The sequence below is a fragment of the Hoplias malabaricus genome, chromosome 3, assembly GCF_029633855.1.
Source record: "Hoplias malabaricus isolate fHopMal1 chromosome 3, fHopMal1.hap1, whole genome shotgun sequence".
Taxonomy (NCBI): Eukaryota; Metazoa; Chordata; class Actinopteri; order Characiformes; family Erythrinidae; genus Hoplias; species Hoplias malabaricus.
Genome location: NC_089802.1, coordinates 61,861,496 through 62,005,674, shown reverse-complemented (window position 1 = coordinate 62,005,674; position 144,179 = coordinate 61,861,496). Strand labels below are relative to the sequence as shown.

The following is a 144,179-nucleotide window of genomic DNA, read 5'->3' as shown; positions in this document are numbered from 1 at the left end:
GTTATTTTACCTAACCAGAATGTTTGCCCAGTGCACCATGAACTATTTGCAATATACTATTGGTCAGACTGGTAACACAAGTTTATACAACTATCCCGCAGGTCAATTGTCTCTTCTTCTTTTTTCTGAGTTGTCTGTGTCATGCAATTCTCTGGTTAAATAAAAATCTGATGCTTTTACATTGGTCATATTCCTTTCTCTTTTTTTGGATTTACCCAAACCCCACCCACCCACCAATGACTTCAGTTTGTATAGGTGCCAAAAATTAATGCAGTAACAATTACTGAGTAATATTCTTTTGTTAGACATTCATACAGAATCTGAATATGTTTTGTTTTATTTCCCTGGGTTAATAATGGTTATATAAAGTACATGTAAATATATGAAAGCAGAAAACACATGTATGGACATGAATGTTGGGCTTATGAAAACATTTAAAGTTCCAACCTATTAGATTTTTGGATTTGTATCTAGTTCTCTCTTGCGCTCTCTAGGTTTTGTTCATTTCTTATTCCACCCACAATTCAGTCTGAATATAATAGCTACAGTCAAAATACTACAAACAGTATGTGTTGTGTGGGGCGAGGAATTTTAAACAGAACATTTCCCAGCTTTTCGTGTGTTTGAGACCACAACATCTTGTCAGCATGTGTTTATTTTTTTTATGTATGGTAGAGGCTTCTCATTGTTAATTTCTCATATTTGCTGCTAACATATCTGAACCCAGTCACTGGCTGATTAATTGATTAAGTTTATTATTTCCAGATTTTCTTGATATATTGATCTGAAATGTACCCAATGTACAATAATTATGAGCTAGAGGGAATGATCATTTCTGCTGAAGATTCAGGATTGGAGTGTATATATGCTATACTACATGTCCAATAGAATTTCTAATGATATTTCTAATTGATAGATCTGACTATGTGAGCCAGACTCACTGCTAATAAGTGCAAAATATTAAGCACATGAACTCAATATAAACACACGTGAGGTGTCATTTACTACATGGCACAAATATATGGAATCACTTGCAAGTCAATCCTTCAGCTCAGCCACAAGGTGTAAGCCACAAAGGAATCAGACGTGTACTATGTTTTATGCTTCTAAAAGCTAAATTCTATATGAGCTTGCTGCCAATTGTGTAAATGTCATTTTGAGATGATATTTTGGCCTCAAATATATTTAAATTCATTTTTTTTAAGGCAAACATTACAAGTAAATCTTAGAAGGCATATGTAAGTGGCCTGGATATTTTTTGTATAGAAATTGTATTGTATTTTTAATGTTTTATCCCCTTTGTAGATAATTTTATATTATTAATAATTATTTTTATTATTATATTATACATTTTGGAAAATCAATGGAATTCCCCTTTAAAGGCAAAAGAATTTGTTCATTATGATGTGGGGTCCCATTTACGGTAACATGGGCTTTTCCACAGAAAACCGAGTCATGTCTAAAGGCTTAAGCACCGTGTGCCAGAATCCACAACCAAACCCGAATGTCACTGGCCCAAGTGTGGCATGAGAGTCTGGCTTGAAAAAGCATTGCTACATAGAGGAACTGTGTGTACTGTTATCCTGATTGTTTACTTTGCCGACTTGCTGAAGGAGCCTTTGTGAATCTTTTCCTCAGCCTTGTTTGGGGTTCTGTGGAAAATTCCTAAACAGACTGAATAAAAAATGGTGGATGAGTGGGTGGGTTTAGGACTGGTGGGTGAGGGTGGGGGGGGGGGCAGCCTGGGGAGCAATCCTCCTCCTTGAACTTCTCAGGACCTAGGTACCACATAAAGTGCATGTGAATTGAGCTGGTGATCTGATCTGAGTGTGTGTATTTGATGCTTCAATAACATGTTTATATTCACTAAGCTGTCACACTGCAGGGGCTTACTTGCCAGACAGTTGCAGAAACTGCCAAGTGATGCCTCAGCAGAGCCAGCACTCAATCAGCAGTACCCAAAGTTGGAACTTGCTTTGAAACATGACTTCACATGCATCTTGATATAATGCCCTGCCCTAATAAGGCATTCAGTTTTTTTTATATCTCTCATGTGTAAACAAATGTGTCTGGGGGACATGTACAGTATTCCTTCTGGCCACATCATAAACCCAAGCAGTAACAAATATCTACATAATTAATGTGAAGATGAAGCAAGCATATTATTAATAGTGGTGATTAATAAAATCAACCTGATTTTGGACATTGTCCAAAAAAAGTAAACTTAAAAAATCGTAATGATGTGCAAACCCTTTTAAACCCTGTATTTTTTTTAGTATAATACAAAACATTTTACATGTTGAAATTAAGAAGTTGTATTGCTTTTAAAAGAAATAATATATGCCCATTTTGATGCCAGCAACGCATTCCAAAAAACCTGGGACGTCGACATTGTTTAGCAATGTGTTGCATCACCACTTCTTTTAACAACACTCTGTAAGCATTTGGGAACTGAGGAGACCAGTCACTGCAGTTTTGAAAATGAGCTGTTTTTGGATTCTTTCTTGTCATAGGATTGCTCTTGTAATCCATGCAGAATGTGCATTTGTCTTACTGAAATAAACAAAGCCTTCCCCTGAAAAAGATGTTGTCTGAATGGCAGCATGTTAATCCATGTTGTTTATTTTGTTCAGCATTAATGTTTCTTTCACAGATGTGCAAGTCACCCATGCTATGTGCCCTAATGCCCCCTCATACTGTCATGGAGATTGACTTATGAACTGTGATCATAAGACAGACAGTGGTTTTGGCAAGTGTTTCTGAACCTATACAGTGATTTCCTCTACAGAAATGTATCTGTTTTTAATTTAGTGCAATCTGATGGCCTTATCCCTTGCATATAGGGATCTGAAACTTTTAATGATAATATGTGCCACATGTGATGAAATCTCCAAATTCTTTACTATTTTAAGTTGAAAAACATTTTTTTTAATTATTTCAGTTTGCCCATATAATTTTTCACAGAATAGTGAAATCATCCACATATTAACTTCTGAAAGACGCAGTCTTTTTCTATTTATTTATTTATTTATTTAATCATTACACAGCTTTACGAGACTTTTGGTCAACACCCCAGTGAGGTAAATCTTGAAAAGAATGTGGTAATGATAGGGTCAGAGTTGGAAGACACCTTCTCACCTGGGTCGTCACCTGGTTCTCAGAAAAGTGTAGCTTTCTGAGAGAAATCTTGTGCATTCCACATTTCATGAGCTCTCTGTACAATCTCCACTTTCAGAGTGCTGTAGCCTGAAGGAAATACCTTCGTGTACACTAAACTGACCTGTCCTGTGTCTGAGCTTAAGGAGCATGTACACGTTTTAGAGAAAACATCTGACAACTCTGTCCTTTTTCTGAACCCTTTAAAGTACAAAATAATTCCTGCCATAGTTAAGTAGTTAAAGTCCAGATATTAAGCCTTTCTTAAGAAATTCAATGTTTCAGTGCGCTACATATGTGCTTTTCTTGTTATATAGCTTCAGTCCATGAAGCTCACATGATTTTTTTTTTCTTAGTGACCTTTGGCCTCAATAACAGTCGTGTGTGGTCATATAACCGGACAGCAGCTGCTAATCTGAGTGACTGAATAAGAGATGACAGCCAGAAAGGTCAAACACTTTGAAACTGTATAAACTGTGTATCTAAATAATTATGATTAGTGTATTCTGATCAATGCCCATTGCTAACCATTGACAGCTATAACTCATCAAACATTAGGGTCTTTTTTCACTAATCATCATAGATATCGTAGAAGCATCGTATAATACATCATTGTAGCTGGAGGTCAACTCAGAAATGTTCAAACATGTAATGCAGAGTATCTTCAGAAGAGAAAAGGCTGTTATCTGATAAGAAGTTAACAAGGAACACCTGTGTGTGTGTGTTTACTGTAAAATAGGTGGTTTATTTCTGAGAGTGCTTATTATGCATTAGGTGTTTACTGAATGGTTATCATGCCTGGTGTCCCCTCTTCATCCCTGCCCTCTTTTCTGTGTCTTCTGCTTGCCAGCTGGCAGAGGTGTACTGCAGTCATCTGATCCATAGTGTGTACTCAAAAGGACACACACCCACACTGATAAACACACATACACACAGACAGATTGAGTGTGTCCTTAACAACATGCAAAAAATAAAAAAATAAAACACACAGGCACGCTCACACACATATACAGGCAGGATGTGTCCTCAATAAGGCCTTACACATGCATTAACATCACAAGTGTCCTCAAAGAAGAGGGTTTGGGGAAGAAGGGGCTTGGAAGGTAATTCATGCTTGGGATTGAAGGGTGGGCAGGAATTGCTGGGTTACCAAGGCAACGGGGAGAGCCTAGACAATGTGTATGTTGTGCTGCAGGTGGGGGGAAGGGAAAGGAGCAAGCTGTTATATAACATATGTAGGTCAAACATACAAGTGTTTTGCTGACCATTTCATTGTCTCAGTGGCTGACCAACTGAAAGACCTGTGCTTCTTTAGCTCGGGACACTGCCTGAAGGCATTGCTCAGAATCCCCTTGTTTTATTTGCCAACATCTCTTCCATTTACTGCGACTGATGGACAGTAACTGAAAAGTCTTTTTTTGTTAATATAAATCATGCCAGCATCAGGTCAGATTAAGAACGGCTACTTGTATTTACACTCAATGTCCATTTTACCAGCTCCACCGACCATACAGGAGAACTTGTTTCATCTGTTTCACTGCTTAGTTACATATCCCCATTTCACCTTGCTTTTCAATGTCAGTTCCCTCACATTTCAGGTATGATCTAGGTGGTGGATCATTCTCAGTGCTGCAGTGGCAATGATGTGATGGTTGTGTGTTAGTTTGTGTTGTGCTAGTAGGAGTAGATCAGACACAGCAGTGCTGCTGGAGTTTTTAAAAAATAATCCAGCAAAAAAAAATCCAGCCAACATATTTGTATAACACACAGCTCAGTTCAGCACGAGAGTGAGTGAAGAGCAAGAAGCAGAAGCTCTGTTATTTTTGTTCTGTTTCTTCTCCACTATTCTTTTTAGCATATGTAATTGGTGAACTGCTTTTCTGCACTCATTTTGTTTGTTTTGCTCCATTTAGCCTTGTCTGTGTCTGGGGCACAATGGTGCGACAGGTAGTGTCACTGTCACACAGCTTTAGGGTTCTAGGGTTGTGGGTGACTGTCAATGAGGAGTTTGGTGTGAAATCCCCATATCTACTGGGTGCTTGGGTTTCCTCCAACAGGCCAAAAACATATGTTGGTTAAACTCTGTTTACTTGTTGTGTATTCACATGTTGTTTTTGTTTTTTTGGACTAAACATGGTTCCAGTTTCCACAAATCAGCAGAGTTTTTTCGCTGTTGTATGTCTGGTTCTTGCTGGAGTTTTTTGTTGCCCACCAATTCAAGGAGTGTTTGAACCTCTTCAAAACATCATGGCATAATTTTACAAGCTGATGTTGTGAGTCGGATAAAATAAATTTTGACCACTGCTGTAACATGGAGATTTTACAGATGGCTAGTTTGTGCTGAGACTAATGAGGAGATTCTCAGGAGCTAGAAGTTGTCGCGTGACCTCCAAGCACACTGAGCTGTGTTTAGGGACAAACAGTGAAACAGTGATATGATGCCGGAGCCAAGGCTACATTCAGCTTAACCTGAGCAGCTGAGACAGCAGGACATGTTGGGAAAAGAACACCAAAACAATTCTCTAAACCCACTGCAGCTGTGACCTGAACATCATCACTCACACCAAACACACACACACAAATCCAGCTATGTAACAGGCCTCAGACTCCCCATTAGGTACAGTGAACATTTAATGAACTCTCCTTATAGAAACAAGATCAAGAATAAGTGTCTGTCTCTGTTATTAAGGGCACATCAAGTGTGAGTAGGACTATCTCCTGATTTGCCTGATGAATACATGAGCTTGCAGGAATAGTAGTCTACTCTTCCTGAGGAAAGACACTTCAAGTGGCCACTTTTATTAGAAAAAGTAGATGACCAGGTTTGGTAAAGTACAGCAAAATAATAATAAAAAAGAGAGGATAAGGCAGAATCTGAAAAAAATTGTTTTCTTTTCCGTAACAAACCAATTCTGAAATTGTGTGAGGTGCTAGCTGTGTGCTTCGTTCTGTGTGATATTACGGTATTTTATAATAATTGTAACAGCTATTTTTTAAGTGTGGTAGTTCTTATAGACAGAATATCAGAGTGATTTGATCAAATACTACAAATTTTAATTTTTAGATTTATTTATGTACACACAAACAGACTAGAATATAATGGTGTGTGTGTGTGTGTGTGTGAGAGAGAGAGAGAGAGAGAGAGAGAAAGAGAGAGAGAGAGACCGAGAGCACCGCTCAACTGGGAGTGTTTACAAACACAAGATGTGCAAACATAGGGTAAAGAGGAACAAAACATTTAATTTGCATCATGCGTCAGCTCCCAGTCATCTTACAACCTCCAGCCACCAACTGCTTATTACTTAGGTGGAACAGAGAAGAACTGGAATGTTGTGCTTGTTTTGTCTCTAAAACTGATCTAATCTGCATTGTTTTATATTTTTTTTTACAGACAATCATTTCCACCTGTTTTCCTAAAAATAACTCATCACCAGTGGGGTGTTGCTGACAGCCGTAATTAACGTCACACTCTGATCTTGGGATGACACGCAAATAAAATGACAAACTACATATCACTTTATTAACTATTTACAAGCCCTTTCTTGAGCAGCACCTTTTTAACACCTGCTTTGCAAAACAATGAGAAACAAAGTTGTGTTACTATAATCATCTCATAATGAATCTGTTTGTGTTTATTCTAATGTTATATTCTGTGTTTCTGTGTTTCTAATGTTATATTCTGTGTTTCAAGTCACTACGTTAAGCAATTGGATGGATGATTAACATACTTTTTTTCTGATGGACAAATTGAAAGACTTCTTAGAATTTCTTACTAATTATGTGGTGCAGCATGATATGATATGCATTTTAAACCATTTTAAATATTACAGAATGTTCTCTAAACAAACAGAAGAATGTGATCTGACTACTTCCATTCCGTCTCTTGCTGAGCTGTTCTTATTTTCCCTTTTGCCTGTGTCATGTCTAAGTATTAATAGTAGCTGTTTATATTCAGGTTGTTTAAACTGCCATGGCTATGCCACTGACAATTAACAGGAGCTAAAACACAGATCTATCAGGTGGATAATTTGAGTGCCTTTTTAAATGTTTACTCTTATTTTGCCTGCACAATTACTGAGTATGGTAACTTGTTCATGTGCAATTACACATACACTTTTAGTCGTTTTGATAATATTTATATTATTAAATTGCAATATAGTAATACTTATGAGTTTAACTTACGAGTTTACTTGACTTACGAGTTTAATTAGTTCTGTGACCCAGATTTGTAACTCAATTTGCTGTATATCAAATTAAATCTCCCCATTAAAATGAAATGCTATTAATCCATTCCAGCCCCCCAAAAACCATGCCAATTTTTAATAATAATACATAATAAAAGAGAATATAAAGAAATAAACTGGTTCTATTAAGTGTGTTTACCTTTTATATTCAGACAAATATGCTGGCGAGGAGGAGGAGATTGACAGAGGAGGTTGGGGGAGTTTTCCTGTTTGTGCTCTATCACTTAACTTACTCGCTACACACTTAATGCTACAAAAACAAGCGATACGAAAGAGATGCTTGCATGGCAAGATAACCAAGTGAACTGAACGCTCACTGGGCTGCCTAGTGGCGGCTCGCTCGCTCGTAACTTAGATCTCAGCTTGCATCATAAAGCAACAATCGACAGAGAGACGGCTCATATCTCGTATCAAGGCTCGTGTCTCGTCAAGGTTTCACTGGATTTGAGTTGAGCGCCTCTTTGATCAATGTTCTTGGCTGGCCTGAAGCATTTAACACCACACATACACACACACACACACACCTCCATTGTTTAACTGGACATTACATAGACTTCCATTCATTTTGTGGAGATTTACCGTAAACTTAACCATAATTGCAACTAAGTCTAATCTTATCTTAACCTTAAAGGCGTAGTTCACGATTGCAATCAAAAATCTTTTTAATTTTATTTCAGAAGATGTTTACTTGCCATTTGCTAACTCTCCAGTCTGTTTTCTGTGCTGGAAAACAGTCTGATGTGTTTACAAACCCCGGTGTCTAAATGAGTGCAAAGACTATGCCAGTCTTTCTCTCTCTCTCTCTCTCTCTGCTCATGGCAGAGGCATCTGGAGTATATTTAGAGACCTCTAAACGTTGAAAAGCAAGAACAGAAATGAGGATATTGCTTATAATTTCTCTATACTGCCCCATAGGTGGGTAATATTGACTTAATTTCTCTGTTTTGGATCACTTAAGGTGGAAAGGTCTCAAAATTAGGGAGACGGCTGCATTAGTGTAAGTGTTACAAAAGTAAACAACTCGAGTTACAAATGAGTTTCTGTGCTAATTTAAACTGAATTAAAACTTAAAACTTAAACTTTAACTTAGTTAAACTTCATCCACATAAAAACAACAGTTGACCCCCCCTCCACCAACAATAATGCCATTACGCTTAGTCTCAGAATGCAAACAACCAGAAATAACTACACTTAACCACAGTTGTAGATGTTCCCTTTAAGCCTAAGCTTAAAACACCTTTACCTTAAAATATAGTGATGTGTTATGCAGACATTAATTTGCTCCCCTTTAAGGAAGCCCCCACAATATAAGCATGAAAACAGAGTTTGGTCCCCATATAATGGTTATAGCTGGACCACACAAACACACACACACAATATAATCATCTTCTTCATACTTTCCAGAGCAGAAAAATGAATCTAAACTAGGTCAGTGCCTTCTCATACAGAATTTAACTCAGAATTTAATAATATCCAATTAGGCTTGTCCTGAGTGGAAGTTGGGGTAAAGAGAGTAAGGGGAGGACATTCACTTCATGAGAGGAGCTCAAAGGTCATTGTAATTGAGTCAGAATATGTGAACACACATTACTGCACTGATGTACATTACATAACTACAATCCACCACATATCCAGTCAAAACAGTCATTCAACATACACACTGGCGAGAAATGGCATCCAAACATGCATAACCTATTCTCAACCAGGAACGACCATCCACCGCAAGGACTACATTGGACAACTGAGGGTTCACCCAGGAGAGAGTGACCATCCATATCTGGGCATACACACATTCATCCACATACACACTGATTCACTCGCATCAGGACAGTTGAATCACCAATTCACCTAAAGTCCATGTTTCAGACTGTGGGAGGAAAATGGATGGAGATACCAGAGAAGACCCATGCAGACACAGGAAGAACATGGAAACTTCACCCAGATGAGAACTGAACAAGATTGCAGAGCTGAGAGGTGAATATGCTAACCCCCAAGCCACTGTGTCACCCATTACAATTTCACCTGAATGATACTGTCTTATATATATACACTTTATATACTGCACATACACAGATATACAGTCAGAGCCCCTTAAGCATACTTAAATTATAATATATTTTTGCATTATATTACCATGTGTCCAAACTTTGTTCAACCTTTCTTCAAACAGTGTTCAGTCTTTCAAACTCAAAGAAGTTCCAAGTAATCACAAACAGTCCATTTTTTCTGAGAACCTCCTCTGTTTGTTTGGCTTTCCTTTTCTCAATAATGATGGCTTTGCAACTACACAGATTAAATTACATACCGAATGAAAGCATATATTTGTATGTTTTTTTTTATTCCTAAGATGAAAAAAATGACCAACTTGGTGACACATTCTGGTTTGCTTAAACCAGTGTGATAAAACATTGATATTTTAATGGTTGTTGCATGTTATATAATAATTGTATACATTTGCCAGCACAAAAAATGATTTTCCATTTTGTGTAATTTAATAGACAGAAATATGAGCTTGCGGGTGCTTTCATGAATGAAACAGCTGTTTGCAGCAGGATCTAACCATAAATGTATAAGAGTACATTTGCTTCAGTTTGTCTCATTAAGAGTCTTACCACATGATGGTATTTATAATACTTTCACACCAACAATAACACAGACCAAAATAAAAAATTACATTATTCATAAATCATTTGTTGAGACAGTGTTATATATTTTCCAATAAGAGAAGTGTATTTTCATTTGATGTTGTATTGTTGTATTCAGTTAATGCTGGAAAGTTAGGCCTGATTAAAAAAAAATATATATATATATACACAAATACATGTGATTTAAACCACATGTGGCTTTGTTCGTTTGCCATTTGCCTTGCTTCCTTCAGGACACTTTCATTACACTCTTTCTTCATATAAAAGGACATATTAAATAATCAGCGCCTTCCTCCTCTGCACATTTATTGAAATGCTAGCAAAGTACAGTTAATTTAACAGTGATATCATGCAAATATCACTGAGTCCATCAGTGAACTCATCTGACCGTACCTGTGATAGCCTTATTAAAAAGTTACACACTTTTTCAGTCTAAGTGTCCAGTTTAGCATCAGCATGAAGGTGGAAGGCATGTTCATGTACTTGTTTATGTGGCTACTGTAGCACAACCTGAATGATGTGTTGAAAAAAACTAAAGCCCCTGATAAATCCTGAGTGAAGCAGCAGCATTTGCTCCATGGTACTGAAAGCTAAATTTGTCTCCCTTTCTGTCACACAGTTTTCATAACCCCATATCATGTCATAGTCCAGTTTTGGAGGGCCATTATGCTACAGGGATAATTGTTCTTCAGATTTAACACACCTTAATGTGACTTAAATTATGGGCTAATTACTAAACCTTCCATGAGATGGAGAGCAATTTATAAAGGAATAGTTTGACAAAACATATTATTACAGTTGGAAGAAAACCTTCAAATCTCAGAAAAAGGCATTATACAGGACAAGGAATAAACATTGTTAAATGTCAGTGTATGTTTATGTAATAAAACTCTATTGTAAATTCCACTGACAAATTCACTGAATAATCTAATCATCTAAAAATCTAGTTCCTGGATTACGCTGATTTGACCTCACCACAGCATGAATGGGGCACTACAGTGGTGGGGAAGCATGAAAGCAATTCATTGTTACAATTCCTACTAAGTTAAGATTGGTCATGATCTGTTGATTTGGGAGTTGTGGGAGCTCATTAGTTACAGCACTACTGGTATATAGTGCTTAATTTTCTTCTTCTAATTTTCTATTATAAATTACTAATTTAATATTATTATGTAATCATCATTAGAGTTTTTAAAATCCTCAGTGTCATCGCTAGAATGAGTGTAGCAAGAATAAATCCAGCCAACAGCATCCTGTGGCACTACACAATTCTTCGGAGACAGGGCCTCGAGGTGCTGGAGTTGTTTGGCATTGGACATATTGAGGTATTGGACTTTTAGGTGGTCTGTTCATTCTTCTGAGAACACAGCAAATTCACCCATGTTAAATCAACAATATTAGTGTTAAATTAACACTGAGATTGTTGGCGAGTGTTACATTTTAACTCTAACCATCACCAGCATTTATTTTTTTATTTACTTTTGTAATGTTCCTTTATTTTTTGTCCATTTCATTTTCGCAATATGGATTTCTGGACTCCTCCACATCTGTGCAAACTCACAACATTATGTTGTCACCATACATTGAAATTTTATCCTGAAGTACCTGTGTTTTTTTTTTTCCAAGTTCTAAAGTAAGGAATTTGATTTTCTCTAGAGTTGAAAGGTTTGGTGCTGTTTAACTGATGAAGACAGTTCTGGTGGCCTGCCATTATTATTCATTCGCTCATTGTCTGTAACTGCTTAACCATTTCAGGGTCGCAGTGGGTCCTGAGGCTATCCAGAATCACTGGGTACAAGGAGGGAACACGCCCTGGAGGGGGCACATATCCTTTACATGGCGACACATGCTCACACATTCACTCATACACACACCTACAGACACTTTTGAATACACCTACTATTATTAGAAATATGTATAACTCTTACTTTTTGATCAAAATGTAAAGTATAGTTTCTTGATTTTGAGCAGTTTTCATCCTTTAAAATGAACAATGGAATTTGCTGTGGCTCTGCAGAACACACCTGCCTTATATGTCAAGCTACATCTGACTAACCTCTCTGACCTCAGAGTATATAGGTCAGGGGAACAGAATTTTCATAGCCACACGTGCCCAATCATTCCAAAAAAAGATACATGACTCTGGTTTGCTGAATATGTCAGAACACTCTGTCCCCTCCCAAACTTCATTATTTGAAATGGAACAGCCCTACACGTGATGTTTTCCAAGTAAGTGTGTGCATGAAGTCCAAATTTAGGTCACCGGTGGTCAATTTGGCTTCATTATTGCATGCTTGCAGCTTCTCAGTGGCTCTGAATCAAAGCCCTTTCCTATTAAGAGTTCCAGAGGATAGAATAACTGCAGGATGAAAACATATCATGGCCTGGGTTCTCCCAGTTCGACGTGACATCAGCATAACAGCCAGCTCTTCAAATTACATTCATAATGTTTATCAGTCATATTTTTTTATCAGGGCATAGCAATATCACTAAATATATTTACGTGCTCCCCAGTTGTTCCACATTAATCTGACTAAGTTGCAGTAAGCAATGACCAAGCATGGTTTGATATAATCCATGCCTTTGTCCAGCTAAGCTTGTTCTGATTAATATATGTGGTCCAGACTGATATTGGCCAGAATATTCAGGGTCAGAATTGAGCCTGGACTGTTTAGCAAGCAACATTTAGTACAAGACTTGGTTTATCCCAAACCATAGATAAGTAAGTTTTTGCATTTATTATATGCATTTTTTTCAGTAGTAGCATGGGTGATGACAGATTCTGACAACCAAACACACATTAAATGTTTGTTAAAGATTAAATGGGGAGGGGGTCACCATTCTATGAATGATTGCATGTCAAATATTGCTATTCAAGAATATCTTTTCTTAGTGTATAGTAGTAAAGCACAAAGGGGTTTTGTCATCTATGTTACATAATATTACTAAAAGATTCAGAGAATCTGTAGAAATTTCTAGATGCATGGAACAAAGCCCAAATATGTCCTCCCCATGTGTGTGGGTTTCCTCCTACAGCCCAAAACACTTTAGTAGGTGGACTGGCTATTAATAATGTTCTTAGCTTTAAGTATCTGATGCTCTGGTATGGATTGGCCCCCGTCCAGTGTATGTTCCTGCCTTGTGCCCCATGATTCTGGATAGGCTCCAGATCCACCATGATTCTGGACTGGATACAGACAATGAATGTTTCTCTATTGGAAATAACTGCATGGGCTCATAAACACTTCCCAGAACCATTGTCTGTGAACCAGGCATGTTGTTGCATCCACAAATGAAAATAAGAAACAATATATAAACAGGGACGCTGCTGCCTTTTCTGGGCCCAAGCTGCATACAGGAAAATATCCTGTGGTCCAAGAAGTCAAAATTTTGATTTTTTTTTTCATGGATGCTGCATTCTCCTGGCTAAAGAGGAGAGGGATCATCCAGATTTTTATAAGCTCACAATTCAAAAGCTAACATTTATGATTGTTTGCGGGGTGCATTAGTGCAAATGTCATGAGTGACTAACACATCTGTGAAGGCACTGTTAATGCCGAACTATGCACACAGGATCTGGAGCAACTTCCATACAGACATCATTTCTGGGAAGGCCTTGTTTATTCCAGTAAAACAAGGCCAATCCACATTCTGCCTGGATTACAACAGCACAGATCCATAGTAAAAGAGCCTGGGAGCCAAACAAGCCTAGGCCTGTCGCCCATTGTAAAACTTTGGTGCAATATGAAATTAAAAACATGGACAGCCTCTGAGTTGTTGAGCAGTTGAAATCCTATAACTGTTGTCTCTTCAGTTGTCAAACACTTAGAGTATTAAAAAAATGGGATGCAGAAGAGTGGTAAACATGACCCTGTCACTACTATTTGGGAACATGTTGCTGGCATCAAATTCAAAATGGGCAAATAAAAAATACAACATTTCAATATTTAAAATTATGTCTTTGTATAACTATCCATTAAATTTAGGATTTATTTTATTTGCATACCATCTGTTTTAATTTACATTTTACACAGCATCCTAGCTTTTGTGAAAATAAAAAAGTAGGGTTTTGATCCAAAAGTGGCATGTAACTAATTTGAAATTGTGTATAAACTTAACAGAACTTAACACTTACATTCACTGGGACATTCTTCTTACATTATTTAGTTATATGAGAGAAACACTTACTTTGTTTGAATGTAAATATGTTGCTGCCATTTGAAGGTAAAAATTGTGATCCCTGGGCTAGACATCAGTAGCGTGTGGACACCTGCACATTCAGTGTCTTTTGAAATGGTGTTAATGTTAATTTGCTCTATTAACAGCTTTTGATATTATGGGAAATGTTTTACAATGGATGTTGGTACATTGTGATGAGGATATGATTGCTTTCAGCCACAAGAACACTAGTGAGGTCATGTTGAAATGTTACTAGAAATAAGTTTCCCACTTATTACTGATCTGTAAAGTGCTGCAATCCTTTTTGTCAGTTAAATAGATTACAAAGGAACTAACACATTTCCTTTTTTCATGACATTTTACAAAATCTCTCTACTTTTCCGGGAATTGAATTTGTATATCTGATAGGATTATGGACTACCAAAAGTTAAATACCATGATGAGACGAATAAATACGTGTGTCAATTTACCCATCCCTAGGCTATTATTCTGCTAAATTCAGATTGTTACTCCAGGTACCATAAAGTTGTGATTCTAGTCTCAGCCACAGACGCTCCACCCACAAGAAAGTCTTATACCTTCAGTGCATTAATTTGGTGTCAGGATTCTGCTAGTTGCATTCTGACTGGCTATCTGCCTGCTCTGTGTCGTGCCAAAATAGAAGCTTATGACTGGTCCTTTTCCATGTCAGTCAGATCTTTTCTGCAGTAGTAGGCGTTTCTTGCCGCATTAATTGACAAAAGGTACCAGACTCCCGCTAGAGACCTGACTTCTCCAGACATGTCACATGGATTCCCTGCCACTAAATTATCTCAAAATTCCAATATGCAAAGTTCCTATGATGTCCTGTACAAAATTAATTTTACCCTAGCTCTCTATAAGAAATATAAATATTTCCTAAATATTGTTAAAAGGAATTCCTGTCTTACTTAAAAATGCATATTTTCACATCAAATCAAGTCAAATCACCTTGTACTCTAGCAATGTCAGGCAGGTAATTGGGCAAACAGCATGTTTGTATGTTAGATTCACATTAAAAAATACCCACCCCTTTGCCAAGTCTGTCATCTTCATTATCATAAAAAATATGAAATGAATGGAAAAAAAAAAAAAAAAAAAACTTACCAGATATAAATGTGTTTTAATGAACTGCTGACAGTAATATACATTACATTTTCTGTAATAAAAGAAACACTGTACGAATAGAATACTAAATAGATTTTATTAGGCAAGAAAAGGAAATATTCCACATTTTACAAATGTAAAAAATAACCAATGCATCTTGGACCCCAACAGAACATAAAAATCAGTGATCTGAATCCCATTTAAAAATAAGGGTAAATCTGTTACATAGATCCAAATCAGGGCCAGATATTTTGTTCATTTGGGGGGAAAAAAGCCACAAAAAGTTGAAACAGAAATATTTCAATTTAAATATTTTTGAATGAAGTCTGGGTTTTTCCCCACAAATATTTAGAAATTTGAGGTATTTTCAGTTGTATATATTGGTTTCAGATTCAGGACACGTTGGCCCTAATTGATTCCATAGTGTTAGCTGATATAATAATAATTAAAACAAAACAAAGAAAAAAAAAACATGTTAAAATGCATCACAAGCTCAAAAATGAGTTGTCCATGTATAAAAACTACTAAATACTAGTTATTATACAAGTGGAGCAGAAAACTTCCACCAAGTCTTTATTACACTAGGTTTCAGCCAGCATCTGAAAGTAACAACAAATCTGTAGCAACAACTTAAAACTCTGGGGGAAAAATGGCAGTGAGCACACTTAAAATTTGGGACATACTGGCCCAATAGACATTTAAAAAGACTCTAGATAAAGAGTGTATCTTCTAGTCCCTCCCTGTATTAGATTGACCAGTCACCTAAATACAAGGCTTCAGTAAAAACCACAGATTACAGTACAAAAATGCATGTACCCTCGAAAAGAATGAGCTCTTAAAAAGAGACGCATGGAAAAGTTTATTTGTATTCCACTGGCTGCTCTCCTTCCTCACTGAGCAGACATGTGCGAATAAGGGCTTCAGTAACAGCATAAGGGTCACAGTTGGCTGATGGACGGCGGTCTTCGAAATACCCTCGTTTATCTTGGCCCACAGAGCGAGGGATACGAATGCTAGCACCACGGTTAGCCACCCCAGCAGAGAACTCATTTATGTTGGAGGTTTCATGATGACCAGTGAGGCGCCTGGCATTGTCCAATCCCCCTTTAGGATCATAGGCACGGATGTGGTACTGATGTCTTCTGCTCAACTTTTCAATGGCCTCCTCAATATGCCTGCAGCCAAAAAAAAAAAAAATAAATATTGAAATAAATAAAAACATTTAAATGATAACTAAATTACACATAGTACAAATAGTTTTTAGTTTTTAAAACGAGTTGTATACACCTTCTACTCTGTTCCACTAACAGTCTCATTATCATATTTTAGGATTCATTCTGTTGATTCAGCTCTTTGGCCATTTGTCCCACTTCCATTGCATTTTATCCAAAAATGATCCAAAAGGCTAACAGGACTTTGATACTTGATGTACTAAAAATTCCTCTGTAGTACAGTTTATGATGGAACGTATTCCTAGAGTCCTTTTTAAAATTAAGTTAAAGTACTTCAATGTGTGTTTAACCTGCTTTATATATTTGCATTACTTTATAATAGTAAAACAGGCTTTCCACAAACATACCTCAGGCCTCCTTCTTCCCGCATCTCCTTTGTGCTGAAGTTAGTGTGGCATCCAGCTCCATTCCAGTTGCCTGTGATTGGTTTGGGGTCAAACGAGACCACAACACCAAAGTCTTCACAAACCCTGTGCAAGATAAAACGAGCCATCCACAGGTGGTCTCCCATGCTGATACCTTCACAAGGACCCACCTGGAATTCCCACTGTAAAGAGAATTTCACACATGATTAAACAAATACAATGGATTAAAATGAAAGACCAAATTAGAGTAGCTCCTTTGGTAAAACAAATCCACCTCCAAAAATATTTTAGTGATATTTACCTGTGCAGGCATAACTTCAGCATTGGTGCCACAGATCTGAACTCCAGCGTAAAGACATGCTCTGTAATGGGCCTCAACGACATCTCTTCCATAGGCTTTATCTGCACCCACTCCACAGTAATAAGGACCTATAGAAATAAATCATACAGTTATCATACTTGAGGCACAACCATTAACAAATCTTATATAAGCAAGAACAGATTTTAATATTTTGAAAGATGAGCCAAAACTGCTGACTTTTATATTGGGGTAAAACAAATTCCATCAATATTTACCTTGGGGTCCAGGGAAACCGTTTGAGGGCCAGCCAAAAGGATGACCATCTATACCAAGAATTGTGTATTCTTGCTCCATGCCGAACCATGGATGCTGGTTCTCTACCATGCCCATGATCTTCTCACATGTGCGACGGAGGTTGGTTTCTGAAAGAAATTCCATCACGTCATTACAATGTGCATTTCCTCCACCCCTTACATACGGCAACCATTTAACCATGTAGGATGTTAACAATTTCCCCTCATTACATCCAGTTTGTAGGTTTTTACCTGCAGGTTTGCGGTTGTATTTAAGCACTTCACACAGAACAAGCTTGTTGGGGTCCTTCCTGAAAGGATCTCTGAACATGGCCTTGGGGATGAGGTACATGTCGCTGTTGGAGCCCTCAGACTGGTATGTGCTTGAACCATCAAAATTCCACTCTGGGAGATCTAAAAATTTACAGGCATTGGTAAAAGCAGAATTACAATAGAGGCACTCAGGAAATAAACCACACATAACAGAAGAACAATTATGGATCACCGATGGATTTTCTTCATCTACTCATAGCTCTATATTCAGAGAAAATTAGTACCTTCAAAAGATTTTGGTTCTGCGTCCAAAGTCCTGGTTTTGCAACGGAGTCCCTCTCCTGTTCCATCAATCCAGATGTACATGGCCTGCACCTTGTCTCCCTGTGGCAGCTCCATGTACTGCTGCTTCACAGCTTTACTGAGTCTCGCACTGGATGAGGTGGCCATTGTGTTTGCTATAAGAAACCTAATGAAGAGGAATAATTTAGCTATTTATTTTCCCTGAGCCACAAATATTCAAGATTTAAAAAACAAACATACAATAAATCACAGGCAGTCAAAAAGAGGTGATCAGTGAAAATTGTAAGTATTAAAAATAGCCTAATTAGGCCTGTGAAGGGGTTCAAATTTAATCGAGTTTCTGATATATTTCTAAATGATACATTTTGTAGATTTATCAAAATAGTCCATCACATCATGAAATATATTGTGAAGTGACATGTTAGGCCAAGCTCCCCATCTTTCCATTCAGCAAAGAAAGTTATTTTCAAAAACATAGACAACACTGATCATTCTTCATTAATGTACACTACAAAGTGCTAACAAACTCCAAACTAAGATTTTACAAATACTGTAAACTCTTGATAGACCGTTTTAAGACAAGAACAGAATGTGTGAAAGATCAGGGGACTAAAGAAAGTCAGTTCCTATTCATTCAGATAATGAGGCTTGGAATGCAACCACAGTAGTTCACGGTATGTTTCACATGTGATGATATGGGGCCAGGCGGAAAAACGACATTTTAAAAACGAAAAATAATAGTAAAGCATTTATTAGTAACGTTCCCGCCTTATGAATCACTGACCATCGGCAAAGCTTTAGTTGGGTGTTGACAAAGAAACATTTATCCATCTAAAATGGTGACCTGAGTCCTACTCCAGCCGTAGCCCGTAATATCAGAGTTACATGTTAAAATGCGGATTTATAAAGGTTTATTTATTCAGTTAGAATCATCTAAAAACTTTATTTAATTCGCTGTTCATCAACAAAATGAGACAACACGACAAGTCTTGTCGGCTCTTTTCACAAAATTGCGGGATTAAGACGAGGTTCCGAGTTTAAAGCCAGATCAGAAAACAATGCGAGCTCGACTCCTGCCACAGGTCCAACGAAAATAAGCCATTAAATATAAAATGTCCAACCAACAAAAATTAGTCTTGGAATACACCGACGAAACGCAGTCAGTTACGGAAAGGAAAACTTACTCTTTACTTAAATACCATGATGCAACAGTGCGGCTTATTGCGCTGCCGGTAAAACACTCGGGTTCCTAACACTTTCAGTTCATCTCTGACGACATCAGGATATAACCGAGAACAAAATGTTCAACCTCATTTCACACGACAAATAGACGACAGAACATCCTAACCCATTCGCTGAATTGATAAATACTTAGTGAAACATACCTTTCAACAAGAACGAAAATTTAATTTTTTCCTGGCCGTGTGTCCAGCTGATTTTGTAGATGTGCGTAGTCTGTTTTTCTCTCATTCTCCTGCCGAGAGCTACTCCGGCACTGCGTCTTTTAAAGAGCGCCTAGAAACCTTCTCGTCACTGATTGGACACTGAGACACGTGACAGGTTTGCGCAAAAGAGACGGAGAGAGCGGATTGGGTGGTTCCGAAGAACGAGTCTCAATCTACAGTTCAGCTCTGAACCCCAAATGTACCAAGAATGAGAATTCCCATACATTGTGTCTACATTCACAAACAAGTAAATTGGAAGTGCCGTTACGGAATAAAAAATGCAGAGCATTTTAAACTGTGCTGTAAGCCTGCTCAAACAGGAATGTTTTTAGTCTTGATTTAAAAGTGTCTAAAGTCGGGGCTCTTCTAATATTCTCAGTCAGATGGTTCCATTTAAGAGCGGGATAGTAGCTAAAGGTTTATCCATGTTTAGTTTTCACCTGAGGCAGGACTAACCGACTAGTTCCTAAACATTTGATCTCTCCTCGGTTCACAGCTGATGGTCCTACACCATTAAGACATTTATAGACCAGTAATAACACCTTAAAGACTATTCTGTAACAGACTGGTATCCAGTGTAAGGATTTGAGGATGGGGGTGGTGTGATCTCTTCTTTTGTTCCGAGTGAGAACTCTGGCAGCTGCATTTTGAATCAGCTGAAGCTGTTTAATGGTTTTTTTTGGAAGTCACAGTTAAGAGGCCATTACAGTAATCAATCCTGCTAGAAATAAAGGCATGGATAAGTGGTAAGGCATGGTAAAATGCTGATCTAGTAACTGCATTAACATGACAACTAAAACTGAGATCTGAGTCCATTAATACGCCAAGGTTGTGAGCCAGTTCTTTAGATTTGAGGGGTCTCAAGTCCAGATACGCAGCCAGTCTGTGTCTCTCATTGCTGTTCCCAAATCTTTATTCAACTGCAGAATGTTGTGTCCCATCCAGTTAGTGATGTATTAAAGGCACTTGCATAATGAGTCAACTGGACTCATTTATTATATATATATATAAATATATATATAAAGGTAAATTATTAGTAGCAATATTAGCCTGACAGATTCTGTATAAAATAATGAAGCACACAAACATGTTTTGGCCATCGATCTTTTTTAAAGTTATCCTTGTGAGAAATCATAATGTTCCATTACGTTACCCAGGCCTACACAAGGATTGCCTTTTTCAAAGTACTACATTTTAAAGTTAATTTCGATTAAATAAAAATGATAATCATAATTGTAATACTACACACGTGTTACCTTAAAATGACAAAAAGAGCTGGAGTTTGAATTATAGTTATACATTTAAAAAAATAAAACACTTCAAAACATTTGCACACCTTATAATTTAATATTTTTTGGGTATGAATATTTGTGCAACGACCAAAATCCTTAAACTTAAAAAAGAGGACAGCTGTGGAAGAGATGGATGGATAATGGAAATATTTTCCACAAAATGTCACTTAAACTTTCATTAATGATGAGTTAGTCAACAGGCGTTAAGAGTTACTCCCTTCCTGTGGCTGTTCATTTCAGGGTCATGGCGCCTCCTTGTGGCTTCTTCACATATATACAATTCACCTTCTACTTTTTGTAGGTTTCCCCTCGTCCCCTCACAACAGCCCTCGAGGCGTGGCCTCCAAAATACCTCTGAAGGTGTATCCGACAACAACATGTTTACAGCAGATCCCTAAGTCCAGTAATTTGCGAGGTTTTCCTTCACTGATCATATTTATTTTTCCAGCACATTTCACAGATGCTCAGTCTGTTTGGAATCTGGGCAATTGTAGGCCTGTCCAACACCTTAATCATGTTCTTCAAATCATTCCTGAAAAATCTGCAGTGTGACAGGGCACATTATTCTGCTGAAACAGTATACTGCCTTCTGGGAAGCTATTTGCTTTGTCTGCAACATTGTTTAGGTAGGTCCATATTAACTTAACATCCACATAAATGCCAGGATCCAGTTTCCCAGCAGAATATTCCCTAGAGCATTGCACCAGCTCCACTGATTTGGCTCCTACTCATAATGCATCCAACTTTAAGTGCCCCAGGTAAGTGATGCACATGAATCTTGATTGTTCTTAGCAGAACTTTAAAAAGGCAAATGAGCAATCTTTTAGCTCTACAGGGTAGCACAATAAGACAATTCAGGATGCAACCACCTTGACGACTTTGTTTTTTAATTACCATGGGATGCCTTTTGTTCCAACCATTTGGCCCAAGCTGTAGACAGACTGGATGTCCCCAACACATCAGGGGACCATTTTAGGGCCTGTTAACCTGATTGCTATGGTAATTGATTAGGTGTGGCAAAGGATTGGAGGATCACTGTGTTATTCTTAAAAGGTTATTGTACAGAGTGAGTGTCAGACATGTTTAGGAAAAGACCCAACACACAATAAACTCAATGTCATCTCTACCTTTCGAGTCTCCTGTCCTATTTTCAAAAAACAACTTGCCAGTAGAAAAACAACAACAACTTCCAGCAACGAAAGCAGGAACAAAAGAACAAATTTAAAAGACAACACAGGCTAACATGACCAATACATGGATGCGAACAATCACTTGCACAAGTGAGTTAGGGGCAGTAAACACACACACTCCGAGTAGCAGGCATCCATCCTCACCATTCTTGATGCCCTGGGGCCATTTTAGGGGTTAGGTTCCTTGCTCAGGGGTCTAACATGAAAATTTAGACACTAAATGACTCACTTAATGATTAGGGCTGCTGTTTATATTAATCTGGAATTTCACTGGTATTATATATTAATATAAAATTAAATCTGCACTCTCTCTTCACAGCATTCATCCACCGTTAACCCACACCATAGTTTCACTAACAAGGATAAGACAGTGGTGCATTAATATGCATAATTCAGATGTTGTGAGGCAGTCATAGGTGTGCATACATCATGTATTTTACGACAGGAATTATACATTTTATAAAAGATATTTCTGTATTGGATATGTATATTTTTCCTTCCTGTTTTTTGATATACATGTATTAAATAACCTGTATGGGATATAAGATTTTCCTTCGAATTTTTACTCTGGACCAGTTGAAAATTACACAAACATTTACGTTAACAGCAACTCAAGGATTTTTTTGTTTTATAAAATAGTATGCTCAGTTTCAGAAAATATATTTAGTATGAAATTTCATCTTGAAACAATATAAAAATAATTAATTGAAAACGGTCTTTGAAATTTCATTTGAATTAGAATCATCTTATTGGACACTGTGCCTGCGCACAGCAGTAAAACACACACACACACACATCACACTAGGGGGCAGTGAGCACACATGCCCAGAGAGACTGGCAGCCCAGTCCCCTATCACCAAGCCGCGATTGCCCTAAGCCGTGGTCATTGCAGTCATTATACAGTCAAATTTGACTATGTGCCAGAGGTAGTAACAGACTGTAAATATATGTGGTGAAATTCGAAACAGGTAACATTTCTAGACTAGTTCACGAATAAAAATCTGTAGGATGCACTCTCTCTTTTTTTCTACTGGCCAATCAGAAGTCTCTAACACTTTTCTGAGCTTTTGCCGTGCAGCGAGATGCTCTAAGAGTCTAACATCCAGGGGGAGCTCTACAAACTATAATATGATCTAAATATAGAGGGGACATTGTAGGTGTTCTAAGGACAGAATTTACATACACAAGCTATATATAATTTTAATGTGTAAGTATAGTCCACGAATCCAGTATCTCGTGATTTTAATCCATCTCCCATCTATTTCTAGGAAAGTTAGGAACACTGTCTACCACGTTACGGCTCATTTCAATGTTATAATGTTCAGAGGGCTCGCTAGCTAAAAAGAGCAACTGTTCAGTGTAAGATAGGAAAGAACTCGCGGTTCCAGTCGCACTTACCTGTTTATTTGGCAGGTTTCTCTTCCAGTTGAGGTCTTGCTCTGCTGCTCGAATTCGAAGCGATGAGTGTTTGCCGCCACATTCAAAGTGGTAATAAACCCGCTCTTTCCGTGTTTAGACCCGCCCCCTACTGCTTCTGATTGGTCGCTCCACAACCCTCACCCTCACCCTAACCCTGCCCTCAGAAGATATTTCAATAAATAAAATTCCAGTGGCTCCTAACAAGAAAAATAACAGTTAACAAACGTTCAGTAATTTAATTCGTTTACCAGTTCAGTTTTATACCACGTACCAAATGGCATATCACCCCTGAAGGCAACAGTAATGCTAAAATTATACACACACCCTAAAGCAACATGCTGCCTCCGAAATAAATTATTTTTCAGAGTTGACTATCCTAATTCTGCCTGACAAAATCAAGCTTTATTTTACACAAGCTACAAAAAGAATGGCTGTGAAATCAAAATGTGTGACATATTGTAAAGGATATATGATAAAGGCTCTGTAGGTTGAGCAGATGGAGGCACAAGATTGATCTGTGGGAAAACCGGGCCTTAATTATACATACCACTAAAACCTAAATCTAAATATCAATGCTGGCATATTGCCAAGCAATTTGTGGTATCCACTTTCATGGGCAGTAGACCTTTAAATAATGCACAAGGTAAATCCCATTTTCTCAGCTGCACTCAGTACATCCTCATAAATTACATGCAGAGGCATAAAGTTCCTAATGAAGTAGCGAAACCATGTTGTTTCATTGTTAGAGGCTTCTTGGATTGGGGGATGGGTTCCGCTCCGGGTGACTGTGAAGAGTTTGGTGTGTTGGTCCTGTGTCCGTGTGGGTTTCTTCCATGTGTTTGGGTTTCCTCCCACTCTTCTTATACAACTGAAGTATATTCCTCTTACCTGCCTGACTGAAATCTATGACACAGTAAAGTGTGTGAAAATGATTAATAAATTATAAAATAAAATAAATTTCACTAATACAAATGAACAGATCCTAATACAAATTACAATACTTGTACATTCGAAGGACTTATACTACGAACCATATAAATATATTAAGTAAATAAATAAACTAATTGTATTAGAGGGGTGGCCAAAATAACATAATTACAAGCACATTTTTCTACAAGGGGAACCATACAGGAATATACTAATTTATCAATATTTTACTTGTGTGTTCTGGTAATAAGTTGCTACCCACTTCTGGTAAGATCTCATCAGATGAGCATGTGTTGTTTGAAAAAAAGGGACTGCACAGATTTTTTTGTTTGTTTTCTCAACGTGTTTTCATAATTAAATAGATATGTAAACAAATACATAAAGCAAATGTTGACATTTTTCACTATGGAACCAACTGTAATGTAGCATTAATAGTTCTTATTAAGTCTCTTAAATAGAAAAAAAATTGATATCATAAAATTTATAGCATAAATTTGTTTACATCTTAACCATGGGGTTATGCAGGCATTTGATAGTGAGAGTGAAATATATTAAGCTCTGTGGGTGTTTAAAAAGGTAATTAATTAAACTTCATTACCCATTGTTCTTATGTATAATCACTCAGTTAAGCATGTTCTTTAGCTCATGTTCCTTGGACATAAATATCCCACTGCTAAAAAATAATTCTTTAAAAACACATTGCTCTGAAGCACAGTGTTATGAATCAAAGAGGATTGTCACGGTACAAATATAACAAGTGTCCAGGGATTTGGAAGTTCAAAAAAAAAAAAAAAAAAAAAAAAATCACCATTCCCACATTAAAAGGCACCCGCCCCTGTCCCTCTTTCATATGTAGAGTTGTCGCGGTGAAAGAATTGAATTGCCGTGTGGTGTTTTAACAGGGTTTAAAACTGCGATATGTGACCGCCCCAAATTACTTAATTCATCCTGATTCTGGTGCTAAACTCCTAATTTTCCCAAGGAAACGTCCTGAACTCATTTTCAGGCTTCTCCCCGACTCGGTGCTGGTGGAGGCAGTAGGGTTTCGATAGCTGGGTTATACGTAGTTAGATGAGATCTCAAATTTTTGATTTCCCTGTTTCACAGCAACCTTTCTGGTACATAATTTGCATAATGTCTCATCGGAATTGCCTGGCTCTCCCTTTTCATTTGGTTGAAAGCTGAAACTGTCACATTTGCTTTTGCGTCCTTTGTGGGCCATTGTGTCCATTTTATAAAACAAAGACTGACACTCAGCCGTTCAGGTGGCAACAGTTGGGAAATATTACACTCCTAACCTTTTTACGATTTTTAAAACAGATTTATTTAACATTCATTACACACACACCAAAGTGTAAAACAAGAAAGAACATGCAATGAAAGGGAAAACCTGTAAACACTGCGGAGGTGACGGTTCTTGCCAATCGTTGCGTTTGGAAACTATGGAGAACAATGACTTTGTGATTGCTTTACTAAGCTCAGCCCTGCAGAAACTGCACTATTTAACTTCGAGGAAGGTAGAAAACCCATTTCCTAGTTTCAGTACAGTGCTGTAAAAACAAATTACACTAGGGGGAGCTCCAGGAGAAAAAAAGATTCCTAAAATAAATAGGGGCTTACATCAGCTGCTCTGAACAGGTTTGTACTGTGGTGCATGGCTTTTCTGGTAGTTTAACCAAAGCATGTCACAAACAGCTCAGTTCAATCCAATGACACCAAAGGAACTGTGTTCACTTAAAGAAAAAAAAAGTGGTAAAAAACAAACAAAATATATATATATATATTCCTGAAACCGCACATACTCACATTGTGCGAGTTAATGTTACAATCTTCAAAATAAAAGTGCTACAAAAGTAACCATTGTTTTGCTAATACATTTAAATGGGTAAAAAAAAGTTGAATTTTCAAACCTTTAAAAGGTTATTCACACATCTCTTAAACAGTCTTGGATCTTTATGGAAACACAAGTGGTTCTTCTGTGGCATCACTCAAGGAACCCTTTGTAGCACTTTAATAAAGGAGTGTAATTATGTATTGAATTGGATTAAGTTGTTAAAAAGACATTAATAATATCTTATTAGTGTTAGTAGAAATCAGTATTAACTTTTCAAATATCAGTATTTATAATGTAATTCAAAAAGTGGTATCTCTATTACCCGTGTTCTGCATCCAGCATTTCCCCCAGTTCAAAACACATTTAATATCATAGGTAATGCAATATAATATTAAAAGCTCTCAATGGAGATATTTTATGCCAGGATCTGAAATATCAATATTTATGTATCAATCAATAACTAGTGCAATCTCAGTTGAGGAAATCACTACCACAAAAACCTTAAAACAAATCCCGGCAGTTATAATCAGACTTATTCACACAGATGTCTGCATGCTGCAGAAACAGAGAAAAATGTGATCCGAGAATTTAAAAGAGCTGACTAGCGCTCTCCAGTGGCACCACTTCTAACATCAGGAGAGAAGAGAAATACTCAGCAAGCAACCGTGGAGCATATTGACTCTCTTCTTCTTCCTGAAACTATATACACTACAGATGCATCCTGTACTTTCAAACCCCCTTGAGACCCTCCACTCACTCATATTCTCCACTAAGAGTGTTGTGTGTGTGTGTGTGGAGAGGTGAAGACAGGGCGTTGAAGTAAGAACACAGTTTCTATCACACCACTCAAACGCGTCATCGTTTTAATTCCTCCCTCAGAGATACAGTGGTGCATGCACTGTGTTGTGTGTATGTGTAAAGCATAGTTAGTACGTGTGTAAATCTCAAACCTTACAACAAGGATCAATAGTAGGTCTTTATAAAAACTAATTTAATATCACAAATGTTTAAACATGATTTAACCCATTTGATAGCTTGGGTACGATTTTTAAACACAGAAATATGCCTAGAAGACCAATCATACAGTAGTAGCATACATAAACTATTTTAAAATCAGAGATGACACATTCATTGGTGTGATTTCCATACAACACAGCCCCAATATGTACACACTTTTAGGAAAATTATTTGAAATTAAATGGTTAACTGTACTTGCTAAAAAATAGAGAGAAAACTCCAAAAGGAACCCAAACAGAAACAAAACATTAGAGAGACGATAATAGAACAAGCTGTAATAAAGGAAAGCTTGGGATATGCTGCATACTGAACAATATATTATATTTAGTTGCTGAGCCTGTTTTGTAAATTCATTTTGTTCCCAATTGAAAAGTTTGTCCTAAATGACCATATTCACTGTGATAAGTAGTTTCTTCTGACTTTAGCACAGTAATGCAATACTTCAGTATACATTAAACAATGAAAACATTTGGTGTATTTTCTATATTTAAAAATAGCCAGATCTCTTGGCCAAATTAACAAGCACCTATATTTCTGAATATTAATACGATCTATTTAAACTTCCCAAAATTGCATATTATCATATGAATTTGCACATCCCTACTGATAAATATTCATTACTGAACATCTCCCGCCTTGCCTCAGAATGCCTCACAAAATTAGAAAGTCACATGCTGAAAAAAAGTGTGAAATAGCAGCTTGCATCTAGCATCATGTTGTTTATTCAAAACAGTAATAACTGTTAAAAATACAAATTGAGACATGCAATAAAAACAAGAACCTTTGACTAAAAAAACAAACAAACAACAACAAAAAAAAAACTGTACACGCTTGTTTAAAAAAAAATGTACCAAAGAACACTATCCACAGTGTCAGTTTTGAATTTGATGGGACAGGAACACAACATAAATGGAGACTGGAAAGAAAATAGGTCTTTAACGCTTACTGTACTTGATTCATGAAATCTGAAGGAATACCAGTCAATATAAGGTAAGGTTGCACATTAATGTTCACTGGGTGTGACCTTCGAGTCCTCAGATGGCATTGCATAAGAAACCATCATGCTACAGTGATAAACATAGCCACATGGCACTTAACAGTCCCCAACTTCATCAAGAAATGCAACCTGAAACCCTCTTATGCAAATAGAAAGCCATACATTAATTCTATGCAGAAAGAATTAGGAGTTCTCTGAGCCCAAGCACATCTCAGATGGTCCAAAACCATAGAACCATGTAAGAGTCTATGGTTCTGCTTGCTTTCATGAAAAAGATTGTACATATAGTTGATAAAATCCAGATTATCATCAACTATAGATGCAAAAGCCAGCATCTCTCATGGTATGTGCGGGTGCGAATGTAACCACAGCATGGGTAACTGATGTTTGCCATTATGATGACATTTTTGTCCTGGGAAGTCCATATTTATTTTAGCAAGACAGTATTCATTCTGTATATACTACAATAACATGGCTCTGTAGACACAGTGGCTGTGACTGAATTGATTCCCTAAACCCTCATTAGTATTGTGCTATATAGTGAGGCTGTTTGGTTCACAAAGTAGTGCTAGAAACACAAGGGAATTAGGACACTTACACTGTCTGTTGCTTAGAAACAAAGACAACTTTTTTTTTCAGTTATGTTTACTATGCTCTAATGAGTTATTATTTGAACATTCAGAGAAAGGCAGATTTACTCAGTATTGCACCAAAATGTAAATAGAGAGCCATTTTTTCACAGTATTATAGTTACTGCAGCCAAGCTCTGTTTCCTATGGTGCATCTTGAAGAAAGGAATCAGGCAACAGCAGCCATGGACAGTGAAGCAGCTAAAGGCTTGTCTCAAGGAAGAATAGCCAAAATAAATCCACTTCCAAAAATTTTGCCAATTAGTATCTTAAGTTCTCAAATGATTAAACAGATTAATTAAAAGAAAAGGTGATGTTACAGTGGAAAATATGCTACTCTCCCAAATGTTTTGGAGAGTGGGTCGGGTATCATATACTAAACATGTTTATGTTTACTGTCACATCCTGGCCCTTTCTTGTTTGTTTTCCCCCGCCATGTGGCTCTGTCTGTTATTGTCCATGTCTCCGCCTTTGTCCCGCCTTCTTGTCATTTACCCTTGTTATCTGTGTCAGGTGTGTCTTGTTTGTTCATGTATTTAAGTTCAGTTGTTGTCACTTCCTGTCATCGGTCATTTGTTTGTTTGGTTGGTTATGTGTCGTTTCTCTTGCTCGTTTCGTGCCCCATTCATGTAGTGTTTTTTTGTATTGTTTTGCTTGCTCTGTTTCCAGTCGTGTTATTTCATGTTTACCCTCAAGTCCGTTTGTTTTGTTATTTCATTAATAAATTGTCCTGTGTTGTAGCAAGTGCGTCCGCCTCCGTTAGTCCGCCCTTCACGTCCCCCCTGACATTTACAACATAGTTGCTGCCTAATAAAAAAATATCTCCAAAAATAACAACTTTAAAAGGAGTTAAAGTTTTCATGTCAATATAAAAAAATAATAATTTTGAAGCATTTCTATTCATGCATTCATCATGAAAGTTTTACACATCTGCTGTGTCCAAATGATGCAATAACTAGAAAATGGACAAAAATTGATTGATTGGACAGTAACAATATAGTCAATTTGTTAAGTGAAAACCTTGGAAACCTTTTCATTTTGCTGTTATCGGTTAAATAAAGCATCAATGGATCTAACAAATCATTTTGTTTTTAATGGAGTTATGAAATAACTTAAGCTTAAGAGAAGGACCACACCCAAAATCCTCCTCTTCACCATTATGCACCATATAAAACCACTCCTCTCTCCTTACCTTCTCATGATGAAATTCACCCCCCACCACCGCTCCTCCTCTTTCACCAATGATTTGTCTGGCAGGGGGGGGGGCTGATTTCACTCTTCACTAGCAGAAGCCACTCAGAACTGCAGCCCAAGTCCTTCTCAGTTCCCCTTCCTTGCCCTGCTTACATTAAGCATGGTCCTCACTATAAAGCAAACTGCATTTTACAAAATGTCTCAGCTTCTAGAAATGGGGTTTGTAGAAAGGGAAATGTTGCAAACATTTTCAGGAAGTCTCTTAATGCCAGTACAAGCCTATGGTTTACTTGTTGGCATCGCCATGCATTCTAAGCTAAGACATTATGTATGCTACACACAATGAAACACTCACTAAATTAAACCATTATGAGACAGCTGTCAGACACTATTACTGATACTCCTCAACCACAGGATCTCATATGTAGACATTTTTCTGCCAGGACAAAAATAGCTTTATGATTCGGACAGCTGATACTGTCAGTCTTGACCTTCTAAAAGCGTTGCAGGATGTGTTAAAATCGCGTGACACTAGTAATGTGCCGACTTTGACCGTCCTCATGTGAATGTTTCTGATCTGATTTGACAGGAGAGGTCAAGCAACAGCCAGCACAGAAAGGGGCCCTGCCTGCTCAGTGTGTCACTTGAGAAATTACCCAAAAGGCATGATCAAAGCACACAGAATATAATTACTAAAAACCTACAGGGAACACAAACAAACACATAAAAAGCCACATTAGCTGATACTCAAACCATGGCATCAGAAAATAATAACGCATTTAATTTTTGCTCTAATAACAAACAACTTACATTTCTGCTCAGGTTTCACGTAGCCGGCATAGTAGAATCTTCAGCACAGTTACTCCTTTGTACATTAATTCTATGTTATTGTTACTCTAGTTTCACCACAGAGCAGGTGTTTTTCGGGCAGTAGATCCTTATCAGCTCTGCAGAGACTGATGTGGTGGTGGCGACATGTTAGTGCGCTGCCCTGGAACTAATGGATTGGATATAGCTGTGCTGTGGGAGTATTTGGTCTGTGTACCTTTCATTGATTGGTTTTCCATTTCTTATCCCGCAAGAGAAAAACAGAGAACGACCCATTTCCCTATTTTGAATAATATAAATATCTTTGGAAAACAAACTGTTTTCTACACAATAATTAAAATAAATGCAACAAAATATGAATAATTAATATGAACAAATAAATTAAAATACTTTTTTAATCCTGCTTGTGGCTAGTTGTGTTGGGCTGCAGCTTTTAGCCAGAGCCGTAAGTTTTTAATGCTAGTAGTGGCATATATTTTGGAACTTATCCTGCTGGTAGATTAAAGATGAACATTTCACGATCCCTGTATTTGTGTTTGATGCATTGGAACAAAAGAAAAATAAAATAATAATAAAACATACATTCTCTGGTACTGTTGATAACATACAAAATAGGGAAATGGGTCGTTCTGTTTTTCTATTGCAGGATTAGAAGTGGAAAACCAATAAAGGAAAGGTACAGGGAACATTATCAAACAGCACAGTGTCAATATTGGTCTGAAAATAGTCCACAAACCCAAAATATCCAGCCATCTGCATCCTGTGGCCGGTTTTGCATGATTAGAGGACAAATAACACAAACTGTATAGCAACAAATGAGCTACAGTCTCAGAGTTGACAATGAATGGGTTAAGTGTTTATAAACTCCAGTAACACTGCTGTGTCTGATCCACTCCTCAACACACACTAAGAGACCTGAGACACTCATGTCAGTGTTACTGCAAGCTGAGAATGATCCACCCCACAATCAATATTTGCTCTGGTGGTACCGTAATTTAAAGAACAGGGCAAAAAAGTGTTAAACAAAGTATGCAGAGCCATGAATGTACTACAGTCTGTAATTGTGCACCTATACGAGAAGTGGAGCTGCACACAAACAAATCCGAACCAAAGTGTCACATTTCAGGGAGTGATTTTAACATACAGCTGGGTTTTACCTGAATTATTAGTCAGCCTTTTGAAACAAATACCTAAATAATGTGCATAGGTATTTTTATATCATGCTATAAATTCTTCTGTGAATGGATTTAGTTCTTTCATTCACTGATATCCAATTTAGCATTTTCACAATTCTGACCCCGAGCTCAGAGGAGGTTGTTGTAATAAGGCACATAGACAAAAATAAGACCAAGTAAATGCATGTTACATTCAAAGGTTATTCTTAATTATGTTATATTTATTTGTATTGACGAGGTCTTTTCACACAAAAAGTTAAAATGGCGATAAACACTTAGGTACAAAATGTACAGCATAATGTTGCTAAGGCAATTAAGGGCACAGGAAAAGTCAGAGTTTAATGCTTCTTAGTCTGTAGGCACCATATCTCATTTTCACCTTGGTCTATAATCTAAAAACAGCAGTGTTCATTACATTTATCAAAACAAATAACTTACAGATGAAAAACAGATTCAGGATCATGCTAAATAAAACAAATGGCACTAAAATCATTCTTTGGATACAGCTGAAATGGCTTGTACTATCTGACATACAAGTCATAGAGCAAAGTGTCAATGAACAAGCCACTTCCATCTACAAAAGACTTAAAAAAACAGCAGAATCTCAAACAGCAAAAATGGTAAACTACAGTAACAAAGTAGCCTTGAAAAATCTTGCGTATAACAGCCTAAATTTGCACTTGTGTAATGTTTATAAGAGGTATATATTGATTTGCAACTTCGGCTTGCCAAGACATGCCTGCTTCAACATCAGTTAGGCAAATGGAAAAGACTTCTACAGATATTACCTGAGAACACTTAAGTTACCATGGCTCCTTCACTCATTCTAGCCTTCAATGTATTTATAATCAAAATCTTGATGGATGAACCACAAAGAAAGCTGTATGGAAAGTGATGTGATAAACTACTACTACATATGAAAGCTATTACAATTCTGATAAAGCTTTTGCACCTCATGTTACACATGGCTTTGATAAATATGCTGAATATGACACTCAGGTGGATGGAATGTTGATGTTTCCAGAGAAAACTGTTGTGGGAGCCTGGTATATCTGACCACAGACTTACAGAGACTCTGGACAATTTTAATAAACTCATTGGAGTAGTTATTTTAGCTTTAATGACTGGGAAATTAGGCATTTTATTTTAAAGAACATAAAATAGGTAAAAGAAAGATTTGGTTTAGCGTGATATATAACCACCACACAGAAAATGCTCAGCCATGCTAAAAAAACACACAGTACTGCATTTGACATGGCACAAAAAAAAAAAAAAAACTGGCAAGCCAGTGTGTACTCCTATGTGAGCTGCAAAAACTTTATGAATAAGGAAATAGTCACCATAGTCAAAAAAACTGTAATATGTGATGCAATCAAAGCTGCCTTTCAGTACACATTAACACTGTTAATCCTTAGCTTCCCTATTCTTTGTGAACTTGGAGGATAATGCAATAATAAGGTGCTTATATACATGAAAAGACTTGGTATGATGTAATGACAGTTTTCTTGTAATCTTCCAAACATCTACGTTACCTCAAAAAAGTACAATACAAGGCTTTACTCTACATTTATTCCTACATTACATCTACACTAATTAGACATTTACCCGTCATTATAATATACATTTCTGGTCAAAACTAAGCATTTGAACGCTTGTACTCACCCGTAAATGTCACAATACTGAGTGTGGTGTATTCAAGTTCAATTAAAAAGCATTAGTAACATGGCCTTTTTCATGTGAGACAATCTATAAAACTCAGCTTCAACATCACTCTGCTTCCATCTGATCCCTGATGTCTGAAGGCAAAGTGTCAAACAGTGCATCCTCTACCACAAGGCCACTGCGCTTCAAGGCGCGACAAGAGCCCAGCTCAGCTGGCAGAACCTCAAAATGATTGCCCTTTAACTCCAACTGAATCAGTGACACCAGGTAGGCAATCTTTGGTGAAAGCACGGAGAGTGCGTTCCTGCCAAGCTTGAGGGTCTTTAGCTTTTTGCAGAAGAACAGTTCGTCTGGGATGTTCTCAAGTTTGTTGCAGGAGACTGAGAAGTACTGAAGGCTCTGGAGAACACCTACCTCTGGTGGAATGAAGCGGATATCATTAAAGGAAAGATCAAGATAGCGAAGCTTGTTGCAGAGAAACAGGTGCGAGGGCAAAATCTCAATCTTGTTGTGGCTGAAATAGAGGCGCTCTAGACTTCCCAGCTTCTTGATGTGCTCAGGGATGTGAGTGATCCCGTTGTGCCAGAGCTTGAGGCATGTGAGTTTACGGAGGTGCTGGAAACTTATGATCTCCTCAACAGAGCGTAGGTTGTTCTCCTTAAGATCCAGCTCCTGCAGGTGCGTGAGGCTGAAGATGGCATGTGGAATGCGCTCCAGGTCACAGTGCACCAGCTCAAGCTCTGTGAGATGCACCATTTTCTTAAGGTTGTTGAGCATGACCAGCTTGGTGCCATCATTGTGCACATACAGACGCTGCAGGTGACTTGACACATCCACAACAGATTGAGGGATCTTGGTCAGGTTGCTTTTGAGCATCAATGTCTTAAGAGCCTTAAGTTCCCTTAAGGAGTCCAGGGTTATGTTCTTTGATGCATCAGGACTCAGAGAACCTGTTAAACTGAGCTCTTCCAAGTTCCGGAGACTGTACAGCCACATAGGCAGCTCCCGGCTATCGTCAAATTTCACACGCAAAACCTTAAGGTTTTCCTTCAGGTAAGTGAGGGCTGCTGTGTGGATTTTGAGAGAGCACTGATACAAAGAAAGCTCCTGAAGATCCTCCAGCTGGGAAATTGATGGAGGGATAGTGATATTATTAATAATCTCTAGTTTCAAGGACTGTAGCTCAGTTATCTCAAAGACAGTATCTGGTAGCCCTGAAAGCATGAAGAGCTGAAGCTCCAAACGATCATTAGCATTGTTTTGCAGTCTCTGGCGAAGCTTATCCACTGTCCATTCGTGGTTCAAATTGAGCTGTTTCAGCTTGTTTTCGCTGACTTCAGAGAGAAAAACTGCGAACCTCTTGGAGTACAGGGGATCGTACTGATCAATCAGATGTAACATGAAAGCAAAATCATTTTTTACATCAGGGATGTCTCCGATTCCAGTCTCCTGCCTCACATACTCAAAGGAGTAGTCCTTCAGGCTCCGGAAGAGAAGCCAGTAGGATGTGTAAAGGCATATCAACCCATAGACAGTCACAAAACACAAATAACAGTAGCAGAGTTTAGAAAAGAGATGGGCCATTGTGTGATTGCAAGTAAAATTACTGTAGCCTATCATGTCCTTTATTTCTGTTGCATTGCATGGTACTGTGACGTTAACATTGCCCACCAGGGCACTGTTGTATCCAACAATGAGAATAAACTTGAACACTTTGAGGACCGTCTGACGAACATACATCACGTATAACAGATCCCCTTCCTCCACATGAAGCCGGAACTTTTTAACCTTCTCAAACAGTGCTTTAGCTTGTTCTCCTTCTTTCTTGTCAAGTGCACTTGCTGCTGGTTTGTCCACGACAATCTTTTCAGGAATAGATCTAAGTGCCTGGGTATTCTCCACAGTGTCCTCAACAGTCATATCCAGGTTTAAGCCACTGACACTGTCCTTTCTATTTTCCTTCTCCTCTGGATTTTCTCCTGATACCTCAGACAGTGCCCTTGTGGTCCAGGGTGAATCAAAACACTTGCCCAGTATGGAAATGAAGTGCTCGATTTTTGAGCTTGAGCCAGGGAACTTGAACCAGAAATTGCTGCACACCATGAAAACAATGGTGTGAATGAGCACCAGGTATGGAAAGTACTTGGCATACCAGTGCAAAGCTCTTTCATAGCACACTTGGTTTACAAAGCTGTACTGCTGTATGTCCAAGTTGGTTTTCAGTCCCTTCATCTCAGGGGAAACCGTTAAATTCATTATCCTGGGAGGCTCTGATTGGTTTTGCCTTACAGGAAGACATATGATTTTATCCTGCATTACCTGCCAGGGGAAAGAAGAATGTGCATTAGGTTGAGACAAGAAGCCTTTACTGACATTTAAGTTTGAGATGCACATGTTGGAAAACTCCTTTACAAAATTACCAATAGTCTGTGACTAAATTGTTAATACACAAGTCTGAGAACGTCACCTGTCAAATTACCAATTACCCAACAGAATTTGTCCGATACAAAACTGACTGGCTATGCCTCAATCAAAGCCTTTTTAAACATATATCATATACACACTTATGCATGTACACATGAACTGAAGGTTGATGTTCACAGGAGGAAATAAAAAAAAAGTCTGGGGTGTTAAAGTGAGCAAAAAAGTATATTAAACCCTCATTTAAAATCTTCTAATATGCTTTAGAACAAACCTTTAATTCAAGTTTTAAAAAGAAAAATAATTAGTACTAAAAATGGATAACACTATAAATGAATGACATAATGAAAAGGGCACATTAGATAGTAAAATTCAATAGGAATAATGTTACTATGTAAACAGGATAAGATGGTAGATTTCTATTTCCGTGCACTGACATCAGTGTGACTCATACAGGAAATGAGAGATTACTGCTTCGACTCCAGCAGACTCCAGAGGGAGACATGCTCACTTAAACGCATTTTCATGAAACTGCACTATAAAAATGTCAACTTGCTCTACATGAATAACAGCAGATTCTGTGCTACTGTATGAACCAAAACTGCTTAAGGGTTTTTACTGAATATAAATCATTATGCCAAACAATGTCTAAGGGTTTTTCTTTTCTGTGGAAAAAAAAGCCTTGTGCCTGGTAGTTTAATTACCCTCTGGAAGATGAGGCCCTGTCTGGGGTTTGTTCCAAACAGAAGGGCAACATCAGCTGGAGGACAGACAAAGCCACCCAAGGAAAAAAATAAATAAAAATCACAGCACTAGAACACAGACCACCAGACTGCTGAGTAAAACCTCAGAGGAAAGATCAGCAGCGCTGCACACAGCTTGCTTTTGTTCTACATGTATTAGAGCGGCAGCCCTAAAGGACCAATAAAATCTGCATTATGTGTCCGAGACTCACTCACTCACTCACTCTCCCTTTAGCCAAACACTGCCTTTTGGCAAAGTGTCATGTTTATCTCCTCTCTATTCATAACAGGAAAAGAATTAATTAGAGCACTAATGACTGACTTCACGGTTTGAAACATCGTGACGTAAGCAAATCATTTGGATGATGAGTCTGAGTGATTGTTTATAGCAAGCCATTATCCACGGATTTAATAACACTTCCACAATTTGAACGCACTCCTCCAGGGAGCATGGGAGGATATTCCCACCCAGATGCTTCAGATCCTGTCCGTGCTGTTTGTTTAATCTAAAAATAATTAGAAGAATTATCTACAGGAATTACAACGGAGGAGCAGGCAGGTCTGTGAGAGACTCCACCCACCGCTGCTTGTGATGGGGGCTGAGAAAGCAGGCTTGTGGAGGTTTTATGAGAAGGGCAGGGCCTAACGAAGAGGAGGAGGGCTGCTCCATGTTTGTGTGGGGCTGCTGGAATTCCTATCCTTTTCCGTAAGCAAACTAACACTCTGCTATTAAGCGCTCGTTTGGAAACAGTAGCCCATCTGTACGTGGCAGGAGATGTAGTGATCAACGTAAAGTGTATAGTTGTCCCCCCCCCCCCCCCCCCCCCATGAGGAAATCTGTTTGTGGTGGCTTTAAAAAGACTTTTGAACCTTTCTATGTAATCACTTTAACAAAATTTATTTTCCTACTATAGCTGTACTTCTAGGAATGGTTCTTACAAAATTGTCTGTAATAAAAATAACTGCAGGGCAATATGTTTAAAAAGGTTTACTAATGTTCAGCCATTTGCAAATAAATAATATACATCCTGATATTAAAGAAGAGATATTTATGGCTTGGAAGAAATGGTAACAGTGGAACCCAATCATAAATCCCTTCTACTGCAATGGTGGTAAAAGACAGTTATAGGTAAATGTTCAAAATCGATCCCCATTTGTCTCAGTGTCTGTATCTCTTGCTATCACTATACACTCTTAGCAGGCAGTCTTCATTGGAAAAGTTAAAATGGAAAAGAAATGCAGTGATAAAAGTCTCATCTGTTATTCTGCCTGCAAAGGGAATAGGATCTTCCACTCCCGCCTGCAGGTCAAGGTGTTTTCCACAATACTCTCCAGCCATTTGACACCAGAGTTAAGGAATTAAAATGTGAGCAAAACCTATGCTTAACCACCTAGAACAGGAAAGTTCATTTGAAAGGAGTACTGCGTTTAACATAATGGCATGTATCTGGAGTATATTTTCCTAGGCTAAAAGATTCATTCTCTAATCAAAATTAAGGGAAGTAGATAAAAGCTCTGAATGCTCTCTCTGTTTTCCACTGTACTCATGCTTTAGGACTTATCTGATCTACATTTGCTTCTAACTGGATTAGAATGCTATGCTGGGACCGGAAAACTGAAAGATTGGTAAATGTTAAAATATTGCTTTTGTCATTCATTTTCTGAACCCTACTTTCTGCATAATATATATCATCTTTACATATTTATGTATGTATTGAGTGTTCACATGGTCACATGATACAAGCAGAGGTTGCATGACGGTCATGGTCTAATCTCAAAAGCATGCATAAGATTCACATTTAACATGCATTATTATCCCTGCGATTGAGGAAATCATTAAGGTTGGAGAAGGCTGCAATATACAAATGGGCTTTCCAAAAATTTTGCAGTGATTTTTTTTTGTGCTGTGATGCATGGGCATTTAGACCAATTACAATTCCAAAGGCATTTTAAAGCATTGTTAAGAATCAGGTAATTCAGTCAAATAACTAAACAATGCAAGCAAATCATTAACCATTTCACATTATTCATTATTGATCAATATACAACTTCTTGTTTCTTCATTCTTTGAATCCATAAGCTCCACTGGCAATAGATTTGCAATTTTGTAATTCTACCATTAGATGCTGTAGTTCCATTTGTTGCTCTGTATACTTCCTAGGCCCACTTTCACCCAGTTCTTCAATGTTCAGGACCACCACAGAGCAGGTATGACTTGAATAATGGATCGTTTTTAGCACTTTAGGTTGTTTATTACTACAAGACTTTGTGTTAGCATGTTGGTGTGTGCTGTGCTTGTTAGAGTGGATCAGACAGCAGTGCTATAGTAGTTTTTAAACACCATACTCACTCACTGGTCAGTTTATTAGTCAGACACAGTAGCTTATCATGTTGCTACACAGTTTGTGATATTCATCCATTAGTCCTTCATCAGGGTTCACAAGACCCTGGATATTTTGTGGTTGGTGGACTATTCCCAGTCCGGCAGTGACACTGAGGTGTTTAGTAATTCCTGTCGCACTCCTGTGGGTGTGATCCACTCATACCAGCACAACACACACTATGCCAACACCACCATATCAGTGTCATCGCAGTGTTGACAATGATCCAGCATAAGTGGTGTTCCTATGGAATTGTAACCTTTGAAGAACAGAGGGAAAGTGGGCAAACAAAGTATGCAGTGACAGACTACAGTCTGCAATTGTATAAGTACAACGAGCCCTGATATGATGAAGGGAGCTGATAAAATGCACAATGTGTAGAAACTATGACATTTTATTATTATGGCTTAGCTGTGGAATATTAGTACATGGCTCTTTTTTGCAGATGTCAAGAAATGTACCCCATATTCAAATGATATTCAAACTTTGTAGAGAAAAACAGGTTTTGCACCAACCTGAAGGGTGCATCCAAACACACCAATCATAAGCATGACCACAGAGAGGTATTCTGCAAAGACATCCCACCATGGCTTTAGGACTCTGTAAGCAGGCTGCTGTTCTGAGAACTGACGGAATTCTGTCACCGGAATCATATTCCTGCAAAAAAAAAAAAAACAATGAAGAAACATGAGCTCCTCTGAGTAGAACGTGAAATTTTTTTTATCAGTAATTCTTCTTACGTTTGAATACAATCTACTCCCTTGGCCACTCCACATGGTTCACAAGAATCAATCTGGCATATCATGTTTCAACATAATTACGACAGGAAGAATGCACAGAATAGCAATGCCCTGAGAATAACTGCCCTTCAGCTGTCCTTGTGGCATCGTAAAATCCATTGTACCCAAACATCCCTTTAGTGGTGTGAATTTTACACGCTTATCTGCTAACCATCTGCAAAGTTACAACAAACACCAAACCACAATAATTTCAGCACCACTAAATATAACTACAACTAAAAAAACAATCTTATCTCTGGTTAGTGAACATCACAGTTTGATAAAAAGCACAGATAGATGGCTTGATACAATTATTCAGGGTTGGGACCATTCTAGGGGCGTTAGACCATATCTTCAATAAGTGCCTCTTGCAAGTGCAAGTCAAGATGCATTCCATCCTAACATAACAATACATATCCTTTTCAGTTTGATTAATTATTGAAGCTGATGCTATCCAACACACAGTTCTTGGCAGTTGAACTAGAAAACCATTTCATGACTGATGAACCTCGCAGCTGCCTAACACAACAGAGCAAACCAGACAAGAGAAACGCAGAAACATGTGCTGTCACTGCTCTCATCTGATAGAAAGGCCATGTGAACAAGAACCACAATGACTCATCAGTTACTCCTGGCTTCTTTCTTTTTCATCCTTAGGAGAGTGCCAAGGCTTCTTTAACATCAGGCTGACTACTCTACATCTGTACACTGCAGCTTAATGATGTAACTCGCTTGCAATGCCTTTACAATGACAGGGGGAAAATGCAGACACACACTCGACTTTCACTCCAGAAACATCCCATTTAAAGCAAACCTCTAAGACACATAAAACGGATGTTACATGTCAATTATCTAAATAGACTGAATGCTCTAAAGTTCTTGCAGCAAACAGACATCTTTAAAATGTAACCCTCCCTTTATATATTTAGCTCATGAATTAGACATGAGCCTTGACCTCTGCTTAAGTAAAGATTCCAACAAAGGGACAGGCAGAGGAAATCTCTTAGTCCTGCTTCTAGTACAAACACAGCCCTTCTTAATAAACACATGAAAATACAGCCAAATGTCTTTTTATCCTGTTTAGAAAATCACTGCTAAGTGGCTTTGGTGGAGCATTGGTAAATTGAGCAGGAGAACGTGTGATAACACAAGTGAAGCAATCAGAGATAAACAAGAGCATGATACTGCAAAATGCCATGAATGGATCCAAGGATATCTTTCCATTAATCAGTCTTGTGTATTTCTAGAGCTGCATGTCTGTGGTTTAAAAAAAAAAAGTAACAAACTAAACCACAGTGTATTCTCCCTTTAAACATGTTTAAAAAGTGCTTGAGGAAATATTTGGACATTTGAGCTCACCATCGGCATTAGATCAAGTATCAAGTGCCTGAAAAACTCTTTATTAAAAAATGCATTTCATTACAAGCAAAATATGTCAAAATGAAAATGAGAGAATTAAATATTTTAATTTCTTCCTTTTATTAAATATGCCTTCTACTTTTTTCACTCTATGTGCAAGTCCGATGACTATGTTTTCGTACCGTCAACAGCATTAATAACAGTAATTCACATGCAGGATTTAATATTCAACCTCTTACCAGCCTGGTCATGGCGATATAATTACAGTAAAGAACAGTGATGTGATCCTGACGTGAGAGCATCAGACAAACGAAGACGCTGTTTGGCTTAATTGAAATAAACACAGGGCACTTATAAGACAGGAAACAACGTTACAGTAGGTGGGGCGAAGGCTGTTTACGGATATGACAACCACAAAACGTTCAAGCCTCAAAACTTAAAATGAACATCTGAATTTCCTGTGTGATTTGCGATATTAACGCTCCTTGAAACACAATCCATTATTTCAAACTGGAGTCTAAAGACAAACTACAGAGTATTGTTCTGTGAGATTAGACCTGTCTTTAAACATCTGGGACCTTGGGGAAACTCTGCACTCCTTTATTCTTCCACTTGGCTCCTTCCTGCCAGGAAATATGGCTATTCTTGCACATGGTGTTCAACAGAAAGAAAAGAAAGGACAATGTGTGACTGAATCACTTCTAGGTCCTGGATGTGGAGCTCTGTTTGAGATGGACCTTTTAAAACAACGGTGGAAATAATTTCAGACTCAACATGCCTTTTGCTTGAAGTGACACAGAGCAGATTGTCTTTTAGGTACGTTTTGTATGTACACAGCCAAAACAGTTTAAAGGGCCCATATCCTACTTTTTTTCATAGGGCTGTATTAATGTGTGTGTGGCTAAAACTGTGCTCTGAACATGTGCTAATATTTAAATAAGTGTTTTTATGTTTTTGCTTGTACCTTGAATACTGATGTATACAAATGAGCTCTGTTCTAAATTGCTGTCCTGTATTGCGCCTCGTTCAAATAACTCTGCCGGGCTGAAACACCCCTTATAACTTAAGTGTGAGTGGGCTGGACTACATTTCTGTGCGCATGTATGTGTATGTTGTTAATTGAATGACAATGACTTTAAAAAACAGGGAGCTTTGTTTCCATATATGGACTGCTGGAAATGGAAAATAACGTAATAGCTTAGAAACTTGTTTACACACTATTTCAAACTCATATCTTCACACTACGGCCTGAAATGAGAAGAGTCTTTTGTATTCCATTTCCAGCAGCCTTCTCCGTGCAGTCTTGGGTATCTGGAGTCAGGATAATGCAGGAGTGCCCGCAGCACAGTAAGCAGTAATTACACTCTTTGGCGCGCAATAAAAAGCTAAACGGTTCCAGACTGGGCACCATATCTTTCTACAAATCCACCTTAACACGTCTCAATTTCACATGAACTGAAATCACTGAAACGACGCTTAATCACAGAAAGAATTACATCAAACACAAACAAGAAAGTCGCCAGTTTCAAACAGCCGCAGGAGCATGCTTTTATGAATGAGGTGTGCTTTACGCATGGAGTGGAGAAGGAAAGTTAATAATATTTTCCGTCAGCCTTTTAGACTGTTAAAACATACAGCAGCGAAGACGTTGTGTGTGTACATGGATACAAAGTAAATGTTACTTACCTTTAGATACGAGGCGGAGCTGCGGGCACTAAGCGAGGAAGGCAGGCAGCATGTCCTTGGCGCTGCTGCTATTGCTGCTCTCGGCTTTCTCCACTTTTTTCACCACTGTAGGCAATGGATCCCGAAGAGTCGATTCTCCAAATCCAAGCCCCTGGTGTTCTACAGTCGATTCCAAAGCTTTGGACTCGATTCCAAACAGAATTCGTTTAAATTTGCAGGCAGAGGTGGTGTCCCGTCCATAAAGAGCATGTCACAACGTTTACAAAACTGAAAGTTCAGTGGTATTAAACCCGCCAGGAAATGACAATAGCTCCTTAACTTTTACATGGATGGTGTTAACAAGATTAGCTATCTTAAGGTAATTGTTGACTAGTAAATTAGCCAAAATAGTATACTCGTACAATGCTCAACACAACTCCTAGAAATCCTCTCAAACAGCTTTGGTCACAGTTGTCTTCTGTCATGTTGTTCACATTAAGTGAGAAGAAGACTCTGCTTTTTTTGCTGAATATATGACAGTAGGCCTGGTGCCACAAAAGTGATTTAAAGGAGCAATCTATAAGATATTTACTGTACCTAGTCACAAAATGTCCAGGGTGTGTGAGTGATCATAGATTAAGGAAACACACATGAAGCTAAAACACTGCTGCCTATTATAGTATTGCTGAAGCAGTATATACTCTTTGAGAAGTGCCCAGTCCTGAGCAGAGCTCTTGTGATCCCGCCCTCTGTCCACCGTGTGGTCAGGTCTAAACATAGTGTCTTGCAGCCATGAAATGACCAAGTGAACAGAGTTAATGTTATATGTTACCAGACCCAAAAAGCCCCATTGCCCTTTTAAAAAACTCCATGACCACAGACGGAGTAAAATGAGAGGCAGTATTGGCCTTGTGTTTGAAAGGTGGAAGCAGTTTAGAAGCAGAAACACTACAGAACAGAAGCTGGCTAATTTTCTCCCGAACAGGTAACAGCAAATCATTTCTGAAAAAAATATAGAAGTACAGATGTCTATACATAAATTAAAAGGAGTAAACACCATAGGTTGTATGTTTTATATAAAGAAAGTGTGGCATAGCAACGTTTGAATGGTGTTAGGCCTGTTTTTTGTGTGTTTTATACAAAGAGGTTGAATAACAACACAATTGAAAAGTGTAAATAACACTGTTTATGTGTTTTAAATAAATTGATGCAGATTCATTTCTCCGTGGTGTGTGTGTGTTTTAAATAAATTATGGAGAAAGAATTGTATTTGAAAATCCTCACATATTCACCTATTTAAGGTGTAACAGAGAAATCAAGCTTGGTAGTACACAGCAAAAAATAGCGTTTCACAAGTAGATGTTTTAGTGACACGGTGTACAGTTGTGTGTTTGAAATGGATAAAATGGGAAATAAGTGTTTCAAAACAAGTTTTGTTTATAAAACCTAGCACTAGCATTAGCTTCACATAGCTGTTTAATGTGGAAATGAGTATTCAATAAGCTGGAGAATAATGCAAATAAGACTCTTAAACTGACGCATTTAAGGTGGAAGTAAATGTTTGAATACAAAGATTATGAATAATAAGAAGGATCTGCCTCCTAAAATGGCATTTATAGTTGAAGGGAAAATATCACCAGCCTTGTCTAAAATGTGAAAGTGGTTTAGACAGTACATCCTTGTAAATGCAGGGAAAATGGCAGCAGCTCTTTTCATTTTTGCTAAAATGATTAGTGACATCACATACAATTGGTAAGTGTGTTTTAAATTTGGATAAACATGAATAACAGTTGCTTCAAAAAGTTTTAAAAGCTATAGCGCTATCTTCAGCTCTTAAGCTGCAATAGAGAATTCAAGAAGCTGGTGAATAACACAAATAAGACTCCTACATGGACACGTGTAAGGTGGAACAAAATGTTTGACGACTAAAATTGTGAATAAGAAGCAAAGTTCTGACTCTTAAACGACATTTACTGTGGAAATGAAAATCGATAAGTAACACCAGCCTTGTCTAGTCTAAATATTTAAGGTGGGTCTGGAAAGTAAAAGCTTTGAAATGTAGGGAATGGTGGCCGCTCATTCACTTTTTCTTTTTTTTGTCATTTTCTTGTGTATGTAGATGTTTTAGTGAAATGATGAACACTTTTCTGTGTAAATATGTTGATTATGGTACATTCTTCTTAGCTATTATGGTCCAAAGTTCTTAAACTCGTCTCTTGCTTGTTCGTTCAGATTTCAAAATGGCAAAATAGTTGAGCTTCACATCTGAGGAGGGGGAGGAAGCAGACTGCTTTTTCCACTGTTATAAAACTGTATTATAGTTCCAAGTTTAAACATTTGGTGTCAGTATCAGTGATTGCTCCTTTATCTAACTGAAGTTCCCTTAGCCAGTATCATGTGATTAGTGTGTAGGGAATACAAGAGCACTGGGACCCTGTGGATTAAAATGCATCTTCACTGAGTTCACCTTCCATTTTATCTTACTCTGAATGTAAGTGTACAAATATATAAATGAATATGGATCATAGAATCAAACATTGATATGCTGAAATCTAGCAAAACAAACGGACAGTATGTTTGATTTTTTTTTTTCTCCTTCGCAACTTTCCTTGTCCAGTCTCTAAGCTCCACTGACCTTACAGGTGCAGGTTGTAGTTCCACAATTACAGACTGGAGTCCACCTATGTGCTCTGCATATTTTATTTTCCCCCTTTACCCTGCTCTTCAGTGGTCACCCACACTGATCAGTTCATGTACATAGTATTGAACAATTTCTTTTACCAGGGGGCTGTTTCAGTTTAGCAAAATAACTTTAAGTAAAAAGTGATCAGTAAACTCCACTTAGATTTTAAATTATCTGGATAAGAGAAATTTTGCTTTGCAGAATACCTCCAAGGGTGGTATGTTTTCTGTCAGATATCTGGCAAATTCATTAATTCTGTTTTGTATTCCAGATCACCTTTCCTATGATTTTAATTTTTGGGTTACAGAAAATTGTTTGAACATTATGAGAACCGACTCCACTGATTCGAATCAGAATGAATCAGTCGATTCGCAGCTCATTGATTCGAACAGCTCTGCGTTCGCTCAGTACCGCTGGAGTACAAGGCTGCAGTGAATGACGCGGTCGGCGGGGCGGGGACCCTACTCCACCACCCAACACCAATCCACCGTGGACTGGGCCAGCCGCTTGTTTTTAAACATGAATTTCAGAGCCTTTTTTCAGTACAGTGTTAGCTGTTCACAGTATGTCAGTTTTCACTGTTTGCTTACCCGCCTCACTTGCGGGCATCACGTGTATCAGCGTTTTCAAAGGAGGTTTTTCAATGCGGGCTTGCGGGAAGAGACCACGTGGGTGAAAAAAAAAGATCTGAAAGATAAATGATTTAGTTATAGAAAATGAAAAAAACGATACAAATGACCTCAACTCAAGTCAGAGAAGAAAAAATAAAAGCAGAGGAGGCAGGATCACATTCAAGTCAATTCAGTTTACAGTGGACGGTAACGAAATGCATGTATATGTATCTGCTATCAAGTACAAGTATCCATGCATTATTAAAACCCATTCTATTTGTCAAGCAGAACTTTGGAAATTAAAATAGACCTCTGTAGTCTCGTCAGTCTGTAGCTGGCATCATGCCATCCAAACTGATTTCTGAATAAAAATATATTTTCTTTTATGCCCTGCAGTGTAGACTAATTAAGGTTCATTTTAAAATATACTAATCACATTAGGTTGTGTTGCAATTAATCTCATTGTCTTATTTGACAATAACAATTTGCTCAAATTTTGCCCTAAAAATATATATTCCTGATTTAAATGCTGTGCATTTTGTTGTAGTTGTATGACATGACAGTGTGTTAATAACTTAATAATTCATGTTTGGACTGCTAAACAACTGGGGCCCAGAGATTTTCTGCCAACAATATATGTATAGAAACATTTAGGGTTTGAAATTGATATATTATAACCTATTTTTTATGAGCTGATAGAGAAATAGTGTGGGTTTATTGTGCACGTACAGTACGGCATCTAGTCTAATAAGACACACTAAATGCCCAGCTAATCTAAGGTGAACATATGTGCATGAACAGCTTTTGTATTCTCAGCAGAAAGGCATGAAATGCAATGGGACACCCTGGGCCAGCTGCACAGGAGATGAGTTCATCATGCTCAATGCCAAGCCCCCAGGAAGGCAATGGGCAGTGGAACTGTTGATCTGCCTTCTTTAAAAAGAGATAGACTTTTGGGTTGAATAGGATTTGTTATCTAGAGTTAATCCAACATCAATTTCTGACCCCACTAATGCTCTCATGGATGCTGTAAATTGAGAACACACTCCCTAGTAATCCGCTTACAATAGCTGAGAATAAATATTAACAAGCATGTGTTTGGAAAATGTTCCAGTATAGAATAAATCAGAGTGCTTTGACTCTTAAAACACATACATTTAAAAGCAATAACGTATTTTTAACTGAACGGAAGTAAAAATAGGATATTTCTCTGCTGGGTTTCTCTACATTCACTTAAGTGCAGAAGTTGTCCACTACTCTTCAGAACTATTCAGTGCAGCATGTTGACAAGCCCCTTGTTTCCACAGCCTGTACCACAGATTATCGGGTCCCAACCAGAAGAGTTGACTGCACCATATGGCTCATGTTTGCGCACATGTTCCCACTCCACTGAAGCTGTCTTTGATGCAGAGGGGCAGAGAGTTTAGGAGCCCCTCCTCTACCAAAAGTCTGTTGAGACTTTATAGCTCGTTGGCCTCTTATGTCCAAAAAAGTAGAGTAAGGCTATTCACTTGCATCTGCTGGAACTGCACACAGAATCCTGTGGTTCATGATCAGATACTAACTGTTTTGTAGACTCTGCTTTGAAGAACATTACCTTTGAGGAACAGACCGTTTACGTGATAAACAAGTGAATAATTTAATATCAGATAAAGGAGGAATATAGTAAAATATCAAGATAAAACACTGCTAAATATAGCTGAAAAATACACTTACAGTTATTTCTAATTATAATTCCGTGTTAGAGGAACCTTATTTTAAAAAGACACCTGCTTTTTTAAACAATCTCTGTTCTAGATAAGTTTGAGTGCATTGATGCCAGTGACATTTATTAATATATTTTAGTTATATGCATTTGTTCCTTTGCCTAAATTAAGTCTCATTACCTCTTCTTTTTTTACTTCATCCATTTCAAGGTTGGGGAATTAGTCCCACACAGCATCATGTAGCTCTTCCTGGGGATTTGGTGTATATGACTTTCTATATAAAAGAAAATCTGAAGAAAGGCCATCGAATTACTTTTGAGTATGAAGCCATTTCTGCAAAAATATATACATAAATGCAGCTCATATTAGAAGATGTTTTTGATGATGCAAAAGATGAGCAAAGAATTTAACACATAAACAAACTTCCAATAGGCATAATGGATCATGACTGGAAGGTCTTCCATTCAGCTTATTGGAGGTCATGTGAGATGACACACACATCATCTTGTGCTAAGAGTCCTGAAGGGTGCCTCTAAGAATAGCTAAGAAGTCATAATGGAGGGATAATAAAGAACATTGCAGCATCTTACAGAGTCAGTTTCTGAAAGCATTTCAGCAGCATAAATAAATATAATATTTAACAACTATTCATGATAGGGAAGCACCATGGTGCAGCAGGTAATGTCACTGTCACGCAGCATCAGGGTCCTGGGGTTGTGGGTTTGAGCCCCGCTCGGTCCCTGCCTTGTGCCCAGTGATTCAGAGTAGGCTCCAGACCCACTGCAACCTGAACTGGATAAGCGGTTACTGACAGTGAATGAATGAACAACTCATTAAAATAGGAATAGGGGGAAAAAAAGTTTTACTGGCTCCAATCTTAGAAGTATTATTATTCTCTCTGTGTTTAACAAGTTGATGGAAAAGATTGTTTCAGTTGAAATGGAGTACTTACAAATGCACATCATGAGTATAGATCATGGCACTCTAATATCAGCACTGAATTAGTACCCATGATTGATTGTTAACACAAACTGAAGACAGGAGACTAGTTGGAGTTGTGCTCTTAGATTATACTGTGACATTTGAGGTCACTGGTCACACTGTTACTATTGTTAAGCTTAAATGTGGTGACCTTTAATCTTTAGCTCTGAATTGGAGGCAGATTTACCTTTCTGAGAGAACACAGGCTGCCTTTCTATGGCAAAGTTTCTGACAGAAAAAAGTGCCATGTGTTCCACTGGGAAGCTGTTTGGGGCCCACTCTAATTTTCTCTGTTTTTAAATGATTTGTACCGTGTTGTCAAAACTTCAGAAATGGTCATGCTAAATACATAACTCAGTTCTGTGTGACGCCAACATGCGTGGTGTTGAGAGATAGTCTGAATGAGGAGTTTCAAAGCATAATTAAATAGAAAGATTGATTTTTTTTATTAAACATAGCTAAAACTAAATGTATTGCATTTGGTAGTGGGAGTGATCTTACTAAATCTAATAAATGGGATGGGATATTTGAGCAGGTCACTAATCCCAAATTACTGTAATTAATTAGATAGTTTATTATCTTGGTCTGATCAAATCAATCATCCTGTTTCAGTGGTGGGAAAGGGCAGTGCAGTTTCTAGGAAGTGTTCTGCATCTTGGTTTTGATCGCTGTAGTTCAGTCACTTGTTTATCACATCTAGATTACTGCTAGTTTGGTCGAGTGCTGAGAAACATCATAAACATCCTTCAAAAAGTACAGATCAGAGCATCCAGATTAGCTCTTTGTTTTGTCTTTCTTTTCTTTTTTGCGCTAATGTGTGTGAAATGCGTAAACAATGGAGGCTAAATTAAAATCTTTTGTTTTTCATGCTTAATGCAATACATTTCTTGTGAAGAGCAGGTTTTATTCATTTTAATACTTTGAATAAATAAATGAGTTTTTTTCATCAATTAACATTTAAAAGGCTCTCCTACTTTTTTATGTTGAATGATGAAATATCCAAACAATTATATTTATACAACTGAAAGAGTATGAATAGGTTCTTTAGTGTTCTGTTTTAATATTTAGATTGTGTGGCTTTTTAAGTTTATACTACCTGATGTAGCATGGTGGTGAGATGTAAAAGGGGTTTTTCCAGTGCAAAATCATTTTTAAGTTCCTTTTAAGTTCCTTAAATTCCTCCTTTATCTTAACATGACTAGACCATTTAAAAATATATATATACATATATGTTTGTCAAACATATATATATATATATATATATATATATATATATATATATATATGTTTATGTATATATGTATATTTTTTAAGTTAAAAAAAGGAAATTAAAGGAAGATGATGATGCTGTATCTTAAAGCAGTCCTGGTTTAATCCTACCTAAATCTGTATTTTAAGTACATTTAAATGTACAGGGGTTAGACAATGAAAATTTAGTGTGGGAGGTTTCATGGCTAAATTGGAGCAGCCTGGTGGCCAATCTTCATTAATTGTATATTGCACCAGTAAGACCATGTGCATCCAATGGTTCAAACATTGTATCTTGAAGGCGGTGCTGTGTATCAGGACAACAATGCACCAATACACACAGCAAGACTGGTGAAAGATTGGTTTGATGAACATGAAAGTGAAGTTGAACATCTTCCATGGCCTGCACAGTCACCAGATCTAAATATTATTGAGCCACTTTGGGGTGTTTTGGAGGAGCGAGTCAGGAAATGTTTTCCTCCACCAGCATCACGTAGTGACCTGGCCACTATCCTGCAAGAAGAATGGCTTAAAATCCCTCTGACCACTGTGAAGGACTTGTATATGTCATTCCCAAGTCGAATTGATGCTGTATTGGCCGCAAAAGGAGGCCCTACACCATACTAATAAATTATTGTGGTCTAAAACCAGGTGTTTCAGTTTCATTGTCCAACCCCTGTATGTGCACTTTTAAAGGTACTAGCATATTTGTTCATTTAATAACATTAATGCTACTACTAAAATATATTACAGTGTTTAACAAAGTATTTCCACTGCCTTCTATATAGAAAACTATATGTAAACTATTGTAAACTGACTTCACAATACCAAAAAGTAGTCTCTGGGCAAGACACCTAACTCTGTGTTATAGCTCCCTAATATGATTACAATTGTAAGTCATTTATAAATAAGCACCTGTCAAATGTCACAGTGTAAAAGTAGATTTCTTGGTTGTTGTTGTTTTTTTTTTTTACTATTCTTAAATTGATTTATTTATTTTACAGAGACAAAAACTTTAAAATAATTATTCCAGAATGTAACATAATGTAAATGTAAAGCTTACAAATACAGTTCATTAAACCTGATATGTTTTAAAAATAGTTTTTATGATACTTCTGAAAATACTCTGTACATACTGACAGCAATCAGTAAAATATTGATGACATAAAAGGATTCCATTTTTGAATAAGTAATAATATAAATGTCAGTGGCTGGTATAGTGGATAATATTCATATGGCAGACTATGGTTCATCCTGCTTGGGTAGGAGCACTGCATTACACCAATAAATACCTTTGGAATTTATTTCCGTGTTTGCCTACATATAGCATCATTAAAATATTTGAAGAAAAAAAATTAAACTTAAAAATAAATTGATCAAATTAAATAAAATTGATAAGAATTAGGCCAGCATGTAGTGTCGCAGTCACACAGCTCCAGGGATCTGGAGTGTTGTGGGTTTGAGTCCTGCTCCGGGTGACTGTCTGTGAGGAGTTTGGCGTGTTCTCCCTGTGTCCGTGTGGGTTTACTCCGGGTGCTCCGGTTTCCTCCCACGGTCCAAAAACATACACTGGTAGGTGGATTGATGACTGGAGTTGTATGTGTGTGTCACCATCTGCCAGCCGTCTGTATGTCATTGGTGATTTAAGTGGACTACAATATTTTCTAATTTATTTTCCAGTTTATACAAAATGAGACCGTTTGTAAAGCCCTGTGATGAACCGGTGCACTATCCAAGGTGTGTTTAAATCTTCCTTAACATCAAGTGGTTCTGGACAGGCTCCATACCCATTAGGAAGAGTTGGTCACAAAAAATAAAATAATAATACTAATGAATGAATATATTCAAATTGATTTTGATAATTGCTAGTTTTACACGTAGACTTCAGTTCCTAATGTAGGTTCATGCAAAACTCATCTTCATATTAGTTTATGCAAATTGATGTCACTGCATGAGTCAGTAACAACAGAAGCATATTTGTATTGCAGCTTCAGGGTAGGAATTGCATTCAAGACATATGAAACCAGTAATTTTAACATTAAATTAATTCAAAGGAACAGGGGGATATTTCAACTCATTTTATCTTCATGAAACAACGTGGAGAAACGTTATTTATTCTCACTGCAGGGTGTCACATATCTTCTGTCCTCCACTCAACAGCGGGCAATTTTTCACAATTCAGTGCTGACTGGAAGCCAATTAAATGTTATACTCCACAGAGAAACTGAAAATATAATATGAGGCATTAAGAATTCCTTTTAAATTAGATAAATAACTCAAAAGGCCAGTGCAGTTGAGATGATCACTAAAATGAAATTTCATGCTTCAGGATTCATGCATAATACAGCCATAAATAAATGAGTGGAATAATGAACCCTCACGTTTATGAAATAACTTGGTAATTATTTTAAACAACCTAAAATATTTGAATTAAAGGGAAGAGTCAAGTTTATTGAATGACGTGTAATTGTAGATCTGTGAGTCCTGCTGTTCAAATCAGTAGCGTAAAGCAACATTCATATATTTGCCCTAAGGGAAAATGGTAACTTTGTATTCATTATTAACAGGTGTAAGGTCATTAATAAATATAGCCTACACTCTTCAAAAGGTGCCACAAATGGTTCTTTAAGCAGTCCCATATTAGAAGAACTATACTTTTGATTCCATACAGAACCATGCTTGTTAAAAAGATGTGTGCGTGTCAAGAACCTTTTAAAGGATTAAAGACTATTCACTTGATGTAAAGGTTCTTTACCAGTTTAAAAGTTTATGGAGTTTTTCTTCTATGGCATCGGTCATAGAACCCTTTGTAGCACCTTTATTTTTAAGAGTGTACAGTACGCTATCTCCTATCTTTGCATCTGTTTGGAACAATTTGGAACACAGACAGCTAATAAGGAAGGAACACTTGTGAAAGGAATTCACTTTTGAAATAATTAAAGGGTAATTACACAAATATTCATAAACTTCAAGACTTATACTAATCAGCCAGGGTAGTCTGATGTGAAATGCTCACTTCAAAGTCAGAATTGAGCACGGAGACAGTGATTGAGCCCAGATGTATAAAGAGTTTAATGCCTATAAAAGCACTCACACAGGAACTTATTACATCAAATGCATAAGAAAACTGCAATAATCAGCATCAAATATAAAAATTTAAAGGAAACGTTCGCTTTTTTTTGTATTCTTCACCTGGTTTCAATTATAAAACCATGCACCATTTTACATTACTTCACTCTGAATGGTTTTGTTTAAATATTTATGATTATATTATTCCAAAATATAGAATTCCGGAATTGGTGGAATACTTTTTTTTAAGAAAGACGATGTCTACAATTATGGGGAACTGCTGCTCTCTCTGCTTTGCTTACATTCAGAAATGCCATGTCTTTTAATGTGGATCGGTTTGTTATATATGTGGCTGAAGTTTTGCTTGTCTATAATTTTTAATACACAGTTTGAATTACCACAGAAACTCATTTATAACTAAAGTTGTTTAATTTGTAGCACTTTCGGTCTGTGTTTTCTTTCATACAGTTAGCACACGCCCGAATTTAGAGCCAGTTCCACATTAAGTAATCTGAAAAATCAGTAAATATTACCCACCAGGAATAGAGTGATATCCTCATCCCAGTTCATGCTTTTTAACGTTCAGAGCGCTCTCACTGTCTAAACACATCTATATGCTGTTTCTCTGTCATGAGCAGAGAGAAACCCTTTACCCATTTATTGACACTGGGGCTTTGTAAACACATTAGACTGGTTTCCAGCATTTAAACAGTCTGGAAAGTTAGCAAATGGTGAGGAAACATCTTTAGAATTTTATAAAAACTATTTTATGATTAAAATCTTGAACATCACCTTTAAAAATTATTTGTGTAAGCTATAGTGGTCATATTCAGTTACTGGTTAAAGACGTCGTGTTCACAAAACTATGACCTGAAGAACTACATAAAAGTGGGTTGATGTGAATGAGAGTTCTGTCTCAGTAAGGTTTACTCCTACCTATGTGTGTATGCCAGCGTGTAAAATTATACACAGTCTCAGAGGTGTCACACCCAGCAATTCTCTGCCCCTAAAATAACTAATTCAATTCCTAAGCCAGTTATCAAGCATGTTCTGAATGAAACAGGTGTTCGAAAACACAAAACTACAGAGCCCTTATGCCCTGGACTGAGCATGAATGCTGCTTTTAAACATAGCTTTCTCAGTCCTGGTCTGGAATCTCCAAATGCTGCAAGGTTTAATGCGTTTATATATTAATATATCTTGAAATAACATGAAAAGACCATTGTAGGACTAAACAGCTAATTAAAATTTAAAGCATACACCAAATCAGCCAAAACATTAAAACCACCAGCCTAGTATTGTGTAGGTAATGCTCAGGCTGCTATAAAAGCTCTGACTCATCGAGGCATGGACACAACAAGACACCTGAAGGTGTCCCATTGTATATTTTACCCAGATGGATCAGAGTAATTTATCCAGAACATATACTTTGTTTGCCCACTACAGGGTGTGTTCCTTGTGTGTGCCTTGCATCCAGTGATCCAAGTGTTTGTTCAATGTAGTACACAATTATGTTGAAAATTTCATATATAATGCAACTGAAGGGCTTGTAACTTAACTTGGAACCCTGGTCTATAAATTAATAAGGCGTGTGTTTGAATAATGAAAATTCTTTGACCACTGAGGCCCACTGTTTTCTTATAAAATTTACAGAAAACATAACAGAGCAGCACCGTGTGAAAGAGATGCAGACTGAGAGGTGAATATGTCTGTGTGTTAGCCGCAGAGATTTCTTGTTAATCTGCCAAGCATTCCGCATTATTCCCAAAAGAAGCATGAGAAGAGCTAGACTTGGAACATTTTCTACAGAACTTATAGCTATTTGATGAGCCTCAGAGAAGCCAACTCTGAAACCAGTGGAGTGCAAGAGGTTGTGCCATGCAGTGGAACCTGTTGATGGAGGGACTGTGTGCCAAGTGGCTCTGGTGCGAGCTACTGGTAATTGATTATTTTCTGGTGATGTAAATAGTGGAGGCATTGCATTAGACATTACCACAGGCAAAATCCAGCAAGGAAACCATTTCTCTCAACTGCACTCATTCCAGGATGCACTAAGGCTTATGGGTGTTTTGTGGTTCTTCTGGGAGTTGTGTTTGGGGCACATATTTTAAGGTTATGTGTATGTCCTTGGATGTTTGTATCTGTGTTCTTAGTGTATGGCAACTGATGTGGGCAGAGGGGTTCCATGATGAGGGATAAGGGCTCTGCTGGTTCCACCATCCACACATACACAAATACTACTCTGTTCCTGTTCCCTTTGTCCTTTGAAGGGTGAAATAAAGAGTACCATATTTATGCACATCTTAGCTGCATTCCAAATCCTAGGCTTCTCAGCTGCTGCATCATTGAAAGCTATTCCAATGTGAAGGACCCTTCGTATACAGCCTACGCTCTGAGCGCTTTTGTGGACACTCTTTTATGGCTCCTTTATTACCCACAATTCTCTGCACATGTATAGGGCCAATGAGAAAATAAACAAGACATGGCGAAAACAGAGCTTCAGAAGTTTCAGGAGCAGATTTCCTTTACCTTGTAAAGTGTAAAATGATTGATTCATTAAAATATTTGTCTCTATACCATATTGAATCAATAAGCTCCTTGGCATATTACAGTACCCTTTTCTAGAGCATTTTTTATTTACTAGTATTTTATTTTTAATCATAGTTTAAATGTATATGTTTAAAGTTAAAATTGTATTGTTTACTGTTGATTGCAGATTGTGAATGTGTCACTTTAAAAAATATTTTAAAAAGAATATTATCTTTCAGAATAATTTCAATAAGTATATACAATCTATTTTAAATTAGGTTGTGGGTTTGAGTCCCGCTTCAGGTGACTGTCTGTGAAGAGTTTGGTGTGTTCTCCCCGTGTCCTTGTGGGCTTCCTCCGGGTGCTCCAGTTTCCAAAAACACTTGTTGGTAGGTGGATTGGCTACTCAAAAGTGGCCGTAGGTGTGTGTGTGTGTGTGTGTATATATGTGTGTATGCTTCACTGTGAAGGACTGGTGCCCCCTCCATGGTGTGTTCCTGCCTTGCGTCCAATGATTCCAGGCTCCGGACCCACTGCAACCCTGAACTGGATAAGCGGTTACAATGAATAAATGAATGAATTAATGTTAATGATGATGTTGTAGTTGGAGGTTTTAAGTATGCCTAAGTTTTAGGACAACCCTGTGTGTGTGTGTGTGTGTGTATGTGTGTGTGTATAGGAAGGAGGTCTCTAAAAGCATACATCTTTATTGATTAACATTAATGCATAAACATTTATTAATGTGTCAAGACTAATAAGTAACCTTATAGCATGTTAAACCCTGTTTTAAATGTCAAGTTATGGCTTACCACCTTATAACATTTTACATATGCATGCCATAAAACAATTAATAAATACATCAAAGTCTGGTAAAGTCAGATTGATCTCTTTCTTACAAACCTCCATCCTTCATTTATAAATAATTCTGAGGTAAAACCAATTTTAATTGAGTAATTTAGTTAAATATATGGTGAGGTGTATGAATTAGTGTGTGAGATTTTATTTATTTACATTTTACATTTTATTTACATGCATTTAGTAGATGGATAAATAAATTGAAGTGAATTTAAACAAATCTTCCTTGCTGGTGAAGCAATAGTTAATGTTTCACTGAAATCAGGGTTCAAAATATCCTTTGGACAGAGACCAGTTCAGATCCGCAGACGGTAATTCAGACAGTTGTGAGTAGACTTTACATTTACTGAACTTTTCTAACAGTTTAAACAGCTTCATAAATTGTTGTTTCAGCAGCGTGCAAAGAGGTGCTCAGAAAGTTTAGTTCTGGGATGAATTCAAAGACTGACGAGTTTAGCGCGACCGTTAACAACTTTAGCTAAAGTCTGTGCCAGTTTGTAATCTGCAGATGTAAATGGCTGCATTCAGTTGATGATAATAAATGTGGTGAAGCAGCTTGAAATGAAGAAAACGGACACTTTTTTTGCTTTATGATACTGATGGATGTTTTAATAATAATCATTATCGTAATTATTATTATTATTATTGTTATAATTATTATTACCAACTGTATTATTATTATTATTATTATTATTATTACAAAAGTGTAAGTAAAACTAAAAGGCATTGTAAACAATTTTTTTTATTCACGGTTAGCGGCGCTTATTTTGCGCAGCCGGGGACTCTTAACTCCACTGTGTATTTTGTGTTAAAGCCTGCGCAGAACGTGCGCTGATGGGCCGCGCTCTATTTGTTTTCCTTCACTCCATTGGTACGTTCAGAGGCGGCGACAAAACGTCACGTTGAATCTGCTCATGTGAAACGTAAAATCTCTTATTCACTGACAGAGCAGAGCACATTAATGACTGTTGAGTTTAGGAATTCAGTATAGAAGGATTCAAGACGGGTTTATGGTTTAAACCCTGAAACCTCCCGTGAAAACAGCAGTCTCTGGAACAGGTACCAGTTGTGTCTGTATATGTGTCTGGATCTGGAGCGGGTTGATAGGCGTTTTAAATAAAGCTGTCAAAGTGTGAACATGAGTGAACAGTTCGGTAACTGTTCACACCGCAGTTGTGTATCCACACACACGTAATGTACACGTGTAGACTTTCTCAGTGTGCACTTTTATCCGCTGTAAGTTTAATATTAAAAGGCAACTGTCCGACTTGAATTTACTTTGAGGCCAGTTAATACTCTTGAAGCGTTTTTTTCTTCCCGATTTGTAAAATCAGCTTGCATCTACAATCCTTGTTCATTTCATCAGCTCCAGAGTCCACATTGGTCATTTGTAATTCATTCAATTGTCAGGACCCCACAGATAGGTACTTGTGCAGTGAAACTGACGTAATGGTGGTTAGTGTGTGTTGCACTGGTAGGAGTGGATCAGACACAGCAGTGCTGTTGGAGTTTTTAATTCATTAATTTTTCATTTTTTTAAATAACATGCGCAAGATGTTTCGCAATCACACAGCTCCAGGATCCTGGGGTTGTGTGTTCCAATCCTGCTTCGGGTGAGGAGATGCGAAGAGTTGTGTTCTCCTTGTCTCCACATGGGTTTCCTCCAGTTGCTCCTGTTTCCTCCCACTGTCCAAAAACACATGTTGGTAGGTGAGTTGGCTACTCAAATGTGTCCATAGGTTTAAGTGAACATGTGAGTGTGTGTTGCCCTGCTAAAGACTGGCGCTCCGTCCAGGGTGTGTTCCCGCCTTCTGCCCAGTGATTCTGGATAGGCTCTGGACCCACTGTGAATGAATGTATATCATTTTGAGTCACCAATCCACTTAACAACGTCTGTTTTTGGACCATGGGAGGAAACCCATAAAGACATGGGGAGAACACACCAAACTCATCACAGACAGTCACCAGGAGTGGGGCTCGAACCCACAATCCCAGGATCCTGGAGCTGTGTGACTGTGACAAATGTATTTCAAGTGTATGTAATTTAATAATTATACACATTTTTTCAAACAATAAAAAATACAATATTGTGATAATCATGATATTCTGACTTGTTCACATAATGATGTCATTATGTGAGTAAGTTAGGCACAGCGACAGGTAAGGTGGAAATTTGCCCAAAAGAAGAGTGACTTCAGTTGTGTAGAGGTGGTTTGTATATAAAATATCAATATTCTATTTCTATTTTATATAAAGTCATAAACTTGTTAAGTAACATTTGTTTACAAAATAAACAAATACTTACACATTTATTTGTTGTTTCTTCCTAATATTTGAAATCGTTAGATTGGCACAAAAATAAAATGTTATGTATAATAATTAAAATAAGAAATTAAATATATTCTTCATCATCATCATCTTTGTCACTTAATTCATTTTAGGGTTGCGGTATTAACTATATTATTAATTGAATATAATATTAATATAAAATTTATTTTATTGCAATAGTAATATTTAATATTTAATTTTCATATAATCAAAAATACCAAAATACCCTGAAATATTGTGATATTATTTTTGGGTCTTATCGCCCACCTGTAGTGCGTGGCAATTGTAATGCTAAGATAATGCAAAGACACATACATGCATTTTACCATGCACTCAAGCATGCACACATACACACAGGTACAAATGCTTGCACATGAATATAATCAATCAATATACTGAAAACAAACATACTACAGTATACTGGATTTATAAGAAAAAGTAATGTTTATAATAAATATATTAGAACACTACCTAATGCTGTTTTACCCAGTTCAAACACTGGTCCCCATAAAGAAAAAAAAACATTGATGCATGACATACACAAGAGTGGACAACACTCATAAAAAAGTACAAAACACACATTGAGTAACCTTTAATTAAATTAATCCATATTAAAATCATAGTTAATCAGAAAATATTTTTGTACCTGTAGGTTTCTTGCAAAAAACAGGATTTAACAGATATTCCAGAATATCTTATGGGATATATGGTGAAGTTCACGGCCCTCCACCATTTTGGGTTTAAAATGCAATATTTAAAACTATCAATAACTGTAATGCTTTACATTACTTACTTAAATTGTTGGTAATCCTCTATAGTCCATGGGTCCCCAATCATATTCACAATAGGCCTGTGTGGCTGCAGGTTTCATTCCAATTAAGCAACAGCACACCTGATTCTACTTGTTTAATTAGCTATGCTTTAAACAGTTGGTTAATTAAACAGGGTGTGCTCCTCCTATAGTCCTTTATCGGTGATCACATGAAGCTTCTGGCTGGATACGTTTGCATAGTGGACTATTCTCAGTTCAACAGTGACATTGAGGGGTTTAAAAACTCCAGCAACAATACTATGTCTGATCCAAACATACCTGCACAACCGGACAGCTGGGGCAGATACCAGGAAATTCTCAAAGCTGCCAAAATTTTGCTATTATTTTAAATAATATTCATAATCCCTGTGTTCTTTTAATATTATCACTGCTATTCTTAACACCCCATATCTGTTTGTTTTGATGTTTCCTCTGACACCTGTATTTGTACACTTTTTATAGGCTGAGTTGCTAACTTAAGATATTCTATCACAGCTCCTTTTTATGACCCATAAGTTACAGTCACATTTTCTGCTGTTTTAACCAGTTTGAGCCGGAGCCTCTCTTTATCATTTAATTGAAGTTATTGGTTATTTGAAATCTTCAGTTTTCCTAGAAATTATGTCCTCCCCTTTTTTATTAAAGGTGATATTTAGATTATAGTCCAAACAGTTATTTGAGTCATTTTAAAGAGCACTCTCACCTAATCTAAATTTAAGTATCTAGATCCCTCAGTCCTCTTTTAAACTAAATTCATTTCCAAGATCTAGTTTCTTTCAAATATCTGAGGAAATATGAGGAAATAAAATTGAGGAAGTTTATACAACTGTAATCTTTTATAGATAAATATTTTCAAGGTTTGGCCTTTTCTTTAATTCTTTTTCTTTTAATGCTGATTTGGATAATGGAGGATAACAGCTTTTTTCTCCTCATTATGAAGCATAGTGGGATACATTTATTGTTGTGATGTATAGAGATAAAGGTTTCTATATTTTTAAATGCTGTGAGATCCTCTCCAGCACAGGTAGTGGCACTGTATATCGGATAAATATATATATATATATTTATATATATATATATAACACACAACAGAGAACATGTTTTCCACATACTGGCTTTTCTTTACTGACCTCTTGCACATTTTAGGATTTATTTTAATATTTTGCTGTTTGTTTAAAATCATTTAATGGGCTAGCTTCCATCTATCTCTCCATTACATCTAGATGTTCCATCAAAGTCACTGAGATTTGCTGATCAGCTCCTCCTGGTTGTCTCTAAATATAGGTTGAAACACAGGGGAGATGCTTTTGCAGCCATAGCACTTAAAGTATGGAATGTGTTGCTGCTGCATGGTAGGCTGACCTCCACAGTGTCAGTTTTCATATATCATCTTAAATCTTATTTTCATTCATTCATTGTCTGTAAGCGCTTATCCAGTTCAGGGCGCAGTGGGTCCGGAGCCTACACAGAATCCCTGGGCACAAGGCGGGAACACACCCTGGAGGGGGCACCAGTCCTTCACAGGGCGACACACACACACACACACACACACACACATTCAATCACACACTCACACCTAGGGACATTTTGAGTCGCCAATCCACCTACCAATGTGTGTTTTTTGGACTGTGGGAGCAAACCCACACGGACAGGGGGAGAACTTACCAAACTCCTCACAGACGGTCACCTGGAGCGGGACTTGAACCCATTACTTCAAGGTCCTTGGAGATGTGTGACAGCGACACTACATGTTGCACCACTGTGCTGCCCTTAAATCTTATTTCTATAAATAAAATTTTATTAATTTATACCGGATGTTTGTTTTTTTGAAGGCACTTTAGTCAGGAGTTGTTTTAAATGTGCTCTATGAATAAAATTGACAATGACTTTGACACACTGACATGCTGCCACCAAACAACCAAACATCAGTGTTAATGTATTGCTGAGAATGGTCCACCAACCAAATAATAACTGATCCATGGTGGTCCTGTGGGTGTCTTCACTATTGAAGAAGAGGGTGAAAGGGGGCTGACAAAGTTCATTACTTTCATGAATATCCATGTTTTCAAGTCACTATATGGATCATTATTACTTTTTCATTTTATTATTTTTTGAGGAATAAATGTATGTTTTGGAGGTTTAACTTTTACGTGTGATATCAAAAATGTTTTATCCATTGTTCAGGTATTTTAATATATCAGTAATGCTTTGAAGACAAAGGGCTGTAAAGCAGAATGTACTTTTATTAGCTATATTTAGGTTAGGACCCTCAGGGCTATTTAAAAAATGCCATTTGTTCTTTAAACATGTTCTAGTAATTAACTACACTTGAAGTAAGAGTGGAAAATTGTGCAGTGGAAAATTGTGCTAGGGAAGTTGAAATTGTGGGATCTACAGCAGTTTGGCTTACTGCCTCAAATTAGATGGCCGTTGACAGTTTATCACGTTTCGATCACAGAAGTAGAGAGGATGGAAAGGGTTATAAACTAGGCTATAAGGAAGTGGTTAGGGGTGCCACAGTATTTAAGTTTGGCATGGTATGGGAGAGGGGAACTGGAGCTACCACTCACAAATTAAGTGGAGAAATTTAAATGTGCAAGGGTGAGTTGCGAGATGATTTTGTCAGGATTGAAGGATGCAGTGGTTAAAGCAGCAGCGCCAGTCACAAAAGCAGGAAGGAAGTGGAACCCACGAGTGGCAGTGCAGGTAGCCAGGAGCTCTATAGAGCTAATGGATGTGATTGGCCAAGTGCAATGCAGAAGAGCAGGTCTTGGGTCAGGTGATTCGTGAAAAAAGTTTGTAAGGCCACATCACCAGAGAGAAGGCTAATGATGACTAGATTTATTCGCAATCAGGAAGAGGAGGCACAGTGCGAAACAGCAGCATCACAGGGAAAACAAGGCCAGTGGCTTGGGAGAATCTAGAGAAGCGGAAGATCACTTGGCAAGAATTGTGGGCAAGTTGTATTAATTTTATGCTTGGAGCAACTTATGATGTCCTTCCAAATCCACAAAATCTTGGACAGTGGGTAGGTGAAGACCCTAGTTGTAGATTATGTACAGGGGCTGGCACACTGAAGCATATTCTATCAGCTTGTAAGGTTAGTTTGTCACAGGGGAGGTATACATTGAATTGCATTTATTGTCACATACAAAGTTATACAAGTACAACTTGCAGCGAAATTACATAATTTTTTACATTACATGGAGACATAATCAGGTGCTAAAGGTTTAGCATGTTTGTTGGACAGCAAACGCTTAGAGGTAAACACATTATGAGTGGTTGTAGTAATAAAGTGATTAGGTTTGTGCGTGAGGGGGAACATATTCGAGTGTGTGCATAGGCTATAAATAGTGGTAGATGGGGCGAAGCACGACTTTGGAAATTGCTGCTGGGTGTAGGTAAAAACTGCAGGTCCCAGAGTACATTGCATTAACTACACTGAGGCCAGTAGATGAGGATGCAGTAGACAAAGTATTCGAAAGGAAGAACCTGAAGTTTACGGACTTGGTGGCTGATGTGAGGGAATGTGGGTGGCAGGCACATGTTAGACCGTTGGAGATAGGTGTTAGGGGATTTGTAGCCAAGTTTGCCACATACCTGCTTGTGCAGTTTGGCATCAGGGGCCAGAAATTAAGGGCAGCTATGAAGGATTTACCAGAAACAGCTGAAAGGTCTAGTCAGTGGTTTTGGATAAGGAGAACACAGACTAGTTGGGGAAATGCACTGTAGAAGTACTTTTTGTGGAGGTTGGTGATGTAGCACGTAAAGATCACATGGAACTGGTGCACTGAGCATGCATTAACGGTACAGCCTTCATCACCAGGGAGGTCAGTGTGGATTTACGGTTGTTGATACTTAAGGACAGGGAATGACTGTAAAGCTAACTTGGAGTTGAGTGAGTCTCGTCCTTATGGAATCTCTAATGTATTGTCATAGGATGTTTTACATCTTATCTTGTGTATTATTATAAGGGCGACAATGATTGTACCAGGAATTATCTTCTCTGAAATGTCGATGGGTCCAAGTCTCTCCTGGTTGAACAGTATGAGTTGCGCTGGGTGATAGACAGGAATGATGAACCCAGATAATTCAACATCCCCTTTTGCCTGCCTTTTTTGAAATAATCACTTTGAGTTTAAATTCACTTGCATAATGCTCTCAGTGAACTGCCATAGGTTGATGTTGATGTCCATGGAATGAGCAGGTTCCCATAGACCTCTTCTCCTTAACCTTCAGAGCTGCCAAACAGATTCCTTCTTTACCTGGACCTGGTCTCCCACTCTGGCAACTTTTAAGTACTCTTTTCCACTTTTGCAGATTCCTTTGAAACGGTCATGCGGCTTCTCCAGCTCCTCTAAAATACTGATTGTCCTGTATGTGCTTTGGCCAGCCTAAGTTTTCAAGAACTGCTTGCTCTCCTAGGTGTCCTGGGACTGCAGGTGTGGTTCCAACCGTTTCTGGATTATATTGTGTGTGCCAAGCCTGAGATTACTCTCCAGGTCACTTCTCTTGTAGAAGGATATCTGGTTACATGGACGTCTGGCACATCAAATCTGGCAAATGTAAATGTTTCAGGTTTTTCTGCCAGCAAAGGTCACATAGGGCAGGGAGGATAGTACCTCTTGATCATTTGAGAATGATGTGACAATGAAATAATGGTGTGATAGTTAATACATCAACTTCTACCAGCAGAGTTCTGAAACTGCTGCAGCTACAATAACTGATCCCACAGTCTCAGGTTCCAACTTGAATGACCCCTTTCTATCCTTGCAATTTGTGTGAAGTGATTGTTTATGGAAAAAGCCATTTTGAGGACTTACTACTCAAAAACTACTCAAACAGGAACTGGGATATTCACATTCATGTAAAGTTTGTTACAAAATTTTAGTTCTCATTTCATCATTAAAATTGAAGAATTGTAAATGAAGAACCTAACAAATGTATCTGCATCATGTTTGTAAACAGAGTCCATTTTCATCCAGTTGTTTTATCCCGTAGGTAGGACATCAAATATCATCATACCCTACATACTGCGGATCACAGACTACTGCACACAGACAGTGCACTAGTTTGACAGTGGGATATATAGCATATAGCTGAATATAAATTGTTTTTTATCTGATATACAACACACTGCATGAATGCAGAAACCTTTTATTTTATGACCCACACTATGCTCTACATAAGATGTAGGGAGGGAGACTATTAAAATTTAGCCTGTTTCAGTGTGAAAACATTACACATCAACTCACATTAACAGAGAACCACTATTCAAATTTAACCAAAAACTGAGAAATAATGTTGGCAGACAATCAAGAGAGCAGAGCAGGCTCTCCAGTTTGTGTACCTGTACATATATTTTCATATATCTACACCTCTTCCTTTTAACATATGAACCTGGAAAAATGCCTGGTTAAAATGACATCAGAGTTATCAGAGGGAGAGAACTCACTCACACTGTATCTCAGTGAAATCTGGTCTTGTAGCATTCATGTAATTAACCCATTTGACCACAATTAAAAAAAAATATTGCCATCTTCAATCTAACACATTTGCTCTGAACATTTTAAACAAACCTGCCCTTTTGGGGCATTCACTGCACTTTAAAACAGAGCTGAATAATTACTTTAAGTATTAATGAGAGGCTCTGAACTGTTTATTGTTCTGAATTTAACAGAATTTAACACAATAATAAATAGTGTTGTTGGTATCATAAACATTTAAATAAATCTCTTTTATTATTTTCATTAGTCATTGTTACCTGGCATTTAAAAGATCTCCCTGGAAAAAAAATGTCACAGGAGTTTAGACAAGTTATTTGTTTCACAAAAAACTTTATCTCTATTACTTTTATTTTACAGATATGAATATCACATGTATGCTCCGTAGCTGCAGATCTGTTTGTTGCTTATTAGAAACTAATACAACAAGAAGGTTCTACTCCACACAAGTAAGCGTAATGTCCTCTGAATTGCTCATCATATTAAATGTTCCTCTTGTTCTAATTTGATGATTCCATGTTTTCCTCTAGTTCAACATGACATCAGGCAGACACAGGAACTCTAAAAGGATTGAAGGGCTGGACAAAAATGTGTGGTAAGAACAGAGCAGATTTGAACACACAGACAGCTGGCAGTGTTCGTAAATGGTTTTATAGTTTTTCTTTCTGTGCTGTACCAGGGTCGCCTTCACTTCAGTGGCAGCTGACCCATCCATCGTTAACCTTGGTCAGGGTTACCCAGACATTCCTCCTCCATCTTATGTGAAAGAGGGTCTTGCTCAGGCTGTAATGGTGGACAGACTGAACCAGTACACACGTGGCTTTGTAAGACAGTGTTGATTAAGTTTGTTATTCGTTATTTGTTTTCATGCTGTATTGGGCTTATAGTTTGCTTGGGCATAGTTATGGAAAAAGTCTGATTGTAAACATGGGTTTATTTGGATTTACTGTTTCTGGATTTATTTTTTCCAGCATGAGATGTGATCAGTAATAACACAATCATTCTTCCTCATTACTGTGTTGTTATTCTGTGGGTACCTTAAAACAAATTTGGAATAAGTATATAATTATTGATCATTGAATAGACCGGTTTATTTCTTTTTTTTTTCCACATCTAGTAAATATTTCTTCATAATATTCAAAATAGTTGTTGTAAATAAATAGCTTTAGGCCAGAATGCAGGCTATAAGACTTTTTTCTTTATTAATAACCAGAGAACAGTGTATTTTTAAAGCAAAATAAAGAAATTATTTTATTGAATATCTGAAGCATTAACAGCAGCTCTCTGCCATCCTTCTGCATTCATCAGCAGATATAATAAATAAACCAGTCCACCCCCGACAATTCTCCCCAACATTTTCTAATGTCCATCCCTACTGCAAGATTCTCTAAAGGGGTTTTTCTACTTTTTAAACCAGAAAAGCTTACTCTAGGAACATTTACAGCACTGGTGTGTGATGTGAGTAAAGATGTTATGTTGTTTTGATGATTTTGGTTGTGGTCAGAAAGCCCATTTGTAAATCATATTCTAAATTGAATAAAATAATCTGTAAAACTATATTGGAACATACTTCATGATGTGACAGTAAAAAACCTTACTAAATAGATAGCTAATGTCACAATTAATCATGAAGTAATGACAAGAAACAAGAACTAGCATTTTCCAGCATTATTTTAGAATTCATTAAAATCCTAAAATTCTTGTTTCTATCATTATTTAATGACTAATTGTGACGTTACTGTTACTGAATGTTTAGTAATGCTTATTACTGTCTTTTTACTTAAAACTAGCTTAAGTGTGTTAAAACCCTTACAGTAACGTGTTACCAAATGTCAGATATGGACACCAGTGGGTTAACGTTCTTCAGTAATATTGTGGCTATTAGCCTGAAAAACTCTGTCTGGCAACATCTTAGTTCTGTTTTTTCTTTTTTCCTCCATCTCGGGCGTCAAGATCTCAAGCAGTTAAAGAGTTTCTGGAATTTGTTTAATTTCTTTTAAAGGGTTTATTGTAATCATACTTTTATGCAAGCCTTATTATAGAGTCCTACCCCTCCAGCTAAGGGCATTGCTCTTCTCCAGAGCAGATCTACTACTGAGATTGGTGTCTTTTTTTCTTTTATAAGTGATTCTGAATAATAAATATTTGTTAAATTATTTTTATATATGTTATGCTTCAGTGAAATCTACTTTACTGTTTAGTTACTTTCCTACACTATGAATCCTTCAGCTATGTACTCAAAAACATGAATTTTGGATTATGCCCTGGGGAGAGTGGGGGGTAGGGGTGTTAGTGGAAAGGGCCTGCTGTTCTGTGCTTGTGAAAGCTTTCTGAATAGGATGAATGTGGATGTTCTCAACAGGGACACCCAACACTGGTGAAAGCCCTGTCTCAAGTGTATGGCAAAGTTTATGGCCGTCAAATTGACCCCTTCAAAGAGATCCTGGTCACGGTGGGAGGCTATGGGTCATTATTCTGCACCATGCAGGGGCTGGTGGAAGAAGGAGATGAGGTAAATGGCAAACAGCATTTTCTGTGTGTTTGAGAAGTTCCATTGCTCCATCTAGTGGATTAACTGTGTAGCACATTAACTCTGTACTTCTTTTCCCCCCTTTTCATTCAGGTCATAATAATTGAACCTTTCTTTGACTGTTATGTTCCTATGGTTAAGATGGCAGGGGCCAAGCCGGTTTTAATACCTCTTCGACTTGTGAGTCTCCAACTTATGCTATATTACATGTTGAGTGTGTCTCTGTAATGAACGAGCTGCCTTTCCATGCTCCCTGTTGCGTTCAGAAGCAGCAGTGCAGGTCATCAGCATTTAAACCCAAATCAAACCTCCTAACCAGCTTATTGAGTCACTGTAGCAGTCAAAAATACCCCGAATGTACTAAATCATACAATCAGACACAACTAAGGTTTATTAAAAATGAACTACAAATTGATGCTGCCAGATTGTGCCCATGTGATTAACACACTATGTATTGAAACTTAGTCATGTGATTAAAGTCCAGCTAACTTATTTGGCATTGTGTGTGGTAGAAATCAGGTAAGAAGACAGACATCACTAGTGCAGACTGGGTCTTGGACCAGGATGAACTTGCCAGTAAATTCAGTTCTAAAACAAAGGCCATCATTATCAACACTCCAAATAACCCCATTGGAAAAGTAAGTTTAACTCCTTAAAAAACATATATCTCTATTTTCGCAACTTTTTAAATAACATTTGAATATAACAGCTGTACTTCCTAATGTGTAAAAAAATTCATACTGAATGGACCAAGAGAAATGGTCTATTATAGCAACTTTACAGGGGAAGGAAAAAAACCTTCTTAACGTTTAATAGAAGTTAATATAAAATGATTTTAGTCCAAGTCATTTTGCAGCATTTCTGATGACAATATGTAACCTGGAATAAACCTTTCTGCTGTCACTGCTTACTGTTTAATTTTGCTTGGTCAAACAGGTCTTCACCAGGAGTGAGCTGCAGGTTATTGCAGACCTTTGCATCAAGCATGACACGCTATGCTTCAGTGACGAAGTTTACGAGTGGCTTGTATACAAGGGTCATGAGCATGTGAAAATAGGTATGACAGTATTAGCAGAATTTGATTTATTTTTTAAAATGTCGTTATTAATGGTGCTGACAAAAACATTTAAAAATTACTAGTTTTCACTTAGCATTATGCAGAAATATTAATATTGATTGGTGGCTATTAGCTTCAATCTTTACTTATATTAGTCTGATTAGCTGAACTATTTTTAATATGTTCTCACAGTCCTCTTTAGATGCTCTGGGGGATTGATTCCCAGGCCCTGAACTAACACATGATTTCACTCATCAAACAAAGACATGAGATCAATAGCATGTACCATGGAAACAAAAATGTTCTGACCAAGTAGGCAGTATTTCTGACCAAAGCACTGGGAAAACAGAGTGGGGGAATTCCCATTTTCTCTGTTGACCAGCTACATACAGGGCAGTGAATTTCAGTTGAGCTTGGGCTTTATGATTGTTTCCCTGATATTGGCTTACATAGGTTAACCTTTTAACCTATATGCTTTAATTAGTTATATGGTTCCAGGTAGGCTAGTTAAAGTCAGCAGCCTACCTTCTTACCGTCTAGATCTTTACTGTCTCCCTGTTAACTCACCTATTCAGTAGCCTCTTACTACCTCTCAGACCTTCCTCAGTTCTATAGACCTTCCCGCACCCTTAGACCTTCCACCACTGGCCAACTATCCATTCCCTCCTTTGATCTCCGCTGCCTAGGAGACCAGGCTTTCTCCAGACTCGCTCCCCATCTCTGGAACTCTTTTCCCTCACAAGTCCATCAGTAAAACAAAAAACAGAGAGTCTTCTTTTAGGTGCCAGCTTAAAACTCACATTATCTCCCTTTCATTCAACCTCACAGCACCATAAATGTTTGTTTTAATATTTTCTTGTTATGTTGTCTGTTTGTTGCTGTATTAATTGTAACTTGTAAGTGTTTTTGGGTTCTTGAAAAATGTTACAATAATAATTATTATTATTATTACTACTACTATTATAGCAACTCTTCCTGGCATGTGGGACAGAACCATCACTATCGGCAGCGCTGGAAAGACCTTCAGTGTAACTGGTTGGAAGGTAACTTTTTTCCCTGATTATTAGTACTTAAATGTACAAATTAATTTAAGATATCTGTTTATATATTATTTATTAATATTTAACTTTTTTTTTCTTGCAGCTGGGCTGGTCAATAGGGCCTGAACTCTTGGTCAAACATCTCCAGACTGTTATGATGAACACCCTGTACACCTGCCCAACCCCACTACAAGCACGTACTACTCATACTCTGATGTACACATTCACTAATAGTAATTCAGTTGTTGCTGAGTACTCCTGGCTGAATGTTTTGATGTTTTTCTCTGCTGATCAGACCTATATGTGTCCAAAGAGGTGTAAGGCCAGCAGAGGGCCCAATGAGAATGATGGCGAATTGGATAGTAATGAAAGCATTCATTTAGCCTTTAGTCTTTTAGCCTGTTTAGCCTTTGCCTGACTTGTGGACAATATCAAATAAGATCTACAAGCCCACTGTCATTTAAAAAGCTTTACAGGACACTGACATTTTTAATAATTTATGTTTACCAAACCAGAAAGCAGTGTTTCTTCCAATACTTTTGACAGTATTCTGTGTTCTGCTCAAACACACCTACTAAAGCTGGCTAATAGATGAGTTGAATCAGTCATGAACTGCTTTACGGTGTTGTTACACTTTGGCAGTAGTAGTGGTGGTGTGCATTGTTGTAGGTCATAGGTACTTTAATGTAAAATCATCCTGTCTCAACTAAATGAAGCCTTTCCTCAGATGTTAGAGCAGGAAAAACAAAAATGAGCCTCAGAAGTATCCAGTAATAAATGTGTGATGATCGTTTTAACTCTGTCTGCCACTCTCCTACTCCATAGTCAGTAGAATATTCAAGTGAAGATTGTTATATTAACCCGTGTAATTTGTAATTTTAATCTGGCAGTTAGTCAAGAGAGTAGCCAGATAACTAAGAATGGCTTAAATAGAGCTCTGGAAAGACCTGAAAACTATGAGTATATTTGTCACAGGGAAAACTAAAGGCAATGCATATCCACCAATACGGCCTCCTTTCTATATTAGGAGAAGCCTGTGATTGCTGGGAGAATGTAGTGTGGTTATATGAGCAACAAAATATAAGTTTTCAGCGAAAGTATAAGATGCTGTGTTTGAAGAATATATGGCTTAGCATTCATTCATTCAATATCTGTAACCGCTTTTCCAATTCAGGGTCGCAGTGGGTCCAGAGCCTACCTGGAATCATTGGGCGCAAGGCAGGAATACACCCTGGAGGGGGCGCCAGTCCTTCACAGGGCAACACAGACACACACACACACACATTCACTCACACCTACGGACACTTTTGAGTCGCCAATCCACCTACCAATGTGTGTTTTTGGACTGTGGGAGGAAACCGGAGCACCCGGAGGAAACCCATGCGGACACAGGGAGAACACACCAACTCCTCACAGACAGCGGGAATCGAACCCACAAGCTCCAGGCCCCTGGAGCTGTGTGACTGCGACACTACCTGCTGCGCCACCGTGCCACTGACTATATGGATTAGCATTTTACTTAAAAAAACAAAAAACAAAAACAAAAAAAAACGTATGAGGTGGAAACATGTTAGAGGCAGCTTCTCGTGTAATACTCACAGAATCCAAACTATTGAATTATTGAAAATGAATGGAGCCATGTACTGGTAAATCCTTTTCCATTCTGCCATTCCACTATACAATCTTAGGGGTCATATCATTAATTTATTAGCTCAAATGAAGTTAGTTATATAAGCCTTTAGGTGCACAAAGGACCAAATTATTGTGATCTGCCAGACAAGGCTGTATAAAACCTATAGCAATGAAATAACTTTAAGTACTTAGGATGTTCAGTACTGTGCAAAGGTTTTAGACGTCTGAGAACATGAGATTTTAAAAGCCTTTTATCTGAGCAGTAAGTGTATATTTGCTAAGAAAAAAAAATCATAATATTAGAATTTTAAAAGTACCATTATTACAGTAAGTAATATTCTATGTGCGGATGTTGAATGTTTTGGTTTAACCCTTTAGATCTCTTTGTGACAGTCCATTGTGTTAAATCTAGTGTGTCATTGATTTAACAAATCTGTACAATCAGAGAATATCTGGAAACAAACATCATTCTTTGCACTCACTCACAACAAATCTACTACATTTTAAAAGAAATATCCTTTTAATGTGTTTATTTTTTTGTAATTATATGTCATTTTATACAAGTCCCACACTTAATGAGAAGCTAAATAGTTTCAAATAATAATAATTTAGGTGCCTAATACTTTTGCACTTTATTGTAACAATATGGGCCACCCTTTGGGAAAACTGGAAGTTTGGAACATTCTCACTCGCTTTCACATTTTCACTCATGTTTTAACCTCCATATTGGACACCACTCAGTGCTTCACATCAAGGACAGTGGATTTATCTGTCAATGCTGATACATAAACATTTACAACATGTAGAAATGTATAACATCTAGAATTACATGATTTTTAGCAAGCTATACATATCAACAAAAAAGATAGGCAATAGATTTTAAACCAAAGCTTATCCGCAGGAAAATCTATGTTTAGACTTTTCAAACAAACAAAACACCTTGCTTTTCAACGTTTGCAAAAACATATCTTAATGAGCAAATTATCTGAGACGTACCTGGCGTAAAGATCCACTTCTTGCTGTTCTCTCATATTCTGCTGTGAGTGCCCACTTTTTCAGGGCACATGGGGTGCATTTTCTAGTTGAAGATGGCAAGGGCACTTGTATTAATGCATTAATATGTCTTGAAATAGAGTTGGAGTAATCCAAATGTGTGTGTGTGTGTGTGTGTTTATGTTGTAAATATAACTTTCATATTTCTGTCTTTAAATATTACCTGGTAGGAGGCTGTTGCACGGGGGCTTTTGAGGGACTATGAGCTGATGGGTCAAGCGGACTGCTATTTCTCCTCCCTAGCCGAAGAGTTAGTGAGCAAGAGAGACCGCATGGCGACCATACTGGAGCAGGCCGGCATGACTCCTGTGCTCCCTGAAGGGGGCTACTTCATGATTGCTGATGTCTCTGCCCTCAGTGAGACACTTCTTCAGATTAATTTTAGTATCATGTTCCTAAAGGGAATATTATTGATAGTTAATACGGATGCTTAATATTATGCAGTTACTGTGTGTTTAAGTCTGTCTGCATTTTCTAGATCAGGATTTTTCACACATGGAAGATGATGAACCATATGACTACAAGTTTATCAAGTGGATGATAAAGGAGAAGGTATGATGGAGTCCTCCTGTGTTCTATGAAACTATGAATCATTTCCATGTGTTGGTGAAGGAAGAGCACGATGCTCATTCTCTGAGTCCCTCTGAAGAAGCAAATCTGTCTCTTTTGTCTCATCCAGAAATTGGCTGCCATTCCTGTGTCTGCGTTCTGTGGGGAAGAATCCATAAAACACTTTGAGAAATACATCCGACTGTGTTTCATCAAGGTAGGGAGTGATAGATTGTGGGTTACTGGAGGTTTGTGTTTATTTAAATTAACCAGATAGTTAGTGATAGAACAGATAGAAGTGACTATGTGAAGACAAGGTTAAAGGGATAAAAATGAGCTCTCGTGCTGAATTGAGCTGTGGCAGATTTTCATTTAAAGGAGTAGAGCTGTTTAGACAGAGGTGAACAGAGCTGTGGTGCTTGATTCCTTGTCTTATTTTGACAAAAGCATGTCACAGATGTTTCATTAAGACCCCAGAACTGTTGTCTTGTAGAAAAAGGGTAGAACATTTCTTCTTTAAATAAAACAAAATTACAAATAAATTATATTTTTAGCTTTATATTAAAGCAGATTTATGAATGTATTCAAATGTGTGCTTTTTTGGTGTTTTCTTCACCGCAGCAAGACAGCACACTCGACGCCGCAGAGGCCATCCTGAAGAACTGGAGTAAAGCTTGATGTTGGGTCATGCAGGAGAGCCTTGCTGTGGCCTTCTCTCATCACTTCGTACTGTAGTAAACCTTTACCTCTTCAGATTGTTTCTGATGAAGCACTGTACAAGGATTAGACTCAAGTTTAGACCTTGGCTCTGCACAGTGTGTAGTCACTAAAACAGGCACTTGCAGTGGCCATCTTGAATAATGGCTGATGTTTTCAGAAGCATTGTTTGTATTTTTGAGGGTGGTGCAACACTAACTTACTCACAAGAACTTGTGTTGGGCTTGGCACCTAATTTTACAGTCTGAATGAATAAAATATTTTACTAATGAAAACATGTTTACAACATTTTCATCCATTCATTCATAGTCTGTAAGCGCTTATCTGGTTCAGGGTTGCGGTGGGTCTGGAGCCTACCTGGAACCATTGGGCACGAGGCTGGAACACATCCTGGAGGGGGCGACAGTCTTTCACAGGGGAACACAGACTTTTTAATTTATATTTTTATATTAACATTTTATTTAACTAGGCATTAATATATATCCTTTTATACAGTGGCAGCCTGGCAAGCAGCAAGAGCTACTTAAGAAATAGGAGGGGATAAACGTCAAAGGTAGAATTTGTTTAACAGACTAACCGTTAATTCTTCAATCTGTATTTCTGAGATAATTCAGATTTTTCAAACAGAAGTAATCATCCTGTGCTATCTCGCTAAACAACACTGAAGGAGTAATGTTACGACTGAAGGTCTTTGTGTTTGAGCTGTGTGAATCCCCTCTTTACTGCTGACAGGAACTAAATGCTTCACTTAGCCTTCACAACAAAAGTTATTAACATTCCCCAGCCAAGTTTTTCTTTCTCAGTTTCGACGAGAAATTCCACAAGCTAAAAACATGACTCAGGACTCAGCATAGCACAGCAAATATCTGCAACGTAGAACATTTTTGAACGGCAAAAGTTCAAAGGTGAATTTTTTTAAAAGGTGAATTTAAGAGGTTTTAAAGGTGAATTTCCTCACCTCTCCCCTTACGGGAATACAGACTTCTTGGCTAAAAATGTTGGTACATTCCTCTTTGCTCGCTTGGGCCACTAGATGGCCTCGTCAACACGAATAACCAAGAAAAATGACCGTTAGCATTATTCCTGTTGGACAGGGTTGACTTTTATTTTAAGTTCGCTCGCTGTCCGTGTGGAATACACACTAGGTGTGAATTTCAAGATTATAGCCATATTTTAGAGGAATTTATAGTTAAATCCACGGAACTGAAGAGGTATCTCAACCATTTATGCTAATATTACAACCTATGAATGAAAGGCAGAAACCACCATTTTCCATGTTATCTTTTATTTATGCTAATTAGAGGCTCTTCATTTAATTGTAGATATGTTATAATGTTGAGAGAGTTATTTCTATAATTAAGGATGTTCACTTCTGGTATTGAAAGGCCATAAGTTAGTTAAGCTTTGTTCAAGGAGGGAAGTCCCAAAACTGAAACATATTAGGGATGCACAGATGTGTGAATCCTGGGTTGATCAACACGTGTTAAAGAGTTATGTACAGTCATAGTTATGCACCTTGCTGAACTACATTCTACCTCCCTGCTTAAAAGCATATAATCTGTTGCACCTTGGAACCATGGGGAGCATGGCCTCATGTTTAATTCTGATTCATAGTCCATGGATAATTCCGGCCCATCTCGTTCCTGTCCTTTTTTTTATCATCATGGTCCTAGACTTCACTATTCCTCTGCTTCCTGTGGCAGGATAGAAGATGGAGTCAGCTCTGCTCCCTGAAGGCCCGGCGCTGTGGGGCACAGCCGCTCCTCTCCGGCCTATTTCCCAGCTTCCTTTTCCCGTTCCTGTCCGTAAATCTGTCCCATGTCCTGCCATTCCCCTGGAGAGCACACAGCCTAGTAACCATTCCCACAGGGTCCCATCTGCTCACTCCGTGCTGGAGGTCGGGGCAGATATATTCAGAAACAGATTGGAAACTCGTTAGGCTGGGGTCTGTGTAGATGACTGTGGGTGGGCTCAATGGCTTGAAGGCAAAATGGTTAATTCTTTTTATGATGTTTTAATTAAAAATATAATCAATACTGTATTATACCTTCTCAATAAATCAGTGATCAGTTGGTATTTAATTTACATACAATATCGATTTTAAAATCTGAATAGGGTGCAGCTTAAAGGAAAAACTAACACTGAGTTGAATCAACCATGAGCTGCCATAAATTTGATGTGCCTTGGGATAGATGCAATACATCTCTCAAACAGCACTGAAGGCATGGAACACCAGCCCTGTAGTGACACTGATGGTGTGTGTATAGTGTGTGCTGTCCTGGTACGAATGGATGAGACACAGCAGTGCTGCTTGAAATTATAAACCCCTCAGTGTCACTGCTGGACTGAGAATAGTCCACCAACCAAAAATATCTAGTCAACAGCACCCTGTGTCCACTGATGAAAAACTAGAGGACCAACACAAACTGCAGGAACAGATGAGTTATTGTTTCTGACTTTCCATCTATAAGGTGAGTAGGTAAAATAGAGATAAAGTATGCCGAGAAAACCTTGTGAACTAGTCTGTAAAACTTCATAGTGCTCATGTATGGTCAATGGAGCGGATAAGATAATGAAGACTATGAGTGTAGATACAAATTAGGTGTTCCTAATCCAGTGATTAATTGTAGACTGAGAACTTGTTTCTGCTTAATGTAGCAGCATATGAAATATTACACCTGCTTTTATTGACACTGAATAATGTGCGGCAATATTGTGCCTCAAAATTTAAACTATTCATGGTGGCGAATACACACACACACACATGCACACACACGTGTGGGCATTCCCTTGTGTGGAACAATGGGAGTTGGGTGCCTTGCTCAAGGGCCCCTCAGCTATGGAGGTTGGAGGAGATGGCACTGTACCCTCACTAACTCAATCCCCATTTTTTGTACAGTTAAGGGAATCAAATCAGAAAACTAAATAAATAAATGATATTTTTCCAAATTTAACAGATGGTGTTGCATTGCTGTAGGGAACAGTTCAGAAGGGCAACGTTTTATTTCGTTTTCAGAGATTATAGCCAACAGGCCGTATGAGCACAGTTAAACATTTGTGTACGAAGAAGGGAGCACATTGTGAATGATCGGAATTCACTCATAAGAGTTACAAATGAAATTTTGAGATATCGTGCACGTGTTTCAGAGTGTGGTAGAAGGATAACTTCTTAATTCTATAGTGCAGAAAACCTGCCTGGAAATGTAATACTTTTTAAAAAGTATTTGGAAACAGAGAAACAAAAAGTAAGGCTTTACTAGCTGCACTGTGATTGATTTGTGGGACTGTGTTGTTCCTTTATGAAACACTCTTTCACAAGACTGATCCGACCAGTCCAGCAGGCTTTTTCAGTTAGGAAAGTACTCAGCACCTATACTTTACTAGCTGCAGTCTATAGACGGGCAACTCTCCCTGTTAACCATTTTAGAAGACATATCAGTGATGTGATAAATCTGCATTTTTTAAAAACCAACATTCACCATTCACTGCCATTTCCCCACTTATATATATATATATATATATATATATATAAATAAAAAAAACACACACACACAGAACTGTATGCAGTCTGCCTGAAGCTACAAACCACCTTCAAGAATAATCAAGCGTAGCCCTAAATAAACTCTCATTTAAACCTCCACACTGTAGCTGTGGTCTGCTGCGGTTTATTTAGTGCATACATTCCTCAGTGAAGCCCTTAACAAGAGCAAAAGAGACAGACCAGACCTTGCTGTGTGTACAGAGTGTATTTGAAAGAAGTTCGGTGATACACTGAGTGAAGTTGTTGGCAAGAGTCCATAAGAGCTCCATCTGATGTTTGGGGGGAGGGGGGCTGGAGGGGATTGAGTCAAAGGAAGAACTGGATTTTTCCATGGGTTTCATCCATGTCATAGCATTAGGAAAGCAGACAGTGCCACCAATTTCCAAATTTCAATTTTCCAACTTTGAACACATGATTACTCATCTGTACTTTTGCCATTGGCACACAGAAACACAATGTCTTAACTGTGTGAAACTGTCTCAGACTGACAAGATGCTGAAAAGTCACACTACAAACACCTTTTTAAAAAACGACTAATAAAAATACAGCCTGCTTTGGCAGAACCAAGTGCCAAAAATATACATTTTTTGTTTTTATGAATATACATTTTTACATTCCATTTGAGAAGTTTATGATTGCTCTCAAGTTTGAGCTGCCCTCTCCTTATTGATTACCATACATTTCATATATTTAAAAATATATCACACATACGCATACCATACAGCAGATCCAAGATGCTAATATCCTAAAAATATAGTATAAAACTATAACTTACATTTTTCAATGATAGGAGTACATGTTTAAGCAGAAATTAAAAGTCTGAAAACCACCAAATATGCAGTATTAGAAGCCATTTCTCATTCATCTTTTATCTGCCTATAAAAAGTTCAAGTTCATCCGAATGTATCTTCTTGGCAGAGGACTCCTAGAATTCAATGAGGAGAAGAGAAAGGTTTGGCAGCTTATTTTGGTAGGTTTTCAGTACCTGACAGTTACTGTTTGGAAGCCCACTATCTGCTAAAAATTTAAGGCATCACAGGGAGAAGAGACTAAATAAATATATGGATCAAAATGCAGTGTTCTTAACTGGGACAAATTGTACGGGGAGGATTGTCTGAGCTTTAAGCAAAAAAAATAAAAATATATCTTGTGATTTCTGAAGAAACTGTAATTTAGTAATATCTTGGTTGAGGTCAATCGTTGTTTCTGGGTCTGTTTCAGTAGAAAGCTTGATGGGGGGTGGGGTCGGAAGTGAAAGTCAAACAAAAATAAGGGGACGACAAGGCTTCTTCAAACCTGTTCAAGAAGTGAGCTTGTAAAAATAAACATCCACTCACCAAAAATCCCACTGCCCTGACATTAAAAAACAAGACACACTGGGCTTCCTCCACTATTATTGTCTAAATAGGAGTAGGAGGTTTTACATGAATATATTTTCAGCTAAAAAAAAAAAAATATTCTCAATGCCAGTCCCTTCAATGGCACAGGCTGACGCAGAGAGAGGGAAAAGCACATTTTCTTCTGTAATACATCCTCAAGGCGAGAGCTGCTTGCTCTGGCAGTGGGCTTTGGTTGTTAAGTTTGGTTCACAGTATTGAATATGTACGGCCAAGGGACGTGATGGTCAGTGGGAAGTACTAACACCAGTCAGCTATGTAGTCAAAGTCTGTGAATAGCTCTTGTTCGCTTGTTGTCAGAACCCTGGGCTCACGGGGTGGGGTCAGGATTGGTGCCTCTGAGGTGAATTCATCATCAAAGTTACTGACGTCCTCGCGGCCTTTAATAGTCGGGACGAATGGAGGTTGAGTTTTCTTAGCCAGCAGTGCTCCCCAGTCCACATTCTGAAAGACAGTAAACAGAAGACAACAATGAGAACACAATGAAAGTACTAGACAATACACACTCACTGGATACCTGGATAGGTACATTGTGCATTATATTAACTCACTTGCCCTAAAATTCTCTGCTGGCCTAAAAATGTTTCATATTAGATTGTGGAACATTGTTGATTTGATAGCATTCAGCCAAAAATAAATAAATAAATATTGGGGGAGAATTGAAAACTATTCTGGATTACAAACATCACACAATCATATCCCAAAGCTACGGCATGGAGGCTCCATTTTGAAAATTTCATTCCACTGCTCCACAGTCCAGTGGTACAGACTTTATACCCCTCTAGCCAATGCTCGGCCTGTTGAAATGCTCCAGAGCATCGCATTCTATAACCAATGTGTCTAGCTAGACATCCTACAAACCCAGTGTCCACCATTTTATCTGTGACACTTTATGGATGCACCTTGAACAGGAGAGGTATCACTCGTTAGGACAGTTATCTACATCCATTACATCTACACACAATTACAGACTGCTGGCCTATTGTTCATTTTACACGGCAGTGGCTTGCATGCAACCACCTTGTAATACATCCACATACATATACAAATACAGCCACAATCCAGAGCTAAGAAAAGTCCATCAGCTATAAAAATATCCTGTCAACAGCATCATGTAGCCACAAAATGACCACAGATGAAGGACTTAAGAATGACTAAACACAGTGGGCAGCAATGAATTAGATCTCATTTCTAACACGTTGGATGAAATATCTGAGTGGGCAGTGAATGCACTGTGCTTAAAAACTCCAGCAGAGCCGCTGTATCTGAATCATATTTACCATTACATCATTCACTAACATGTCGTGACCATGTCTGTCTCTGTGTGCAAACGGCTATGATATTTAAATGCAGAACTACTATGTTTAAATATACAGAGCCATTACTAGATTAGTTCATTTTATCAGCTCCTCTGACCATAGAGGAGCACATTATAGTTATACAATTACATACTGTAGTCCACCTGTTTCTCTGCATATTTTAAGCCCACTTCACCCTGCTCTTCAACGATCAGGACCACCAGATAGCACATAGGATTTGGGTGGTGGGTCATTCTCAGCACTGCAGTGACACCGACGTGGTGGTAGTGTGTTAGTGTGTGTTGTGCTGGTACAATTGGATTAGACACAGGAGTGCTGCTAGAGTTTTTAAAGCCCTCAGTGTCACTGCTCGACTGAGAATAGTCCACCAACCAAAGATATCCAGCCAACAACCTCCTGTGTCCACTGATGAAGGACTAGAGGACGACCAACACAAATTGAGCAGCAACAGATTAGTTACGGTCTCTGACTTTACATCTACAAGGTGGAGCATTGAGGTAGGTGTGTATAACAGGAAAAACTTGAGCAGCACTGCTGTGTCTAATCCAATTTTACAAGAGCAACACACACATCAGGCTGCCCCGGGAACGATCCACCACCCAAATTATACCTGCCCTGCGGGGGCCCTGAGCATGAACACTAGGGTGAAATGGGGGTAAGAAAATATGCAGAGAAATAGGTGGACTATTGTCTGTAATTGTAGAACTACAAAGCCCTCCTGTATGGTCAGTGGAGCTGATAAAATGTGCAATGAACGTAGACAGCAAGATAGGTGTTCCTAATCCAGTGATCATTCAGTGTATATTAAAGTGGAGCTGATTAAGTGAACATTTAGTGACAGTGCATGGTAGGTACACCACATAGAGAGGTTAGTGAGTATATCATTGTAACCAAGATTGTCGCCCCATTTTATCTGGTATTTCCAGTATTTTGTCTGGCTCCTGTACATCAAAGGCTAAACAGGAATCAGGGAATAAATAAACTGAGCATACTCTGAAGAACGGATGTTTCTTCACTTCTTCAGCATCTCGCTCCCCCGCACCAAGACGCCGCTCCGGATTTCTCCTCAACAGCTGCAGAGAGCACACAGAATAAAGAAATGCAGAAGTGCAAGCAATGCAAACAACATAGTTCTAAAGACACTGAACATTCATTTTTTTCTCTCTTGATACTGATTCAAAAACCCAAACTCAGGATTATTGGCTGATAGGGTACCATTCCATTTATTCATTTGTTTGTTTATTTAGATTCTTATTATATTACCTGTACAGCTTATAATAATATTAGACATATTTGTATAAAAGTTAATATAAGAAACATTAGGACTAAAAAGCTATGATCAAATTCAGAACAAATTCATACCCGTCTCATTATAGATATGGCCTCTGTGGAGAGAAATCTTGGATAACGAACTTCATCGTTCACAATACTATCAAAAACCTCCTCTTCGTCATCACCAGGAAATGGGGACTGCAGGCACAGAAGAAGGTGTTATGAGCATATTGTCAGGACAGTCATATTAGTAATAAACCTTATCTATACTTCTGTATAGACTGCTCTGCTAAACCATTTCAGGATGAATGTTCAGTTTAAAGGCTCACCTCCCCAACCAGCATCTCAAAGATGAGCACGCCCAAACCCCACCAGTCAACTGCCCGAGTATACGATGTTTCTGTCAGGACTTCAGGGGCCAGAAACTCAGGAGTGCCACAAAAGGTACTAGTGCGATCTCTAAAACCCATTCCTAAGAGCAAATGGTAACAGCAACATTATGATTTGATTGAACAATATGATTTGAATTTGCTCCTAAACACAATATCAGGAAATGACTTCAGTGGTTTTAATGACTGTTTTTCTCAATGGTAAAAAGTGATGCATCAAAAGGAACATTCAGTTTTCAGTATGGCAAAAGTAAAAGCTACAAATTCTACACTCCACTGGGCAGAGGGTGAATGCTTATTCTCGATACAGTCGTAAGTTGTACTTATAAAAAAGTGAGACTTTTCTACATATCAGTAAAATCATAAGACTATGAATAAATATGAATAAATTATTAGTGCTGTCAATGTTAACGCATTCACGCATCTCATTAATCTGGAAACTTTAACGCATTAATTTAGTTTAACACTAATTTTACCATAATTGAATTGTTTTACAAAGCCCATTGATGTATTAGTTGGTTTTATTAGGTGATGTAAACACAGCGTCACTACTTTTGAAGTCAGATTACATTATGTAACTGTTGAAATATGAATATATCTCATATCTCTCTCTGCACAAAGAGCTGCTCCAAGATGTTCAGCACATTTTCCCCTCGTGCCTCATTTAATCCATCAATTTGTTGAAATAAATTTATTGAAATTAAAAAATATTTATTATTTTACTGTATGAGCTGCAAATGTGTCTAATCTGTGTTGTGTTTGATGTTACATCTACTCAGCAAGTTAAGAGATTCTAATTTAAATATCATAAAAATGTTAGAAGTTAAAAGGACAGCTTCCTATAAACCGTTCGTTACACATACCACCCTAAACGCTTTTTTTTTTTTTCCATCTTCCTTCCAAAAAAAAAAAAAACAAGGAAATACTAGTGTTTTAATTTGTGACTAATGAAGATTAATTACAGAATGTCACTGTGATTAATGCGATTCAAGTTTTTAAATTGCTGGACAGCACTTTGAAACAGTAACCAAGGAACAGCTCACTTACCTTCTTTGCAGAGACCGAAGTCAGCAATCTTTACATATCCTTCAGTATCCAGCAACAGATTATCAAGTTTCAAGTCCCTGTTAGGGGTAAATTCACAATCACATTAAATATTTAATCAAAGGAGTATAAGGGCAAAAGCTAAGTCTCTGCTTTGGACATTTACCTGTAAACTATTTTATGCTCGTGTAGAAACTGCAGGCCTAAGACTACACAGGCAGCATAAAATCTGCACAGAGAAACAAGGAAGAGGAACATTTATATAAACATTAGCAGAGAATATTCATTTGGTCATTAAATGCAACTGAAAGAAGTCTGAAACTGAGTGTGGGCACTCACACTGCTCGTGGTTCTGAAAACACATCAGCATGGATGTGCATCATCAAATCACCTCCAGCAGCATACTCCATCACAAAGCACACATGCTCCTTTGTCTGGAAGCAGGCAAACAGATTCACCAGGAATGGGTGCCGAACACTGTTCACCGTCTCGAAAATCCTCTTCTCACACATAAGACTGTGGATGTTAGCAGGAAACGCATAGAGGGTTATTGTTAAGGTATAACTGGTATATCCAAGTCATGCGATGCAACATTTGGAGTATCAGCAATCACCAAAAAATTCACTAGACTCTGTTCTGTGGAAATGCTAGAGGTGTCACTGTCACTACTGATATTTTGGACGATTGAGCATTGAAAGAAATCTTGTGAGATCCAATCACAATTACTTCCAAAACACTTGGTCTTTCACACCTGGCATTTTAAACGTTTCTCCCGTGACTGCTTGTGATCAGACTTTTTACATAATTTCCGGGACAAGTGCTGTCAGAATTTACATGTTGAGGTTTGCGGGAAATTAATACACTAAGTAGTCGTTAACCAAATTTGACCACAACTTCGTGCCAGCTTTCACTCTTTTTACAGAGTTTAGTGTTATATGAGCGATTTTATCTAGTGATGTAAACACAGCATGGTTTCAATTGAGTTCAGAAGGTAGATTAACTGTTATATATGCTGAAAAATGGATTAAATATCATAACTAACTCAGTCTTAGCCCTCTTTCTAATCTCTCTTTCTCACATGCACATGCATGTGCATACAGCTCCTGTTTCATCTGTTTTTGAGCCACAAGCTGTAGCATTAATTTCCTTCATTAAAGCTTCAGCGCCTGATGCTAAAGCGCTCCCTGAAGCTTTCACTGAGTAAATTAAGTGATTCTAATTAAAAATCATCAAAACTACACAAAGATATAATAATAATAATAATAATAATAATAATAATAAAAGATGACAGTTTCCTCAAGCAAGTTAGATATGCTATATCACACTACACTTATCTCCCTAACAAAAGTACTAGCATCTTAACATTTTTGTTGAGAATAAAATTTTTAAATAATTAGTCACTGCTAATTTAACTATAGCTCTACTGTGTTGATCTTACATTGCTTCTTTATATTTGTTCAATATCCATTATTAAATGTTTCAGTCTTAAGAAGAGACAATGTGACTAATCACAGCAAATTAGGCAAAGCTTATTATTTTATTTATTATTTTTTTGTTTATTGATTTAAAGACTTAGTAGAGAAATGTAAAAAAAAAAAAAAAACAAACAAAATGAAATGATCTACTTGCTCAAATCTATACACTGTAGCATTTTGTTTATTTCTATAGTTCACAGTAAGTCATACACTGCCAAAGTACATCCACGTGCATGGATGACCATAATGAAGACCTGGAATCAGGTTGAGAGAAGTATGGGAATGTATGTACAGACAAAAATACTACTGACTGAAGTTAGCAATGTTAGTTTCAATTCTGAACTACAAAAAAGCAAAAGTGACATTCCTAGAATATGTAGATAGTTTGAGGTGTCAGTTTACTCTGATGATTCTTCTTTAGCACTGACAATTTTCCTTCACAAAGACAAAACAGCCAAGTTGGCTCTGGAAAACATCTGGTCACTTGCTGATAGATGTTTTTGGGACTGTACAAGATCTGTCTCAAAGACATTTAGGCAAATGTAGCTGTGCAAATCTTTACCTGTCAACTTCATCCCGAGTGACAATATCCCCTTTTTTCAGTGCTTTGATGGCAAACATTTCTCCAGTGATCTTGTATTCAGCCAGTAGGACCTGTTGAATTATTGAAGAGATTCAATTGAGGCAATGAAACTGTAGCTCACTGACAACAAACCCACACTGAGTGGAAAATTGCAGAGGAACAAGGACAGGTGAATAGTTTTCTCTCCAAGTACTGTTCAGACATACTACACTCAGAAAAACAATGTACAATCAATCCATTAATCAGTTTGTAAACAAATAGGAAACACAAATGAGCATACCTTTCCAAAGTGTCCACGCCCCAGAACTGCTACACAACTAAAGTCTCTGAGACTGAAGTGGACATCTTGCTCTTCCCTAAAATCAGACAATTGTGAGACAAATGAGACAATTATGAAATATATCTACCCCCTCCTCCCGTGTGATAAAAGCTAATTTTGCCATACCCATAATATTCCACTGGCCTTTAGCAATAACATTATTTTACAGTTTGAGTTACTACTTATCGATATAAGAGTTACAAACATTTAAAACAACGTTCACAATTAAATATTCTATTGTGCATTCTCTCTTTGCTCTTGAGTGTGCCATGGTAACTGAAAAGTACGACACCTTATTTCAATTTTCTGTGTTGGGGTGAGCTCCAGGTTAGGCTGTTGAATCTCATCCTCCACCAGACTGTCATTGTCAGGTTTGCTCACTGTACTGTTCCGACTGTCGTTGAGGAAGTCAAAGGTGGCTAATGCATCCTATGGACAAAAAGCATTTGAGAAAAAGTCTAAAGAGCATGCATTACACCGACAAATATAAATCCAACATGATCATAATCAGATTCATACCCTGCATGGACAAACGTTTTGGGACACATACACATTAAACATACAGGGGCATTTATGTTATCCCATTCTAAATCCATAAGCAAACATATGAAGTTGGTTGCCCCCTTTGCTCTTTCTATAAGATTTTGGAATATCGCTAAGAGTGTCTGGCTCTGAATCTCCCTTAAAGTTCACATCAATAGTGTGGTGTGGTTCTAATAATTTTGCCCATATAATGTGTATTTAATAGATGTACCACATTGCAAAGAGAAAGCAGATATAATCTTGTATATCCAGTGTAACATCCTTTTGTATATCCAATTAAGTACATAAGTACCATGCAGTACTGGTAAATCAGTATCGATTCAGTATCAAAATATTTTCCCAATAGATTATGAAACCATATGTTATTTATTAATAAGCATTATTAAGCTTTATTAACTCTTTTTCCTTGTTTGAGGGTTTATAATACAAAAATGGTTTGTTAAAAAATGATTAGGATTTGTTTTGCTTCTTTGAATATTACACTAAATGAAATTTTACACAATACTGTAATTGACTGTAACTGACAGAGAGCACACTTCTTGATATGGAATATGTAAATATTTGAAGAGCCCAACCAATTACATACATTACAGAATGTAACAACACCTTTATCTATGAATACTGCTGACACGGAAACATAGTACTGTTCTGCAGCTCCAAACCTAGTACAGATGTTTCATTAGTACTAGTATAATATAATGCAATTACTTTTTTTCCTGCTGAAACAATGTGATTTTGTGTTGTATACACCCACTTAATAAGGTTTAGTACCTGCACTTCTTTTCCATCAGGGATCTTGTCTTGTGATGGCTGTTGTTCTACTAGTTCCACAGCATTAGAATGGCGGTTCGATGGAGGAGTGGCCCCTTTGTCAAAGTCTAATTTGGTCACAGTTGGGTCACTGAAAGAAAGAGTCAAATCACAACACTTGTTGACAACACTCCAATTTCCGTTTTAGCCCTGGCTTATGGCCATGTTTGGGCACTTCTAGTCAAACCAGACTCCTCACAGAAGACATCCTCATCAGAGCATTATTGTGCAGATAAACTAAGAGACCTAAGTGACATGTACTTCTAAAAACTAAATGACTGGTTACTATACTTACACATGGGCTTGGAAATGCTTTAAACAACTGTCACTAAGAGTTCATCACTGCATACAGTGAAATAAATGGAGAGGAGATGTAATAGTGAGTACACGCCTCTGTCCCAACTTTTTTCGGAATGTGTTGTAGGCATTACTTACTAAATGTGTTTGTTTTTACAAAATACATCCAGGTTGCAAAATAAAATCAAGTTGCTTTCATTGCATGCTACAAAAGGTCCCAAATTCCCTGGAAATGGGGTATGTACAAAGAAATTTGTTTAGTAACTTTCTTTGTTAAAAGGGTAATTAATGCAGGTCAAATGTGGGTAATCACCCAAAGAGCAGGTGTATGTTTGGCTTTGCACAGCCAGATGTGATGTATAATGAGGATACACATCTGGAAACATGTTAAACTTCTAATTGTGATGGAATCAATAAAATATGCTGCATTGGGTTTTCCCTTTCACTTTGTTGTCACATTTTTAAGCTTAGATTCCCACCTATTTTTAGTCCAATCTTTTTAATTTTGTCCCCAAACCCCAAATGTTCTCATTAAGAGATCACGTCTGAGCTGATTACTAAATTCATTTACAATACAACTACATATTTGGATATATAGGTATACAAAGTTGTAAAATATATTAAGGGTTCAGTTCTGTTATTGTTTAAATCAATATAAAATTAAATCTACAGCTGTTCTGGGCCAGCATGTGGTATGCTCAAATATTTTGTAGGAAGTCTATGCACAATGTTAGCGTCAAAATGTGTACATTTAGAATGGCTGTCGAAATTCAACGTTTTTTTTTTGTTTGTTTTTGGCAACTATATTTTGTTTCTACTTGTTGGGAGAGCATGAATAGGTCAAAGTTTATTAACTTTATTTGAAGAATATTGGTCATCCAGTTCACTGGTGAGCTAGACTGTGTGCGTGTACCTGGAAAGAGAAGGAGAGTCTGGGTGTGGCCCAGATTCTGGACTCAGTGCTGACCCCAGTTCTGCAACTGGGGGGCTGAAAGAGTTGTTCACAGATGGGATGGCTCTCCTTACTAAACGTCCCCATGTCGCAATGTTTATGTTCATCTGAGGGGCACGTAGAAAGGTTTTGCCTGGACAACAAAGAAGCCATTAGCAGGAACAAATCTTTTATGACAGTGCAAAATGACAGTCCATTGCTCTGTTTGCATATCTGACATTAATGTTCACCCCAAAAGAGAGCCCCACAAAATATTTACATATATAATGATGAAATTAAGAGAGGACACTTTTGTCAAACTCTCTAACAAAGAAATATATTAACATTTTTTATGCCAGACATATTTGTATCTACATAAATTTACCTTGCTGTTTCGAGAAGATTTTCTTCTGCCTTTGTAGCTTTGGTCGTCTCTCAATAACTGGGTTGAAAAATGTTACCTGGATTAAAAAATAAAAATAAAAGAAGCTAACATCAATCATAGACCAGTTACACATTTTAGCCCAGTGATGTTTTACATAAAACAAGCAACCCTCGATCCATATGCGAATATGCTTTTCAAAATTTAGCCAGTAATCCTATAGCTTTTCATGTATTTACACAGAGTGCTTGTGCTTTAACCGACCTGCAAGTCACCTGGCTTTCACTTAGGTTAGCATGATACTGCACTTATCAGAAAATTTTGTCTGTCGTATATTATATTCAAGTAAAGTAACATATGCATAGAGTTGTCTGGCTGAGCAAGAACAGTAATATTATGGTCAGCAAACCATTTGGTAGGAGTTTTGGCAATGTGGGCAGGTGCAAATCCTGCTAGAAAAGGAAATGTGCATCTCCATAATGCTTGTCAGCAGATGGAAGCAGGCTCTGAAATTTCTTGGTAGACAGCTGTGTTGACTTTGGAGCCGATAAACTTCAATGAACCTACACCAGCAGATGACATGGTAGCCTGAAATATCACAGACCACAGGAAACTCACACTTGATTTCAGACACTTTGTATTCTGTGCCTCTCCACACATCTTCCAGACTCTAGGACGCGGGTGGCTCTTGATGCACTGACACCAGCTACAGTCAACTCCTTGTGAAGCTCTCCTAAGATCTTGAATGGACGTTTCTTGACAATCCTCTCAAGGCTGGGGTCACCCTGTTGCTAGCGCAAGTTTTCCTACCACATTTTCCCCTTCCAGTCAACTTTCTATTAATATGCTTTGATGAAGCACCCAGCAAACAGACAGTCTTTTCAGCAACGGCCTTACGAAGCATGTTGATAATCATATTCTGGACAACTGTCTAAATCAGCAGTCTTCCCCATGACTGGGGTTGCATGTGCTGAAGTAGTCAGAGAGATGCACGGTATTTACACTGCTTGAAGAGCAATTACTCAAATTGGAAATAAAGTATTCTAATAATTTGAGATAAGGGTTTGCTGAGTTTCATGAGCTACAAGCCATACATAAAGCGAGACCAAAAAAAAAAAAAATGACTTATGTAGCTTTTTCAAATTGTTTTTGCCATTTTTGCCGGACTGCTGACCGGGCGGGGCTGGAAAAGGCACTTTTCCTTACTCCTCACATTTAAATGCGCATGTGCGAATAGGAATGTTATTTCACCTTCTGCTGTTAGTTCAGCCATATTTCACAAGGTGGCGCTAGTACAACATCTGTTGTTAGTTCAGCCATATTTCACGTTTTTTCCACCAATAAGGGAACGGTTTCAGTTCGTGAACTCAATTTGGAAACATTCAGCGCGTTTCCACTGACATAAACTGGTTCGCGAACCAGAAAAATTTGTTCCCAGCTGAAACCAAAGTAGGACAGGGCAGAGCAGGATGGCTTGGAACTCTGCAACATTTACACTCGTATTATATCTCACAGAAAGAGTAGGACTGCTGATTTTGTCTTATTTTATGTATGCGTCTTTGCCTGAAATATTGTAAAGGAAAGTTGTGGGGAGACATTTTGTGGCGTTTAGTGTTATAAAACATATAGCTGCGCATAGCCACCTTATATTTCACATGCTTTACTCTAACCTGTTACATTGAATAAATAAGTAATTGTAATCCTTAAAATCAACAAGATGTTTTTGGTCTACTTTGTTCTTTGGTGGCAGATCATCTAGTATTTACTTTTAAATAAAATGAACAAGAAAAACACTAATGCCTGTGTTATATAATATGAACAAATCTTTGGGCTCCTTTTTTCATTTCTGCATTTATTAACTGCCCTCCATATTTTCTGTACAACATAATCGCATAATAAAAACCACATGTAAACAAAGACATTGAAATGAAGCACCAAAGCTTCTCCAGACCTTCCAATGACAAGGGTATGTATTTTGGGCTTTCCTGTTTTTGAAATGCCAGAAATACCTCTGTGACAATGGCTATATGGCTAATGGTAGTTCTTTTTTCATGTTATTTTTTTTAAACATACACCTGTATATTATTTTGAGATATTACTTTGGGGGGAAAAAAAATCAGAGAAATAGAGGCCACAACAACATACTCTGGGGGGTTCTCCCCTCTGATAAAAGCGTTCTGTTGCCAAATTCACTGTCAGGTCAAAGATTCACCCCCTAGTTGAATGTAAATGTGCACATGTGAGAAGGCCAAATGACTGTACTTCTGCAAACAGTGTTCCTTGTGGCTCCAGGTAGAGGCACATGCCATGGCGCTGGTTGTCCAGAAAGTCCTCCAGCCGCAAGAACTTCACAGCACAGAGTGAACGCCAGTCTCTCCAGTAAACAGATATCTCCAACTCACGAGACTACACACAAAGGAAAGAAAAACTACTAGTAAAAACAGAGCAAAAACCCATTCTGTGCATAAATAAGATAAAGTACAAAAAATTGAGAAAAGGTATGAAGCACACACGACTGAGGTTAGACAAGATGAATTTCTGAAAAAGCTTTAAAAAAGGTTTAGTTTTATCTAATAAGTCAGCAATAAAATACATGCTTGAAGATCAGAAAAGCAGGCCCACATAGCGAGTACACGCAAAACAAACAACTCTGCTAATCCATGCATAAGCCTTGCTTTCACAATGAGGGTAGACTAACAGCAGCCTGAGCTCTGTCTGGATGTTACATCCAGCCTTTTCATTGCTCAAGTACAGATCACTGCCCTCATGTTGCCTACTGTGACATAACTGTTATATCAGCCAATATTTTAATGGACTCTACTCATATCTGTAAAACACTGATAAACATAAAGATGGCCTCTTAACATAATATAAATCACTAGAAAAGACATAAAGGCTTGTGCATAGGACTCAGGAATCACTAGAGTGAACTCCCTCAGCTTGGTCTGTATTTTTGACCTAAAGCAGCCATTAATCAACACACAGTCAGTCACATCCCCAGAATAAAATGAAAAATCCATTCAGGGTCTTTTATGCAAATGTAGCTAAATCATCAACACACCTTCAACACATAGAAGACCGAGGAGCCTAGCAGGTTTTCATAAAAACTATGCCAAGTCTGGGATTAACATTCTTAAGCTTTATTGTGGTACTTCTTGAGTTGGTGGGTGGTGTTACAGGAAGTAATGAGGCAAGTCTGTGTGTAAAGGTGGCCATTTTCTCCTGTTCAGGGGATTATGGGCTTTAAGCCTAAGTGTGTACGTGTGTTTGTGTGTGCGTGTGCATGTGTGTGTTTTTGAGAGAATTAATAATATCACTCAGATTACCCGATCAAGCTCCAATGTGAATTTCTGGTCCCAGGACTGGTTGCTGACTGGCTTCCAAGTAGTCTGCCCCACCACAGTGTTGTCCAGTTTCAGAACAGCACTGATCTCATCTGATGATGCAACACACAAACACTACACCTTTCAGTCCCAGCCATGAATACCAATACACTACTGAGCTGTGTTTAATAGCTGGTTGTGAAATACTGGCTACAGTATCCTCCAGGGATGAATATTGTTGCTGTCCAAATAAAAACGTATCTTTAAAATAGTAAGTTTATAGGACAAAAATAATTTTAAAAAAAAGCCTTTCTAAATCTCTATGAATTTCAATGCAAATATTTTATTCCAAGTAATTTTCTATTGGTGCATTTCTATTAGTCCATTCATCATGAAATTCTCAGACAATGTGAAGGACAGTTTCTGTGTTCAAATGATTTAGTAAATTAATATACTCAAAACATGAAGATACATGTCTTTCTTTGGAGAGCTTTAAAATTAATATTTTGATTTAAGCAGATATTTGCTTTTAAACAGTGTTACATTTCTCTCTAAATCCATCTCCCAATGAGTAAAAATGCACCCGAGGGAAATGTGATCTCAATTTCCCTATATTTTACATATGTTTATATGAACCTGAAAAAAATACCAAGCATGGGCACCGGAGCACAACTAGCTTTATGACTAAGTGTGATTTGAAACACCTTCCATTCCAGTCGTGAAGGGGTTTGGTAAAAAGTCCACACAACGATGTGCTAATCATTTTGAAATTGTCTCAATGTCAAAAAATCGTCCCACATTCACACATAACCAACATATCAGCATTTTAAACTAAGAAATCCTGGAAAAAAGGCACTCAACTGGACAGCTCGTCTGCTTTGGAGAGGTTTCTACTACTTCCCGATCTGTTCTTGTTTGTTCGGCTCATGAAGGAGGAGCGTGTTTCACTGGGGCTCCAGCCAGGCAGGGACACAGGCGCTGCTTTAGATCGGCCTGGAACATTTTCCAGCAGGTCCTGACAGCCCATGAGTCTCACCTCTAACGTCCCTGTACACCACGCACACAGAGAAATCAGAGAACTGTATCAAACAGTTTAAGCACGCTTCAAGATACTGTATTGGAGCGCTACAGTGAAATGTAATTCTTGAAGGGATCATGGTTGCTGGTCATTAAAATGCATATATCTTGAAAAAATAAATACTTCATTAAAAATATTTAGGGTAAAGTTTCAAAGCACACAATTTGCACTGCACTACATACAGTCAAACGATGGACAATAAGGTACTACAACAGATGTTTTTGAATTTATTATTTTCTGAGATTTAATACCAATCCATTTACATACATCTACCGACTTCCCACCTAACATCATTAAATTAAAAAAGTGTTTCAAGCCAGGAGTGCTTTTTGAATGCTTTAAATAAATTGCGTGTGCAAACACATTAGCTTTGATGAAAAATCCAACAGTCCGGCCATAATGTGCGGGTTAAGACTAGGAGCACATTTACCTGTAAGAGCGGCAGGTTTGGCCACAGTGCTGTACTGGTTTTGTGAGGAGATGATGCTTTGCCGTGGGCTTTGAGGGGGAGAAGCTACCATGGCCAGCTCTTCTGAGATTACACTGGATTTCGGGTGGTTCTTAGGCAGCTCACTTAGTCTCTGCTCCAGGGAGAACCTCAACAAATCTAGCTTCTGGCTAGATTCATTAAAGCGGGCTTGGGCCTAGACAGAGAGATTTACATCATGGTAAGAATTAAACTGCGCTGAGAATCTTATAAGAGGATTCAACCTCTTTGGAATGATGATGTAATGTTTGAACCTTGCTAAATTTCCCTGGGATCAAAAAAGTATCTAATTTGACATTATCTTATTGTCTCTATGACTGCATTACTTGTTGGATTTACTTTTTTATTCACTTTGGAAATAAAAAATAATATATAAAATAATATATTTTGCAATCCAGGCCAAGCTTAGAGATGAACTAACTAATGAGAATAGTGTTCTCTTAAAATCTCATCTATGAAGATTTTACATTTATTGTTATATTTTCCTCAGCTTATAACAATGTGTATTTTTATTATGACAATTCTGAAATGTAAAAAATTGACATGGCATAAACAAAGTTTTACAGTAACGCACAGAAGACTTAAGGGTTCTGTAAAGAAAGAGATTCCACACACAGTTGCAACACTGTGAGTAGCATTACTACACCATCAAGAAGAATACACAATGCCACGCTACCAAACATTTTCTTTCATTATTCCGATCCTGGACAACAGTTCCTGGCCCCATGGGCTTATATTAGATTTAAATACCTCAATAAGCAGAGATCCATGAAAGCTTTGTTTCCTTCTCACATAAAGGAAAGCACATGTTAGACTGTCACAGGGAGTAGCCCTGGTGAATGGAATGCACCTCTGAATGGGCTTTCTTCTCCGTCACCTTCCCTGAACCAAGCAGCTTCATCACATTCTTGGCTCCTTCGGCCACAGCTGATTCAATCCTGAAGTGATGACGCAGCTCCTCCAGCCGCAGGTCCAAGGGACTGATAATGGACTTGTTTGTGGACACTGAGGGATCGACAATTAATCACATTATCTACAGCTGTGCAAGTCTAAATATGTTCTTCTTGCCTGCTATATAATATAAAATAGCTATAAAATCTCTTCTATGGTACTGATGGCTACAAGACAGCTCTCACTTGCATTTTAGTAAACGTAAAGATCTGGCAGTGTAAGTATTGTACATTTATGTGCCTTTCTACTATATTCTAATATATTATTCTATATTAAACTACTGGTATAAAAGTATATTTCTCCAAGAAAAGCCCTTCAAGCTCAGTAAGGTATATATCACATGCCAAAAATTTAAACAAATTAAAATCTCCTACCATCGTTGTTCTCATAATTCATCTCATTGGTCTGGCTAGCCTTAAGTATCTGCATCCTGATGAACTCTATTTTTGTCTTGCTGTCTTGGAGCATTTGCTGGGCCATAGCAAGCAGCTTGCGATCCTGCAGGCATTAGAACAATAGTACAACATAAAACTTTATGACAGACTGCTTTAATATCTTTGAATGTATGTTTATATGTTGATCTGAAATACAAGCAATTCATTTTCTAAGATGGGTGCCTGTGAATCTGTAGACTATAATACAGTTTAAGGGCTCATCTTATTACAAACTGCATGACCGGAAAGGACTATGTTCTTTGAGGAACTCTTTGTTTAGTTTTGGGGTCAACCGTTTTGACTGGTTGTTATTTTGTTGCTCAGTTGTAAATTATCTCAGTGTTAACTGTTTACTCCTCACAATATACAAGTCCAGAGCATGTAAATATGTCAGAGGCCTCTGTAGGGCTGGACTTCCTTTAGACAGCCGTTAATTGCTGACGTCACCTCAGAGGCCTTTCCTGCAGGAAGTGTTTTCCACTTCCAGAGGAAGTTCACAGCAGCTGGGAACCTGCATGCGGGCTCCACCATGTCAAACAATGCACAGAGCAAAGAGTTACTTTAATACACCAAAGAATGTTTTGTAAACAGATCGCAGACAGGGGTATTCACAGGTCATTAAAATATCAAATATCACTTTCCGTTACTTGGCATTTTCCTGACAATGGCAGCTACAAGGCAATAGGGAATTCTTAGGTATCATAAGACGAAATTACCTGCATGACATTTAAAGGGTAATTTCTATGTTGTGGTCAAAAGATTAAAAAAAAATTTAAAATAAAATAATATATATATATATATATATATATACACACACCTTTACAATAACTAAATAAATGAATAAATAAATACTGACTACAATTTCTTTACAGCAATAGTAAATGAATCTCACTTGCATATTTCCAGTTCATGTCTGAAACATATAATATCTTATATCAGTCGAATACTGAAAAATAAATAAATAAATAAAATAAAATCAACCCTTTAAACAAAATATTTTGTGGTTGATTTTTCCTGATTAAAAAAATGATAGTGTGGTAAACTTTACATTTCTATAAAAAAAAAAAAGTGTCAGAGATGAGTAATAAGCCAAATGTAATTGATGTATGACTGTTTACTCTAATTATCCAAGTAAATTCAAATTATTTGGGCCAGGTTTATTTTCAGGTAATTATTCATAAAGAAAATGCACTGAAATCTCAATATTTGCACAAAAAGGAAAACTAAGAAGAGTACAGTTACACAAACATTAATAAAGAGCCATAAACATTAAGGAAAATAACAAATACTACTGACTACTGATATATTCTTAACAAAGAGAAAGGAAAATCTCCAGAGGACACAATGCAACACATTCATACACAAACAATATGACCATATCACAAAAAGGTGTGCTTGACTGGGTTGGCAAGTAAAGGGCTAAGAAGACCCAAGCCAAAAATGTTTCCATTTTCAGCACAATGGGAATATATGAATAGTAATATTTCATCCAATATTTGACAGTGGTGAACCTCTACAAATTCTACATGTAAGGAAGACTCTGGAACTGCTAAAATATATTGCATAATAACACACTGGAAAGCAGACTACTACTGGAATAAGACACGGACATTGCTCTGCTCTTGATCTTTAATACCAGCTACTCCCATGAAGTAATAACCACTGTAGAGCACATGTGGTACATAAGCTGTTTTGGTAAGGTTCTAATAATCTTACATTTTAAAAGAAATTTAACCCACCATTATTGGATAATTTTATTCACATATGTTTTTATTTTTAAGATGGAATTTTTATCTGAAGAGATCAGAGACTTCATCAGCTCTGAGACAGTACTGGAGTAAGGGATTTTTACCAATTTAGTCACTATATTTAACAAGGTCTTTGTACTGTGGCTTTGGCGTTTTGGTCTAAAATGGCAGTTAAGTGATACTTCACACACAACATTCAGGACCACTAAGACACATGCACTTTATCATCCTGACATGCAGACAATGAGGGATTCAGAAGCATACTACCTTATATGAGCCATTGGAATACATCTGTATCATGTTCTCAGCTCCTTGTTTGACTTTGAGCTCGATGTCATTCTGTTTCTTTAGTGCAGCCAGGCGGCTGCTGTTTGTGCTTGCCCGAGCCTCACTGCTGGGGGTGTCTGGGGTCAGGGGGCAGTCGGAAACTACAACACAAACAAAACATACACTTAACACACCATCAAACAAAGATAACTCTGAAACATAATTTAGGCTGCTTATTCAGAGACTTTCTAGTCGGTGTGTCATTTCTAAGTTTTATATATATATATATATATATATATATATATATATATATATATATATATATATAAATGTTGTGAATATTTTCTTATTTGGTATTTTTAAACACTCTAAAAAACATTTTAATAAAAACTCTGATTATTCAATCAATAATTAAAAACCCACCAGCAAATTCAGAGTTTACAAGCTGTAAAAATCTATATTAATTCATTCATTTATTATCTGTAACCCTTATCCAATTCAGGGTCACGGTGGGTCCAGAGCCTATCTGGAATCATTGGGCGCAAGGCAGGAACACACCCTAGAGGGGGCGCCAGTTCTTCACAGGGCAACACAGACACACACACACATATTCACACCTACGGACACTTTTGAGTCGCCAATCCACCTACTAACGTGTGTTTTTGGACTGTGGGAGGAAACCGGAGCACCCGGAGGAAACCCACGCGGACACGGGGAGAACACACCAACTCCTCACAGAAAGTCACCCAGAGCGGGAATCAAACCCACAACCTCCAGGTCCCTGGAGCTGTGTGACTGCGACACTACCTGCCATGTAAAATTAACAAATGGACAAAAGGAACATGCATAGGGGAATCTTCAGGGCTGGAATGTTTGACACAGATGAAGCTAAGCATCAGATTACAACATATTTATAAATGGAACCCATAATGACAGCCTAATTTTGTATAATAGTTTTATTTCCAGATGCTGATTGCTAACAATCATTTCATATATATATATATATATATATATATATATATATATATATATATATATATATATATATATATATATATATATATATATATATATATATATATATATATTTTTTTTTTTTTTTTTTTTTTTTTTTTTTTCAAAATTTGATGATGATGATGACATTGAGATGTGTGAGATGTCTTTTCGTCATGAGTAAAACATGGTTGACAAGAATGTTAGATTAGGAAGAGGGTGTCAAAAGTAGTTTCCGCCAAGTCCAGCAGTAATTACCTAGCACAATCTAGAGAACAGGCATTGGGAGTTTCTTTTATGTGCCCAATGCACAAGGCCAAAACAGTAAAACAAAAACAAAGACAGTAATTCAAAATGTGAACTAAAAAAATATATCAAAATGTGAATTATCAGTTTCACCAGCTACATGTGTGTTTCCATTAATTCTATCTTTGAGAAATGATTGCCAAAAAATGTTTAGGAATGCAAATGTAACATGCACAAGTAATCACAAATTACCTAAATATGCAAGGCTTATCTTTTTATTAAACAAATCAAAAAGTAAAAATTATTAACTATTTATCCATTTGAAGGTGGATATCTGTAAATTTATTTCTAAGTCGGTCTGTACCATTCAGAGTAATGTGCATGAAAGGAACACTGAGTTCAGGGCTTTTCTAATAAGATGACGAATTAAACCAGGTACATTTCATGAGGTGGAATGCTGAACTCTGCATTGCTTTGGTCTGCCAAAACTGTTGTCTTACATGTGGTTTAGAGTAGGCCCATGTCTGGTGGTGGGAAACCACAGTAACGCCTCCCAGAGCCGGTATGACATTCATTCATTTATAAATTCACATGAACCGCAGCAAGACACCATCACACCAATGCTTGAACCCAACTGAACTTTCAAACATGTTGCTATTTGATATAGTCGTATTTAATTTTTTTGTACTAAACATAGATAAGATTATTCAAGAAACCTGGCTGTTAAGCTGCACAATTTGTATGTGTTCAATGCAGCAGGCTAATATCATGTCATTACATAAAAACCACCTGTATGGTACAGTGCAAATTTTAGGTTGTCCTCACACCAGAGGATCTCATTTCAGACAACAGAGAACATGGTGTAATTATTATCAAACCAAATTGGCCATTTCAATGTTAGTACTAGATTAATAATGGGACAGTATTCCAATAAATAATCCAATATACTACATATTTTAGTTTTACTGCATGTTTTTTTCTTTTATTTGACAAAGAATACCAGCTTCAGCACACACTGAAGTTTAATTCAAGTTTTCATTTAGCTGCTCCAATGAAGAAACTTATATCAACCATTCCCAATTTTTAGTAGCACTCCTTGGTGTCTGGCCTTAGCAGTAGAACTAAACCCTTATTCAACATGAGCATGTGTTTAAATAATTATGATTATTAAAAAAAAATACAGCTTAAACAAACAGAAGAAATGTTTTAGTGACTGTTTATTTAGAAAAAAAATAGATAGTATTAAGATGAGTAGTAAATATCTCTGTAAATATATTGGCTAACGTTTGTGTGCAGCCCACAACAGATGTTCCTGGAAGAAACTATTCTTATTACTAGTATTATACATACATATTTTATTACAGTGCCTAATGGCTAGAGGACCGGCTTGGGACCACAAAGTTGCGGGTTTGATCCTTCAAAGTGCCCTTAAGCAAGGCACTTAACCCTAAATGGTCTCCGAGCACCGAGAATGGCTGCCTGGTCCCATAATCACAAGCGTGAATGTGTTTGTTCCATTTCCACAGAAAGGTTAAATGCAGAGGTCAAATTTCATTGTACAGTTGTAATAATATTATCAACTATAAGTTAGCTCCAGATCATTTTTGCATAATCCCAACTTTAACAGGACATATTTTCAGCATTCCATTTATACAGGTCAAGTCTATGAGCTGTCAGTTACCTTCAACCAAAATACAATGTCTCATTCAAGAACCCAGAATTCCCGTTTATTTTATTTTATTTTTTTTAATATGGGTTTCACTTGTAATGGGAATTTCCTTCTGACTCATACTGACACCTATTTTGAAGTGTGATGAAATAAACAGGTGACAGTAGTACAGAAGACATAAGGGACTTGTGTAGACATGTAAATATTCTTAGGTAACAGTGTGTGCTAGGAAAAAGCCTCACTGTGAGAACAGCCTGTCTTCCACAGAGTAGGTAAATAACAGCAATGGAACACCGCAGGGGATGAAACAAACTGAAGTGGGGAAAAAAGGAAAGACTAGCAGTTTTTCCTTGAGTTTCCTGACAAAACTTCGTCTGATGGCAGACTAGAAATAAGGGATTAAATTTGGAGAAGGTTAATAACCTACTGACAAACAAACTGTGCTGTGAGAGGTCTATGACATGCTCTGTGATATGGTGAGAAAATGGGACAAATAGGACATTTCTTCACTACATTTTAGCTAAAAAAAAAAAAAAAAAAAAAAAAAGTAAGCACAAACAGGCACACAGGCACGTGCACACCTGAAATTCAGAGTGATGAGATCATACAGTCAAGCCAAGACATGAGTGGATTATCACGTGTAGACCAGCAGAGCAAATTCTCTATGGCACAGAATCATTCAAACAGAATCTTTTGACAATGCAGGTTCTCTAAAAATATAGCTAGGAGCTCACTCTCTGGTTTGAAAAGAAAATCAGTCTCTGCAGCAATGATGGGAAATAGCTTGCCATATTAAACTTTGAGAGAACTGTCAAATTGTTCCAAAAGGATTTTGTTTTTAAATCTGGCACTCTGTCAAGGGTGTGTGCTTGCCTTGAACTCAGAGATTCTGGGTAGGCTTTGGACCCACTGCAAACCTTATCAGGATTAAGCAGTTACAGTAGATGAACAAATAAGTGCATTTTTAAAATCACTGTTAAATGTGTGTGACATTCAAATCCTTACAATATACATGAATTGTATGCAGAAATGCTGCCGAGTTCTCTGAGCTCAAACTCATCTCAGATAGTATGAAAGACAGAGGAAATGTACTGTGGTCAGATGAGTTCACCTGTTTTTAGCAAAAAACTAGCTCCGTGCCAAAGACAAAAGACACCATCCAGATATCAATCAGTGAAAGGTACAAAAGTCCACAGCTCTCATGGTATGGGGTGCATCAGTGCCCATTGAATGGGTGACTTGCACATCTGTGACAGTACCACAGAGGTGGAGGCATATACTAGGATTTTAGAGAGACATTATACTGTCATCTATGCAACATCCTTTTCCAGAAAGTCCACGGTTATTTCAGCAAGACAATGCCAAGCCACATTCTGCATGGTACAAAATTGTGGCGCCCACTTGACTGACCTGCCAGCAGTCCAGATCTGACTCTTATGGTGCATCATGTAAAGAATAATCAAACAACAGCAACCACACAATGGTTAGAAAATTTCACTTGAAAACTACCAAAATATGTTCAGTTCCACAGTTTTTTTTATTATTACTGCCACACAACATTCTACATCGACCAGTGTTCCATCAAGTGGTGGAGCATAAAGGTAACATACTAGGATTCTATAGATTTATGGAAGAAATATGCATGAGCTGCACTAATAAGAAAATAAGCTCTGTAGCCTATGAGAGAACAGGGGCATTACTCTTGTGCAATGCAATTGTGTGTGCAAACTAATTTAGACATTCCTGTTTGAAGGTCTTGCAAATCATCAAAAACCACAGCTTCTCACAGACTGACAAATCAAGGGTGTTTATCTGTCTAATAAGTAAGTCAATGCCCTTACATCAAATACTATAATTCTGTAAACTGATGCAAAGTATGAAATGATTTCTATATGTTATGTATGCATAGTCTTATTAGAATTAAACGTCATACCGACCAAAACAATCATAACAATATTGACAAAAACATCCAATTGCAAAACAAGCTTAATCCATTCATTTTTTCGCCTGTCCTATTGTTACCACCTAGAACATGTCTGGAGCACAATGTGACCAACGTAAGTAGCCAACAAGTTTTATCTTGACTTTAACTGGAAATATAAAAGGCAAACACAAAGATTTTACTGTGAAATTGTGTGCAAAGGCTAGATGTAAACACTGGTGTCTTCAAGAACCATCTCAAGAATCTAAACACTTTAAATGTCTGTCCTGTAATCTTATGACTCTCATGAGCATGGAGGAGGATAAAGAAAATGAAACCACTTACAGACAACAAAATATGGCATGATGGAAATCCCTTCCATGCACAAAGAATCATTTCTTTGATTCAACAGGTAAAAGAGATTAAGGGTCAGTTCACCAAAAAAATAAAAAATAAATAAAACAATAATAATAATGATTAAGAAAAAAAAATGTTTCCTCTGACATTTTAAATCTGGAGAAACAGAATGCAACATAAACATAAAACTGAGTCACACATGAAAATGTCAGTGGCAGTTTGCTTGCTACCATGATTTCCCAACACAGTTTTTAATTATTATGCAGTTAGTGATAGTGCTACGCCCTTGAAACAAAGAGAGCTTATAGCTTTTCTAAGGAGGCAAATTGAAATTGTGTTTGTAAACAGCAAGTGCAAAATAATAAAATCAAATGACATAGCAAACCTATTAAATGTATAATCCAAAGGCTTTTTGATGATTCACAAATTGTCCAAGAAGAACGATTAGATATATTAAACCACAATTTGATGTGGCAATTTATCTCTTCGTCTCAAGCTCTTTTAAGATATATTGTAATGAATTAACAGAATTTATTAAATTCAATGAACTAAAAATATTCCTCTAATAATTTTCTGTAACTGAGTTTAATTACAGCAGTGATGTCTATTACAACATGAGAGATTGCAAAGGAACATGCTCAAAATAGGGTACTTCGACATATTACAAACACGTAATTTAAATAATACACAGGTACAAATATATATATATATATATATATATATATATATATATATATATATGTGTGTGTGTGTGTGTGTGTGTGTGTGTGTGTGTGTGTGTGCATATGCACCAAATAAAACTTAATGCTCTTTATTAGTGATACACAATCAGAGGTGAGTTCATGTTTATTACAGTCATAGCCAAAAGTGTTGACTATGTATTCATCCCAGAAAATAATATCAATTAAACGTTTTGTTATACACATGTTTATTTTTCTGTGTGTATATGGGAACAACACATAAAATTGATAAGTTCACACAAAACTGAAACAAAAATAACTGAAATCAATCCCTTCCTATAACAATCAGCAAGCTTCTTAAACCTCTCAACTGGAATTTTGGACTACCCTAGGCCCCTTTATTTGAAGGCTGCTTTCTCCCAACAGCAATTTTAATATCTCTCCAAAGGTTTTCAATGGGATTCATTCATCTGTAACCACTTATCCAGTTCAGGGTCACGTTAGATACGGTTCTTACCTGTAATCATTGGACGCAATACAGGAACACACCCTGAAGGGGGCGCCAGTTCTTCACAGGGCAACACACACTGACACATTCTCAATGGGATTTAGATCCAGATTAATTGTTGCACACTTCAGAACTCTCCAGTGCCTTGTTTCCATCCATTTCTGGGTGCTTTTGAAATATGTTTGGGGTCATTGTGTTCTTTTCTTTGTAGATCTCATTCCACTTTCAGTAAACAGTAGAATGACATGCTTTACCAAAAATCTTGGTCTCATCTGTCCACGGGGAGATGATCTGTCCTCAGATCTGTCCTCATCTTTAATCTTACTCACATACATTTGGATAAACTGCAGTCTAGCTTTTTTATGTCTCTGTGTCAGCAGTGGGGTCCTCCTGGGTCTCCTGCCATAGAGCTTCATTTCATCCAAATGTAGATGGATAGTATGCGCTGACAATGATAAACCCTGAGCCTGCAGAACAGCTTGAATTTCTTTGGAACTTGATTGGGGCTGCTTATCCACTATCCAGACTATCCTGCGATACAACCTTTCATAAACGTTTCTCTTCTGTCCACATCCAGGGAGATTAGATACAGTGCTGTGGGTTGTAAACGTCTTGATTAAGTTGTGCACCATGGACAAAGGAATATCAATTTCTCTGGAGATGGACTTGTAAGCATGGGATTGTTGGTATTATTCCACAATTTCGGTTCTCAAGTCCTCAGACAGTTTTTTTTCTCCCCTTTCTGTACTTCAAGCTTAGTGTGGCACACACAATGCAAAGAATCAGTCAAAATCTCTCCTTTTTATCTTGATTCAGGTGTGATTTTTATATTGTCCACACCTGTTACCTTCCACAAGTGAGTTTAAACGAGCATCACATGCTTGAAACAAAGTTATTTATCCACAATTTTGAAAATGTGGCAATAATTTTGTCCGGCCCATTAGGAGAATTTAGTGTGAAATTATATCAATTTCTCATTTTTTTCCCTCTGTCTTTCTTTTTTTTCTTCTTTTGTGTTGTTCCAATAGACACAAAGGAAATAAACATGTATAACAAACCACTTGTAACTGCAGTACTTTTCTGGAAGAATTTCAGGGGTGCCAAAATCTTTCGGCAATGACTGTACATCCCAATCCCAATAACTATTAAAAGAAGTATTGTTATTATTAGCTAACTAAAGTACTAAAATAGCTTTTCATATTTTACATATCAAAGAACAAATAAAAAAATTAAAAGCAAAGTAAAAGACTATTGGTTTATGATCACCATTGTTCCAATTCCCAGTGGCTTAATATTGCTTTTTGACCAATGCAACAATAGTTTTTTTTTTTCCTGAAAGATCCAATTATATTATAATCAATGCAACAACAATATGAAGAACCTGATAAACCATCATTTTCCACACCCTTCATTAACACATATCCTCTATTTGACTGACAGATCTAATCCAGCAGTCTAATATTTTTTAAATTCAGAATACAATTTCAATTTACAACTAAAAATATACAGAAATAATTCGTAGAAATTAAAGATATGAGTGCATAATATAGTGGATATTACTGCAAACAAGCAAAAGTAATTTCAGACACAACTTCATTTTTGCCTCTCTGGTATCTGTTCATTTATTTGTGGAATCTTTGAAGGGATATTGCCACACATATGCCACAGATGGAAAAGTCTCTCTCACTTGACAAGGCTTTCCTCACACCAATAGGAACATGGACCTGAGAGACACTTCCTGACCTAATTTCTCCATCTCTCTAATCCTACACTTAACCCTCCCTGTTCAACAACAGCCTGAAAATAGGCTGGACAACATAGTTTCTACCTAAAAAAAAGAAAAAAGTTTTGTCAAAAGTCTGTGCAGACATATACACAAGAATAAAATAAAGTATTTGGCATTGGCCATAAAAACCTATTATCAGATATTTTCCTAATAAAATAATTTACAAAAACAATAGTCTCACACATGCATAAAAAATAGTTTTAAAAAACATAATTTGCCATATACGCTATGTTCATTGTACATTTTTTTCCTCTTTAAAACTGACTTTTGAAATATATGTACATTTCTAAAACAAGCACACATACAAGCCATGAGTGTATTTGAACCTGACAGGTTTCACCCTGCACAGCTTCATTAAGTGAAGAGGAGTTGACACGATCTGCCAAAGTGCATGAGTGAATGTGTAATCAGAGCCTACACTGACCGGTTACACACAGCTAAAGCACAGAGTGACATATCCAGCAGATATCCCTATCATCATTATGAACCTCTACCAAAGATACACTCACACACTCAGTTAGCCCTTTCCTAATGGCGCTTTTCCACTGCATGGACACTATTCTTCTCAACTCGGCTTGGCTCTTTTGCGTCAGGCAAATCTGGTATCTGGTCCCTGATACTTTTTAGTCCCTGCTCATGCCTGGTATGAAACGGGCCATGTACGTACTAAATGTGATGTGTAAACCTTGCAGAGCTCTGATTGGCCAGAAAGCCTTTATTACACAACAAAATGCTGAACGCCTGCACAAACTAGCCACGTGTAAAATGTTACAGCAGTAGTCACATTTGTTTTATCCGACTAATTGGCAGCTTGTAAAATTACACTGTGGTGTTTTGAAGAGGTTCAAACACTACTTGGATTAGTGGCTGACGTAGCTTCTAGGCAGAAAATTATGCTGATCTTGTTTCAGTCAAAAAAAAAACAAAAACATGAATACACAATGAGTGAACAGTACCTAACGTTACTATCGCCATTGGTATGGTTTTCAAAGCCCACGTTAGATACTGGGTTTTGTGACAACACCAGATACATTTCATAGGAGAGCTGTGCTAGTAGAAAAGTGACCAGGGAAAAGCATGCTGAGCCGTGCCGATCCAAGCCAGTGCCTGTGGAAATGCCCTTTATTAAGCACCAGTCATAATTATCATGTTAATAAAAAAAATTTGAGAATATGAAGAAGAATCAAAAACTATCACCAGATGTATGTTTCTGGAGTTAGAATAATATTCATTTTTAACTTACAGTTAAGCCATTTACAACTTTAACTGTCACAAAGGCATGAAAAAGTTTTAAATATATGATTGTGAAAGCTAAAGTCCCTCTGAGATCAATACTGAAAGATGAGGGCAAAGATGAGTGCAAGTTGTACCTAAAAGCTCTTCTGGGTCCTTCACTACTATGTGGGCATTCAGCTCCTGCAGCTCCTGGTGCAGCTCCTCCACCTTCTTGCTGGACTTTTTGAGCATGTTGTCCACATAGGCCAAGCTCTTTTTGTCTGTAGTTACTTTCCGCAAGTTCTCTGCTCCTTCTTTAATCTTCAGCTCTTTGCGGATCTCACGTTTGATCTGGTCCTTGATCTCGTCTAGTTTCTGCTGGACCATGGTGTCTGATAAGTCCAGATTGTGGCCCAGGCCTAAACGATCTGACACCATCTGGCTTCGAGCGTCTCCCTAAAGAAGATCGGGAAAGAGAAGATTAGACCATGCACTCACAGAATATTATCTACCTCAGTATAATGAAATGTTTCACAATTGATCTTCAGTTGTGACAGTAGTGGTGGACAAAATACACAAACCATGTATGTCAGTAAAAGTACAGATACTCAAGGTAAAGTATTACTCCAGTAAAAGTATAAGTCATTGTTGTAGATCTTCACTTGATTAAAAGTACAAAAGTATTTACCTTCAAATGTAAGTATCGAAAGAAAAGGTTCCATGGCTCTAATGTTCTATTATAATTTTTGTAACAAGACACATGCTTAACACATTGTAGGTGAAAAGACTCAAGTCTCTCTCTTGGTTCCCCAGTCTTTTAACAAAATGTCAGTAATTAGTCTGAGAAGGATGAACACAGAAACCTATGCCATAGGCAGCTTGGCCTGATGTGCACTTCTCCAGAAATGTAACCCGTCACACCTACGCAGATTATAACGACAATGATTGGTTGGACGAACATGGTTCAAGTTGCTCATTAACTCCTCTAGTCTACCTAAACAGTGCACTTATAGATTTTTAAAACTAATATCACTACACCACTACATTGTGCACTAGATAGAGTTGAAATTCAGCCCTAGTGGTTGGCAGTGTAATTTGTAGAGAGACGCTAACACACAATTATAAACTTCATAATGGCAAAGAACACTTAGTTAAAAAAAAAAAAAAAAAAAACAAACAGCACAGGGAGTAAAATTATTATTATTATTATTTTTTTAAGAGTCTTATATGCGTTATTCTCCAGCATCTTATTGAATACTCATTTCCACCTTAATCAGCTATGCAAAGCTAAAGCTAGCGCTAGGTTTTATAAATAATAAAAAAAAATCTCATATTGAAACGGCACTTTGACATGTACACCATATCACTAAAAAATCTGCCTACTAGTGAAATGCTTATATTTGCTGTGTACTACCCAGCTTGATTTCGCTGTTCCACCTTAAATAGGTGAATATGCGAGGCTTTCCAAACACAATTTTTACTCTTTAATGTTTAAAACACACACACAAACCATGGAGAAACACAAATGAATCTGCCTCAATTTCTTAAAAACAAACAAACAATGGCATTTACACTTTTCAATTATGTTGTTATTCACCTTCTTTGTATAAAACACAGTGCCGACAACTTTCAAATTTCGCTATGCCTTTCTTTATATAAAACACACAACCTATGGTGTTTACTCCTTTTAATCTATACACAGGCGTCTGTACTTTTTATTTTCTGTACTAATTATTTTCAGAAACTATTTGCTGTTACCCTTTCAGGTAAAAATTAGCCAGCTCTGGCTGTGCTCTGTATTGCTGCTTCTAAACTGCCTCCAGCTATTAAACACAAGGCCAATATTTCCTCTCCATCTCTGGTCATGGGCAATATGGCTTCTTGGGTCTGGTAAAATGTAAAATTAATTCTGTTCACCTGGTTGTTTCATGGCTGCAAGACGCCATGTATGTAGACCTAGCAACTTTGGCTTTGTACTGTAAAATGATTGGATAGAGGGCGAGGTCACAGGAGCTGTGCTCCAGACTGGGCACTTCTCAAAGAGAATATACTGCTTCAGCAATACTATAAGAGGCAGAAGTCTTTTAGTTTTGACTGTTTCTTTAATCCATGATCACACACCCTGGAAATTTTATGACTAGGTATAGTAAATATCTTACAGATTGCTCCTTTAAGACCCCTTTCTGGAAATTTTGCAATTATTTACATTACGGCGCACAGTCGTACTGGGAGCCGTTTTAAAAGAAGCAGAACTGAATAAAACAGTACAGTGAAGTCAGGTTTGCAAAACTCACTTTTAACACTTCTATTAGCTTAAACATAAACCTATGATGTTCTAGTTATTTCATAAGACACAACACAGGTTCACCTTCACTGTAACATGGTTCACAACAGCAGTGACACAACGCAACACAACACAGCCAGTTCCCATTCGTTTTCAATGACAGCAGACAAATCACGGTGACAGGAGGCAGAGTGAATACTGGTGACTTAAAATGGGTGGAGTCAGAGACAACAGAGTTGAGCCAAGTTTAAACTAAACTGAACTAAACTGAAACGGTAATTACCAACGAGAGAACCAAACATGGTGGTGCTGGCTTTACCCTGCCACTGTAAAACAATTCATACTTGAGATGGAAGAGAAGCTCACTGTCATTGTCTCAATATGGTCTCAGAAATATTGACAAGTATAAAACCCAAAACTGAGTCAAAATTTCACCATGAATAACTGCAGTTAAATAGCAATAATCAGTCATGCCCTAAACATGGATGATATTTATAGATAAGTGAAACTGTATAAAATGATTTTCAACATTTGAGTAGGTCGATCAAAGCTAAAACATATCATGTTACATAAGTTGTTTTAAAATATGAAACTGTACTTTTGCCATTTTGCCTACCTCATAATATTTCAGAAAATACTATAGTAATTTGTAATAACAAAATCATTTATAAACACTCAGTGCTGTGACCTTGGAATTCCGCACCATTCTCAAATCAATGAGCCATTGCATCAATCTTTAATACCCTCTTATAAGGGCACATTTCACTCTCATGCTACTTCTGTGTGGCGTCCAAATGCATTTATTATGTAACAGCATAAAGTACAATCTAAGCTCTTCACTGGGAAAGCAGTACAGTCTCGGAAAGGTCTCAATTACACATTAGCCAGAGACACATGACAAATATGTCAACAAAGACAAACAGACAAGACTAAGAAATACTGACTCGTTACATAAAACACTGACTAGAAGTGAGCAGATGTGTTTTAGGTTTCGCTTATTTGCGAGTTTAAAATTTTAGCACAACACCACCCTCTAACCCCCTACAAAATCTGCACAATATACACAAATGAACATACTGTGATTGCTAGTTTGACTACTGGAATGACTTGATAGGACAAATTAAACTATGTCTTGTATAAGCGCACACACACTGCCTTCTATCGTAAATTTGTTTTTGACTCAAGCCCTTTCTAATTAGAAAGAATTGTTAAAATTACTGTCTGTGGTAACTGACCATATGCTACAAATATGAAAGATAAATGGTGAGAAGAAAACCGCTACAGACAAGTTCATTTTCCTAAAGCTGAAATAAAAAAAAAATAAAAAAATAAAAAAAGTTTCTCAATTCTTAGATAAGGTCAAGGCACATCTATAAGACCACCCACGGGTTTATCTGAGAGGTATTCACAGCATATTTGATAAAGAGTGCAATTTTTTGAAGAGCTTTGGCAAGTTGCAAATGCCTTTGCTAGCAAAGCTAGTTTTTAGAGCTCTAAATAAACAACTGCAATCACTTGTGATATACAGCAGAAGGTAAAATTATGATAAACACTAACAAACAATACTTTGTAAACTGTAAAACCCTGGCCTCTCCAAATGAAGACTTGTTCCAGCTCACTGCTTTCCTACTCTTTTGTCAGGCAAAGATCATACAAACATATGGTTTCCTTGAACTAAAAGTACCCCGCTAGCCCAACATATGAAGAGACCCTTTAAAAGCTTCTCTGGTGCTGATTTATAGCCGAACTGCAAACACTAGGTCTACCATTCCCTGGCTATGCTAACAGCAGGGTGGGGTGAGTGCACACAGGCCGCCAACTGAGGAGTGTAACTGCTACAAATCAGCCAGACAGAGCCACAAAAAGCCCAAAACCCCAGGCCAAGCTATATGATTTAAACTAGAAGCACCTCAAAATAGGGTCATGTACAGATTGTGGTAAGAGAGGAATTTTGGATGTTGTTTATTTTTTTTTTTTAATAAATCCATTAGATTAGTAGAAAGGACAATTGGAATTTGCTACCCCACTTCCAAGTACAGTCAATATGAAAACCCAAGAACAGCCTCGCCAGCAAGTGAGAAGTGCACTTACATATAAAGAAGGGAGCTCATAATAACTATAATCACTGTAGCACACATCAAGAAAACCAACCAACAGTATTCAATTGCAAAGTAAGGTCAAACTGACAGATAGTGATTCTTACCAAGACCTCCACCGTGCCTTCTGTACACAAGGACCCCAGCATTTTCAAAGGCTTCTTAACAAACTGAAAACAAACCGAAACACAAAACACATCCCAATTCAAACAGTAGGAGTACTGCTCTAATCCATGCCTTGCTCTAACTGAAGCCGGTCCATGGAAAGTAGAATAGGATCTAAACTAGCCTTTGGCAGAAACAGGTCCTGTTAAGCCTGGTGTGGGATAATCTTGTGGTTTAGTGCAGGTGATGGCCACACTGCTTGGGGGATCTTAAAATAACAAAGGCGCAGTAAGGCCTCAGACAGGCTGGAATCCACACCACCAAGTCACCTCTGCTAATCCAAACATACAACTCACAAAACAGCAGCAGCAGGAACAAAGATGAGAACAGTATTTACACTACACAGCTTTTTTTTTTTTTGGGTGGGTAAAAGTAACTCCTTCTGAGATCTTAAATACACTGATACATAAGAATGAAATGGCAGTGACAATTCAACTACATATAATGCACAAAATATATTAATAATAGTAATAATAATAAAAACACACAAGGACGTCAACAACAAAGATTAATTTATAATATTAACAGTCAGCAGAACATACCTTTATTCTTGTTTCTTCTGAAATATAAAAAGCAACATCTTTTATTTGAGCTATAGCTTTTTATTTATATTTGTGGTTGGTAACTTCATTTTGCCATTTTAGTTAATTATACAGCTATACTGTACATTAAAAAGTAGTCTGTATTGCATCATAGAACATTATGGCATAGGAAATCTCTTTGTTTACAGACTAATCAATATGTAATCTATGTATATGTAGGCTATTATATCATTTAATAAAAATAAGCACATTTTAATTTCCACATTAGTTAACTGTTACCTGCTGCTTACTGATACATGAATTTCCATCATAATTCATCATATATACAATTTATGTTTCTTGCAGAAATGTTGCCAATTTGTTGTTTGCATCATATTCTTTTTTAAAGAAAGCAAAACGTCTAGACAAAACAAATAGAGATTAGAGTGTAACACCACATGTATAACTATGTGAGGTTACAAGCTGCTTCTGTGCATTACTTCATCACAATGTATACCTTGTTTTCTCTATATGGTCTCACTACAGTGTCTACACATTATTCTGACCTCTGTTATAGCAAGAGCACCTAGGCCTTGGCTATAATTAGTGTAGTTTGAGTCAGAACATATTCTGTTTCTTTACATTAATATATAGTAAAATTGCATTATTGCAAGTTGTAAACCATATGCTACAGATGCTGTAAACATTAGGTTAAAACATTTCTTTAATGTGCCCATGGGTTGCAACTGTATGAAACTGAGAAAGGAGTGGGAATGTGCAAAGTGAAAGGGTGTGAAGGAAGATGAGTCACAGGCAGGTGTATTGGCAGGTGCTTTGGTTCTAAGTGCCAAAAAAAAAAAGAATATAAAAATCCAAAGTGTATATTAAAAGAAAAAAAAAACCTTGCCCAAATAAAAATCAGGAATGGCCAGAAAGTCCTTGCTTAGGCCTCCCTCCTGCTGTTTCTCAATGCTCCACCCAGCAACAAGGACCTGGCTCAGAAACAAATCCACTCACAGGGGCACACAGCCGCCACATTGCATAACAAACTAATTCCCACACAGTGGATAACAGGTGGCCACGTGCCCTATAAAACGTACAAGTTAAAGACCTTTACACCACTGTGCCCTACACCACCAAGCTACACAGAAAGACAGACTTTTACTAGCAAGAACATAGGTAGTTATAGGCGAGAATGATTAGGAAAATGGTCAGACCACCAATTTGTACAAAAAACGTGTGACTACACAAACAGCAGCATTATAAACTGGAGTGAGACGAATTATTGTGAACCATCGTGCAGCAAAGTCCCATGAATGAAGCACTGTGGATTAGGCTCTCTAATGCCACAGAGTAGGCTCTGAGGACAAGCTCAACAAACACAACAGACAGTACACAAACACATGAGTGAATGAGCCTGGAGGTGCAGAAGATTTTGGTCTTATCACAGGACTCATCCTATTACTTTTACTATAAACCCCTTGACCCAAGACAGTGAAATAAAAAGCTCTTATTACTCTGTAATAATTTCAACCTAATGAATTTTAGCAAGTTTTTCAACTAGAATTCTGAATAAAAATCTATTAAAGGGGACATATTAAAACAGGGAACAAATATGACTGCATTACTACTATATTCATTTATTTTTTAAATTTAGTGAGGATCTGGAGTCCCTAGCAACCTACTACACTGAAATAAACTTTACTGGGATTTGAGTCTGAGAACATGGAATAGAACCAGTAATTCTGATTTTGTCCTGCATTTTACATAAGTATCAAGAACTTCAGAGTTGTCCCACCTCCTCGCCCTAGTCTCTCCAGTCATGGCGCTGGAAACGTGTTCATGTGAGGCGTAAAGATAAAAGTTAAACTGAGCAAAACAAATAACATGAGTGCAGAATACATACGTGTACTGTATAATTGTGACAAAAACAAGAACAGAGAAGAAAGAGAACCAGGCATACATGGCTAAAAAACAGTGTTTCTGCTCCTTGGGCCTCACTCCTGTGCTCCTTGCACTTAAAAGTAAACAGAGGCTTGTTCTCTATAACCCAGACTGTGTAGACAGTGTCTAAAGAAAAGTGCTTTGTTGTTTGATCCAATTGGTATTTTGGCCAAAGCTTGCAACAGATGTTTTATTAAGACCCCAGGGAACTATCTTAATGTGGTATAATATGTCTCCTTTATCTACCCATCTATCTATTTATATATATATATATATATATATATATATATATATATATATATATATATACATATTTTTACATAGTTAACATGTCTGTGTGCTGTTGTTTTTAGGCTCAAGGTGCAACATGAGATAAATATGCAGTCAGTTCCATGGTTGAGCATTTCTGGTTTGAAACTGCAGTGTTCCAGACACCCAGGTTTCTAACATCACAGATCTATGATCCATGTAATCATCTGTAAAATAAAACTGTAAAATGAGATACAAATGTCTAAAAGTAGGCTCAAAATTCTCACTCAGAGAGCCCACAGAGAAGAATGAATGGGAGCCTGGATGAAAATGTATATATTTAGACAATTGAGCCCTTGCAACAAAAAACCATATATCAGCCATTTCAATTTTTTAGTACTGCAGGTTTTGCTGTGGAAATATACAGTTCTTCAGCATGAGCAGACATTTAAAGTAAATAATATAGCCTATTAAAGAGAAGATATTTTTCAGAAAGTTTTATTTTAATTAGACGGCATCAAAAATACCACTTCATTCTTAAGAGGCATTTGCACAAAATGTCACTTTTATGGTCCTATGATGCAAGGACTCAACTATCTTCAGTAGAACTATTAGCAATAAAGTGATAACACCAAAAACCAGACCACATATTGTAAATAAAATGCTTTCTAATATTGTTTCTAATATTACTTAACCATGTATAACAATAGCTATATTCACTATAGATGGCAGTGGTTCAATGAGTTTGCTTACTTGGAAAGCAAAATATTGGCACCCTGGCATGCTTGTGGACAAGTAGCTGCATTTCCTCTCTGAGAACAGATTTCATGAACCACAATTCTTGCTTCTTTTGCATGTACCTCAAACAACATTAAATTCACTAATGTTTGAATAAAAAGGCATTTTCGCTGTTGTTTTAGTCATACATTCATATTATACATGCATACAGGGCTTATTAAGAATATCCATAAATAATACACACCCATAAAAAGACAACTACATCTACAGGTGGGCAATATAAAATGTTACTGTTAGCACTAGGGACGGGCGGTATCCACATTTTTAATACTGTAAAACTGTGCACTCTAGGGCTGCATAAGCATCAAATCTGTAAGTGTGAGTTGGATGAAGGGTTTTCAGCACTGTGCAGTTCAGCTCAGCACAGCCCAACAGTGCACACCGACGCACATATTGACGATAAAAACTGAGAGAGCAAATTTCAGCCACTGGTTCTGGAGGAACAAAAGAAAATTTTAAATAAGCAAAATAAGACAAACTCTACACTGTTTAGGAGCATAGCTGGCCAGAAAGAACTTTTCTGGCCAGAAAGAGTTACCCCACCTTCATAGACATCCCCTTTTAATACAACAGCTGCAATAAATGTCTGTGAAGTTCCTTCCACAAACGATAAGCATCTTGGGTTGAGTCTCCATTGTCTGACTAACAGCATTTCACTTGCAGAATTAAATGATAGCCTAGAATCAACTGGGACTCTGATGAGAGCCACTCACACTAATCTCATCCTCTTGAGCAACATTAAATTAACAATTCATTTCCTTGCCCTTGTATCATTCCCTCTCCCTCTGTGACTATGACCCAAGGGCGCTATGCTAACTTCCCACCCTGAGGATAAGGTCACTCTCACATAATGAGCTGCTATCCTTCAGTAACTCAGGTGATCTGGCCACAGATAAGGCCACTAAGCATGATACCAGTCCCACACTCCGTTCAAAGCCAAGGTGCCTGTATGCCCCTGAACACTCTGGCCTGGAGTATCAGTTAACCCAGTGAGTTTCAGTTGTGCCACACTACAATTAGGCAGGGGAGGAGTTTTAGCCATAACTTTAGGCAGGGGAGGAGTCTCAGCCATAACTCCCACCCAAACCAACAAAATGACAGGAGCTTTTGAATCTGTCACAGTCCAAAGTGCTCCAAGTTGTTAATGACCAGTTTAGGTTCTATTTTTAGACCCGGTTCACAACTTGCTTTTGATCTAAGCCAAAAAAGACTGGCTTTGCTTACATTTAAACAAAGGGCAAAAATGATCAAAGCTATTTATTAAACTGTCTCTTTGCAGACAGAAAGTGTGAACTTCAACACAAACATTTTGATTAACCTATACAGTTTCACACAGGCCCAAACCCATAGCAGAACTGATGCATCTTATGCAGGCTAATGGAAAAAAGAAAAACAATTTCCAGTCTTACAGTGGGTCAAAAGACTGAGGGCCAAATTTTTACCCTCAGGAAGAAAACTTTGCTGAAGAGAAATTTCACCTGCTAGACCTGACAAACAACAAACTCTAAAATACCTCAAAGGCCTAAAGCAGAAGTGGAAGAGATACTGCCCCAACAGAATATATGACCAGTAAATTTAAATTATAAAGCATATTTAGACTAAAAATATTCTTAGTAGAAATACTATGATTACAGATATTACCATGATCCAAATTAAGTTACAATGAAAATTACCACACTCTAGCAACAGCTTGTACTAAAGACAGAGGGCCAAATAATAACCCTCACAAACATAAGCTTACTGAATAGTAATCTCACCTGGCAGACCTCAATAACCGCAAAGAAATCTGGCAATCGTTCCTTTTTCCAATTTTGCTGAATGATTTGTGAAGCAGCCATGTACAAGGAGAACATCCTTTTTATGTTTTGTAGCCAAATCCATCAACACATTGAAAGTGAAGGACCACTGCAGATTTATGCACAGCTAAAATCAAACAAATGAGTCAGTTTTCCATGGAACTGATTCTTGCTCTCTCTCTCACTCTCATGTATCTGAATACTGTCCAGTAGTAAGTTAGTTTACAAAGGAGTTGCCAGTCTGGTATGGTACAGGATATGTTGCTAAAAATAAATTTTGACGCAAGTTTTCCCCCTGCCCCTGGCCCTCAGGAGGCAGAGCATTTACAACACATGGTGCCAACACATAAGATCCCTCCAGTTGCAATGCCACTCTCGGTTAAGCCATGGTTTAATTCTCCGACAAAGCATGAGAGTCCAAGTCAGCAGCAGAAGCATGCTATTTGGATGAAATTACAGGAAGCATATATTATGAAATGTTACAAGTTTTAAGTCAGTCATTCGTGTTATTTTATCTGAAAGGTGATAATTTATGGGTTAATGTGAACCAGCAATAGGACTATCCTAGTGTTGTTGGAGCTGGGGTTGGTTAATTTGTTGCTAGCATTACCTCAGACCTAAAGAATCAGCCAGTAAGCCTATGGGTGTGACAGTATTGTAGCTATGACTGACAATAAATAAATAAACAATAAATAACAAATCATAAAAACCAAAAAAAGACAGTACAACTGTACTGTGAACTTCTAAACTCAAGACTATTCTTAGTTAGAACAAAAACAAAAATTAGGGACATTTTAAGCAGAAAAAGCTTTTATCACTTGCTGCTTGATGACAATGTTTCTCATTCTTGACAAAAACGCCTTGCATTTTTGAGATGCAGTGAGCTTAGCATATGTTTAAAATTAATAACTATTATATGGCCAATGCCAAATTCCGATTTTAAACAGCATAAGTTCCTGATAGTAAAGCAACAGTTGCGCTGGTTAATGATTTCCTAGGCCTACGCTCCTCTGGGCCAGTTAACCCTTTAACTGGAAAAGACGTCAATTGGGATCAAAAAAGCTGATTAAAGAACCCAGAAAATGGCTTCTTGGAAAAGTACACAGTTTCAATGTAACTCTGTTCTGTTGAAGGAAGCAAGAACAGAATAAAACATTATAACTGGATGTTTTTACCTGCACGGAATCGGCCGCCATCTTGCCCCCTCAACTTTTGAATCAAACTCGGGAGAGCAGCGGCAGCCAACCTCCAGCACTTTCCTCAAGACTAGTGCCTGTATCCCCCGAAATCAGTCAGCAAAACATCAGGGAAGCGAACAGGACTCCCCCACCACTTATCGCCAGTTTATCTTACTGTATCCCGATATATCTCAGTAAAACATCGGGAAAGCAAACGGGAGCCGAAGAGAGAGAGAGGAGTCAAACTCCAGCCCTTCTCCCACTTCTTCTCCTCACAAGCTTTATTTCCCCCAGAAATAATTCAGCAAGGCATCAAGAGAGTACAGGAATGTCGAACTGCAACCACGTCTCCTCACAACCGCTTATTTTCTGCTGGAATAAAAATCAATATAAAGTCCGCTCCAAGACTTTTCCATCTCTCGGTGTGAACTCCCTGCTCTCCATGTCGCCGCCTGGGTCCAGCTTCGTTGATAGGTTCTTTTAGACTGAAGAAAATGTCTAAATATCTCAGAAGTCACCAGGAGAAGTCGGAGAGAGTTGATGTGAGAAACGCAGTCGATATTTTAAAAATATTTTCAAACGGCTCTCTCCTGCGCTCGCGCGGCTGTCCCGTTCCCGTTCAGTCACGTGACGTGTGTGTGTTGGGAGTGCAGTTGTTCAGGGAGAAAGACGAAAATAGTGAACCCCCTCCCTTTCACACACGGCTGTTACAACGACCTTCAACAGCACTGTCCCATCACAACGTGAATTAAATGAATACGCAAAGATATTCGCTCTCTCTCGCTCAAACACACACACACACACAGACCACTTTTCAAAACACCTGTGATTATATTTACAGACTCAGGAATCTACTTATTAAGCAACACAAATGTCATTATGTTAATTCTACTACTACCACTACTTATAATAAAACCAATGTCCTCTGATACTTTCCAAGACAGCGAGCATATATTGGTCCACTGGCATGAAAAGGCTGGCACACCAATCTTATTTATAAAGAATAAAAAAAGAACCTAAGGAAGGAAAAAAATGTAAATTGCACTGTGAATGGAAAAGTGCTAAAATGTGGCCTCTTTGTCTAAAATTCTGTTTAATCACCAGCAGTTCACCCAGAAAATGCTGTGCAAAACACTAGTGGACCTCCAACTTTGCCCTCAGTGGGCCAACAGTGGTCCGCCGTCTCCTTGCTATCAGGGTTACAGCAAATAGCACTATATATATATATATATATATATATATATATATATATATATATATATATATATATATATATAGTGTTTTCTTTGCTTTATTCTGTTTTAGGACAATGGAGACCCACTATAGTGTTCAGCCACTCATAGACTTCACAAACTCTCTTAGAGAAGGACTGTAGACCACCAAGAAGGCAAGGCCCTTCTCCAACTCAACTCCCCTCTCTAAAACTTCCTGGTAGTTTAATAGAACTATTTTGAACATGACACATGAGAAGGCCATAGTGGAGTCAAGGCTGGAGCAATTCAGCACCTCTTATTTTTTGTCCATCAACTTTAAATGTCGATGAAACTGTTACTGCGGAAGGCTTTTCATTGTTTTCAGGGGATGAGTCTGTAATACAATTCTTCAGTGTGAAAAAGATTGTGTAGTTGATTGTTATTGTATGCCACCCAATTTACCTATGTCACTTTATATATGTGTAAACTAACAGACTGAGGCTTTGACGCAGGTGGAGACAAGAGTGCCTTTATTCACTGCAAGATGTAGGTGTGAGAACAGCATGTGCATGTGTGTAAAACATTTGCATAAATATTATCAGCAGAAATTTTATTCTGGTACACTGTGCTGCAAGTGCAGTTAATACAACACACAAAATCTGCAACAAGCTACTAAGATACACCAAGCAATAAAAAGCTACGGAACAGTTTTTATATAATTCTCATTATAGTACATTATATATGATGTAAGGCATAGTAAAAGGGATATACATTTTATGCAAAAGTCTGGTTTCTTGTCAAATTATATGGTTTTAATGGACAGTTTAAGACCATTTTTAGACATAAGACAATGGCACATACTTTTCACAAGCCATATTTTATGTTTTCGTCCAACATTAAATTATTATATATATTGTCTATTGTAAATTGATAAATAAACACAAATTCTACATTGTAATATGCAGAGCATATTCTCTGCAGAAGATAGAAAATCAGTAAAGTATGTAATTTGACAAGTATTCAAACCTCTTAACTGTATTACTCAAGACTGTGCAGAGGGAATGGTTATGTAGTAGTTCAATCAGATTTACATACACACATTATTACATAATATTATCCAAATCTACAACTGTACCATTTTTAGAAGGCAAGTTGGAAAAAATTTGTCCTGAACTACTGTCACATGTATTTATTTTGATACTTATCTGGCAGGGATCAGGCAGATACCTTGAAGAAGGTGGTTCACTCATGTTAAGGCTCAACAAATGTACTCAAAAGCAACATGTCTTTGAACCAGTGCTGTAGAAAGATCACTTTTGGTTTCCTAAAGAACCACTGAGTGGATGTAGCACCCTGATTACACCTGGTTGTTTTAAGCATATGTCTGGATTGAGATTATCCACTTTAAAACACAGGTGTAAACGCATCCAAGGTGCATTTAAACAAATTAGTTTGCACCACTTCAGTAGGGGTCTGAAATTCATTTTATCCCGGTGTAATGAAAGTTTGAATGTATCAGTTAGTCCAGACCATATTCAATAACTGAACCTCACCCAATAAAGTACCTTACAACTAGCCTGGTCCATGACCAGAAGGAAGCTAATCATGGAGCTCATTTGCACATTATGTGCCACAGGGAAGTGACTAACTGGAGATGCTTTTGACTATCAAGGGTAAAAGCATGTGAGTCATATTTTATCAGGATGCCATCTACATACAAGTCTCAAGAATTGTCCATATGTAAACAGTGTCTAAAAATGGACATGTTAAAGTTGTATCCTAACCCCTCCTGTATCTTAAATTATTTTTACTCCATCACAAGCCTGAAGAATCTGAACAAAAAAGCTTAAAATCACTTCCAATGTATACACATTCATTTTAGAATATAACAAGGACACTCTGGTGCAAATGACTGAATATCTCTATTTATGGAGCCCTTTGTTAAACCTGTGTGTGAGTGAATGAGTGAGTCAATGTGAGATTGAGTGAGTTTTTAGCCTGGTACACAGGATGCTTTTCTCCTTAAAAACTTTTGCTTCAGACTCTTGATTTATATCACTCATAGTCATTGAGGTATTTTATGTATTTTATTTATAATAATTGCCCAAATGTAAATCACAGAGGATCAAGGCAAAATCGCATACTGTGTAACACAACAGCATGCTGTCTGCAATAGCAATGGCGGTACAAAAGATTAACATACTATTTATTACAGCTCTATGGAGTTCTGGACACAAGCTAAGAGACTGAATAAACCAATTTGGTTGAAAAACCAGGCGAAAGCCGAACACCACAGACCACATTTGTTTATTTAGATTATTCAGACTTCAGCTCTGTTGCTAGCTACTGCATTGTGTTTGCTCATTACTCTTTTTATCTTGTTTATTTTCTTTCTCCTCCATCGATAGCTTTCAGGTTTCGGCTCCATACACTTATCCCCACTTCTGAAACCCTTCTTACCACAACTCACTCTTTTACTCAGTAACTCTTAAGGAAGCTAAAAGCCAGAGACTTCCTGTGGTAACAATTGAGCTTCCTGTGTTTGACCGCGTGTTATTCTATCAGTCGTGATAATCTTCTGTGGCTTTCATCTAATAGGTTATAAAAATGCACCCAGCAGAATTCTCTTGACATTAGGCTGAATTTGGAAACAGCATTGCTTTTTATACTGTAACAGTGGGCCTAATTTGACACTAGAACAAGGGGCTAATGTATACTTCAACTTGGCCTACAGTGAGTAGGATAACTGAACTCAAATGAACATACTTTACTTATTTAAATGTACATCTTTATTCATTTAAAGCTTTAGCCAAAAATGAATTTATAGTTTTCCCTTTAACCCAAAAGTTACTTATTATCCAAGCCTTGTTTAGCATTTGAAAGCCTATAGGTTTGCTCTGAAGCTAATAAAGCTATGTAGATTACAAAAAATGGAGGTTTGTGCAATCAATGGGTAGGAGGCAGTGATTATGGTACTGCCTGGCCTAGACTAACAGGACATCCTGCTGTGGCACCAGACATTGGATGCCTGGTTCTGGCTGCACCCTGATGGTACGGGCCTGCATGGCCATGTGCAGGTTTCGTGACTTTGGTGTTTCGTGGTGTTGATGTGTCGGCTGTTTGTTGTATACATAAGGATTATAATAATGAATGATAATAATGAACTTATCAAGAAAGATAGAAGACACTGTTGTGTAAAATTTCAACCATATTTAATAATACAAGAATCGAAGGTGGACACATCTTGAACATCTGTCTGTAAGTTGTTCTGTCCCGTCATTGTCTGTCTCTTTGCATTTGTTTCACTATATCTGTGATCATTTGGACATAGGCGCTCTCTCTCTCTCTCTCTCTCCCTCTCTCTCTTTCTCTCTCAATCACCACCTAAATCCATCTTTTGATGTCAGATGTTGTTAGATATTGTTATATTGTCAATGTTAACTATTCTCAATCTGACTGTACAATATAAAGTAAAGTAGTCCTCTACAAAAAGTGACCTGTGCAATTTCCATGTTTAAACTAGTATACCCTCAAACAAATACATTTGGTTTCGGACACTGATGGTGTTCTGTGCTTATAGTAGTTTAGCAGCCATTACTGAAACCTGAATTTTTATGGGCTTTCAGTCTTGTGAATACATGAAATCATGTGATATAATTGTGATTCTTAGTAGTCACATAAATCCGTATTTGACTGCTTAATTTCATGGCAGAGTTTTAGATAAGAATGTGATAATTTATGTCAGTTTGAAAAATGCTGGAGGTCAAGCATCCAATTTTTCATTTTTTTGATACATCTTCCTTGTAGCCCCAGTGCAAAAGATAGAATCTTAAATTTGTACAATAAAAGCTCCAGATCTGGATTGGCATGTAATAGAACTTATGTTTGGTTTCAAAAAGTACTTTTCACACATAAAACATGGTCTGTATAAACATAGTTATCAGGAAATACAGCCTGTTTTAAATTTAGTATATTTATGAATTCACAAAAACACAGTGCATTTACCTATAAACCAGGCATTTATTAAGACTACAGGAGGTTATCGCTGCCCATTAGCACATAAGTCTTTAGTATGGCTTCAGCCTAATCAGTCTTTTTGTTTTTGGCACAATATGAGGCAGCCAATCAAAATAAAGTGTATTTACATACATAACGTACTTATAGACACATTAGCAAAAAAATAAATAAAAGTAAAAACAAGCTGATTGTTCTCAAAATTAAATAAATGTTTGAGATTGGGGACAAGTCACAACTGTTTTTATACAAACACCCCAAACTAGTGTGACAAGTTCACCTCATCATTTGAAATTACAATTTAAAATTTGTATACTAGATATTATATCAAAGAGAATATGACATCGCCCCCTTTCACCTTTGTCTACACTTGACTTCCCTGATTACTAAGACAGGTCACGCAGAGAGGAATATTAGTCACTGCATTTCTTCACCTGTTCTATAGTGAAAGCAGGTTTCAGTTTGCAGTCACTCTGAGACTATCCTGAAAAGTGTGTACATGACACAGCATGCAACACAAGGGTGAAACTATTAGATACCTGTTACACCTGAGTGGTAAGGAAAACTGGCGTGTGTGTCATCAGTCCTACAACTTCCTACAACTTTCTCTCTCTCTCTCTCTCTCTCTCTCTCTCTCTCTCTCTCTCTCTCTCTCTTCTACAATTTCTACAATTAATTCTACAATCTGTTGCTCTGCAAACTTTATTAGCCTAGTTTATCCTTTATTTTCAGTTGTTAGGACACTCACAGAGCTGCTATTATTTGGGTGCTTGGTCATTCTTAGCATTGAAGTGACAATGATGTAGCATGTGTGTTGCGCAAAGATAAGTTGAACAGACACAGCAGTACTGCTTGAGATTTTAAAAACTGCCCACACATTCACTCTATAGGACACACCTACCTGCCATTGCAGCTCAACTGTTGATGCAAAATTTGTGTTAGTCATTCTGTATTCCTTCATCAGTGGTCACAGAATGCTGCCCACAGGACACTGCTGACTGGATAATTATGTGTTGTGGACTGGCTTAGTGACATTGATATGTATATGTGTATACAGCGAGACAGCACACAGCCTACAGTATCTTTTACACGTGATGATACAGCTGACAGCCAGAGAGATTCACTGACAAATGATTAACTGGTAGCTAGCTGTCATAAAAAAATGAAAATATTTAACTCTTGAGTGGCTTATTATGATTACATTAATATTTGTTACAACGCAGTTTTAATATGTATTCAGCCATTCAGAAAATGATTCATGATTTCTGGGCCTTTACATAGCAGTTAATTTTTGTAGGTTGAAAACACATCTGAACCCACCACAAACTTATATTTTATTAATATTTAAATCAGAAGATTACATTTAATATAAATACAGTGCTGTTCAGATGTATGTTCTATATCTACAAATGAATCTAAACACGCTGCAAAATGTGACTGTACATTTTAAGAGAATAAGAGGATTTTTCGAGATGTAAACACCAATCCAAATCCAGATGGTTCAGTCTGACTTTGGGCACCATTTAAGTAACAAAATGCATTTGGTGCTTTATGTTAGGTGCCTACATGTCAGGACACATGAAAGTATGTTTATTTAAATACATATTATTAGACTACAGTGAAGAAATAATTGAGAACATCAAGCACACCACGGAAATTTACTACTGTTTACTGGGTGCCCTCTAGTGTCAGGAGAGTGACATTACAGTACGTTGACCATATCCAGTTATCCCCTACCATTCCAGTCACTACATTTGAAAGGGTTTCTTTGAACATCTCCACATAAAACTGGCTGTAAATATAAAAAAAGTGTTTCCATTGTTCCATTGTTAAATTCTTTTAGGAGTAAATACAATGTTAATAAACACAGAACATTAGTATCTAGGAAAAATAATAATAATAACAACAATAATAAAAAGAAATTAGTAATGTAGTTAAAATCAGACTGAAGCATAGATTAGATGATCTATTTATTACATAAATTGGTGTTAATAATTGGACCAAGAAAAATATAAATATAAATATGAAAATATATAAAACTGTTCAATTATAACAAATTATTCAGTCAGTAAATTACAAAGGGCTAAACAGAAAAACCACAAGACCTTCAGAGACCATTCAGCTGGTTATCTGCTGAATTTTTTGGGAAATTGTAGATATGAAAACTGATTTACATAGCGTCCTTGTACACAGATATAATATACATGCGCAAATTCTTTCTTCCCACAAATGACAGATTCTTTGCTGTCCATTAGCCTCATGTTGTGTTCTGATTAGAGTCCACATTTAAATTTTGTAAAGAATATTGGTTTTAGAGCATGATTAATATATTTTGGCTAATAACTATATGGACACCTAATCAACTGTTTAACTGGAATGATACTTAAAGCCAAAACACCTTGTTTTGTCCCATGTTTCAGTGGGCATACAAAAAAAATGAACCTGGGTTGTTTTATAACAGTGTTATAAACAGTTTGTGGGTTGGTAGGCTACAGATCCCCAAATTAATGTATTAATGCACTGCAAAAGCTATTCTTTTCATAATATGTCCCCTTTAACGCTCCTTGACATTATCCTAATTTAAATGATATGTTTTGCTTTGAATGGTGTGGCTATTTCTTGTAAAATATTGGTATCTGCATTTTTTCCCCAAACTGTAATACTTTACTTCTACTGATTTTTATTGGTGGCTAGGAGCTACCTTTTAGACCATTCACATTTATTTTCTCATGCATTTTTAAGTCTTTTCATTAATTTCGGTTTTGTTTTCATTTATTTCAGACCAAAAACATTTAATAGAAACTTAATTTCTTTTACTAACCCTACATTCAGACTGCACATTTACAAAGGTGTTTTCAGACTTGTAGTTCAGTAGGGTGACCAGACGTCCTCTTTTACCCGGACATGTCCTCTTTTTTAGACTTAAAAAAATGTCCGGTCGGGATTTTTTAGAGCTTACATAGAACTCCGAGAAGCGTTTCGTTCACAAACTACTCCCGCCCTCCCCTACTCCGATTGGTTCTCTTGAGTGAGAAGGGGGCGTGGTGAAGTGGCCTAAAATCTTTTGATTGGACGGTCTGACTGCAGAGATGCAGTTATTGGTCGATAACCTTCTCTGTAAACATTTAATTGGTCAGTCTGCACGTCAGTAGTCCTTGTTTACGTCAGGCAAAACTCAGGTACCTCCCCTAATCTCGAGCAGCTATGCCGAATCGTAAATGTAAGTTCTCGGATGAATTAAAAAAGAAATTCCCATGTTTTGTGTAGCAAATAAAGATGTAAAGGACCTAAAACACACATAGGTTCGGCTAAGCAAGGCGAGAGCTCATCGACCCCCCCCCCCCCCCCACGAGATGTGTCCTCTTTTTCACCATCTCAGATCTGACCTTGGTTCGGATATTACAGCTAGTCCTGGTTTGAGTTCACTCTGACACATACAATCGACCCAAAGTAAGTAAGAAGTAACATATGACATTTCTATGACTTTTATTTTGTGAATTTTGTCTTAATGAATTTATCGGTGGTGTGTGTGTTAATCTGGAGGTAGTTTTATCAATTGGAAACGCAGTAAAAGTTGGTAAAAAGTGTGTCATCAGTGCCCAAATTCCACGAACCAAAGAAAGAACTAGGAGGTTTGTTCTCGGAACCTAGTTTTAAATGCATCCGTTCCTCGCGGCGCGATTATACGTTTGGGACATAACGTTCTTTGTTTGGTTTGTTCGTACAGCATTCACACGAACACACACATACAGACACACACATACAAGTAATTTGCAAAATATTTATTTATTTATTATTATTTTAAAACCCTGAGTACTTCCTGAGGTTACTTGACTAACATCTGATTTTGTATATGGTTTGCACTTGCCTTCAGCTGAAGTTCAGAGTCTCCAGCAAAAGGGGGCGACAAAATCCACTAAATCAGTCAAAGGCCAGAAGGTGTTGAAAATGAAAACACTACTGTTACAATAACCATTTCCCCTGCGTATTTACCTGTGACCTTTACAAGGGTGTCCTCTTTTTGTACACATTCAGATGTTTGATGTCCGAGTTTGTCATCTGTTTAATTTTCAATGCATGCGAGCTGGTTATTATGAAACCCTGAAGGTTGTCAGTGTCAGGTTTAAGAGACTCTGACACCTGCCCTACCTACATTAATCAGAGTTTGCGTGGACTGAAAACAATTACAGCCAGGTAGACCTTTTCACCCCCCAGTGTTTATAAATGAGGTAAAATAAGCCCTGGTTCACCTGTGAAAGCCACGTGCGTTCCTGTGCGGAATAAGCTCCCAGGGTTTACAGTTTCAGTAACGTTTCTAAATAAACTAATGAGGGGGAAAAGCAGAAGGCAGACAGTGATAAATTAAGGATAATCTTTATGATAATAGTGTCAGTCAGAGTATTGAACTTGGACATCGCACACTTGGTCAGCATTTCTTTATATTTCCTCAAAATCTTAAGGAAAAACCCCATAAGTATTTCTTAACATTGTTAGCAGCCATTTTCACTATATAAACAACGGAGCCCTTGCAATGAAGAATCATGTTTGTGAATTTTGTGTAGCCACCCTTAAGTCTGGAATGACAGTGTTTAGTGCCTCCTATTAAAATATAGCTAAACAATTTCTTCTGTTTATTAGGTTGTATTATTTTCATGTAAATTGATATTCATGTTGAAAAACTATTTATCTCCACTACCGAACCTTTGACACTAGAAAATGGAAATGGCTGATATATGATTCTTCGTTGCAAAGGCTCAATTCATGATGAATGCTCCAATAGAAATGGTCCTCAGTAACATTTTCCACAATCTTATTATTTGTCACATTATTGCACTGTGTCTGTGCTTTGTGTCATAGTTTTGTTCGTAGTGTGCTTTCAGCATCCATTTCACAATAACATCATACAACCATGGGAAATCATTTTGTGGTCAACCAAACCAAGGCTAATCATTAATCTGTGTACTATACTACCAGCTGGTATTAGCATAACTCTTACCTTGTTCAGTGAGTAATCCACACTCAATTCTCGTTAAGAATCTGACAATATGTGTCTGGCTACATTCTTTATTCACCTATACTATCAAAAAAATGTAAACATTTCAAAGAGACTTCCTTTCAGAGCAGATGGGTTGTAGTTTGTAGTGTTCCTCCCACTTTCAGCATACAATTTGAAGAGTGTTTCCCTGGTCTTTACTATTTTTTCATGCTAATATAAAGTAATATTTATCTTTTTGTTTGTTTGTCTGTAATAGCTTATTCAGTTTAGGGTTGTGGTTGGTGCTGAGCCTACCCTGAATCACCTATGCCTATTGACACTTTTGAGTATCCATTACACTTACCAGCATTGGTTCTTGGACTGTGGGAGGAAACCAGAGCCCCTGGAGGAACCCTATGCAGACAAGGAGAGAACACACCAAATTCCTTGAACCCACAACCCCAGGATCTTGGAGATTTGTCACCGCAACACTACACTTTGCCACAGTGTCAACCCTAAATTACTATTAGTATTTTAAAATTCAAACTTTCTTCTGCTGTTGTGTAGTATTGATTAAGACAATTGACATTTTATAAAATAAAAATAATAAAAATAAAACAAATAAAGGTAATTTTATTTTATTAATTTATTATTTTTTTAAATAACATGTTAATTTTCATATTTAATACTACACAACAGTTACCATAAAATTATGTTTTGAATTATGAATCACAATCATACGTTACACAAAAATGGTTTAAAACCTATTTGTACACAGAGTATAGTCAAGACGAAAGGTTGTCTTAAGCCAGTATTGACATTATCATATTGTATTGCTGAGGACGTGGACATAAAAAGTAGCACGGAGCATTATCATAATCGTTCCCATCATCTACAGTATGTGACCCGTTTTGGTCTCAGACAATGTTTCCCGATTTGCATAGGGTTTAAAGCTGCCTGATACACATGCATGTAGTCCCACATTCCTGTTCTGTTTCTTCTCCGTGTATGTAGCAGATGGCAGTGGTCATGTTTATAAAGCAGGGTGTGGGTCGCTGTGCGAGTGAGGATGCTGTGACATTCATGAGTTCTAGTTCACACAGACGTCACCTGAGCCACCTTACACAGGCGCGCAAGGCCAAGCTGGAATAGCAAACAGCACTGAATATTTAGAGTGGGGGAATGCTGCCAGTGTTGGCAAGTCAGTGAACAGGAGAAAGACTGCATTTGGATGATTCCCCTGCACTGTGAAACACAATCAAATCCTGCTTTACAGAGGCTTTTCCCAGCAAAATGTTACCTAATTCATAGATTAAATGCACACACAATTTTAAAGAGCAGCTTTTATACTTGCTATTGTCTGTAATACTATGCCATATTTAGTGATGAGGATATCTTACTTTTTTTTTTTTTGTAAAAATTTTAAATAATTATTTGAATTAAAAAATATTTGTTGCTTCTCTAGAACATACTCCTTCAGTACTGTCTGAAACATTTAAATAGTTAAACACCACATACCCGTGTGACAGTTTCTGTGCTTTATAGTGTAAAATGCCATATGAAAAAATAAATGCAAACCATTAATGCAGTAAATAATCACAATAAAAAGCTGTTTTCACAGCAGTAGTTAAAAATCATAGATAATGGCTCCAGGTATCTCTGTGTGGCACATGCTTGATTTATTTCATAGAAATCACAAATTATGGATGGCTTTATATCTTTTGAAAGATAAGTTCCTGTGTTAACAAACATTTGTAAAGGTTCTAAACTATATTACCTTATGGTTGCGTGTTCTCATCTACATCCACCATATTGTACCTGCAATTATGCACTTTCCTTCAGGATTGATAAAGTGTTATCTTGGGTTTCTCAGGCGTAAGGTTAACTGTAATTTGTTTTGTTTCGGTTCAACTCAGTTCAGTTCACTTCTGTTCACTTCAGTTCAACTCAGTTCAGTTGAGTTCAGTGGAGTTCATATTATACCATTTTTATCTGTATAGTGCCTTTTACAGTTTACATTGAGAAACTTTCCAGTTTACAAAGATTAGTCTGAAGAATTGTATTGTACTTAGCCCTTTAAAACAGGGGTGTCAAACCAGATCCATGGAGGGCCGTGTGGGTGCAGGTTTTCTTTCCAACCACGCAGAAGCCACACCTCATTCCACCTGTCTTTAATCATTGGATCTAATCAATAGATCTTGACTTTCAGTAGTGTAGGGCTTTTGCGTGGTCGGAAAGAACACCTGCACCCACATGGCCCTCCGTGGATTTGGTTTGTGACCCCTGCTTTAAAACAAGGTGATTTGGAACTTTATTCTCCTCGTGTCCCATAGAGGGCGATGGTACATTATAAATCAGCAAGGCTTGAGTCACCACTTAGTTTCTCTAACAGATACAAAAAAAACAAAACAAAAAAAAAACTGTTTTTGGAAGGCACCATGAGTGAAAACAAAATTATGGCTCCGATTTCTTCCTACGGAGCTGTCATTTTCAGCAACTCTCCACATACATCAGAATCAAAGCTAATTTAAGACATAGCAGGTTTTATTGTCATCCTTTTACACAGTTCCTGTGTGTAACTGTTGGAGGGTCTGTAAGAATCCGAGGGGTGCCCCCGGTGCCCACCCCCCTATAAAGCCATAGCCGCTCTCACTGTGTAGGCCATATGGCGTACACTGCTAAGACTCTGATGGCAGCTCGGCATGGAGCGCGCTGGCTAACATCTTGCTGGACACATAATTAATTTGCCCCGGCGTCTGCCATTTATTTTCCAACCTACATTTTGTTAATTGGACGGAGGAGGTTCAAATCAAATGATGTCTGTGGGTGCGCGAGGCTCTGCTAATTGCGCAGGATTGGCTCGCGGGGCATGGTAGGAGCTGGCTCGTGGGGAAACCGAGTCACGGGTGATGTTCACAGGATGCTCGAGGGAGGCCGCCATCGCTAAATAAGGGAAAGTGTCATTCATACATGCATGCTTTGTGTTAAGGCCCATCTCCGGCATTCGCAGATGTTCATGGCCTTGATTAATACTCTAATGAGCACGGGGATTATGGTGCTAATGACTACGAAGGTGTTGACGCCACCATGGACAGATCTGAGGTCAGATCTGCCTACAGAGGATGTGGCGGAACATGAGGGCAGAGCGCATGCAGAGAGAGAGCATCCAGAACATTCGCACCTTCAAGGCTTAGTAGTGCCCCTGTTATCTGTGCTTAGTGTATGAATTTCACCTCTATTTCCTTTGTTTTATCCACTCGCACACAGGTTTTAGCCAAATGGAAATGTACAACCCGCACTATAAATACACACACACACACACACACACATGGGCTTGATGACACGATATGGCAGAAATTTGTATTACAGTAAGTACAATATATACACCACAGAAAAACTGCCAAGAACAAAAAAGAAACATGACATCACCATCAAATATAAACCTCTTGGCTTTGTCAATATTAATATATTTAAACTAACTTTAAATTGCAGTGCAGTGAACGGATGCCAGCTCCCTCTAATGAATGTCAGTCAGTGACAGATGCTGTAAATAATGTAAATTGAAATATTGAAAATTGAAAATCAAATGCTTGGGTAATTTCAAAACCATATATATATTCCAGAAAATGAAATATTTCTCCCAGAAAATTATTGCAATTACACGTTTTGTTATACACATTTGTTTCTTGTGTGTGTCTTGAAACAACACAAAAACAACAACAACAACAAAACAGAGAAATAAAAGCCAAAATTGATATAATTTCACACAAAACTCAAAATGGGCCAGACAAAATTATTGCCACCCTCAACTTAATATTTGGTTGCACACCCTTTGGAAAAAAAATAGCTGAAATCAATCTCTTTCTATAACTTATGTCAGCAAACTTCTTATACCACTCAGATGGAATTTTGAACCACCGTTCTTTTGCAAACTGCTCCAGGTCTCTCATATTTGAAGCGTGCCTTCTAACAACAGAAATTTTAAGAACTCTCCACAGGTGTTCAGTGGGGTTTAGATCTAGATTCATTGCTGCCCACTTCAGAACTCTCCAGTGCTTTGTTTCCATTCATTTCTGGGTGCTTTTTGAAGTATGTTTGGAGTCATTCTGCTGGAAGACCCATGACCTAGGACACAAACCCAGCTTCCTGACACTGGGTCCTACATTCTGACCCAAAATCCTTTGGTACTCTTCAGATTTCATGATGCCTTGCACACAACCAAGGCACCAAGTGCCAGAGGCAGCAAAACCACCCCAAACATCTTTGAACCTCCACCATATTTGACTGTACTGTGTTCTTTTCTTCGTAGGCCTCATTCCATTTTCAGTGAACAGTATAATGATATGCTTTACCAAAAAGGTCTCTTGGTCTCATCTGTCCACAAGATATTATCACAGAAAATGTTGGCTTACTCACATACATTTGGGCAAACTGCAGTCTAGCTTTTCTTTTTGTTTGTTTCTGTGTCAACAGTGGGGTCCTCCTGGGTCTCCTGCCATAGAGTTTCATTTCATCCAAATGTAGATGGATAATTTGCGCTAACACTGATGCACCCTGAGCCTGCAGAACAGCTTGAATTTCTTTGGAACTTGATTGGGGCTGCTTATCCACTATCCAGACTATCATGTAATGAAACCTTTCACAAATTTGTGTCCTCCATCCACGTCCAAGGAGATTAGATGCTTTGCCGTAGGTTGTAAACTTCTTGATTATGTTGCGCACCGTGGACAAAGGAATATCAAATTCTCTGGAGATGGAATTGTAACCTTAAGATTTTCGATATTATTCCACAAATTTGATTCTCAAGTCCTCAGACATTTTTTTTCCCCTCTTTTCTCCTCAAACAATGCAAAGATTGAGTCAACTTCTCTCTTTTTTATCTGGTTTTAGGTGATTTTTATATTGTCCACACCTTTACCTGCCACAGGTGAGTTTAAGCTAGCATCACGTTATTTACCCACAATGAAGTCAATCATTTTATTTGGCCAATTTTTGGGGTTATATCAATTTTGTCTTTTTTTCTCAGTTTTTATGTGTTGTTCCAACAGACAATGTGTAATTACAATCATTTTCTGGGAAAAATTCAGGGGTGGCAATATTTTCGGCCATGACTGTATTTAAAATTGTCCAGCACTAAATATATAAAGTTATATTTTTTACTGCATTTCTATTTCCTGGTTAAAGCCTACAATTACTATCACATAGTCAGTTCTTTTCAATTATGAATTTAAAGCACCACTTTTTATCTCTGAGAAATTAAAAGAGAGAGCTGAGTGACACTGTAATATAATGATGATTATCTTTCATGTATTTAGAGGTTCATTTCCCACCGAAACTGTTTGTTTTATCTGGAACCTGCCGGAGGTTGATGTAATTGTCATACCTCCATATCATTATTAATATCTTGTGTAACTGATGTCGAGGATTCAACAGTTGAGATATTATTATAGGTTTTGTCTCTCAAACAGCAGATTGGTTTCTGTTCTGTTGGAGAGAGAGGAAGGTAGGGGGTGGGGGGCAGAGAGACATTAAAAGAGAAAGTCAAATTTTTTTTATTTTTTACCAATGTCTACTCTCTCTCTCTCTGTCTCTCTCCCTGTCTCTCTCTCTCTCTGTATGTGTGTGTCTCTCTCTGACTCAGAGCTGAATCGCACTTGGGCGAATGGCAACTGAGAACTCACACATCAAGAGTACTCTCATCGCCCATCTGTTGTTTTTTCTTTCATTTGTTGTCTTTTTGATTATGGCGATATTGTGAAAAGGGGTGGTGGGGGGTGGTGAGGGGGACGCAAAGGGTGGTAGGAATGCAGAACCCAATCTTGCCGTCGCTGCTGCAATTAACATTTCATTATAACAATGCAATACATATAATACGATGTTAAAACAACATAGCCTTCTCATTAAAAAAAGGAAGCTTATCAGAAGACGCAAGCAAAGTGATGATCAAACGAAGCGAGGCATAATCAGAAGGAAAAGGGCACTAGCTGGCATCTCCAGTGGCTGCATTAGAAGTGTGTAGCAGAGCCTGGAGCACTGTGCTCTGCTTCCTGATGGACAAACACACACTCCAATGGGCACACACTGGCTTCCGGACCCTTGTGGCTCAACTGGCTTCAGAGAGACCATAGGGCATAAATATTCCCCTTGCCCATCCTCCACAGCCAGCTACCATTTCCTCCTTTGATTATACATGTAATCAAGTTAATTGACTATTAAATACAAACTCAATTAGGAATACAACAGACTGGAAATGTACACAATGATTGCTTCACAAACTGCGTAAATGATAGAAGATGGAGGCAGTTATTGTTGAAATGGTTGCAAAAATAGGGTCTGCTTAAGTGAGATCATTAAATATAAGGAGCAAACACCTGCAATTTGAAAGAGAAAGTGTGCATATGGTCATAAAGTCTTGAACCAACACACTGGGGCTTTGTAGCTAGTGGCTTCAAATTGGATTGCTATTAAATGGCAGCAGTATGACTGTTCACAGTTATAGCAGCACCTTTTGGAGTGGAGTTTTTTCCTCCTAGGTCTGTAATACTATATGAATTATATAACATACTGTAATCAACTAGGTGGCTTGCTGAAAGTTTTTTTTTTGTGGTCTGATTACAGTTCATTAAATGTGAATCACACATGAAAAACAACATTAGTGATGTTCATTAATATGAGTGTAAGAAGATACTTTAAAATATCAACTCTTCCTAAGAACACTGGCCCTTAACTGTCAGTGGTTTTAAGTAATGAGCTCGTATTGATTTCATGGGACTATATATAGGACACCTTAATATCTCATATGACTAAAGGCCTCAGGCTAGAGCCTTGCCAAACTGGAGGAACCACTGTTAACTTCTCACTTTATATTATACTTGCATCTACTCGGCTGATGCCAGTTTTGTCCCTTTTACTGATGTAAACAAAAGAAACGTAAGCGCTTATTGCTCCGCTTCTCCCTGCTAAATAAAAGTAGGTGTTTTATCAAACAGCATTTGATTCCTTACCAGTGATGATATATGACTTACCTAGTCCAGTGATGACTATTAGTTCACACAACAGGTAAAAGTGGCCCAAATCTGATTTTGTTGATCTGCTGTTCACACTGTCTATTTAATGTGACATATATATATATATATATATATATATATATATATATATATATATATATATATAAGGCTGAACAGATCACACTCCTAAACTTACCCGCATGTGCAAAAAAATCCACATTTAACCAGCCTTCATAGCAACATGAACAATATAAACCTGAAAAAGAACTACTAAGAAAGAGGTCCTTCTTGTGTTTGTTTTATAAAAAAAACACTTTCTCATTAATAATTGACAGAAACCTGGATTAAGATGTTTCACATGTTTATTTGTTTCCTAATATTTTTTTTTACAAAACAAACCAAACTTCTTTGACCAGTTCGTTTCCATGTCTAAAACACTTCAAATTAAAATGAAAATGCTTTGGATCATAGTCTGGAGATCATTCAAAATGGCTGGAGTGACGTAAATGTCCCATGAATTCCAATCTGGCCGTTCAGAGTCACATTGCCCCAGATTGGATATGGATCAGATTTCAATACCACATTTGAAAATCGGATGTAAAAAAAACTTAGATTCGATGTGATTTTTGTTGTTCACACAGAAACACAAGCCACATGTCTGTCAAATATAAAGAAACAGATCTGATTTGGGTCACTTTCACTTGCTGTGTGAATGTAGCCTTAATTTGTGGATTCAACTTATGCTAACCACATGCTAGAAGACTGTGAAAAGACCCTGAAATCTGACCCCTTCAAACATCTAAAGACAATGAGTTTTTAGTTAGTGTTTTTGGGAAGACTGGGGTCATCCAAAGTCAACAATTGCATGAGCCAAGACTAAGAACTTGAAATATGACAATAATAAATATGGGTGATTGTATTGGAACATGAAGATGAGAAAAGAAACTGACTTACACAGTAATTCTGATGACCTTACAATAAAACATCAAGATGATGTGAGTGTTATACAACTCTCATCATTTTAATTTGTCATTTGGAAATTTGTCTGCAGCAGTGAAATCACTTGAAAAATCATTTGATATAAGGCCGCTGTTAATGGATACTGACATTTGCTTTTTTCACTACAGCTTACTTTGGGATCAGTATAGTGTTGTCTATGTAAAGGCAGGCCCAGACGTATATACACAGAAGAACATAGTTTTGCTCCTGGGCTCCCCCTAGAGTTACGGAAAGAAATTTACTTTTAGAGCACTGTCCTGTAATCAAAGGCAAGGGGTGGATTCCTACTCTACTCCAAAAGTTACAGAGTGCATTTTCTGCAGTGCTGAGGCTGGAGTAGCAACAACAGAGGTCCTATTTTCCCGAATAGAGGTCAGTGAAGCATCACAATGATTTTGAAGCTGAAATTTTAAGGTAAAAATACTACCTAGTGTCCTTTGCAGTTTCTGTTTACATGTTTTCATTTGGAAAATTATCGGTTACATGACTTGACCAGGAATATTCAAATGAGCGTATGTGACTACATAAGAAAAAATTTCCCTGAAGGTTTGAAGGGGTCTATTTCATGTCACAGCTTAGCATGAGCAGGCCTAACAGGCCTAACCAGTACATAGAGGGAGTTCGGTTAAAGTTGTAAAGTTCTCAAACCCACAAAGATATCCAAGGCACTCTGCAGTCATTATGAGAGAGATGTGGTGAGGGTGCAATATGTAAACATGGGTTTAATGAGAGAATAAATTTGGTGTGGAGTGTGAGGAGTTAAGTGTAGTATGGTGTGAAGTCTGCGTAGCTACCGAAGGCGGTGCGTGGAGCAGACAGTGTGTGTGTAGCAGCAGCTCTCACACACACACACACACACGGGGCTGCTCGACACACCGGTCCCCGACGTTGTTAATCACGCTCTTCCCACCTCCCGTCTCTCCGGCTCCCCTCACCGCACTGATTTGCAAGAGCAGATTAATCAGAGCGTGGGGCCCTTGATGAAATTTTGCTGTTATTGTGCCCAATTTTAGCAACATCTTTTATTATCTTCATTATTCATTTATGGGGAGAATAGGGGGTTGGGAAGGAGGAGGGGTGGTGGAGCTTTGCATAGTGGGGTTGCTGCAAGGGGAAGGAGATGGTGGTGGTGGTGAGAGGGGACCATTGTCAATTATGCAAATTATGTTGCACACTTATTTTTTTGTTGCAGATTACTTCATTCGCACGCCATTGTTTGTGAGAATTTAATTATTAGATATACCCATGCTCACGTTTCTGTCAGTTCTTTTTTGTGTGTGTGTGTGAGTGTGTATGTATGGGGTGTGTGGTGGGGGGGGGTCGGCTGGTTTGGTTGGGGGGTGGCTGGATTCAATTCAATTTCTCCTCCAGCTGCTCGTCTCTCCGGCCTGTGCCAAAACTCAGCTGCGGCGCGGCCAAATAAACTCCCCTCTGTTTAATCATTCCAAAGTTAGTCCCCTGCTCTCATCTGCAGGCTCAAAGCAACGGTGGCAGAAAGGCCCCACACGTTCGATTTAATGAGCAGAAATTGAATTCAAGTTTGCTCAGAATTGACTTCAATTAGGGCCTGCCTTAATGATAAATTAATCTTTTTTTCCTCCTTCTTTTGTAGGAATTTGTTTTTCAAAGGCCTCCTTTTGGCAGCAACACAGAGGGACTCAATAAAGAATTCCGGTTGGAGCAAGATTCGTGAGATGATAGCGAAATTAAAGCCTTTATAGTTAACACGCCCAGATAAAATAGGATGTACCCTAAGCAGACATTCCAATTTCCATTTATTGTAGCAGCCACGGCTGCCTTTCCTCAGACGCGGATAAACTGGCAATTTAAATATTGTCAGGCATGGGAGATAGTGTTAATCCTTTTTAACTAACTCCTAATTGAACATACATTTCAGGGCTTAAAAGTGCGTGAAATCCAAAAGACTGGAGGGAGGGAGATTTTGGGGGGTGGGGGGTGGGTTTGAGGTGGTGGGACGAAAAGGAGCGGGGGTCGTTTTGCTTTGTAACAATTTTTCAGTCCGCTCCAGTGAGTGCAGAAATGTGCCATAGACTCTTTTGATTACTACACCAGCTCCTACAGATGGAGCGCATTATTCCCTGATTGGCACTCAGAGCCCTGGGAGGGAAGGGAGGGAATGGGAATGAGTGTGGCGAACAGGTCCTGTGGCATTTTGGAGCAGGAATATGGTGCTGCGTTTGTGCTCTATGGCTTTGGGAGCCTCTCTACCCCCACCTTGTCTGCCCTTTCTGGTAACTGTATGGGGCAGCCGAGCAGGTGGGCAAAAACTCCAGGAATCCTTAGGCATGTAGCTATTGCAGGAGATGGAGGAACTGTAGGTTCTAGTTTTTAATACACTGCTATTATATTCATTAATTCATTCATTGTCTAACCGCTTATCTAATTCAGGGTCACGGAGGGTCCGGAGCCTACCCGGAATCACTGGGCGCAAGGCAGGAACACACCCTGGAGGGGGCGCTAGTCCTTCACAGAGTGACACTCTCACACATTCACTCACACACTCACATCTATGGATACTTTTGAGTCGCCAATCCACCAACCAACGTGTGTTTTTGGACCGTGGAAGGAAAACGGAGCACCTGGAGGAAACCCATGCAGACAGGGGTAGAAGACCTGCCATAATATGAGTTATATAAATGTATATTTTTATCATATTTATTTTATTGTTATTGTCCTTATTGGTCTTTAGCTTATTGTTTATAACTGCATTATCATTGTCACACAAATCACCAACCTCTATGTTTCACTGCAGTATTTAGCTGCACACAATGAGTTGTATATCCAAGCATGTGTGAATAGGTGTGCATGTATGTGTATAACTCTGTGTTGTGTTGAGATTTGAGGATTGATGGCATTTGGATTTAAAATTCAAGATTTTATTGGCAAGCTACTACCAATACACTGAAAACCTTTGCTTACCTGATTTACACAAAGGAATGGTTTACTGATCAAGTCAGGGTTTTATGTAAAAAACTAAATAATAATCATAAAATAATAAAGTTAATTAATGCAAAAACATGTTTTTCAGGCCTAATTTCAGTTTGTTGTTTATCAAATGGGACGCAAGCATTTTCCAGTCCTTGTATACAGGGCTTATTGAAAGCAATTTGGTTTGGATGGAAGAAAGAGAAACCTTTTCTTTAAAGGGGATATTTTATGAAAAATAAATAACAGCATATGTACATTCGTTTGGGGACCTGGAGCATCTACCAACACACACACACTGTGAAAAAAGACCAATCAATTAGGGTTTTTGTGCTGCTTAGGTCAGAGGATAAAATGAGATGTTCTGATTTTGCTATGCTCCGGATGTCAAGTGGATTTATCAAGGTATTGTTCCACTTAATAATAATAATAATAATAATAAGATGAATGTATTGCATTTAAATTGCAAATTTACAGAATGCTAAGCTCTTACAAAGTTGATACAAAAAAGACCAAAATGCACACAGAAAACCACATTAATACAGAGAAAACCTAACAGCACTGTAGCGGTGGTGAGAGTAGATAGCAAGTCAGTGGCAGAACTAAACAATGAGCTAAAAAACAAGCTGCTTAAATTGACAGTCTCTGTAGGTAAAAGCGGTGATAGTAGGCTGCTAGCCACTGAGCAGCGGCAGTGAAGATGGGCTCTGATGGTCAACATCAACAGCAGTGACAGCAGGCTACTAAGGCGCCTGGCAGCGTCATGAGAATAGGCTCCTTCAGCTGATTTTAGCAGCAGCTAGCAGTAGTGTTAGCAGGCCAATAGCTGCCAAGCCAGGGCAGTGACACGAGTCCCAGTGGACAGAATTGGTGATGGCTGGCAGGTAGTTGTTGAACAGGATCAATAAATGTGGGCTCCCTTGTTCAGGAGTGCCAGTTATTAGCATTGGTAATAGCAGGCAGCTATCCACCAAGCAGCGAATAAAACAGGCTAGCCTGCGCAGGGTCAAATCACACAGCAGCAGTAGATGTAAACTTACCACACTTGTCACTAAAGGCTAAAAAATAAACAGAAATGACTGAACAAAAACACAAACAAAACATGAATAGCACCAACAGGTGGAGAGAAATTAATGTACTGAGCGCAAATTGAATGTTTCACAGCTAAAAACATAAATTTCTACTCACTGGCTTTTCACTACTGTGTGCTTCTTTTGGGGAAAACAATAGTTCATTATCATCCAAAGCAACAGGCGCTGAAAACGTTCGCTCTAAAAAGGGCTGTTCAGACAGGGGAGAACAGGGCTGTGGTGTTTGATTCTTCTGGCATTTTGATTAAAGGGACCCCAGGGAACTGTGTTAACTTGTGGAAAAGGTGTATAATATGACCCTTTAAGTTGCACTGACTCCATACTCTTTTGACCTGATTTTTCTGATCTTTTCTACCTTTAAAACACATTAAAGATGCAGAACAGGACATTGTGTTCCTGAAATGTGCACATTTCCTTTCATTGTGCACATTGTCCCTTTGTGGGTAAATGTGTACTTGTACAGAAAGTGACAGTGAACTAAATGTCTGTTCAAATAAAATTACAGTAAAATAATTCAGTGCATTTTGCTTTACATTCACTCTACCTAACCTCATGCTCAACCCAAACCTTTCAGCCTCTCAAATTTTAAAATCCAGATCCATGTTTTAAATGTATCCTTAAATAATGCGTAAGCCCTCCCATTAGGGTGCATGGAGGTTGCCAATGCCTGGTGTAACTTATCAGAAACACCATCCACAGTCCAGGTGACAAAACCAAACATGTAGTGATTATTTTGATTATTAAGATTACTCATCTGCCATCATTGGCAACTCTTGCTATAAGAACAATAGGAGTATCTGTGAAGAGTCAAATGTTACAACAGGCTGACTGTGTGGAAAATAGAGCTCTGTATGGCAGTTAGAAGGAGAGAGAAAAACATGCTCTGATGTTGAATTTCCTCATCTGGTGTGAACCATTTGTAAAAAAATGGTTGTAATCATCCCACTAGCAATGTAAACTGACCGAGATACTTAATATTTTAGGCTAAACTAAACTAAGAGTTGTTTGGTTTGCATATTATAAGGTAGGTGTAAAAGGTAAAAAATAAGTGCACTTATTAAAGCTAAATATTAAAGCTATAGAAGAGCATCGAATATGACCCAAAACAGCACAATGAGGAGACACAACACCAACTGACCAGAAGCCATGTATGTGCAAAACAAATGTCATAGTATTAAGCCTGCTCTGTGCTGCATTAAGGCATTAAGGATATGGGGATGGTGGGGAGGGAGGGCTAGGGCTGAAGTGGGTGTTTGATGCTCTGAACCTGGGGCTCAATATGGAGGCTGCCATGGTCAAGGGGCGTGTTTGGGGGGTGGTGTTGGGTTGGCTGGAGGGCGAAGTGTCCTGGGGCGCCCTTTTTCTCCCTCTGATTACTCATTGACATTTCCCCGCCTTGTGGAACACTGTTATTTCTGACAAAGCCTCTTGCAGTGGGGGCATGCTCTGGCATGTGTACTCCCCCCCCAACCCCCACCCCATACTCACCCCCACCCCTCCTTTCTCATCCACAGCCCCATCTTTGGCTGTGAGGAACAGCTGCCTGTGCTAACGAGGGCATGGACGGGTGAGACAGGACGGTGGCGGAGGCCTAAGAGCATACGCGAGCGCCACTCGGACTCCAACAGGCCCCAGGACACGCAAACAGTGACTTAATGAGAATGCGTGCCATTACAGTAATTAACACGGCTCAACGTCAAGCCACTGTCAGCTTTGCAGAATTTCAGAAAGGTCTTGTGTTATAACGGAGCAGTCGAGCACTAAGCGGGCACTCTTTTTCTGGAAAAACTCTTCGTGATGCATAGTGGGTTCACTGGAGGAGAATGAGCCACGGACATTTTCCCATGAAACCGAGCCGGGGAAGTGATTATTTATTTTAACAGGGCGCATTGTACACCTCTAATTATCTGACATTGGGGTCACTGTATTTGTGTTATCACTGAGTGCTGAGAGTAATGAATTCAATGAATCATAGGTTAAGTATATATATGTGTATGTTCAAGCCTTGAAATGTAAACTTGGATCAAGCCCTGTTTGTTTTAAACTGGACGTCTTTCTTACCTTCTATGCCGGACCTTAGTGAGGGAGTTAATGTAAAGAAAGATAAAGCAGAAACATAAAATCTTGTCTATTGTGAAATGAAGTTAACATATTACATCATAAATGAACATGGACTAGATCTTTTAAGCCTGTGCCTTTTGTTTCTTTTCATCCTTTGACAGCTGGTCTTAAAGAAACAATACGTAAGATACAGTATTTTTGCTCCTGGGCTCCCTCTAGAGTTGCAGAGTGTAATTCATTTGTACAGCACTGCCCTGAAATCAAGGGGGTTTGGGGGGAGGGAAGTGGGGTGGTTTCCTACCGTCCTCCAAAATGATGTAATGTCAGGGTAGCAATACTCCCTACTGTCTTTAAAAGAGTGAGTAGCTGTCAAAGAAATAAAAAAAGGCAATCCTCCCCCAGAAGACAAATAACTAACAAAATAAGCTGCTGGTGCTGACTTAAATATTGATTGCGATGTTCCAGAGCTAAGACCTCAACATCACTAAATGCGCTTGTGAGTAATTCTCTTAGCAGAAAGTACACGTTAAGACTTGGAGGTGTGGAATATGTCTCTGCGTGTTTCTGTGGGAAAACTGCAAGTAAGATCTATCAGGATAAGATAGAAGCTTTACTATAGGCAGATGATAAGAAGGTGGTCACAAAGTTGTTGAGGGTTGTGTGTTATCTTCTCTTGGCTTTGGCTTTTTCTGCTGACATTGACTTAACATCCAGGTTTTGCCAGGAAATTAGATATATAAAGCATGGTTTGCGCAGTGAATGTACATACACACATGACTCAGTGCAGTGGGATCTGAGCGTGCTCTCCGAGCAGATGACTCCTCTCCTCTCAGAGCAGTTGTGTGTTCAGGAGTCTTTTTAATTAGTGCTGAATTATTGAGGCTTACCATTGGAATGGCTCATAGGAAGGGGAGCTGATGTAGGCTGATTGGGTCTCAGCAGGGTGGCCTGGATACATTTCAGTTCCAGGCCTGCGTTATTGCTCCCTCTACATTATGATTATTATTATTATTATTATTATTATTATTATTATTATTATTATTATTATCATTATTATTGTACTTAAAATAGTTTGTGTTTTATGTTTGATTACTGTTTCTGTGTTAGGTTTTCAAATGCCTCTGCACCGATTTCCAGAGAGCACCAAAGGTTTGGCAAGGCCACCTGTGAGGGAACAGTGATACCATGGCATTAAAGAGACCGAATGAAAAGAGCTGCGAGCGGAAAGTGTTAAGGATCTGTTTAATCTAATCATAGAGCCATTTGTGCAGATGTGGGTTTGAAACGAGCCTATTAGGATCATACATTGAAAAGCATTGCACATTCCTCAATTCAAAGTCGCTCTCATTCTCTCTCTGTGCAGAGAGGATCTGTGCATTAATGAGTCGATGCAGGCCTGTATTATGTTTAATTAGCGGGTTTATATAATGAGGTGCTCATTCCTAATGGAGGCGACTCGCTGTGAGCAGCACATCTGCACGAATAACTCATGCAATCAGAGGCGCTCGGACCCATGTGATGGCAAATGAGGACCGCTCGCTCCAAAATGAATAACGTCTTCATGCTTTCTCCATAAGCCCATTAATTAACACGGCTGCCATCAAGGTCTTTTTCTTCATTTCATGTACCATTAACATAATAAACACAATTGGAGTTAGCACAATGTGCTAAGTTTAATGGATGCTATTTATTTTACCTTATTATTTAAAGAGAGAAACATAAATATAGCTGCTATATGGCCCCTTTATGAGGAATTCCCTCAAGAGCCCCACGCCGTCACAGATGTTCGTTAAAGTATGGCTCCTTGCGTTTGGCGACTTCATTAATTTGTGCTGCAGAAAGGTGTTTGCCGGTTGTAATTTCAGACCGTATTGGCCTCTGAAACCCTACTTCTGTGCCCAGGCTGCTTTCACAGTCATTAGAACTGAACCTTTGTCCCAATAAGCAGTTAAACCCTGACATAAGAGTCCAGTGTTTGCTGTAGGCATTTTGTCTTTTTTTTCTCCAAAGAAGTAATTTTTTTCCACTTCATTTGTGATGAATGGACCGATAGAAGTGCTTAAAAATGTACATGAAAATATATTTTGCTTCCTGCACATTTTATTGCTGTCAGAACAAAACAATGCATCTGAAAAATGGCTTTTATTCAGCCTGGTGTCAACATGAATATGTATATAATTTAATATTTAACAGCGCCACCAATGGATAGGAGCACACAAATTGATTTTAAAGTATCTAAGAATGGCACCTTTTGGAAATATACATACTAAGTTTTTTTTCATTTTAGTTAAAGTTAAAGAGACTCTATGTAAGATTTGGTATTTGGTAGTTTCTTGCCCTCCTCCACAATTAACATATTGCAGTTTTTTTCAATGTTGAACCCATAATAGCAACGATAAAGGCTCTGTTCTCTCTACTACAGGTCAGTGAAGCATCACAATGGTTTTGAGGCTGTAAATTTAAGGTGAAACTAGTACCTAATGTTCTTTTAGCATATTAAGTTTTTCCATGCCACTTCAGACTTTCTGTTGGCTCATTCATCCATAAATGTTCACACAATGTGAAGTACAGCTGGTATTCACGAAAACAAGAAAGAAAGAAAGAAAGAATGAATGAACAGGAGCTATTATATTTCATTCTAAATATTTGTTTGTACAAATACATGAAAAACAGCATGGTCAGAAGGATGACATGAGTTTATTATCAGGGTGGTAGTGCAGTGTCACTGTTTGGAAAAAGTATGGCTTGGCATGTGTTCTTTTGTGAGGGGAGAGAAAGGAAAAGACTCCTTCATTAAAACAATATAGGAGATTTAATTCATGGCAGTGAATGTGTTGTGACCTTATAAAGGCCTGGCCTGGAGGTGAGACATGATTAGTGTTATAGTGGGGGACAGGTACATCATTATCTCATTGTGCCTC

General features: G+C 37.7%; 4 protein-coding genes across 9 annotated transcripts; 1 reads left to right on the top strand and 3 right to left on the bottom strand.

Moving 5' to 3' along the window:
- Nucleotides 1-15,420: 15,420 nt before the first annotated feature.
- On the bottom strand, nt 15,421-19,618 carry glulb (glutamate-ammonia ligase (glutamine synthase) b). The gene is made up of 7 exons (XM_066664572.1): nt 19,502-19,618; nt 18,098-18,282; nt 17,793-17,954; nt 17,523-17,669; nt 17,248-17,375; nt 16,929-17,128; nt 15,421-16,524 (listed from the first exon to the last, which is right to left on the bottom strand). Exons 2-7 carry the CDS (start codon nt 18,261-18,263, stop codon nt 16,209-16,211), a joined length of 1,119 nt encoding a protein of 372 aa, XP_066520669.1. The 5' UTR covers nt 18,264-18,282; nt 19,502-19,618; the 3' UTR covers nt 15,421-16,208.
- A 12,650-nt stretch (nt 19,619-32,268) lies between these two features.
- On the bottom strand, nt 32,269-43,701 carry lrrc8c (leucine rich repeat containing 8 VRAC subunit C). The gene is made up of 3 exons (XM_066663204.1): nt 43,095-43,701; nt 39,786-39,927; nt 32,269-36,044 (listed from the first exon to the last, which is right to left on the bottom strand). Exons 2-3 carry the CDS (start codon nt 39,921-39,923, stop codon nt 33,831-33,833), a joined length of 2,352 nt encoding a protein of 783 aa, XP_066519301.1. The 5' UTR covers nt 39,924-39,927; nt 43,095-43,701; the 3' UTR covers nt 32,269-33,830.
- Nucleotides 43,702-43,934: 233 nt separating this feature from the next.
- Nucleotides 43,935-74,215, top strand: LOC136691011 (kynurenine--oxoglutarate transaminase 3). 5 transcript variants are annotated; one of them, XM_066663208.1, is made up of 14 exons: nt 43,935-44,058; nt 65,759-65,847; nt 65,929-65,993; nt 66,078-66,222; nt 67,761-67,910; nt 68,022-68,108; nt 68,441-68,566; nt 68,865-68,985; nt 69,952-70,028; nt 70,129-70,218; nt 72,881-73,067; nt 73,189-73,262; nt 73,390-73,476; nt 73,881-74,215. In XM_066663208.1, the coding sequence occupies exons 2-14, from the start codon at nt 65,761-65,763 to the stop codon at nt 73,935-73,937; spliced, it is 1,353 nt and encodes a 450-aa protein (XP_066519305.1). In that variant the 5' UTR covers nt 43,935-44,058; nt 65,759-65,760; the 3' UTR covers nt 73,938-74,215. The 5 variants fall into 5 exon arrangements, with proteins under 5 accessions (XP_066519305.1, XP_066519304.1, XP_066519307.1 ...); XM_066663207.1 differs by lacking the exon at nt 43,935-44,058 and adding an exon at nt 57,034-57,081; XM_066663206.1 differs by lacking the exon at nt 43,935-44,058 and adding an exon at nt 57,638-57,814.
- Nucleotides 74,216-77,629: 3,414 nt separating this feature from the next.
- pkn2b (protein kinase N2b) lies at nt 77,630-117,605 on the bottom strand. Of its 2 annotated transcripts, XM_066664603.1 has the most exons (22): nt 116,970-117,605; nt 106,097-106,397; nt 96,567-96,727; nt 94,492-94,615; nt 94,017-94,171; nt 93,110-93,323; nt 92,463-92,648; nt 91,605-91,714; nt 90,541-90,684; nt 88,282-88,357; nt 87,879-88,050; nt 86,630-86,759; nt 85,608-85,744; nt 85,277-85,352; nt 84,976-85,067; nt 83,278-83,454; nt 83,105-83,167; nt 82,942-83,018; nt 81,835-81,977; nt 81,596-81,703; nt 81,226-81,306; nt 77,630-79,358 (listed from the first exon to the last, which is right to left on the bottom strand). In XM_066664603.1, the coding sequence occupies exons 1-22, from the start codon at nt 116,988-116,990 to the stop codon at nt 79,155-79,157; spliced, it is 2,952 nt and encodes a 983-aa protein (XP_066520700.1). In that variant the 5' UTR covers nt 116,991-117,605; the 3' UTR covers nt 77,630-79,154. The 2 variants fall into 2 exon arrangements, with proteins under 2 accessions (XP_066520700.1, XP_066520701.1); XM_066664604.1 differs by lacking the exon at nt 106,097-106,397.
- Between the last annotated feature and the right edge of the window lie 26,574 nt (nt 117,606-144,179).

Excerpts from the sequence above, each read along its gene's own strand:
- glulb (XM_066664572.1), bottom strand. The coding sequence starts at position 18,263 with ATGGCCACCTCATCCAGTGCGAGACTCAGTAAAGCTGTGAAGCAGCAG. Across the intron at positions 17,955-18,097 it reads AGAACCAAAATCTTTTGAAG|ATCTCCCAGAGTGGAATTTT; the intron begins GTACTAATTTTC and ends GTAAATTTTTAG. Across the intron at positions 17,376-17,522 it reads CGGTTTCCCTGGACCCCAAG|GTCCTTATTACTGTGGAGTG; the intron begins GTAAATATTGAT and ends TTATTTCTATAG.
- lrrc8c (XM_066663204.1), bottom strand. The coding sequence starts at position 39,923 with ATGATTCCGGTGACAGAATTCCGTCAGTTCTCAGAACAGCAGCCTGCT. Across the intron at positions 36,045-39,785 it reads TGTTTGGATGCACCCTTCAG|GTAATGCAGGATAAAATCAT; the intron begins GTTGGTGCAAAA and ends TTCCCCTGGCAG.
- LOC136691011 (XM_066663208.1), top strand. The coding sequence starts at position 65,761 with ATGAATATCACATGTATGCTCCGTAGCTGCAGATCTGTTTGTTGCTTA. Across the intron at positions 70,219-72,880 it reads CCTGCCCAACCCCACTACAA|GAGGCTGTTGCACGGGGGCT; the intron begins GCACGTACTACT and ends ATTACCTGGTAG. Across the intron at positions 73,068-73,188 it reads TGCTGATGTCTCTGCCCTCA|ATCAGGATTTTTCACACATG; the intron begins GTGAGACACTTC and ends TGCATTTTCTAG.
- pkn2b (XM_066664603.1), bottom strand. The coding sequence starts at position 116,990 with ATGGCGGCCGATTCCGTGCAG. Across the intron at positions 92,649-93,109 it reads CAAACCTGCCGCTCTTACAG|GGACGTTAGAGGTGAGACTC; the intron begins GTAAATGTGCTC and ends CGTGGTGTACAG. Across the intron at positions 83,455-84,975 it reads ACTCGGGATGAAGTTGACAG|TCTTATGTGTGAGAAGAGGA; the intron begins GTAAAGATTTGC and ends TAACATCCACAG.